Source organism: Podarcis cretensis, assembly GCF_951804945.1.
Source record: "Podarcis cretensis genome assembly, chromosome: 9".
Classification (NCBI taxonomy): domain Eukaryota; kingdom Metazoa; phylum Chordata; class Lepidosauria; order Squamata; family Lacertidae; genus Podarcis; species Podarcis cretensis.
Window position 1 is genome coordinate 39,828,205 of NC_137178.1, and position 144,179 is coordinate 39,972,383.

The following is a 144,179-nucleotide window of genomic DNA, read 5'->3' on the forward strand; positions in this document are numbered from 1 at the left end:
TGATATATTCACCCATTCCTGCTTTAGAATACATAGCTGGCTCTTTTTTCCATTGAAGAGCATTCCATTCACATTTCTATGTTAATGGAATTTGATTCAGTATGATTTCATCCCCCCTCCCATCAGAAGTATCTGTAGAAAAGTCGACTTGGAATTTTGAAAGGAGAAGCTCTTAAACTGGAAAATTATTCAAGTTGCCTGCCAACCATGGCCTTTTTATGTTGATACAATCTCATATTTTTTTTAGTATTGATCAGGAAAAATATTGGTGAACTGCAACTTTGGGTGCTTCCAGGCTGTTGCTATCTTTGGGCAGGATCTAATCACATACCATCAAATTCAGGTCGCACAGTTGGAATTGATTGGGAGGTCTGGCACAACAAACTCGCTTCCCCCAAAGACCTGATTTTTTGCGATAAGGATCGCGACGGGAACATGCGCTGGGAAGTGTGGGAGAACACTTGCTTGACGTAACAGTATCTAACCTCCCCACAAACAAGTCAGGACAAGTGCTCACCAAACAGCCAACATTGTCTAACCTCCCTGCATACAAATCAAATTAATGCTCAATAAACATTGCCCTTCGAAACCTTGGACATAATGCTTTGCTTTATTTTTTGTTTGGAGGGGCTTGCTCGTGATCTTACTATGTCTTTAGGCTTTGGGGGGAAAGATCAGCGGGAAGCAGTGTTTTTGAACTCAGTTGGGTCACTGGAACTTTCTCTGCACTCCATTCTAATTTGCAGTTTTGCTATAATAAAAGCCCCAGATATATTGCTACTGTCTAGACATTTTATCTGAAACAAGTGTCCTTCGTAATCCCAGAGGACTTTTCTATTTTATTTCCAGTAAATCAAAGTCTGTGAAGAGCTTTGGTTCTTATTAAGACATACCCTTCACAGTCCAGTGATTGCCAACAGTGGCAAACCATTGACAGTTCATTTACATATAAGTGATGACTTCCATCAGGTAGTTGGCTCAAAAAACTACAATGGACACTCAGAGAGCATATCCAATATTTCTTGCTCTTTGATGAGGATCAAGTGCCAATTTATTTATAGAAAAGTGACTATTGAAAGGTAAAGGCTTTCCTTTACTGACCTTACACCGTCTTTTTGCAGATTTGGGGAATATATTGTTAAAGCGCTTGATGCAAGTTAGTTTGTTTTGAAAAGCACACAGAACAACTTTGAGATCAAAAGGCACCAGAAAGGCTGTAAAATTTCACGGGCAAAAAACACTGACACATTTATTTGATGTTAGACGCTGCCATACAGAATACAGAAAGACAAAAACATAAGAACAGTGCCTATCATGATCCAAACAAATAAGCATGGGATTTTTAAATTTTAATTTTTTTACACATTAGGCTTCTAAATCCTACTGAAATTGTTTCAAACCGTATAGGAATCTAGTCTATAGTATGGGCTCAAGAGCGATGTTTCTGTTCTCTTCTGTCTACATCTGATAATTTAAAGATGAAATGCTTTCCATTGTATACTGGGAATTTTCATCAGAGGAAACTGAAGTTTGTTTACAATCCAGTATCTTTATAATCAAATTGATGATGCCGTTTATTACAACTGGGCATGAATTGCATCCTATGTTAGACACTGTTCTCTGTTACAGCAGCAGCTTGGTTTGCTTCCTGTTCTTTCATCTTCCTTTCTCTCATTGATGCAGCTACTAAAGCTCCAGCAACTCGAATATCAGCTGCCTTTAATATTGGATGTCCACCCACTGTAACACAAAATCAATAGATTTATTGGTATATTAAGAGCATAGAAATGAAGATCCATCTCAATTGAGGACAATACAGACAAAGGTTACTGTGGTGTGTTGTTTTGAGTTTGTGGGTGCCAAACTCGCATTTGATCCCTGGATCCAGCAAGCCTTAAAAGCTAGTCAAACCAGCCTATTCCTTCCTGAAGCCCTGGATCCAATAAATATAAAATATAAGCCAAGCTGGCTTCCTCTTGAGGTGATGGGCCATTAAGAGCACAAAGGGGGTTACAGATGTAGATACATTCTGTATAAACTCATTCCAAATGTTGTCATATTTATCCAAACAAAGTCTATGTCTGTAAGAAGTCCATTCAAAAGTTGTGAGTGTTCCCATATTGTTGATCCATTGATTATCTTTATTCTTCCAATTCATCAGTATCAGTCTCTTGGCCACTTTACCTTCTTGACAATCCTGTGAGGACAGGTTTACTCTCCCAACGTAATCCAGTGAGCTTGCTGGCTGGGCAGGGATTAAAACCCTGGTCTCCCAGGTCCTAGCCTGACCCACAACCCACTATGCCACCACTAGCCCTGTGTGTGTGTGTGTGTGTGTGTGTGTGAGAGAGAGAGAGAGAGAGAGAGAGAGAGAATATACAAACTTTAGTCCCCATAGTCAATGTAAGATGCATCTTAAAGTAACTTGTTATCCTTGATTTTTCCATGAGCTATTTTGAATATAACTTTTTAGGAAACTTGAGAAAGCAAATGATGCAGCAGAAAAGCTGACAACTAGAGGGCAGGAGAGATTCTCCAGACATAGAAAACTAGTGAGCCCATGTTGTAACAGCAAACTCTAAATAATTAAAATTGACCTGAGTCGAGCAGAGCAAAAACCATGCACAAGCACAGTTGGAACAGAAAGAGAGTTTGGTTGTCCTCACTTCAAATGCTTCAGGAATACTTCTCCCATGAAGATGTAAAGCAGAAGAGGAAGTCATAGAACCATTCTACAACCATTTAAATGTCGCTATCCACCAGAAAAGGAAATATTCCATCTAACTGCTAAAAGGCCAGACATCCTTTATCTTGGTGAGGAAGTAATCATCTCAGCAGAAATGAAGATGTAGCAACATAAAATTGCAGCTTTCAGAAACTGAGCGTCCATATATTGTGAGTGGCTATGAATATGTTCCCCCTGTACATTCTTGCTGATGATAAAGCTCTCAAACAAAAGCAAATTTGAACTGTGGATATGTAAGTCTGCAGTCAATTTGTTCTTCACAAAAAGAAAATTGTGAAGTAAAATTGCAGATATGTCCAGATGGTTGTGATTTACCAGTACAGTTGAAGTGTCATTTTAAGGTCATCCCAGGAATGCACACTGAGTTAAGGCTCTGAAGTGAAACTAATGTGGCTTGTGGGCCAAAGCAATCAGATTGGTCCTGCAGCAGTACAGAAGAACAAGCCTTGCTTAGGAAGAATCAGCATGGCTTCTGTAAAGGTGGCTGTTTCCTCACTAATCTTTTAGAATTCTTTGATGTGTCATTAAGCATTTAGATTGGGCTAAGAAGATAACATTTGAATTCAAAGACGCAGCAGTTTCCCCAATAATATTAAGTGGAATTGGTGCCATTTTACTTCATAAGGAAAGAAACTAGGAGGATGCACCATTTTAAAATATTTTTGATAAGAATGGCATGGGAAAGTGAATAAGGAATATTCAGTGTTCAGTACTTCAAAACAATCTTCTTCTTCTTCGGCGATCTTCATAGCCTAGTAAGATTGTCTTCCATAAAACACAGTTTTAACAATGAGTCTGTAAGTGACTGTGGAGGCCAATTCTGGAACCACACGTCCTTCAAAACACTACACCACAACCATCCAATGGGACTGATTAAACATACAAAATAGAAGCATTTCTTCATGCAATACATTAATAATATGGTTGACACACCGCACCCCTCCCCCCAGTTGCTGTGATAGGCAGTAGGTTAGATGGGTTTAAAAAGGAACGACACATTTATGCACGAGGGGTCTAATCAGTGCAGATTCATCACAATATCTTAAAAATGGAACCTTCACATTCTGGAGCAACCCCCCCCCCCCCCCCCGTTTAGCAGATGCTGTTATTATATCTGATTTGCAAATTTCCAGGGACATTTGTTTGAAGAGTGTCATGGGGTAAAGTGCTGGACTATGTGGGATCTTGGCCCAAGCTAGCAGTTTTCTAACACAAAAAAGTCTCTTTAAAAAGCACCCTAAGCCAAAGGGGGAAGCTAGAAACCAGAATGATGAAAGAATAAAGGAAAGGAAACAGATGGAAGACATAACTGGAAGAAGCCACAGACTGAAAAACCTCTTTTGGCAGTATGTGTGGAAAACCTAACAGAACTGCATAAAAGATTCTAGTTACAATTATGAAGTTATAATCTGTTACCACCTTCTATTCTCTCTTTTTTAGAGAGAGAGAGAGAGTTGAGATATGTGAGAAGCAAAATTTACTTTGTGAAGAAATTAGTTAAAATTCTTACCAGGTATTTAGGGTTTGATGCAAGAATACAATGTAGGTATTTAGGGTTTGATGCAAGAATACAAAGACGTTTCAATTTCTAAGTGGGATTCACATACTAAGCTGTTTTTCCAATGAAGTGGAAAACAGCTTGCTGTAAGTCCTGAATAGGATCTAAAGATCAATTTTCAACAACAACAAAAAGGGGGTCCAATCTTTCCCCCAAACACTTCCCCTCAAAATTAAGGCAGAAAATGTGCTAGCAGCAGTAGGAGAAAGAGAGGATTCTCTCTCTTACACCAATATTCTTCCTACACCAGGGCCAGTCCAGTACGCATGCTGCCCTTCATGCCTTTCCTGGTGGCCCTCAACAATATTTGATGCTCTCCCCAAAAATTTTTGATGCCTTCCCAAAGCCGGGTAAGCAAGGTGCTGATCTTTGGCAAGGAGGCGTGAGGACTTTGACAGGATCCTAAAGTCCACCCACATCCTTCTCAAAGCCTAGGTAATGGGTGAGTGCTGGTGAGGCGTCAGATTTTGGCCTTGCTTCCCACACACCATGCACAACAAGGCAGTGTGTGGCCTTCGGGTTCTCTGTCAAAGACTCCATTAGCCAATTCCCCACTTTGAACTCTTGGATGCCATTGGCGTATACATATGCCCACTGCTTATAACAGCCTCAGAGGCTACAAAACTATTTCTGTACAGCTTTGGACCAAGATATCTGAAAGATTGTCTCTTCCCCTTATATATACAACAGGTCACTGTTCTCTGAGAAAACAATTCTCTAGCAGATATCATCTTATTACAATGTAGGATTCAGGCCTTCGGTGTTGTGGCACCTCCCCTTTGGTATTCCTTCCCTTTTAATATGAAACTGGAGCCATCTCTGTGGTCATTTTGATGCCTACAGAAGACCTTCCTCTTTCTACAAGCCTGTCAAGTGGAGATATTTCCAAATCTGCATCTGGTTTGCAATTGATTTTTAATTGTTTTATCAATTGTTATGTGTGGCCCTGGGCTTCTTGGGGAAGAAGGGCAGGATATAAAATAAATATATAAAGATCCTCTTTCCAGATCCCAAGAGAACCATCTACAATAGCTATTCCCTCACCCCGTCTCCAGTGCAGAGGGCATCCATTGACTGCTCCTCTCTCACCAGCTCTCCTAGGTGAGCCTCACTTCCACAACACACCATGGCAATTCCACATACATCATTTGTGTGTGTGTAGGTGTACATGCCAACCTAGCAGTTCGAAAGCACATCAAAGTGCAAGTAGATAAAAAGGTACCGCTCCAGCGGGAAGGTAAATGGCATTTCCGTGTGCTGCTCTGGTTCGCCAGAAGCAGCTCAGTCATGCTGGCCACATGTCCCGAAAGCTGTACACCGGCTCCCTCGGCCAATAAAGCGAGATGAGCACCGCAACCCCAGAGTCGGCCACGACTAGACCTAATGGTCAGGGGTCCCTTTACCCTTTACCTTTAGGTGTACATTTATCTATAGTGTTATTATATGGTTTCTTCACTAGATGGCACTGGACTTAGTTTATCTGCTAGAATCAGAAGTTACCTGTTGCTATTCTGTTCTTGCTTAAAAGAGGCGATCAGGAAATGTATATATATTCACCTGAAGATCACAACATAAAACGTGCAGCTAATGTATATTCTTAGCCTTCTGTGACACATGGTATGTAACCCCATGAGATGGTTGAGATGCCTTGGAACTTCTGCTGGGATTTACACACTCAGTTTTCAGTGCCAGCCACTGTCTATCTTCTTCTTCTTGGTTGGTTGGTTGTTGGTTTGCTTGCTTGCTTGATTTATATTCCACCCTTCATCAACAGATCTCAGGGTGGTTCACAAGATAAAGGCACAAATAAGGAGAAACAACAAAGCAATAACCTGCCACCCACCTCTGGGACACAAGGCAGGCACCACCAAACGCTTAAGGTTTCTTGCATATGGCAGGTATGATCAAACTCCCTTCTCATGTGTTAGCATAGTCACTTAAATAACAAAGAAAGAGTCCAGACACGTCTCTAATATTGTCTCCTCCACTGTGGTGAGATATATTGCAGTATTATTTAAACCACATCCACTTTTGTGACAATCCATAACTAGCCACCCCATTTGGGAAGAGTGAGTTGATCCTTAAGCTAAAAAAAGCAGCTGTTTTATATACTTGAAAAGGTAATCCATTTGAAAATGTATTAATGAAAAAATGCTAAAATTCTATTAATCTTAATAGGATATCTACAAGGAAATTCAACGCTTAGTAAGGACACAACACAGCATTTAGAATGTATTAGCAAGACGAGAAAAAAGTAAAGATTTGTTATTCTTTAAGCAACTCAAATACAATATACGATCTCTATTTGTTAAGAAATAAGGTGATAGGTTGTGTAGCACTAATTAGCAAATAATTTGGAACAAAATAGCAAGGCATGACTTTGGCTCCAGTGCAGTTCTTATGCCAAAGTATCTTGTATATATTATCACTTGTTCTAGCACAAAGTCAACAAAAAATTCAGGCCAGTTCAGGCATGCATACATAAATACACTAATTTTTGTATGCCTCTTCTTTCTATATTTTCCCAATGAGAAACTTTGCCATTGAGTAGATGTGTCTCCCATATGTTGGGTGTTGCATCTCCCATTTTCGTCTGTTTCCCCAATGATAAACTTTAGCACTGAGTAGATCATAAATTCTATGTCAGCCTTTTCTTTAAAAAAAATGCAAATGATATTTCTGGATCTCTGAATAAGAGTTTGAAGCTGTGATGTTGGTGGCCATTTTTTAACCACCTTCACATTTTGAGATTTTCAGGTGGTGCACGGGACACGGGTGGCACTGTGGGTTAAACTACAGAGTCTAGGACTTGCCAATCAAAAGGTTGGCGGTTTGAATCCCCGCGACAGGGTGAGCTCCCATTGCTTGGTCCCTGCTCCTGCAAAGCCTAGCGGTTCGAAAGCACATCAAAGTGCAAGTAGATAAATAGGTACCGCTCCAGCGGGAAGGTAAATGGCATTTCTGTGCACTGCTCTGGTTCGCCAGAAGCGGCTTAGTCATGCTGGCCACATGACCCAGAAGCTGTACTCCGGCTCCCTCGGCCAATAAAGCGAGATGAGCGCCACAACCCCAGAGTCGGTCACGACTGGACCTAATGGTCAGGGGTTCCTTTACCTTTACCTAATTTATTACTATATAGTTTTGGGTGCTAAAATTCTGGTGCAATCCAATAGGAAGTACAGCAAATGAAAGAGCATGGCTAATCTCTACAGACAAGTTTGCACATAATTCTGAAGTACTGAGGCCTTCTGTCCATCCTGCAAAGCTGTCCTAGTTCCAGTAGTTTGTACTGCCTTGACATCTGCCAAGCAGCTAACCAATAATTTCTTGCCAGCCCTATTCTTTTGGCCATTCTGTGGCTCAGGCTGATCCCAAGCTGGTATCCACATCCCCAGGAACAAAGGAGATTCAGAAGGGTGGTGAGCATCATAACCTACTGTACCAGAAGAACATGCAAAGACTACTTGCTGACCCAAACCATTTATTAACAGGCGTTATCCAAACCTATATAAAGCATGTTTCAAAGACAACTTTCAATTGCCAAAAGAGAGAGCATGCAATTAGTATCTGAAATAATTGTGATTACATTTTGTGCTAATATTAGCATTGGGGGGGAAAGAACAACAATCTCAAATGGCATTATTATCAAGGCACTCAGCTGGTGACACAAAGCAGGGGAGGGCTGATCTTGATTGTTTCTTACATTATGATGCTCTGCACAAACAGACACCCTTATATAAATGTAAAGTGCATCAGAATTAGTATTTATATGGTGGCATTGATAAGAATTTCATGCTTCCTTTGGGGTGACTTGTCGTAACAGAAACAAACTACTGCAATATTTGCAGTGAGCATCCATTAACACAAACTTTCTAATGAGTCCCTCTGGTTGTATACGCTGACAAAAGGAAGATTACTTTCTCCTTTCAGTGATTATAAATCTTCCCATAAAGTTTTAGACTGTAATGTTCTTAATGAAGAAAATGTGTCTATTTTGATCCAAGGAATTCAAAATGACAATCAGCCATTTACAATGTTGTCATTTAGATTTTGTCAACACTGGAATTAAAGTCTCCAAAGCCTTTCATGTGAATTTGTGGCCATGGTATGATAAAAATGTTACAACTGAAAGTTATGACTTTTAAAATTTCAGTTATAGCATGTTTATCATACCAAGTGCATGAATCCACATATAAAGCACCAGAAGCCTTGTACATGGAGTTGTTTGGGAATTCTAAGAAACAACAACAAAAATCAGTGCAGTTTTGAAACCAGTGGTTAAAATCAGTGCTTTGAAAGTGTCAGCTTGTAATCTTGTTTCAAAATGTAGATGGAGACTTTTATTCCCTGAGCTTCCCACAGCCTCTGTATGCAAATCACACAACCCACAGATCGATTCATACCTGGAATCTGGAGTCACATCCCAGAAAATATGCTACAGAAATAAGTCAAACTATTTGCCCAGGCCCCACAACCACCCTCCAGATGTTTTGAACTGCTATCATCTCCAACCATTGATCACACTGTTTGCAGCTAATTGGAGTTCTGATCCAAAACATGTGGAGAAGGCTGAGCTAAGCTAATACTATCTGCTCTGACTGGCAGCATCTCTCCAAGGAATACTGTACAAGTGACTGAACCTAAGACCTCCTGCACAAACCATGTGCTGTACTAATGAACTACAGGTGCTTCCATACAGTGGCGTAGCGTGGGTTGTCAGCACCCGGGGCAAGGCAAGTAATTTGCGCCCCCTAACCCATGGATTTGTGCCCCCTAACCCGTGGATTTGTGCCCCCTAACCCTAACCCCCAGATGTTGCGCCCGGTGCGGCCGGCCCCCCCTGCACCCCCCACGCTACGCCACTGCTTCCATATACTAGGACCCCATCATTAATACTGACTGGATATATTATTTCCTAAGCCTCCTAGTAATTTGGTGGCACTGTTGGGGTTGCATGGGAGCTAACAAATGTCTGCTATAACACTGGAATCTGATATTATTTTTAAAGGGGAAAAAATGAAACAAAACAAGCTGTTTCCTGTGCAAAATCTGTGGTGCCAGCAAGAATCATAGAATCATAGAATCATAGAGTTGGAAGAGACCACAAGGGCCATCGAGTCCAACCCCCTGCCAAGCAGGAAACACCATCAGAGCACTCCTGACATATGGTTGTCAAGCCTCCGCTTAAAGACCTCCAAAGAAGGAGACTCCACCACACTCCTTGGCAGCAAATTCCACTGTCGAACAGCTCTTACTGTCAGGAAGTTCTTCCTAATGTTTAGGTGGAATCTTCTTTCTTGTAGTTTGGATCCATTGCTCCGTGTCCGCTTCTCTGGAGCAGCAGAAAACAACCTTTCTCCCTCCTCTATGTGACATCCTTTTATATATCAACAGTGAGAATCAACAGTGTTAATTACCTATATAAAAATTAAATTTCCTTAGGCAAACACAATTGCTAAGGAACGGCGGCAACAGCAAGATCACAGGACTATTTTTATAAGATGGCTGTATGATTAACAGACCATTTCCCAGCCCAAAGAACTGGAAACTTAGCAAGAGGCTGGTTTGTTTGGACACAGCATTGTTCAGGCTTTAAAACAGAGCTGCTTTCCAGCTCCCCTTCTTTTGGACTAAATTCCACCATTTTGAAGAGTCCAAGGATCACCTTGCCTTAGTCCAGTTGGGGAATGAAAATAAAAATGATAAAGTCATTCATGAGCTTACAATACATCTCCTCTGAGCTATCTTCTTTTTCACTCAGAAAAACTTTCTTGTAAATGTAATTCATTCCATTTGCTTAGCAACAGCTGCAGTTTTTATTACTGTAACAGAAAAATATCAGATGTGGCCTTGAAAAGCAGAGTGACAGGGACTCTGGCATATATTCTGCCACACATACATATTAATGTAAATGGTATGCCATTGCTATTTTTTGTAACTCACCTTTTAAAACACTGTATAGTTCAGCTTGTAATGACAGAACATTTCCCATTCAACCCATGCAGGAACAAATACCAAACCATACCACAGATTATATCATTAGGAATTTCAACATTTAAAAAGAAGTTAGTGCAAATTTATTTAGTTAGGCCTCCATTACTGATTAAAAGCCCTGTTAGTTATACAATATAGTTGAACTTCTAGAGTCATGGAAAGCAGAATTATACCATATGTTGATGAAATCAGCCATTGTAAGGTCATATTTATGGCCCCACCATTAGGTAGAGTGAGCCATCCACCTCATGAAGTTGATTTGGGGTGTCATGAAAGGGCAGCAAATGATTAGTTGATTACAGTGCAAGACTATACTTGGCTACTTAGAATTAAACTCAATTTTGAAGAAGAGGCATTGAAAAATCTGTGGGTAAAAGTGCCAAATAAATATTGACAACAACAAGAGAAAGAGCCCTTAAAATTGTACACAGCTGGTACTTAACACCTAGATGCCTAGCTAATATAAAACCAAACTGTTCTCACATGTGTAAGAGGGGATGTTCCATTATAAGAACATATCAGCACATGTGGTGGAAGTATCCAGAAATAGAAAGATACATCCAGGTATTATTTATTCCAAAACAGTTCTAAACTTTGGATATATGCTTTGGAAGACTGATGATTTTACAAATTAGTCCAAAACATGTCATTTGAACACAAACCCTACTAAGATTCATAACAAGAGTCCATTTTTTTCCCTTAGATTATCTAGCGGTTGCATGGGCCCAGAAAAACTATTAAACTCTTGTTTCTTTAACAGATGAGTATCAAGGTAAAATTCTCTCTTGGGTGGTAAACCAGTCCCTGAGTCATATCAATTCAGGCTGCAGGTAAAGTGTCATGTGACAGATGTTCTTTCTAGTGCTCGACTTAAGTATTCTGCAAAGAAGTTTTGATGGGGCTGCAAATCACCACTCCAACCCCAAGATTTGATTAACCTCCAGCAATTCAGCAAATTCTCAGAATCTGGAGAAAATGGTTCTGCTTCTAAAGACAATGAGGCCCAGGGCTTTGTCTTTTCCTTATTTAATGCAAAAGAGAGAGAAAAAGGAAAAACCCTCAACCACTTCATTTTTAAAGGTAAGACCACCCTCCTGCAAGATAGCCCTCTCACTTTTCATGGAGGGTGAATGATTCTGAAAGTAAGTGGGAGGCGATGCAGTTCAGCTGTAGCTCCTCCAAATGACACAATCCTTCAAGCAATAACACTGGTGGGCTGAGCCTTTCAAAACTACTACTTTTAACAGCTGACTTTGGGTTTGAGGCTGCTAGTATGTTCAACAGAGAGGGGGAAACTGCGGCATAATTTTTGTTGCTCCTCTCTTAAATGGGAGGAATGTGGCTGAAATACTATGACTTCTCTGAAATAATATAGCCAGAAATTTGGTCAGTATGTTCAAGTGTAGTGCTAGGTTTGACCAAAAAACTGATTCAGAACGTCAGCTCTTTACCTGAAGGCAACTTGTAATTTTTCAGTGTCAAGTCATCTTCTCTTTCAAAAAAAAGTATTAATAGTAGCAACCTACCTTATTATTTGTTAATAAGAAAGCATGATATTTAATAGTGCTGTGTTTAAAACTGATGCATTTATGCTTAACAAGGCCAACAGTGGAGCAAAGTCAAAATCCAGCATTCTAATCTTGGAATCACACAAGTGCTCCAATATCCTGTTTCTAAGATACCAAACAGCAAAATGCAAAAACCACAAAATTCACATCTACACTAATCAGGACTGAACTGGCCATTAAAGAGATCTTGGGATTGTGGTGGATAGCTTAGTGGAAATGTTGACCCAGTGTGCAGCAGCTGTGAAAATGGTGGATTCCATCATTAGAAAAGTTGTTGGAAATAAAACCACCAAGATCATATTTCCATTATACAAATATATGGGGCATCTGTGCTTGAAATATACTGTATATAGATAGCTCTAGTCCATAGCTGTCAATTTACAGATTTGAAAATATGGGACCAGCAGCCTCAAAAATAAGGGATCAGCAGCCAAAATAAGGGATTTTCCAAGCACAGGTATGTTCAACTTCTGAGAGACTCCGAACCAAAGGGAGAAAGCCCAGCCAGCAGCCAAACGAAGCCTCAAGCGGTGGTTCCCACAGCGCAGCAACCCGGCATACGGATGCAGCAAGGGAAACCACCGTCACCTCTCCGCTGGGAAGCGCTGAGCAAAGGCGAGTCCCCAGGCAACGCAGCTGATTTGATCGGCACAAGGCATGCAAGCTCCACCCCCAGTCATTCTTAGACTCCTTATTGGGTGAGCAACGCAGCCAAGCAACACAGTTGGAGCCTCCCTCCTCCCTGGCTGGCAGGGAGGGAGGGAGAGGAGCTGCTTACTTTGAAATCCGGGAAATTTAAGGGACATCATCAATAAGAGACAGCAGCGGGACACAGCACTGGGATAAGGGACTTTCCCGCCAAATAAGGGACAGTTGACAGCTATGCTCTAGTCACTGAATTCCCCCCCCCCAAAAAAAAAAAACCTACTGTGGAGCTGGAAGCAGGACTACCTGTTTCCTCATTGTATGACCCTTCAAAATCTGCAGGACAGGCAAGGTGATCTTTATTGTTTGTTCCTCCTACCTTTGGAATGTATCTATCTATATAGAATTCAAGATAGGTAAATGCCCAGTAGACAAACTTGCATGTTATTTATTTAAAAAACAAACAAAATGGAATGCACTAATATACTGAAAAGTATATAATTTTCTGATCATGATAATGTTGCAATTAATCTCTGGCAAAGCTGTAAGATCCTTAGGAAAGAACAAGGCAGAGATAACAACTGAAAATGGGAGGCATTGGTATTCTCCATGGTACCACAAATGTAACATGTATTTCACTTTGAGGAATATACAAGGTTATTTGCATGCTTCCATCTCAGAAAGAGTGAAGAGGCAAGGATGTCACAGTATTATATTTATAGATGTGTTTATCAGGTGCAAGGAACCCAGCAACTTTTTCTCTTCAGATATATAGGCTATCATTATATAGCCCTGCAGTAAATACTAAATATATTTCCAAGCTCAAATTAAACGGCAGTTCCATCAAATGAATAGCAGAGTGGTGGAAATCAATCTTATCAGTTGTTTTTCTGTTCCAAAGACTACAAGAATGAATCACAGATTTGACATTCCTAAATTTATTGAATTGACTGCAATTTTGAAGCTGTTCTTCTGTCTGATTAGTCAGGAAACAGTTGTCTCAGAAGGGGGAGAGACATACTACTCTTATTTCACCAGAATCATAATGGCATACTTTCACAAATGAATATGTTTTTCTCAGTGCTTGAAAAAAATAGAAAATACTAATTTAATTTTTTTTTAAGTCTCAGGATTGCTGGTGGGTCTGAAATTTGATTTAGTGGTTGTTTTTGCCCTGCTCACTTCATCACTGAGGAGATATCAGGTTCAGACCTCTGGTGCCCTTATGTTTCTCTGGACCAGGATGTTTGTCTAGCTTTTGCCGGTATTGATGTAGAGTTTCATCAGTCCTTTGTTTTCATGTAATGCATGCTGGTTCCGATTGTTAGAATCACAGATGAAAGATTAGGGTGTAAGAGTGCAGTTCTATACACCTGGACTCTGATCCAGAACATTTTGGCAGAAATTGAAGAAGTGTTCAGCAGCAGCAAAGGAAGCCTCTTCGGCACCTGGGGCTGCACGCGTAGGGGCGGGGTGAACCACCCATAGGGGCAGCATGGGGCGTGTGGTGCCCATAGGGAGGGAAAGAACAGGGCATCCCTCCTGCTGTCTGCCTGCTGCCTCCCCCCCAGCTACAGAGCGGTTGAGGCCCTGCAGTGCACCCCGTCCCAGGACGGGATTGGCAGTGCCCTTAGGGAGGAATGGGGTGCCTGGCCTCAGCTGCCCTACAGCTGGGGGGGGGAGGCAGTGCCACCATTTTGTCACCCCCAGGTGACACCCGGGGCGCACCGCACCCCCCTTTCTACGTCCCTGGTGTTCAGGATAGGTGGCTCTGGGTTGGGTATTTTCTTTTCTTTTTTTTTAATGATATTTTATTAAGTTTTAACAATAAAAAAGTTATAAGTCAGTAAATAGAAGAAAAAACACAAGAAAAATACAAAAACACAAAAATACATGAGTACAAAAATACAAACATTTAACATAAAAAAGAGAAAAGAAAAAACAAAAATCCCTCTTTTTTAATTTCTCATCTTTGATTAACTTATTTTCCTGACTTCCTCACGCCTCCCTTTTTTGTATTCCATTTAAAGGTTGGTTCAGCAAATTCATATCCTGTTGGTTTATCCTTAATTATTTTCCCTCACATATTATAGCTTCAAGTTTTCATCTAATATCAATCCATTCTTACATATTCTTATTTTGCCTTATTACTAGAACCCCTTCATTTCATTTCAATGTCATCAACATTCAAAAAATTTACAATGTTTCTGTAAATAGATTTTAAAATTCTTCCAATCTTCTTCCACCGTCTCTTCTTCCTGGTCTCGGATTCTGCCAGTCATTTCCGCGGGTTGGGTATTTTCAACCTTTTCAACCTTGCCCAGAGGCCCACTCAAATCAAATTTGGTTCAGAACCAATCTGAAACAAGCAGCTTCCTACTCTAGGCAACACACACATTAGCTCCTCAAAGAACAACGGCACTTCTAACATGTCTGTTTTAGTCAACTCCAGAAAAAACCTCTCAGGGCCTCTGTCTCTGCCCAAATTCAAACTGCAAAACTGCCTTCTTTTTTCTGCTGATTAGTAATGCTAATATTAAGGGGATTTCCCCTATCTAGATCATCTTGAATGTGGGTATAAGCTGTTAGCCTCTAGCACCCATTTTTAGTATTCATAAAAGTGACCTCTAACACATTCTTAGCAACTGTTTTCCCTCCTTTCCAGCAATCCACTGGAAATAGGATAACAAAGGAAAGTAATGAATTATTCTGTTTAGGTAATCCCCTTCTTAAAGTTGTATTAATTTTAATAAAAGTATAATGTTGAATCTGGGATGTTGAACATCATTGCATTTTCTAAGATGTTTTAAAAGCTAAATTTGATTTAGGGGAAAGCTCTACAATGCTTAGTTTATGATGTTTAATTCATTTCTAGAAAAATAGCTCAATTATTTTTCTAATCTTATTATAACTTTACTTCTCTCTCCCAGCAAGATAATCAATATTTGTCTTTGCAAGTCATTCTCAACAAAGAAAGCCAGGAACTAAAGGAATTCATATTCTTCCCAGAAAACTACCTCTGAGATTGGCATTGCAGGATTCCGCTTTGAGTTTGCCTCAAAGACTGATTACCGGAGCAAATCTGATAAATGTATGGCTGCAACATGGTTTTTATGGTTTATAGTGAAAATCATTAACAGCCAAATGCCATGTGTAATTGACAAGTAAATCCACATACTGTATTACAAATAAAAAATAAATTTAGACAGAAGTGCCACCGTATACAGCAGAGTAAATATACAAGCAGTATCTTCAGCACGATAGAAACAAGACATAATTCTGAGTGTATGCAACTGGCAAACACACTGAGATCAGAATTGGGCTTTATAAGCAGCAGCTTCATGTTTGCTCCTCATCATTCTCCTCATAATACCTGTCAAATTGCTCCTCCACTCTCCCCACAAGTGGCAAACAATGAATAGTAACCAGGCAAAAATCTCACACAGTTATATTCAGAGTTCCTGTAAGAGAAACTCCAGTCAGGGGACACTGCGGACAGAAGAAGAGTAGGAGGCCATTTTTTTACTGAGACCATTTCCCCCTCCCCCTCCAGGTGCCTGAGTCTTCCCAAAGTCTGCTCCGGAGAGTGGTGGTGGTACAGCAGGCTTCAAGAGCAAAAAGGAGACCAGAACAAAAATCCCCTCCCTTCTCCTTCATCCAGTAGGAATGTCCACAGGAGCTCAGTCCCTTCTGCAAATGGAAGGAGCCCTTTCATACGGACAAGGGCAATTCTGGATTCCACCCACAGTGTACTGATAATGCAACACTAGTTTTGTAATACTGGATATTACAGAGGAAGAGAAAACACAGTTCTTGCAATGTCTAATCCCTGTCTGAGACTTGCATTTCAAGTAATCAGACCAAATGCTCTCTCTGTAAATACAAAATAGAAATCTGTAAATAAAATCCAATTGTTTGTTGTACACACACAACTGATGAAAGTTTACTGAAGTCATCAGAGCAGATTCAAGAAACACAAAAAGAAAGTCTGGAACTTGTGCCAGTGTTTTTTAAGCATCAAGAGTAGATCATATAACAAATGTCCAGTGCTATCTTTCCAAAAATGTTTACAGGGAGAGCAGTTGCTGTGCTACAGAAAGACTTTATTTAATAGACTAATCTCTTTTCAAGGCAACTCCTGCAGTTCTCTTGTCAACTAGTTTAATAACCACTGTAACTCTAAAAGATACACTATCCAGTCATCTAGGGTGGAATTATCTATAACTACTTTCTGAAGAAAACCTTGCTGTCCACAAACAGTGTTAGTAAAAGCCCATCAGGCCAAGTTTAAGGGTGAGAGAGAAAGCAGCGAAGGTTTATGACTCTTGTTTTGAGATACAAAAGACTATAAGAAGAGGCCTGTCGGATCAGGCCAGTCGTCCATCTAGTCCACAATCCTGTTCTCACAATGGCCAACTTGATGCCTATGGGAAGAAAGGATTCTCCCCTCCACTTGCACTAATGCTGCTTCCCCCAACCTGGTACTCTCCAGATTTAGACAACAACTCTGATAAGCTCAACCAGCATAGTCAATGTTCAGGAAAGAATGGGGTTCTAGTTAACAATATCTGAAGGGCACCAAGTTGGGGAAGGCTTTTCTAATGTTTGTGACATTGCTACAACAAGTGGTCTCAAGGGGTCTGGGATCTGTTGTTTTCCTAAAATGCCTGCCATCCATAATAAGACTTACAATGGGAGCCAGAGAACTATTGGGAGGAATTGCTGTCATTTCAGAATCTGTATTCCAAGGTGGGAAATTATGCAGTTCAGAAGCATCCCTAATGAGGAATTTGCTTCAAATAAAGCTCATTTTATAATAATAATTGTTTAAATTATGTAAAGAAAATGCAGCAAAACACTTCCAGCAAATTAGTTGCACCTGAGGTACTATAATACCTATCTCCTCCCAATATTAACTCACATCGCACAACAAACTTGTAACTGCTATATCATCACTCTTATGAAAAGAAATACAAACATTAAATTAATGGAATGAGGTGGAAGAAAACATACAGTGCAGTCCTAGTTTAGAATGCCTTTAACATGAAATGAAATTGTAAGGCCGTGACGGATGCACCTCCATGAGTGAGGAGCCACTACTGAGAAAGGTGTGTCACAGGTCAGCGCCAGCCATGCAGCTCTTAATGCGGGCTTGCCTGCGTTTATTATGATACTGCTATTCTCTGTCATTTTCTCTGAACTGTAGGCCCTCACCTACAGCCTAGCAGCAGCATTTGAAAGTACCTATAGTTTCCAAGCATTCTTCAATATGCAGTGCAACCAAGGACACCTTGCAAAAGCCCAACATGGATTGTCATGTTAGCAAAGAATGTGTGATAAAGGCCAGATCTCCATACAAGGGTGCATACTTACTGAAAATTTAATGGGAGGGTCCTTTAAAAAACCCCACAACCAACAACAACCTTTCATTGTTTTAATTATTGTCATTTTACATTGCTTTCTTGTGAGATGCTTTGTGGGTTCGGAAAGTGGCACAGAAATACTTGCATAAAACAATAAGTAACTCACCCATTGCATGTTTTATACCACCAAAACATATTGCAAAGCAATTAGGGTTTTGCTGCACTACAAAGCATGACCTGTACACAGGTGACTAGCCACCACAGTGATATGCTCTTTTGTACCCTGGCTGCCTTCTAAAATCCAGCTTTATGCATCATACATGGAAGGTGTGGAGATCTTCAGAACAAATGCTCTTCTGCATGATTCCCTCTTACAGTGAAAATTTAAAAGTTTGCCCCAACTCCTCTGCTAACTGAAATTCAAATATTTATAAAGATATACTATCCTTTAAACAAATTCGAGAAACTGCTTGTTCCCTTCTGTCTCCAGGAAGTGATTTTGCTGAAAAGCCTGTAAAATACTAACTGCATCTAAACAGACTACATCAATTTCTAATCAAAACAGAGGTACATACAACACTACTGGAAAAACCTTTGAATATTCAGAGCCTGATTTTATATATAAAATCTTACCTAAATATTTGTAACCATCTTCCCCATCGACTATTGGCTTCAGCCAGGTTGACCTGGGAGCAGCTGCAGTTATAAGCTTCAGACCACGAGGTGGATACAACATGAAGGTCATTTCAACTGCCTGAGACTTACTGATGCTCTTTATTTTTGAATCAACACCTGAAAAGTGTAAAGGGCTACTTTGTGAAAGCAGTATTTTCAGAGTGTTCAAAGCATAATTAATTTTTAAAACACACTGATGGCATCAGCTATTAGCTACACGGGTTTGAAAATGGGAATAGCATAAATGGTTAGGCATGTTCATGGAGAATAGGTCAAGGAATAGCTAACTCTTAGTCCTGACTGGCTACAAGGATATTCCAGATTTAAAGCTATAGGGTCGTATCTAACATAGTACTATGTGAACATTCCATCAATACAAGGATTTCCTTTTGCTCAGTGGCATTTTTTTGCTCCCTCTCCTCCTGTTGCACATTTCCTAAATCTGTTCTATGAGCATTTCCCCAATGCTCTGGAGAAGATTGAGGGTGGGATGCAGAGCATGCAGTGGAGGAGGAGAGGGGGGAAAGTTCTGTTAAAACAAGCAAAATCCCTTGCACTGATGGCAATTGGATACCACCCCTCGATTTAAGGCTCCCAGTACTAGCTGCTAGGGAGAAATAGCAGAAGGGAGCTATTGCCATTTTGTTTATTTGCAAAACTAAATGTACTGTTCTCCTTCTATGTGCTTGGCATGGCAGTAATTCAGGATCTAGTTGGGATGATGGCAACAGAGGCTTCACTGACACCCAAAATCACATCCTCAAATTCCAGCATTGATGGCACTAAACTTTCATCTCAGGCAGAGGAGATTTTGTTTATACCACTTCTTGCAGTTCAAAAGCTGCTCAGAGCAGACACAGCTACTTCTAAACAGCAGCTAACAACATTTAAAAAAAAATAAAAAAAAATCCCACAGTAATATTGCAGTAAGAAGACAGGATGAAGAGCAACAAAATTTGTATTGTCCTATGGAAGCAAGAAAATAATTAGCCTGGGCCTTATAAAAAGCTAAATATAAATTATATAGATAAATAAATATAGCTTATTTAAAAGAGCAGAAGATGTTTTAAGGGTCAGAGCTGGGATAAAGTCTGTGATTTAAAGTTTGTAGCTGATGTGTGAGTTGAATAGACAGGCTCTGGTGCTTGCTGAAATGTTTAGTCAGCTTCAAATGTACAGAATACGGTTTTCTGAGGTTCATGTTCACTGGTTCGTATGTTTGCCACTAATGGTCAGTAGCAGTTTTGTTCTTCTAATGGGTGTCTCCTTGGTTGCAGACAGAGTGCGTGTTCACAGTGGAGATAATGGCTTGTAAAATGTAAAAGCGCTGAGGTTTGAAACGGTTTTTTGAGTAAAACCTTGACCATCTGTTAATGAACATTCCATGTGTTTCCATAGTTTGACAGCATGTATAACAATTTATTTCCCTGATTTGCATTTTTAGATTTCCTCAATGCACTTTTCTTTACATATTATATGGTTTGGTAGTTTCAAGAGGCAATAACAATGTTGTCCAATTATTGTTACTGTATTCTTATCTGTTTATAGCTCCTGGTGAAGGAGCTTCAACTAACTCTGCAATGTGTGAGCCAAACAAGCACCCCATTACATTAAGCACCAGAACCTGTCTGCTCTCTAGTCTACCGACCCTGGTGCTTTTCCCATCTTCCTGCTCACCTCCAGCCCCATCTGTGAGCCAGAAATCATGGCTAAGTGTCAGCAGCAGATAGTGAGGTAAACTGAGGCACGACATTCTGTAACTGTGATTTCTACTCCTCACATTATGCCAGAAACCATTTTTCATGGAATAGGATGTTCCCAACTGTGGCATTCATATGGAGCCCCCGGTCGTCTCACAGACTATTGACCCGTACACCACTAATTCGCTGCCACCATACCAGGTTCTCCCCAGTAAATCACTTAGTCTCAGTCAGGTTCTCAAGTTAACAATGAAGACTGTAGTTTATTGCAAACACAAATAAACTTTAAATGCATTTGAAACACTGTTACCCTCTTAGTCTTATTTTATCCTGTCTCTAACTCTTCTACCTCCCCTCACACAAGAACCAAGTGCACTAACTGCCTCCTTATTTCCATCTGTCTGCCAACTGCTTTCCCAACTGCTTTTTCCCAACTGTCTAAACCTCTGACTAAGCCTTTTAAAAACAGGTAGACTCCGCCTCCGGCTTTTCTATTGGTCTACCTACTAATTCTTTCTCTCTCCCCGTACAGACATTTCCAAAAGAACAGGCAAATGCCACACCGACCCTCACAGAACATTTGCATCATAGACAATTTTCAGAGGAGGGCGAAGGTGTCATTGCATGTAAACTAGTGGGATACAATGACAAAGTTAAGATGATGCGTCACCACCCTTACTATTGTGCAGATTACAGGGGATTAAAATATACACCAGCAATACCCCATTGCTGCTTTGTACATCCAGAGCTCACTGTACCATAAGACAGACAGCAGTGAGGTGTTGAAGGACAGTGTTACGTGAACTATGTGACCTGCCCTGTGACCCCTAATATAGCTTGCTGTCCTTAGGCAGATGTCTCATCATGACTGATGGAGTAAGATTTAACTGCTACTCCAATCTGTGGAAGTCTGTGGAATGGGGTGCCATTTTGTCCCCTGCTTCAAGCATCAAAATACATTGGGCCAACCCTAAATACATCAAAGTAGTAAAAGGATTTTTGGCCATTCCACTATGACTAATCAGAATTGCTGTAGGAATAATTTCCAGAGACAATTTGGGCAGATCCAAACCATACATTTAAAGTACGTACAACCCACATTTAAAATACATGCTTTCCCCAAAGAAGCTAGGGGAACACATAGCTACAGTTCCCAGCACCAGTTCCCAGGATTCTCTGGTGAAAGTCATGTGCATTAAATGTGGGTTGGATGTGTTTTAAATGTATGGTGTGGATCTGCCCTAAATGTGCCATGCCATGCAAACAGCTCTGTTCATAAATATGAACTTCTGACTTACCCTTTCCTTCTCAGATTCCTTCTCTGTTTTAACAAAACTAAGCTGTTTTTTAATTTATGACCAAAAGTTTTGGTCTCAATTGGTAGTCAAACTAGTTTTAAGAACTCCCAAATATAAACTTTGAAAATTTGTTATCACTAAAACAGAGGGTTCATTTACTTCGACATGAAAAAAGTGAATGTCATGCATTTTTGTCATGTCATTTTTATTGAACACTTCTGTTCATTAGTAATAAAAATTATAAACAGAGCAATTCATTCATCAAAGTGAAAAATTTTGTGCTCGTATACCAAGAAAAGGGGAGCCAAAATAGACTGTCCTAATTCCTAAATTAATGGAGCATCTGTTGCTTGGTTACAATGTTTTCTACTTAAGCAGGAATATAATAACTGCAAGTGTATTAATGAAGACTCAGAAGGTCAACATTAACAGCTGAAAGGTGAAAATGCTAGCAAAAAAAAATTCAAATGCAGGTCAGCAAGGGGTTGTGATTTAAGAAAATAAATAATAAGTTAGAACTTCCAATTTGGAAATGCCATTCACGAAGCCCTATTCTTCTGTCACAATATAATCCCCCTTATGATCCTGTAACAGAAGGGAAGGGATGATATAGCAATATGTGAGCATGTTATGCAATAGCTGCTGCTCCAAAACTCTGTGAAGTGTCAGTGAAGCTGCTGTAACTTCATAGCATTGCAATTTGGGCTGAACTGAATAATTGAAAGGCTCCTCTAGCACCTGAGGAACCTCTAGCTCACAGGCCTAATTAGGTGGCAGGAGGTGTCCTTATTTGGACCATGAGTACATTTTCTGCAACCTACACTCATCCGCCCCACACCAGACATCACATATAGGAGACTTATAATGTACTCTCATTTTTTTCTTGCCAAGTGGGGATTATATTTAATGTCTTTTAAATCTGGCGTTAATTGCAAGACTTGCTGGGATTGGTTTCCACTCAGGAGGGCTTGATGACCATGTGCCAAGTGTCATGAGTCTCATGGAGAGGTCGTTGGGTGGGGGGTAGTTAGATCCTGAGGAGGAACTGTAGGAGATTGGGGAGTTACAGCTGGACCACCTTAGGAAGGGTCCTAGCAGGGTACAAGAAGTGAACTCGGGACCCCAAGAAGCATCTGAGCCTGGAGAGGGAGACAGCAGTCCAGAGGGCAGAGCACTGGACCCAAGGGAGGGACCAAGTGGGTTGGCAGAGGAGTGGCCATCCAAATGACATTAAGCCTGACTGCTATGGAGCCACCTTAGGTACTTCCTCCTTTCAATGAGGAGCTTCCGCCTTCTGAGATGCAGAGATGAACCAGGAGAGAATGTGGCAGCTGGAGGGCAGTATATGGAATAACACCCTGTAAGTCTTGGATGGAAGTAAGTGCGCTACCTCTGTAATGTTAAAAATGGTTGCCTCCCCTCTGCTGAACACCAAGCACAAAATATATTTTCCCATACAGTACTAGTGCAAGGAAGGTGTTATCTATCCCATAGGATCAGCCCTTTTATTTTCTAAGCAATGGGATAAGATAGATGTGGGTGAGCGATACTGGAAAATCAATTTTTTAAAAATTATTTTTAAAAATTGGCATTGTTATAATGAGGCTGTTATTGGAACGATATTGGAAAATCAATAAAAAATATTCAGTAAAGATAGCTGTGGGTGACCTGCATGTGGAGAGTTTTAAACTCTGTTGAAATTAATAGAAGTAATACATTACTATTTCGACCCATGTTCCCAATCACCTTTTTGTGTGTGTGTGTGTGTTCCTATTGCAGCTAATCAATCCAATCCAGTGATCAATTTTCAACTCTCTCTCCAAACCACATGAATTTCTTTTAAGTTTTGAATAAAAACTGAATTACTTTGCCATGCTTCAGTAAGTCATGTGATAGTCGCAAGAAAATAGACAAAATCCAGGGGGAATTTAATTCCAGGTTCTAATATCTAGGAGCAGCCGTACTACCAAAATCACTAGCTAAAATTCTGAGACTACTAAAGCACAGCAAAGAGTCCTGGGGTGGGGGTTGGAAGATAAATAATATAATCTATCTGAAATAAGCCCAAAACAGAATGAAAATGCACAAACTGCCTGATCTATTACACTATAAAGCAGTATATAGGAATCATAATGAAAGATACTTGACACATGAACTAAAGCTTACCAGAAGGGGAGAAATGCTTTCCTAAAGGCCCACTCTGACAACTCTGTCTCCACATGACAGCCAGGAATTTATTCATGTTAATGTAGGAAGTCTTTCAAAATAAATTGTGGTGATTCCTCTTGCAAACAGGAACCCCAATCCAAAGCACCATAGCGAAGATGACACACTCACAGATTTTTGCTTAGCTAAAATCCCACTGATTAGCTAATCCTAGTTACATAATCCATAATAATATATTGTCCTCCCCAAAATAATGACTGCTAGGTCATTTCTAGAGCTGTGAGCAAATGGCCTCTCATAATTCTTCATGTCATTTGTGGATGGAGAAATGGGAAGCACCAATGAAGACTTTCCATATTTTAAAAAAGCAAAGAAACAGAAAGCACTTAGAGAATATGCACCTAAACATTTGGTTATAGCAAACATAAGAGCAAATCAAGAAAATCTCCCACAAAGGTTAATTCTGTGGCCAGGGCAGCTGTTTACCAGCTCCATCTGGTACGCAGGCTGAGACCCTACCTGCCCGCAGACTGTCTTGCCAGAGTGGTGCATGCTCTAGTTAACTCCCACTTGGACTACTGCAATGCGCTCTGCGTGGGGCTACCTTTGAAGGTGACTCGGAAACTGCAATTAATCCAGAATGAGGCAGCTAGACTGGTGACTGGGAGTGGCCGCTGAGACCATATAACACCGGTCCTGAAAGATCTTCATTGGCTCCCAGTATGTTTCCAAGCACAATTCAAAGTGTTGGTGCTGATCTTTAAAGCCCTAAACAGCCTCGGTCCTGTATACCTGAAGGAGCATCTCCACCCCAATCGTTCAGCCAAAACACTGAGGTCCAGCACTGAGGGCCTTCTGGCTGTTCCCTCGCTGTGAGAAGTGAGGTTACAGGGAACCAGGCAGAGGACCTTCTCAGTAGTGGTGCCTGCCCTGTGGAACACCCTCCCAGCAAATGTCAATAAACAACTATTTTACTTTTAAACGTCAACTGAAGGTGGCCCTGTTCAGGGAAGTTTTTAATGTCTGGTGCTGTATTGTTTTTAATATTCAGTTGGAAGCCGCCCAGAGTGGCTGGGGAAACCCAACCAGATGGGTGGGGTATTATTATTATTATAATGCACAATCCATAACACATGAACAAATAAACACTAAGTTAAGCTATCAGGGAACCATCAAAGAAATAACCAACTAGCCAAGGGTGGAGTTCACCATTACCTGTGGCAGTAGTACATGTTCTGTCAATTTGCCTAAAGTATGTTGTGTTGTTGTTTGCAGCTGCTGCAAGCAACAACAGCAGGTTTGTTGGCACAATGGTCATCAATTTGCAAACTGCACATTTCCCCAAGATCTAGCATTGTTACAGGGCGCTGCAGGACAGTGGGTTGGGGAGAATTACAGCTACCTCAACAAAATGGCGGGGAGCATTTAGAGAACATTCTGAAAAATGACTTCCTTTGGTGGGTGAGGAAAAAAGAAAAATGTCAGGGGGAAAGTGCCTTCTTGGAAATTTCAGCTCAGCTGTAGTTTTCTCTAAAAACTTCTCAATGGTTCTCCCCTCACTCTTGTCTCATGGGATGTATAACCAAATAAGTTCAAAGGCATTACTGTCAAGGCTCCTGGCTGACTGCTGGTTAATAGCACTGAATAGTCAGCTGACAGGAGCTAATTGTTAGTTAGGAAACAGAACTTGGTCCAAGTGACATCGCTGCAGCTGAGGAAGGAGCAGGTGTAAATGTGTGCATTTACATAGAGAGGGAATGCTGCGAGTTGGCTGAAGACACCTCGAGAGTGCAGAGCCTCTATGTATGTTCTAATTGTACATGTTCAAATAAACTGAATATTAAAGAACATGCCGGTTCTGTCCCTATTTTTCTTACTTTAGAATGACATTGATCGTTTGTTATACATAGAAGCTACACATGTTTGATGACTGCAAACTTGGCGATAAATCAAATGACCAAAGTATTCCCCTCCCTTCAGTTATTTGGACTGCAGCAAACGATGGATGACATGAGAGTGATTTTCTCATTCTTCTGAAAGCTGTTGCTTAGGGCATCTGTTAATCTTCCAATTATGCAGAAGATCATGAGTCTTATGGGGGAGGGGAGAGTGCAAAACGTAGGGAGGGTGAAAGCACAAGAGAATCCATGAATGAATTACTTGAATCCGTGAATGAACGAAGATTGCTTAGAGATAAATGTCAAATAGATGCTGCAGTTCTGCATAAAGATCACAAAGCTTCGTGCATCTCAGTCTTTGAATTAGGACCTATCCAGGAGCAGCAATTATAGTGCTATAGCTGCTCTTTCCTGTGAAGCAAAATTGTGGCAGACTAGCCACATAACCAATCACAATGCTGTTTTCTGGAGGTTGTCTGTGCTTTCTTCCATCCACGCCCAAGGTGAGATGTATTCAGATTGAAAAACGTTCTGTGCCTTTATTCACACCCCTTCCATTCCTACATTCCACCAATCAGTAAATGCTGGAGTTATGAGTATGTGTACAGGTCACTGACAACCCCAGGGGGGGGGATGGGGGCAGGCTATATAACATTTGGTATTCTGGAAAGTGGACCCTGAGGGAGATTAAGAGAATAGATAGCAGGAACATTCATTCATTCATTTTAATGTCCTTCATCCAAAGATCACAACCTAAAAATACAAAATGAGAACACAAAATACCTAATAAAATGAAAACAAAAATAAACCAATAACCCTCACACACCCCCACAAACAAATTTAAAAGGCTATAGAATGCTAATCAGCCAAAGGCCTGGTTACAGAGAAACATTCTCGCCTTGTGCCTAAAGAACTACTTGAGGTAACTGTGTTGGTCTGAACCATCTGTCATGTTAGAGACCACAGTGACAAGCCACCTGTCAAAAAAGACAACATAATGCCTTAAAGTGGATGTCACTCAGCATACGCACCACTCACTCCACCTGCCACACATAAAAGCAGTAAATTGTGCAAAACAATGAACATGTTGCTGAACCAGTCCATATATTTCACAAATGTCAGAATTTCTGTGACAGCAAACAGCACTTTGAATTATGACTGTAATATTCCATAATAGTGTCGGAGTGAAAACGACGCCATGTGGAAGCATCTAGAAAAATCCAGGGGAAGCCAGACAGCAATTATAGTACTGTACTACCAAAGGTATGTATGGAAGGGCCAAAAACCTCCCTATAAAGGAATGTATTTAAACCACTGGGATTTTAAACAAAGGCCTACTGTGCCTCTGGCCTCTTTGGGGCTTCCTCTGCCCCCACTGACATCCTCTTCAGATTCTGTATAGCTACTATGGGACTGCACACAGATCGTATGTTACTGGAGCTTAGCCAGAGAGAGAGAGAGAGAGAGAGAGAGAGACTCCAAGTTGAAGTCCTTTAAAAATGTGTGTGTGTGTGTGTGTGTATGTTGCTAGCAGTACTGTAGTTGAAATATATATATAAATAAAAAATTGTCCAGTAGCATTTTAGAGACCAACTAAGTTTGTTCTTGGTATAAGCTTTCATGTGCATGCACACTTCTTCAGATACCAGGCATGCACACGAAAGCTTATACCAAGAACAAACTTAGTTGGTCGCTAAAGTGCTGCTGGACAATTTTTTATTTTTATAGATATTTCAACTGTGTCAGAGCAACACCTGAAGCAGTACTATAGGTAACTGGGGAACAACAGCAGAAAGTAAAGATGATAAAAAGAAAAGGATCAGCTAATGACAGAGAGGTCATGACCATGCAAATGTTTAACATATTATACCTTTGATGACTGATTTACTTTCATTTCCTCTGATTGGCAGAAGCAGTAGGTTTCTATGTCTTATGGAAATCAAATATATGCCTAACTACCAGACAGCTGGTCATTTATTTATTTAAACTATTTTACCATCCATTTATGGAAAGTATGAGTATTTTCAGAATCCAAGATTACCATGGGAACGAAATTTTTTGAATCCCTAAGGGTTGAAAAAAAATGGTTATGAAATATGGATGGCTAAGTATCCAAGTCTAGAATAGCTCTAGTTTTATGAAAGTGTTGAAAATCGCCTTTTCAATACAGTGTTCTCTCTAACTATATTTGTCACCATGTGTTCTGGTCATGCTAAGCTACAAAAAACCAGAAACAAACCACAGAATAACCTGTGAATCATCAGTTCCTTTACTACTACTCCTATAATGCTTATCGAGAAAGAGGACTACTTTCATTTAAGATTCCACGAAAGAAAAGGAGAATGCATTGGAGCTACATGAACTCTGAAGGTGTTGCTTGAGGAAAGACTGAAGAAGCTTTCTGAAGCAAATTGTTGGAAAACAGAAATATGCATGGGAATTGTTCCCTGAACAATTTGGTACTGGGATTCCAAAGAATTTTTTAGTTTGGATTTCCCCCCACTAATAAAAGCAGTGCTTTTTTTCTATATAAAAAAAGTTTAGGGGTACTCTCATTTTCCTAATATTGAAATACTGCCCCTCAATGAGGCCAAACTTAGATTCATAAAATGTTTAAGGGTATGCGTACCCCTAGAAAAAAGCAATGAATAAAAGCATTTGTGTTCTTAAAAAAGCATAGAAGAAAATTACCAAGAAGCTGAGACTTTAAGACTGTGAACCTCTACTTACCTAGGAGTAAGCTCCATTAAATAGGATTTATATGTCTACATATTATGGGTTCTGTGATATAATAATCATGATATTAGCATTACGCTGACATCCAATACTGTCAGAAACCTCATTACATAAATATTTTCTTTTGCTGGTGGGTTTCATCTACAGCACACAAAATTTGCTAGTTTCATCATCCAACTACATGTCATAATTTTTGTAATGATTCTGTAAGAACCATTAACAGACTTCCATTTTGAAACAGTATTTTTGTATTGTTAAATTGCAACAAGGAGAAGACCATGATGGGATGGTCCATAAAACACAGACATCTTTTAAACAAGAATATAGACTGTTCTGGGTTACTTCTGCTTCATTTTCCTAGCCCACACCTCCACCCACCTAATGGAATATAAGGAGGCCACTGACGGAAAGCAGAGCTCAATCATCTTAACAGTTGGATTCACCAGGGCTGTGATGTGATCTATTTTTTCTCCAGCTTAACTTGAGTCAAAAATGTCCCACAGAACTGTAATTTCCTTCACTTTGACTGTGAAGGGGAAGTAGGATGTTGCACCAATGCATTGCAATTCTTTATTTCATTACATAATAAAATACTTCAAAAGCAGCACTTTTGGAGCTGTTAGGCATTTATTTACCATGGTGGGTTAATCTTGTTCAGGGAGGTATAGAAGCTCAATAATGAGCGCTACAGTATATAAGCTACTAATTGCAAGGATAAAACCAAATGAATAATTACTTAACTCCAGAATGGGGCCTGAGGGAGTTCTTCTTTAATAAAGGTTTAACTCACCAGTGATAATGAATGCAATCTCACATACTACTGAATAACACTATTAGCATAATGGCTGAGATACAAGGACTATAATTAGAACTTAACAGAAATGTTAATTACCCACCAGTAGGGTACTGAATGGAAAGGGAATTTTTTATCCCTACCCATAAAATGGACTTGTAGGAGACTAGTTTAATTATTCATGGCTTCATTTACCTATTCACCAAACCAGAAGATTAGCAGGTAAAATAGCTCCTAGGTTATTTTTCCAAATAGAAAAACCAATAAAAACTTCATTTTTAAAAATAAAGTTGAATTTTTTGTTTTAGGTACTGTTGCGGCCTTAACAGCTATAGGCCAGGAGTAGGGGTCTATATCAGTGGGTACCAAATTTCATTTTTTAAAAAATGTATCCAAAATTACACCAGACTGCAAGTCAACCATTCAAATTTACTAATTTATCAATTGTTTCAGGAATAAAAGAATGGAAGTATTGCTGTGACTGAGGCTGTGTAAGTAAGCAAATAATTGCCCATAGAATTAAAGTTATAGAAAATAAGTAGATGACTAGAAGCTCACAAACATATTGGTGAATCAATACTTGAGGGCACATGCCAAGAGGGATCTCACTAAATATGAATTAATGTTGTAGAATGAGGTTGCCTCGGGAAAGGGATAAGTTTCTGCTGCATATAGGGAATTACTGAATTTATCAACCAGATACCTCACTGGTCTTAAAACTCTGGAAAACATATTTCAGTATTACCATACTGGACAGTAAATGGAATAACATGTACTGTAGTATTCTGAGCCATATAAATCTATGTTTGAATGTATAACAGAATATTCACAGGTGGCATCACATATTGACACAGTTGCCCTTTGTAATATCTAAGGCAGCACCATTATGCTTCCATATGAACTGACCCGGACCTCCAGTCATCATTTGGTGCCCTTCTTTATGAAGGGCAGCAACGCAAGAAGTTCTTTTCTATGGTGGCTCCCTGCTTGTGGAATGCTTTCCCCAGGGAGAGCATATCTTTAGGACAGGGTTATTAGACATCCCCGTTTCCCGGGGACAGTCCCTGGATTTGCAAATAAGTCCCTGAACAAATTCCATCCCTGGAATGTCCCCGGATTTCATCTAATGTCCCCGGGAAACGCAGCAGTGGCAGTCTCAGCAGGCTGGAGCACTTGGCTCTGGCTGGCTTCAGGAGCTGCTCGGAAGTCCCCATATGGTGGTAGTGCAGGGGCTCTAAGATGCAGCTTCCAGGCTGCCTCCACCTTCCCTGACCCCAGCAACTAAGCTGTGAAGGGAGGCTTCATGCTGTCAATCAGAGCAATCTCCCAACTCCTACTTGCATGCAAGCAGGAGTGGTGCGGGGATCTCTCAGCTGTGAAGGGAGGCTTCACGCTGCCTATCAGAGCTTGTGTGCAAGCAGGAGGAGGCAGGGATCTCTCAGTTGAGGGATTCCCACCCCCTCCTGCTTGCACGCAAGTAGGAATGGGATTGGGGCTGCTCCGATGCGAAGGGAGGCATTGCGCTGCCCGAGCCTTGCTGCCGCTTCCGCTCTTAGCCCTCCTTCTCCACCTTCCATTCCTAGCCCACACACACCTCTTCCCCACCACCACCACCAAAGAACCAACAACTCAGGGGCTGCCCAGGCTCATGGAGAAAGGAGATAGAAGCCTCAGAGGAAGGGGAAACGTGGCGGTTGAGGTCAAGGCGGCGGGCGGCCCTCTGCCACCGCCATCGCTGCAGCATCAACGTCCCAAACATGTAGTATGTATGTATGTATGTATGTATGGTGTCCCTGGATTCATTGAAAAAAATCTGGTAACCTTATTTTAGGAGCCAGGGAAAAACATTCCTCTTTCCCAGACCTTTGGCTTAGTAAACTACCTATGACCCTTTAAAGTGGGGGGGGGGATATTGTTTCTGCTTGTTACTATGGTATTTTTTTGTGTTTTTGCATTGTAAATTGCCCTCGGATGAAGGGCAGTCTAGAAATTTAAGACCTTGAAGACTTCTGTGCTGATGACACTGCAGTGCTCACCCCTGAATCTATGGGAGAAACATACTCGACAACTTAATTCTAAAAAACTTATCACATGGCGATTGGCAACAGCTAGGATGTCTATAGCACAACCATGGAAGATTCTTCAAGGCCTACAAGTATATTTATGGCATAAAAACTTATGTGGTATGGTGGGATTTCATTTCTCATGCTGTTACTATTCATCTCATAGACTCTTTGTCACCGCTAATATGGGATAATATGGGATATATGGCTATCTTAAAAGCTTTCATTTGCCGGTGTTCTCTCATGTTTTCTCACCTCATGAATAGCAAAGAAAGTGATGTAAGGCCCTTTAGTCGCATTTTTACTAATTTTTGTCTTGTTTGTATTTTGTGCATGATTGCAATAAAACTCTTTTTACAAACCCCGATAACTGTTTCTACTAACAAGCGGACTTCCTAGATATAACATCATGTTGCAAGTTATCACAGCTAGAATAACTTGCAAATACGCCTTGTTATCCAGTTTAGAAACAGGCTTTCACTATATAATTCTAGACCATAATTAGTTGAGTTTCTGCATAAAGAAAGAAACAAGATGTGTCTCCTTAATGTCAGAAATGATGGGAAGGATACAGTTAAGTCTGTCTTAAGTCTTTGGGACACTGGTTCCCAATTCCTTCTCCTCCTCAATTTTTTTTTACTACTAATACTGCTGTTTATTTATATACCTCTTTTCAGTCTTCTACTTGTCAGTGAACAAGGCATGGCCTTCCATTTCAAGGGAAAGGAATTATACAAGCAAAGGCATCTGTGGACCCCATTGTACTTTAGTGAAGGCATGTCCATATCCTTGACACATGTTTTTCTATCTCCATCGCCTTCCAGCTGGCCTCCCCTAACTGTCCTTGAATATTATTATTATTTTCAGGTGCCCTTGACTACAGAGGAGTGCAGGGATCTCTGAGGAGTTAAGTGTCAGATAACACTCATTATCTCTACCAATATTTAACTGTAAACACTTCCTTGAAATAGAATGCAATCTTTAATGTAGCTTTAGAAGGAATAGCATGCATTACGCCATACAAACTCAGCAGTGGGTTGACTTTTTTTCTTTCTGAGCATGGAAGAAACTAAATGTATATATTTGAACAGAAGATGCCACAGGGCAGTTTCAGTATTTTGCAGCATGTTATTTCCTCCCCCGTCCAGTAGACTTCCTACCAGTACAAAATCACAGTGGAAAATAAGATTCAAGCTGCCTCAACCTTTGCCTCCTGCCATCCGTTCAGCAATCCAGCTGTTTTAGCTCTTAACCCTCTTTCAAAGAATTTCTGACTCATTGCTTTGGCTATACTGTAACAGAAGTGCTCCAACTGTCGAGGATTTGAATATCTTTTAAAGACTTTCAAGCTTGCTTTTGCTTTGGGGTTTTCTGAGTAACAATGAATAAAATGACCTATTTGATTAGCTTGCAAGTTCATGTAAATATAACACAGCCCTTGGGAGTTTTGAAATCATTTTTCAACTAAGCAAGGTAATTTTTTTTTTTTTTACATGTAATTGTCTTTCAGAATGAATACACTTTTTTAACCTCACAAAAAACCCCAACCCACTAGACAATGAGCGATATCCAACCAAGTCAGAGTACACCCATTGATTTAGATATTGCTAATTATGCTATATGGCTGAAAGAACATGTTAAATTAACAGCCCACTTATTCAGAATTAAGCCCTGGTTTATTCAATAGGGCTTATTCCCCAAGAACTAAGCCTAAATGTTCAACTGGAGCCATTGTATCCAAACTGTTATTTGTATAAAATTAACAGATAATAAGGGACGCAGGTGGCGCTGTGGGTTAAAGCCTCAGCGCCTAGGGCTTGCCGATCGAAAGGTCGGCGGTTCGAATCCCTGCGGCGGGGTGCGCTCCCGCTGCTCGGTCCCAGCGCCTGCCAACCTAGCAGTTCGAAAGCACCTCCGGGTGCAAGTAGATAAATAGGGACCGCTTACCAGCGGGAAGGTAAACGGCGTTTCCGTGTGCAGCTTTGGCTCTGGCTCTGGCTCTGGCCAGAGCAGCGATGTCACGCTGGCCACGTGACCCGGAAGTGTCTCCGGACAGCGCTGGCCCCTGGCCTCTTAAGTGAGATGGGCGCACAACCCCAGAGTCTGTCAAGACTGGCCCGTACGGGCAGGGGTACCTTTACCTTTACCTTTACCTAACAGATAATATTGCAAACTATTAACAGGGATGAAAGAGTGGATACATTTTAAAAAATACATTAAGACTTTCACCACTTCTTTCATTTTCACAGATTCTTTCATCATGAATCACTATGCATGAGTGTTCACAAATGCGTGTTCAACTTGTATACCATACACTGGAATTAGCAGCAGTGGTTGGTGTGGTGGAGCAGAGCCACAGTGTTGCCCTCCTGACACTGGGGAGTAACCTTCAATCTATCTGGATGAGGATGGGGCTGAGCACAGTTGTGGTGAGGTCAGGGCTACACAGAGCCAACCTGGTGCACCCACTAGTACATTCGTACAGCCCTAATCTCACTGCTGCCCTGTCCCACTCAGGTGAGATGCTACCACACTGGTGTCAGGAGTGTGACCCTGAGGCTCCGCCCATCTCCATCAGCCATAGCTGAGAATTAGTGTAAACTGCCCAATAGTTTTGAACAGTGTTTAGGACTCGCACAGGAGAGCAGTGTGGAGCTGCAGCAGATTAGATTATGTCCTATCCTAGGGCTATTGGTAAAGTCTCAAAAAGGCAGCACCTTCCATTTAGACCAGACCTTTTTGGCTAAGCAGGCCAGGTCCTCACTCCATCTGTCCCCACCCCTTTGGGCCAATTTTAACAGGTGGACAGGACAACCCACCTGCCAATCTCCTGGCAGATGATTGACTGGTGGGTTGTCCCAACCCCCTGTCAAAGTCCCTCATGCAGCACCTTCTAAGAGCTTCAATGCCAGCAGGCTGGCAGGTGTTTGGGAAATACAAGGAGAATTGCAACATGCTTAGCACAGGACTAGCAAGACTGCTCTGTAGCAATTGGCTGCACTATTGACAATTATTAAGAACTGGTCAGCTGTTGCTATTTTTGCTATATTTGTTGACTTGTAATGGATTACATTTATTGCATCGTTATTTTTCTGTTGTAAGACACCCTGGAATGATTTTATGAAGGTCAGAATAAAAATGTTTTAAATAAATAAATACATAAAGTTGATTCACAAGATCTGATGTTGAAGATGCTGTGCACCTTTATACCCTTGTTAGAGCATCATCAGATTTTGATAATGCACATAATGAAGATAATTTTGTATTCTTGAAGTGCTTTTCTTACTCCAAGTGCAACAGCTGGCGTGTGTTATTTCTCTTGCAGTAACTTGCATCCATACCAGTGTATGCATGGCTCTGTTACAACACAGAGCACATATTTACTGACTAGTCGAATCTACAGTAAAAACTGAGAGACACAGCAATATTTAAGATCCAGCTAATTATCATTTGGTTGCAGGTGACTAATAGCTTACTTCAGTAATCCACCACTGCACGCGCACATAAAAGTGCTACTGAAGGTTCCTTCATGAAAATAATCCTTATTTCTTTTCCAAGTTCACAGCTGTGTATACTGCAGGCAGTAACTAATGAAACACTTAAAATGTCTGTCTCTTCATACTCCAAAAGCTTATGAAGCTATGAGCCATGTGAAAGGTCCAATTCTGCCTTTCTTGCTAAAGATAAAAAAAATTGTTCACTTCTCCTCCATGTTCAGGATTTGGAAACAACCATACTACAGTGTCTTTTGCATTCTCCCTTTCCAAAGATAACTTAGAATTGATCGCGGTAATATCTATGGCAGCTACCTTGCTTTTCTTGTAGGTCCACACTTTATGTTACTCTGGATGCAATCCATTACTCTATTTTCATCCATTTTCACTATCATCCACACAGTAAATGACTTGCTCATGCTACATAAAGATGAAGCAGTGTTTAATAAGGGCACTCTAGGCTATCTCCTTCCATTTGGGGGAACAGAAGGAATCACCACTGATGGGCTGTTCATTGCCCATTTAATGCCATCCCACAGGCAATGCTTGTAACTACATTGTAAATGGATTTTTTCTTGTCTAATAAAATTGGATTTAACAGAAAACAACGACCAGCAGATATGAGCCTTACAGCAATCAGCAAGGGCACTCCCAGACACCAATCTCTTGCCTGCCTGCCTGCCTGCCTGCCTGCAGCAGAAGTAGCAGATCATAAGCTATGTAGAGGCAGTACCATGGCACACTCCTTATTGTGCATGTTTTTCTAGTCGCTGCCTCCTTCACCTCCTTGTTTTATCCTAGAGCATGGAACAAAGAATTGCAGAAAGCACTCATGTCCCCAGTTGTGCCAACACAGAGATTTCTCATCAGGGACGGTGGAACAGCTCAGCCCGGCTATGTAAGGGACCATACTGGCTCCTCAAGTCACTTGATTCCCCAAGGGCAGAAAGATACACTATCCCCCCTAACACCTGCAAAGATCCAGCCAGCTGTTCCCTTTGCTTACAGAGTAATATAGTGGTAGCAGCAGTAAGGTGCCTGGATGCTGACACTGGAGTTCCCATGTCAAGATCACCAGTTCCTCGCCTGATAATCTGTAAGGAAAAGTTTAATTCAAAAAAATCCTTTATTCTACCCTCTAAGTTAAATATCTTTCCCTCTGTCATAAGCAGAGTAAGTACTAAGTAGACTTGGGAGTCTCAGGTTACAGAGAATTTCCTCGCCGGCAATAATATGACAGGAGATGGCAAAGGTCAATCTTTATCCGAGTGATGTTACATGTTCAGTCTACACACAGGGCCCCAGCTGTCAGAACACAGAATGGTAGACTAGAGGTGTTTAGAAGCACTCAGCCAGTTTTCATTCCTTTAGAGCACTCTCATTTGTGTGTAATACAGGGGCACACACACACACACACACACACACGTACATATATTATTGTAAACTTGAGGACAGGTTTTTTTTAGTGCCGTGTAAGTCACTCAGAGTGTTTTAAAGGACAAGCCACACAGCGTATACAGTGTATGTTGAGCATGTTTCAATCAGGCATACTCTTTTTCTTTACTAAGCAGTTTAGAAAAACTAATAATTTATTTCTGAATAACTTCTGAATAGCTTTTTGAGAAGTATTGCTTTTTCTGCAAAAGCAAAATTCTGTTTGAAGACGTGTAATACACTACTAAGCTACTAAATTATATATTGTCCTAATCCCTTCATTGTATCTAATGAAACAAGCAAACCATTGAGGTGCTGGCACTGCTATGCACTATAAACTGGTATAAAGCATTTGCTATGATCCACCAAAGAAGAACCATGTGTTTATGCCAATCTGGCAATGGAAAATTTATGTTGTGCCCCACTTCCCTTAATTCCCTAAACCATAACCTCTTACATTTCTCCCATGAAAATAGGGACATCCCATTCCATAATGATAATTTTACTATTTATACCCCACACATCTTGTTGGGTTGCCCCAGCACTCCGAGCAGCTTCCAACATATGTAAAAGCATCATAAAACATTAAACATAAAAAACCTTCCCTATACAGGATTGCCTTTGGACAGCTCAGGGGTTGGATAACTCCATACCCTCAAACATTTCTCCAATGAAAATAGGAACATTCTAAGGAAAAGTGGGACACTCTGGGATCAAATCAGAAACTGTGATGGCTTCTCTAAATCAGGGACGTCCCTGGAAAATAGGGACACTTGGAGGGTTTGCCTAAACAAGAGCTTATTTTGCTTAATGGTAAATCCCACCCTGTTGCCCTCCCAAAGCAATTTGCTGGAGGGGAGGGGATGTTACATGAGACAAAGTACCTGGACTGGAACTGGGCTACAGCCTTTAATGTTATGCTTTTTCCATTAGGTTTCTCAGCACCACTGTTGATAACTCAAGACTTTGAAAAAACATGTTATAATTCAAAAGGCTATGGATAGGGTTGCTAACTTTTTTCTTTTGACAGTGCTCCAGCGCAGTGCCCTTAATAGCAGTTTGGCATATAGAGACATTTCCTCATCAGTCCAGCTCCAAGCCTTCAAAAGTTTCACCCGCTAAATTTCTACAGGTCAGACAACTGTGAAAGGTATAGGAGTTGTGCCAAAAGAGGAAGATGACTCAAGCTGTGGCTGTTGCCCAGCAAGAGGAGCTGGCATCCATTTTTCTCACATAAATTACCTCCCCAATATAGTTTGCTTAAGGGAGCCATTCACTTAGAAAGAATTTTGAGTACAAAGTTCTATATACCAGTAGTAGTTATGAAGATCTACATTTTGGCTTGTCTCTAGGAAAGATAAAGTAAGAGAATGTTTATCTGGCTGTTTAATTCTTTTCCCCAAGGATCTTCAAACATGCCCTCTCCACCATAAGTATAATACATATTCCACTCTGTAGACTATAATACAAACTCTGTAGAGAGGTCCAAGCTGCATAATTATCCCCTCACAAGAAAAGAGAGAATAAACATGTATATTGGCTTCCACACATACAGCCCTCTGTGTGCATGAGAATCACACATTTGAATGCATAAGCATCTGTGTGCGTAGGGATCCACATTCAAACTAACATTTCAAAGAAAGCAATGCAATGCAAATAGGTATTGTAATGGTTATAAGGGGTTACTTGTGCGTAAGTTGCCGTTACTTTCGGCTAGATTGCCTGGCTAACCATGCCTTGGCTGACAGCCCTCCACTCCGTGGCCGGTCAGTCGCTTGCAGAATCCATCAGTGGGCGTTTCTTGAACCTCTTCCAGCATAGAAGTTGTTTGATGCCCAGTCTCCGCCTACTCTCCCTGCGCGGAACTCTTCTGTGCAAGGAAGGAGTGGGCAGAGGTGAGCCTGCGCTCTCTCCGCTAGTTTCGGGTGAAGAGTCTTGAAGACCCCTCTCCGAATCCTCCATCTCCCTCCCTTCTCTGCTGGTGTTGCGCTGAATTCCTTCCCCTCTGCTGGTCTCCTCTCCTGCATCGCTCGGGAGCCTTGCCTCCACCTCTCGCTCCGATGTCAGTTCCCTGACAGGTATCATCCACACTCAGATGTACATTGGATGCATATTTTGATATTTATCTAATTTATGCTGGTGATACTTGGATGCTTGATGAACATAGATCAGGGGTCAGCAAACTTTTTCATCAGGGGGGCGGTCCACTGTCCCTAAGACCTAGTGGGGGGTCCTTGTGGGGGGCCGGACAATATTTTTTTGGGGGGGAATGAACGACTTCCTATGCCCACAAATAACCCAGAGATGTATTTTAAATAAAAGGACATATTCTACTTGTGTAAAAACGCGCTGATTCCCGGACCGTCCGTGGGCTGGATTTAGAAGGCGATTGGGCCGGATCTGGCCCCCGGGCCTTAATTTGCCTACCCATGACATAGATGCTTGATTAAGCACACAGGTCTCCTTAGAAGGATCAGGCATTTGTTTTGTTTTTAAGAATTAAGTTGCTGTAGCTTCAGTTGAAAAGGAAAGACTCACTGCCATTGCCTCAGAAAAAGTACATAGTCACGTTCTCTAATAAACAATGCTGAAATCAGTCCTAGACTTACCTTACGAGCATTGTGTCAAGGGCAGGAGTGAGTGAATAACTTGGGTGGCTATTGATTTTAGGTATAGATGGAAAGTTATCCGACAGCACTTTTGTACTTTTATGGAGAACCATGAGACAATCCTGCCTATCCACAGGATTTGCTTAAATGATTAAAAAAATAATCTAGTGAAATACAAGTGGGATTTTAAAAAGCCACATTTACCCATTCAGTTATAATAAAAGATGCAATGTTTCCCAGTAGAACCTGTGGAATAATTAAAATAATTTCCCAAAATTATTCTAGTGTATTCAATTACATATTTTAATTACTTTAGAAAAAACAACTTGCAATGTTAATGAAGGAGACAGTAGTAGGAATCATGGTAGAGGACAGGTTTCCTGTTCATGCATTCCAAAAGCCTTATTAGAAAATGTAAATCAAATATTTGATGAATACTAAGAGCCTTTGGGATGCTACAATTAACATTACCATTGTGACACCAGGAATCAGGTTGAAATATAACTGAAGTCAGTTAAGGTAAGTGGATTTCAGTGCCAAAGGGAACATTAGCTCTTTTAAAGAGGCCCCCCAGAGATTTGCCTGGCATTAAAAAAACATTTTAACTACACAGAAATTGTGATGTAAACCAACCAAGGCTGCTAGAAATTCAAGTTAAAGCTCATCTATGGCCTTTGAAGCTATGGCTGGAAACAATAAAGCATAACTATGTTAAAACATTCCCAAAGAAGCAGAAGAACACTTGATTTGAGTTCCCTTTGTCCAAATAATAATTTACCCAACCTTTTAAAAAAAGAAAACAAGAATGGCTTTGTGCTGGTATCATTGGAAATCAACAATACAGGTAAAATTTTATATTTTGAGGACTGCAGTCCTATGAACACTTGGGTAACTTATCTGTGAATAAACATGAACAGGATTAGGCTGCATCCAAAGACTTAAGTGCATGTGGCTAAAGTAACATTATTGTTGTTGGGATCATGCATTTTTATATTAATATTTTAAACCACTTGCCCATCAAAAGATGAAGATGGAGATCAGAAATCCAACTTAAAAACAATATTCACATAAAGAGTAAACAAGACCAACCAGCAAAAAAAAAAGAAACACAGCAACAAAAATTTGAGCGGAAAACCAGGGGAACAAACAAACGAAAACATCCTGATCTATAAACCTGACAAATCAAAATTGTTTCCAAGGAGCATTTAAAATGCTTGTCATTTGGGGGCCATTTGGAATTCTAAGGAGAGACAGTTGCATAGTCTAAGTGCCACCACCGAAAAGGGCCTGTCTCGTGCCCAAAACCACTCTGATCAGAAGTAAATGGAGAGCTCCGGAATCTACAACAACCAGTCACCGAAAATTCTCTGCCTCCCCCACACTGCTGTTTTTTTGTTTTCTTTTAATTTATGGTGAACTTGGAGGTGCTGGCCTGAAAAAGTAAAAAAAAAAAAAAAACACTTTCAGAGCTCCAAGGCACTTCCAAAACTTTGGGAAGTGGGGGAGTCTATATTGTGGATCACTATGAATATTACTTTCAACGTGGCCCGGGGAAGCAGTACTATTTACCTTAAATTTGTGCCTTGTCTAAAGCTTTTGCACAGCCTCAGTAGCTATCATCCCTCCATGCCCTTTTCAGCAGAAGCTTTTTCAAGACAGCAAATGGTGATGAATATTTAAAGATGGGTTTTTTTAAAAAAAGAAAACTTTGAAAAATGTTTTGATATTTATATCCCACCCTTCAACACATTATCAGGACAGATTACATGGTCAAGGAACTGAAAAAACACACACACAGTTAGAACACATTCACAAATCAAAATTCCAAAAATTTGGGGAGAAATTAGGATGAGGAGTATTTTGGATGCATTCCTAAAGGGTCTTGCATGTCCTCTCTGCCCCAGTCAGATATTTGTTACCTTCAACTGACCAGCAATACAGAATCCAAACAGAAGAAGCCCGTCACACCTTTTTCCTTGATCAGACCTTGTCAAGAAGTCTGTGGATTTTCCTGTCTGTTGCTATGCAGCCCCCTTCCCTCGAAAGCTGCAAGGCATATCATTCATGATTGCTATGGGAGAGCAATTTTCACATGGCTTTGTGTGTGAAGGGGGTTACTGTCAATCTTCAAGTTACTCTTCCTGAGTTACTTTTTGCAATGCAGTCTTACTGTCTTTTGTGAATATTTGCTTATTTACACATTTACGGGCTCAGAAGGGACACATGAAAAACAACTGGCTGAATAGGTAGCTTGTTTGTTTCAAAACACAATTCAGTCTATTGGTTATGATGTTTAAAGACCTATAGGATTTGGGACCAGGATATATAATAGGCCACCTTTTGCCACACAAAACTGCCCACCTAAGAGTTTCTCAGCGCCAATCACACTCTAGACTCAAGATGGTGTGTTCAGGCAGCTTATAGCAAACCATGAGCTCCATCAACCAGGCAGCATTATTTGAGGTGGGGGTGGGGAACAGAATATGGTATTTCCACTTCATCTATCTTCATCCTGTTAGGAGTTCAGCCTACACTTGAGTAGGAGCCTGGCAGAGACACATGCCTGACTGGCATGTTCTCTCCCTCCTGGTTGAGGAGCTTCAAAAGCTTTCTTCTGCCCAAACATCACAGCAACCAATGTCAACAGACACCGGCACACTTAGGGATCTGCAGAGTCTTCACAACTTGTGTGACAGACCTCAGCAACTCAGCATTTTGGCTAATCTTTTAATTTAATTACATATAAACACACACGGAGCACTGCAGCATGGCTCCCTCCCTCTCTCTCTAGCATCAGACAGCAAAGAGAAAAGGAATAAAGGACAATAGTCCCACTTCATGGAACACAGTAACACAAACATCCTGTCTCCGTCACTTCTCACTCTGTGGAGTCAAAACATATACCGTCATGTGATAGACAACAATCCCATGACTGCAATCATGGAGCAGGAATTCTAACATCCTCCCCCAATTCATGATCTATGCTGCAGTCATCTGTGTAACTGCAACAACCATACAGATGTCATACACACAGTATACCCCTGTAGCACTCGTACCACCCTTGGAACTACCTGCAACTGGTTTAGCCTTGGACCTCACCATCTTGCACTTCTGACTAGTCTTGGCGTCATAGCTCTTATCCACTGCTCTTAAGGTAAAAGCCACAACAATAAGATACAAATAACAAAAAACAAACCTAGAATGCCTGGAAGATTAAGGTGGCTTGTCCTCTGAGGATTTTTACTAAAGATCTGGTTTTATAGAGCGCACAAAGCACTACACTTAACAATGCATGTGAAAATGTTGCACAGCTACACAACACTCACGACACAGAACATAACATTGCCCACAAAACTACGGGGGGAGGGGAATGATAAATAAATAAATCAAATGCTCTCTTTGGTCAGAAACCTCTACACTTATCTCTCTGAAATATAGCAGCCTTCATCCCCTGAGAACAGCCTACACTGCCTGCAGTTTCCTTCAAATGGGGGAGAAGGCATTTATTGATGTTCTCATTCTAGTCAATAAAGAAGCCATCCAAGTCTTCAGAAAATGAAGCACAATGTCTGTCCAAGCCTCTGAGGGCAAGGTGACCCAGCTGTCCAAGTGACTCAGGTTCCAAGCCCATTTTGTTTTTTATACAGCCCTAACAACTACTGGCTCATTTGAATTACTCAGCAGCATAATGTAGCTTCTAAATATTACTTAAATAAACAAAGTGCACATTCCTTCAACAATTTAAACCCCCCTTTGCCTAAGAACAGCATTCTCTACTGCCTCTGAACAAAAACATCCAGAAAATCTCTTACCTTCTAATACCATTTTCATTGTATTGTTCATTTCAGCCAGGGTTGGGAAAAGGCCACAATCTCTGAAGAATTTAGGTAGCTCATTTCTATCCATCTCTTTCAAGAAGTCTCTCTTGGTAAACATTATTTCGTAAACTAGAATGTAAAATAATGTATATGTACATTTTTATTAGGTGAGAACTTTAACAAATCTTGAATTTTCTGTATCATTTTAAATCAGATATTTTTAAATTAAATTAACAGTATTTATGAGTAGTATTTTTCAAAATACTAAAGTTAACAGCATAGTTGCATTACCTTCTCAAATGCAAAACAAATTATACAAAGCAAAGAATGAGTGGGATATGGTGTCATCCACACATAGCATGGTATAGGGGTGAAGTATAGTGTGGAAAATGGTCTTTCAGGAGCTCTTGCAATTGCAGGTCTTAACCCTCCCATAGACTATAACTCATTGCATAAATGGGAGAGTGGAGGGGTAGAAAACTGGAGAGAGAGAAAATTCTTCTTTCTCATCTTTCATTGATTCCACTGCTGCTCCTATTCCCTACCAATGGACAAGGGAAGGAACAGGGAAGTGCTTTGGAGGGCTGGGGTAGGTGGTGACTTTGGGGGGCCAGGGAAGTAGAAGAAGCAAGAAGGAGGGTATAGGGGTTCCTCTCTTTTGTTTAGAGGGTTTTTCCCCTCAGGTTTTTTTTTTTATCTAACTCTGGAGCAGGGAAATTGAAGGTGGGGTTTTTGAACCCTGAAATGTCATATCTAAGTCAGGCTCAGGTGAACTCACACAATATCCCTAATTAAAAGGAATAGGAAAGCCTGCTTCTTCAGAGCACTCTATGTGTTTGTCAGTGTGAACACAAATTCAAGAACAGGATGCATTTTTTATTTTATTTTATGGATCAGCTTTAGCTACTCAAAACGATTTTTCTAAAGCTGAGTGGTTCTTATTCAACAGCCATAAGTGCTCAGAGCAAAATAAAATAAATGCATTCTGTTGTTATACAGAATTATCTCCAGATGAGATATAAGTTCAATTATAGTGTTTATGAGAAGACGCTGGAAACTTAGGTCTGACGCCATCTCCATAGGTGAAATCAAACAATGTGAAATCAAACTCTATTTACATTCAGGCCAACAAGGCTGTTAACTCATCAAAACTGAATGTATAATATTCTTCTTTCATCTCATCTCCAAACTCTGGTGCCTGGTAGACACTTTGTGGAGTTTCAGAGCTTTCAAGACTTTTGAAATGGGACTAGAACTCATTTAAGAAAACATTTGGGACACCATGCGTTGTATAGGAATGATATGACTACTAGGGGTGGAAGTGAACTGAGTCACCAAGATCTGTTTCTGAAGGCTGTGCATTTCTTCTGGCCATCAAGCAATAGAAGAACAAGCTGAAGGGGAGGAGCCAAAGTGCTCCTTTCTTGTGACTAATCACCTAGGGCACAGCCTGTGGACACCAAGATCTGCAGGTCCAATAAGAATATAAAGAATTATATAACTGGACCTCTTGTTAATGGTGTTGATTATGAAGCCTGAGATAGTGTAATATAAAAGTGTGTGCCTTGGTAAAAGAACAGTCTTTCCGGATATAATAGTTTACATTTTTTTTATCAGTAGTGTGCTTGTTTTATGTAAGTTTTAACAGTGGATTTGTGATATTGCTTTAAAAAGTGGGGGGGGTGCAGTACTTTTAAACTATTTGTGTTTTATAATGGGTAATACCAAACACTCAGGTAGTTCCGGACTTATCTCTCTGTGTCTAAATCTAAAGAGAGCAGAATTGAGTCTGGCCCCCCGTTTCTCCAACAATCCCCTTTGAGTTTTAACATTCCTGTTAGTAATCCTTTTGCAGTATTTGATTCAGGTGTTACAGGGTTGGCAGTGGCTTCTGACCAAGCTGCCACACTTTCACCTGAGGCATTTAAAGCTGCTCCTAGACCTGACTTGGATAATGTTGTCATATATCCATACCTGAGGCAGCTAAATTTGCTCCGTCTAACCCAATTTCTAATAGTGAGGATGGGAACATTTTGGGTAAACTGTGTTACAGACTACAACTCTCTGCCCAGGTAGAGTGCCAGTCCACCTGCTCCCAATAATATCACAGTGCTGTCAGGCATGGAATGTCCAGAGTGAGAAATCAACTCGTCATTGTCAAAAATACACTTACAAGTCAGGGGGAGATATGTCCATCAATCCTACTTCTCTCAGATAGTCCTAGGTGTGCACCTGATGAGGCAGTTGCCGCAACAAAGAGGCCCTGCCCCCAAACTTGGCTTGTGTATCCTCCCTGTTTGGGCTGCACAAAAGCAGGTGAAGACTCTGCCTCTGTGTAACCTTCTGCTCCTCCCGCTTTAACCCTCTTATGGTCCAGGGAGACAGTGGGGCAGGAGACGTGGGGGCAGGAGGAGGCGGTGCAGAAGCCCTTGACTCTCCACCAGCCTGACTTATCTTTGCTTCCTTCACTCTCCAATCCTGCATGTTCTCCTGCCTCTGCCTCTTGTCTTCTGGCTGTTACAGGTTCCCCTTATTCACTGATCCCTTCTTCCAAGTCAGTCTCCAACCCCACTTCTCCTGGTGCCCACCCCTCAGTATTCATCCAATCCCTGACAAGTAATATTTAATGCCTTGTCAAACTATATATTTCTTGCTACTGTTTCTATATAAGACAGAGGGCCTTCTCAGTGGTGGCGCCCGCCCTGTGGAATGCCCTCCCACCAGATGTCAAGGAAATAAACTATCTGACTTTTAGAAGACATCTGAAGGCAGCCATGTTTAGGGAAGTTTTTAATGTTTGAAGTTTTATTCTGTTTAATATTCTTGTTGGGCCCACCCAGAGTGGACAGGGTATAAACAGATGGACAGGGTATAAATATTCTATTATTATTATTATTATTATTATTATTATTATTATTATTATTATTATTTCCATTTTCACTATGTTGATTCCTCCACTATTGCAGTCTGCATTCAGAGAGTGCCACTCCAGGTCTGTCTGTCTGTCTGTCTCTCTCTCTCTCTCTCTCTCTCTCTCTCTCTCACACACACACACACACACACACACACCCCTTGGATATGCATGTACTGATATAAGATATTCAATAGTTAACTTCATCCTTTTTATGTGTAACTGTACCCATTAATATTTTGAAGATGTAGGCAAATTCTAAGAATTGGGCTGGGGGGCAGGGAGGCTTGGTAATCATATCATTAAATAAGAGGTAGCTGCTGGGTTTTATTAATTTTTTTTTCCATTTCATTTTACAGGACAAGCTTTCTACCAGGATGCTGAGGGTAGCCAACCTGCTCTTTAATTCATCAGCAGCCAACTCATATTAAAGGTAACACCAACACCAAATAGAATTTGCCTACACCCACCCACATCAAGGACTAACCCAATCATTGGAAAACATACACATACACACAATTCAGAAAATTGTATGAAAATTGCTGGGGTGCAGATTTCAGCCCAGCACTAGATCTGCTCGCTGTCACTAGATATATTCACTGTCAATATAGAATGGTATGATCACTGCTACTTCAGCTACTTTACTAGTTCCACTGCTTAACTTCAAAGTAATACTTTATATGTATCTATTACCCCCTTTTCAACATTTAGCATCGCTAGTGTGATAGATGCTGCTATATCAAGCATAGACTGTTGCTTTGCCACATTGGCCATATGTTCACTCCATATTCTGTGCTGGAAAATGCCTGCCAAGCGCCTCGTTTTCCTCTGTAGATGGACCTGCCTGTTTCTCAAGCTATCTCACTGCGAATACTCAGATTGAGTGACTTGCCAATTTGCTCCATCGCTTCCTATCGCTTGCCAGTTTGCTCCATCATTTCCTATCTCAGGGTCAATGTAAACATTACAGCCTCCTCGTGGAGACTGCCAAGAAGACCTTGGCAGCACTCCACACAGTACACATCATGTTTCAGCATTTGCTAATGCATGTGTCAGGACTGAGTCACATGTAGTTCCTGTGTGCCAGTGCCATTCCTGCCAAGGACATGCCACACTGATATGCAAATGTGGCATGCCCTTGGCACTCAGTAAGTTGCTTTTGCATGCTGTGACCATCACCTTTCATGTGGAAAGACTTTACAGGCAGCTTCCATAGGGGAGATATAACATTCAGATTGGAGCTGAGCTAGCACAGGACTACAGAAGACTGTGGTGAACCTAGGAATGCTACCAAACAGCAGTGCATAGTAATTTCCAATGAAGAAGCTGAGGGCAAAGTGGATGCTGAATATTTCCTCTACCTGTCACTCCCTATCCCCTCCCTGAGTCCCTTCCCCAAAACGTCCCTCCAGCTGGACTTATTTCCCATTTTGAATACCAGACTGGAGTGGGAGAAGCATATGGAGAAATGAGTTGGGGGGGGGGGCAGGGCAGGCAATAAAACAATGGACAGCATTTTCAGCAAAGCTCTTCTGCCCTCTAATGGAAATCACTAAATCCACCCCCGCTCCCTGTGCTTTATTACTGTTTGGTGGTGAACTGCATTGGAAGATATAGGACTCCCACCATCCCATGCAGTTCTAACCATAGAACCTGACAAAACAACACACAGTTGTGCATCTCAGTGCTCAATTAGCTAGAAGCTCCTAGTGTTGCCTAAATCAGGGGCAGCCAACATGGTGTCTTCCAGAAGTTGTTGAGACTCTCATCAACCCCAGCCAATATAGCCAGTGGTTGGGGATGATGGGAGTTGTAGTCCAGCAATGTCTGGAGGGCAGCAGGTTGACTACACCGGTCTAAATTGGCCAGCAGGTGCTTCCCAGGGTCTCAGACTGGGTTTTCCCCATCATCTGCTACCTGATCCTTTTAACAGGAAACTTGGGACAGTGTATCTGTGCTCTATACCAGTGAGTTATGGTACCTCCACATAAGAGTCTTATAATGTTAATACATAAGCCTGTATTTCATCTATGGTGGAAAGGTCTTTGAAACAATACTGTAAGCTTTGGAAAGCACAAGAGATGGTTGCATTTTCTGGAATTCTGAAATACTGAAATATAGACAGCATTTTAAAAAGCAAGAGGTACTGCAATTTCAATAATGGTTTGCTCTGAAATAATATAATATAATATAATCAATACATACATCTTTTGTGGTCAAGATAGTCTTCTAGTTGATCAAATATTAGGGGTGTAGTTGGATCCAAGATTCCACATCGGCGTTTAATGCGAAACATCACTTTGCGATATTCCTTTACGACAGCTAGTAAACTTGGTCCATGGCTCCTAGCCTACAATTACGCAAATATTTTGTTTTCATTTATTTCAAAGGGAAAGGATTATAAATTATTAGTGTGTAAAATAAGAAACTCTTAGAGGTGGTGAACAGAGACAAATCCCTTGCAAGTATGTACAACCACAACCAGGACACACACACATAAATGAATGTGATGAGGCAAGTATCAAAGTCTGTTCAAACTATTGTAGAAGTTCTACAAAGCAAAAGTGAAAAAATAAACGAGAAGCAACAGGTGTTAGTGTTTTGTTGGTGGCGGCTAACAGATTGAGGTTGAATCCTGACAAGACAGAAGTACTGTTTTTGGGGGAGAGGAGGCGGGCAGGTGTGGAGGATTCCCTGGTCCTGAATGGGGTTACTGTGCCCCTGAAGGACCAGGTGCGCAGCCTGGGAGTCATTTTGGACTCACAGCTGTCCATGGAGGCACAGGTCAAATCTGTATCCAGGGCAGCTGTTTACCAGCTCCATCTGGTACGTAGGCTGAGACCCTATCTGCCTGCAGACTGTCTCGCCAGAGTGGTACATGCTCTGGTTATCTCCCGCTTGGACTACTGCAATGCGCTCTACGTGGGGCTACCTTTGAAGGTGACCCGGAAACTACAACTAATCCAGAATGCGGCAGCTAGACTGGTGACTGGGAGCGGCCGCCGAGACCATATAACACCGGTCTTGAAAGACCTACATTGGCTCCCAGTACGTTTCCGAGCACAATTCAAAGTGTTGGTGCTGACCTTTAAAGCCCTAAATGGCCTCGGTCCAGTATATCTGAAGGAGCGTCTCCTCCCCCATCGGTCTGCCCGGACACTGAGGTCCAGCTCCGAGGGCCTTCTGGCGGTTCCCTCACTGCGAGAGGCCAAGTTGCAGGGAACCAGGCAGAGGGCCTTCTCGGTGGTGGCGCCCGCCCTGTGGAATGCCCTCCCATCGGATGTCAAGGCGATGGACAACTACCTGACATTCAGAAAACATCTGAAGGCAGCCCTATTCAGGGAGGTTTTTAATATGTGACGTTTTAGTGTATTTTTCATCTCTGTTGGAAGCCGCCCAGAGTGGCTGGGGAAACCCAGCCAGATGGGCGGGGTACAAATAATAAATTATTATTATTATTATTATTATTATTATTATTATTATTATTATTATTATTATATTACCAATGTGCAACAGCAGATACTGTGATACAGGAGAACACAAGGAAATATTATATGTATTTTATTTAGTTATAAAAGTATTTATATACTGCCCTCTCATAAAACTTCAAGACAATGTAAAGCAACATTAGAAAAAACTTCAAAAGCAATGCAGGTGGATTAAAAATTACCATTAACTACAACCAGATATGGGGTGCTATACATTGACTCAGTTCTCATGCAATAGTAAGCCAAGCTACAATTAAGCATGAACAAGTAAGAATGGAGACACACAAATTGAAAAAATCATATCTGCCTTGCCTCCCCCCCAGCCTTGCTGCCATCACACTACCCAGAAGTCATGGTTTGGCTTAGGGTTATGTGCGAACCTGGGTTTGTGACTTCTCTTCCCCAAACAAACAAGCCAAGAACACATGGTTTGTTTAGAGTGAGAAATACTATGACCTTGGGTTCACACATAATGCTAACGCAAACCATTGCTTACGTCTGGACAGCATGGCAGCAGCAGGACTGGGGAAGAAGGAAGTATATGTGATTTTCATTTTCTATAACTGCACACTTGATCATTCACACTAAGCCATACTTATCATTATATGCAAACCATTATATACCTGCACCAATGTTTAAATAAAGGGCACAGCCTGTGGGCCTTCAGTATATCTAACTGAAATTGTGGCTTCAGGCAGTATACATTAAGCTACATAGAAAGCTGCCTTATACCACATCAAGCTATTTATTTTACACACACACACACACACACACACAGAGAGAGAGAGAGAGAGAGAGAGAGAGAGAGAGAGAGATACCTACCAAATCAGATTCCTGCCTATCAAATTGCTGGAATGATATAAGGGCCCCAGTCCAGGACATTTTGCCCCTAGAGGCAAAACAAAAATGCTGCCTCCTGCCACTGCCACCCCTGCTGTGTACCAGCCATACCACATCTGCCCAGGTGCCCAATGCCACCCACCACTGCTGGGAGGTGGGCATTTGGGCACAGGCAGCACGTGCATAGCGGAGAAAGAGAAAGCCAAGAAGCACAGGGCACAGTCCACAGAGCCAGAGCCTCCCGCACCAAGGCAACTGCCTTGCCTTGTCTCATGGCAGTGCCAGCCCCAGATAGTATTAATGCATAACAAGCATCATGGTCAGCTGATCTACCTAATGCAAAGGGTTCATAGTTAAGCCTAATCATAGCAATCCTAGCCATGGCATGTCACCTAGCTTCTGATACAATACCTTCAGCCTCAATCTGTGCATTTTGCAACGAACAAGCCATCCTCTGATTGTTTTCTGTATAATAATGGCAGATGAAATATATTTATCCTTGGTTTGTCTTTTTCGGAGGTGTTTGAAAGCTTCAAATATATCCAAGTGTGGCCCAATCCTTTTGACTTTCTCGTGAACTATACTGAGCGTACGCCTTCTCCTACAAAATATTTTGTTAAAAAACAGGGGGGAAAGTTTAACATGTATGGAAACAAGGATGAATGCAAATGTTAACAAAATGCACATTTCCACTGAAATACAGAAAATCATCTGTATTAATTGCATCCATCTGTATAAATTGCAAAGTTGCAATTTATACCCATTTCCACTGAATCAATCTTTTTAAAGTTGAGACTCTAAAACAACCCCAACATCCACCAAATTTATGTGACTAATTTGAATACATGGGTCATCCTTAAATCTATATTATTTTTCATGCCTTTCTTCACACAAACCCTTTTAGTGACTGCATAAAATACATACATACATACATACATACATACATACACACACAGACAGACATGTGTTGGAAGCAGTAGACTGATAATTCAGGAGAACAACAGAGTAATAGTTTTTCTAAAGCAGTTTTACACCACTCTTCAGCCAAAATAGGTTCCCAGAGCAACTTATAGAGATCAGAAATGTCAGCCCACAGACTTCCTCTGTAAAACTCAGTTAGTGCTCAGTCATTGTTGTTGTTTTTAATAACTTTTTATTAGCTATTTTAATAAGCATAATGCAAAGACTGGTCCTGCCTCAAACCCCAAGTGTTTCTTGCTGGCTGGAATGTGTCCTTATACTCTGATATTGCCTCTTGCTTGCCTGGAAGGAGGATGGGGAAGGGTGAATACAGAAACCAGCCTCCTGCTCAAATGCACATTTGTTGTTTTGCGAACTTTTGCCTCTGGCCCTCCCCACCATCGGCATGTGGCCCTCAAATAGTGGCCCTTGCCCTTACTATACAGTAGTCCTTCAGCTGGCAGATCTTCACCACTGGATTGTGCCTTAATGTAGAAGAAAAGCCGAAACAAATTAGAATTCTAAATTCATCAGGTTTAAATGAAGCCCATTGTGATTTTTCTAAGGCATAATGTTTGAAATGACTTTTTAAAAAAATAAAATAAAAAATAAACTGTACTTTCATCTACATTGATATATATATTACTTGAATTAAACATTTTTGGTTCAGCTATTGCCACTAATTAGTTTTGGCTGATTGTGAAGTATTTTGTATGCCCCATTTATAAAAGCTGTTTACCCATCTGTTAATAGGTTGGAAGTGATTAAGGGACATTTATTTTGGCTGTTGTAAAGGCCAAATAGATTTTGAGCTGAAAATATGTGACTAAACCAGCTGGAGGGGTTGCCAAGTTCAAAATCAGATGTCTGCCTCCTCCCTCTCCAATCACCTACCAACCCACATTCTCTCAAAGCAAATATTCTGCCTCCTTTAACAGGCCCAGCCTTCCTGTTTTGTCCAAATGTAATTTCTAGTGTAATTGCAATTTGCTTTGAGTTGGCTGATGTCCTGTTAAACTGAGCCAAGAGGCTTCCACTTGCTGCACAGTGACCTTGAAGTAGAACTTCTGCTACATTCCCTGAAATTGTGAGGACCTTCCATCACATATGGGTTGTAGGCCTACTGGGTACAGTTGCATTTTTTTTGAAGATGGCATTCATCTTTTGGTGGTCTTTTCTTCTAAAATGGAACAGTTAGAGGGTTATACAAAGAATGCAAGGTTTAAAAACAAACCACAGCATAAAGAACATACCTCAAAGCAATATGAAGAGAAAAGTTTGAACATGATGTTATCGAGAAAGAACACAGCAAGGGCTCTGCTGCTGCATCAGGCCAGATGTTCTAGTTCAACGTTCTGTTCCCACAGTGGCCAACAAGACAGCACACTCCCCACCTACAAATTCCAGCAACAGGCCTACTGCCCCCTGCAACAGCTCATAGAATCATAGAACTCTACAGTTGGAAGGGACCACAAGGGTTATCTAGTCTAACCCCCTACAACGCAGGAATCTTTCACCCAACATGTGGCTCGAACCCACGACCCCGGGATTAAGAGTACCATGTTTTGCCGACTAAGTTGCCATCTACTTTTAGACAAAACACAGACAGATTTGGCTTAGACATGTTCATTTTTAGCTAAGAATTGATTGTGTGAGTGTGTATTTGTACTACTAGACACTTATTACTTTCATTAAATGAAATGGTTTGTTTAAAATATTTATAACCTGTTATTCGTGTTCAAAATGGTATCCCGCAGAAGTTCACAACATAAATGCTTAAACCAGAAACATCATATAGAAGGGAAGAATTGCCTCCTATATTCTGAACATAAGAGAGAAAGCTCAAAAAGAAAAACAACAAATTGTCACTTTTTCTCAAATGATTTGTTGTTATCATCATCATTTACATGTATAAAGCCTTTTATCCCAAGGGACTGCAGAGCAGTATATAAATATTCCAATCAAATGCAAGATACCAGAACATAAATGTTAAAACCATAAAACCAATAACCATCACAACTTTGTTCAGTAGAACACAGTGGGATTTACTTTTGAGTATATATGCATAGGATTGCACTGCACATTTCTTTCCATCCCAAAGATACATGCACTCTCAATATCTGCATTGCTTTGCAACCATTCTCTCTCTTCCATCCGACCCACTCACTCTTTCGGAGCGGGACTAAACAGATAAGGAGAATGAAGGGGAGAAAAAGAGGTTATGCAGGCCTCCAAGAATATACAAAACACTGCCAGCCAACAGAGTATGACATCATACACATTCATTATATAGTTCTAAAACCTTTCTTAAGTATTTAAGTGGTAGATTGAATTTATGCCACATAAGACAATTTGGATGTATTAAATCACTGATGGCCTACCTTTCGTGCCAACTGTGTGTCACAAGTCAGGTTCAAAGTATGAGTTAGTGCCACTGCAATATGTGTGGAGTACCTGTACAGTTTCCCTGCCTCATCCCAAGGTTATAGTGTCCCTTGTGTGATGTTGTCTTGCCCAGTGACCTGGAGAAGTAGGCAGCAGTGGAGAGCCAGCAGGCTGTACAGGCCTAGCTCTCCTATCATAAGGCCTGCGGCTCTTTCTGTCACTGTCCAGTAGCCATGTTTTCACATCACAATAAGCCAGGATTCCTGGCTTTCCTGGACTTACTGTGAATGAGCATCTTCCTTTCATGTGCACAGGTGGGTGACACCTGGCTTGAGAGCAGTACATGTGAAAAGGATCTAGGAGTCTTGGTTGACCACAAACTTGACATGAGCCAACAGTGTGACGCGGCAGCTAAAAAAGCCAATGCAATTCTGGGCTGCATCAATAGGAGTATAGCATCTAGATCAAGGGAAGTAATAGTGCCACTGTATTCTGCTCTGGTCAGACCTCACCTGGAGTACTGTGTCCAGTTCTGGGCACCACAATTCAAGAAGGACACTGAGAAACTGGAACATGTCCAGAGGAGGGCAACCAAAATGGTCAAAGGCCTGGAAACGATGCCTTATGAGGAACGGCTAAGGGAGCTGGGCATGTTTAGCCTGGAGAAGAGGAGGTTAAGGGGTGATATGATAGCCATGTTCAAATATATAAAAGGATGTCACATAGAGGAGGGAGAAAGGTTGTTTTCTGCTACTCCAGAGAAGCGGACACGGAGCAATGGATCCAAACTACAAGAAAGAAGATTCCACCTAAACATTAGGAAGAACTTCCTGACAGTAAGAGCTGTTCGACAGTGGAATTTGCTGCCAAGGAGTGTGGTGGAGTCTCCTTCTTTGGAGGTCTTTAAGCAGAGGCTTGACAACCATATGTCAGGAGTGCACTGATGGTGTTTCCTGCTTGGCAGGGGGTTGGACTCGATGGCCCTTGTGGTCTCTTCCAACTCTATGATTCTATGATTCTATGATTCTAGGTAAACCCAAATGAGGCTAGCTTGTTGTGGCATGAAAAGCCAGGATCCTGCCCCAGTTGTTCTCAAGCCAGTCAGAATTCATAAGCCAACTTCAAATCCTGATTTGCAATCCTGGTTTGCTTAAGAGTAGCAAACATAGATCTCAAGCTAACTATAACTGGATTGTTTTGAAAAAGGGGTGAGTGAATGGATTGTATGCGCCAGCATGTTGTTCATCCACAGTAAACCAGTAATTTCAATTTACTGTGATGACATGGAAAGTGTATCTCAAATAGGAACATAAGGAGAGCTGGCTTGATCCAGCCAATAGCCAATCTAGTCCAGCATCCTGTCTCACAGTAGCCAACCAGATGCCTGTGGGAAGCACAACAGCAGAATCTAACTGAACACAACCGCACTCAGAGCTTCTTGTGCAATTTTCTGGAATCTATACAAAGCATTAACCATCCATACATTCCCCGCTCTTTATTCACCAACATCTCTTAGCGTAAGATCTTATAGAGCAGGTTGCCCACCTGTAAAGCTATGAGGAGGCAGACAAATGGCAAATAATATTTTGCGCTGAAATTTCAAGTGTTCTATCGGTGCTGAAAGACGGTTTGTGAATGCCAGATATTTTTATGCCACCTACAATTTTAACCTTAAAAATTAAAAGAAATCCATCAAAGGATCGTCACTTTCTTGGTACCATTTTACTGGAAGTTCTGTCAGCCTACTAACTTTAGTGATTCAGCATCTTTGAACTTCAGCAGATGAAAGGATTATCGCTGAAAGCATATTAATCTTCTGAGGATTAGCAGCAAACTGTTGGAGGACTTGAACAGAGAATAAATGGTTTATTTATAAACTGCAATAGGGTAGCAAAAAAATTCATACAATTTGTGCTGAACAAGAATGCAACATTTGGAGCACTAAAGCTGAAAGAGACAGAAACCAACATATGAACAATGTACGTGAGCTATACCATATATATTTATGATGGACCCAGGCAGCCCAGTCCTTTTATGAGAGGATGATATGGCTTTCCAGACTGTCACAGGGCCCAAGCTTATGTCTTCTACCTCCCTTTGTCCCACTCTCTCCTGCTTCCTGCAATTGTGAAGGTGGGGCTATTTTGTTTATCTGCTTTGAATAGTAGCTTCACAATTTCATCAAGAAGCAACTGTTGAAATAAAGAATCAATCCAAACGTGGTTTAGGGGAAGGAACTGAGTACAAAAGGTATGTAGCTCTCTTGGGGCTACCAGCTAAACATACAGAAACCAGGATGATGCCACACAAATGAAAATATCAAGGATCTACTCCAGGGTGGAATCTACACGCATATTAAAAATAAACACTGTGAAAATGCTTTTTGAAAAAGTGTTTTGAAAAATACATTGAATTTGGCATAGCTCATTGTCACCATCTAGTGTCACATTTTTATATTGCACTTTACAACACATTTTAAATGTTTTATTTGCAGCTGTACTGCTGAGTCCCACATCTTTCAGAAAAGTTGCAATTTTGTGATAGAAAAGGGGGTTACATAATTCCAGTAAGGGTAAAAGGTAAAGGGCCCCTGGACGGTTAAGTCCAGTCAAAGGCGACTATGGGGTTGTGGCATTCATCGCGTTTTCAAGCCAAGGGAGCCGGCATTTGTCCACAGACAGCTTTCTGGGTCATGTGGTCAGCATGACTAAACCACTTCTGGTGCAACGGAACTCCATGACGGAAACCAGAGTGCAAGGAAATGACATTTATCTTCCCGCCACAGTGGTACCTTATTTATCTACTTGCACTGGTGTGCTTGAATAATGATGATGGTGTGAAGAAGCATACAAAAAAAGTTGATGGGGGGCAATAACTACCACAATAGATGGTAAGTTCAAAATTCCCCCTTACCACATTAATGTTGAGGGACGTTGTGCAGTAACAGTATATTCCAATATAGTAATAATCAACAAGAGTAGCATTACCAGAGTTAGCCTTATTCCTTCTCCCTTCCAATCTGTTTTTTTTTAATAATATTTATTAAAAATTTTCCAGAATAAAAAGGAAAGATAGCAAGAAAAAAAGAAAAAACAAATATGATTTACACTTGGTTTCAGTGGCATCTTTCCCGGACTTCCCCCCCCTCCCCCTCTTGTATTCCATTTCCCTTAAATTGATCCCACAGATTCTTACCCCAAATTTTAAAACCTTATTTGTAATTTTAAATAACCCATTTATTCCAAATTAATTTATCTTATTTATCTTAATGAACCATTTCTCCTTATATTTTATATAATTCCCTAAGATCGACCCCATTTCCCTTCCACGAATTCCCCTATTTTCAAACAACAAACATGAAAAAAGAAAAGAAAGAAATAATATATAATTTTACAGCCTTTGGATTCCAAATCTCTCCCCCCCCCCCCCCATTCCCTGGTTCCAATCCCCAAAGTTCATCCATTGTCTACTGCCAGCCTGGTGTATCCACGTCTATATCTCAACTCCACTTTGCCGTCTTTTGATAGCTTTTAATTTCAGAAAGTCCAATCTCGAAAAAACTCTCAGAAAAAGTCATTGTTCTTCCATCCAGACCTCTATGTTTAAGAGTCTAACTTAAATTCTATTTCTTGGTCCTTTTAAAGCCTGGATGTTCCAAATACTCCGGCTTCAAATTTGATCCAGCTCTTATTCCTCAGGTTGCTTTTTCCTGTTCTGCTGCAGAAACCTTCTAATTCAGAAACTTCTTGTTCTCCACAGAGGCTTTTGTTATTCAGGAACATAACTTGCGTCAAGTCCCTTCCTTTCTTCAATAGATAAATCCATTGTCTCCTTTAGTATAGAAACCTCTGTAGACAAAATAATGCTTCGTTTTTGCAGCTTTCCCAAGAGATAACAGATCCTGCTCAAATTCATAGTATTTTTCCACTTGCTGCTACTGTTGCAATGTCCCAGCCTCCCTCTAGAGGGAATATGGTAACTTAATTTCTTTCAAAATCAGACCCAAAAGTCAAATAACTTGTTGCCTTTATTTCCAATAATTTATGTCCAAATTGTAACCAATCTAACCAGCAAAGCCATCGTAACAAAGTTCTCTTTTATTTTCCTGCTTTGACAGCTACTTTGACAGCTGTCAAAGTTTCTGTGTCTCTTCACCAGTCTCTCATAGCGGATCGTTCCCGGTTCCCGGGGGGGTTGCATTTTAGTTCCCACAAATCAGTCTTCTCCTCCAGCACAATTATTGCAATTTCCCTTCGTGAAGTTAAAAATTTTTTTCAGGTAAACAAGTTCATCTCTTGATCTTAGTTGTCAAATCCTTGCGTTGAGCCATCTACAACAGGGGGGGCAGACTTCCTTTTTGCACTCCCCCCGCTCGCTCCAAATTCAAAGATCAAATTTCCCTTTTAAGTCCAATCAATTTACTCACGGGTTGTTCCTTTTAGTCCAAATCCGAAATTTTCAAAGAAGAAGTCGTTGCTCTCTGCCGAATGGCATGCGGCTTCACTGGGCAGGGGAAGCATTGGACTCACAGCACCACACACACCCCCCGTCACCCGCTCCGCAGCCTTTAAAAAGGCTCCTTCGCGGGTCGGGGGGGCGCAAACGGTGCCCGCCGAGTCACCAAGTCCATGGGCATCTCCGCCCATGGTTTTTGAGGGTCCCCGCGTCACCAGCACGGCAGGACCCGACCCCTACCCAGCCGACTCCCTCCGGAGCTCGGAGGGAGTCCGCCATTCGACGATGGCGCCGACCCGGAAGTCCCTTCTCCCTTCCAATCTGTTTTCCTCTTGTGCCATGTGTTTTTTTGGCTGAAGAGTGGAATAAAAATTCTTCAAACAGATAAATGACAGAATGAACAAAGAGATGGCTTTTGTTTAGCCAGAGTTCCCTGTGAAGATGCATTAATATCACACTCCATATCTTATGGGATTGAATGATCACATTAACAGTTCTTTTCAAAGGTTAAGTCATTGTGACACTTGAGTAAAACTAAGCTCTGGAGATTTCTAATCTTAGTTTAAGAACTTTTTGGAGAGGAATTTATTATCATAGACATTCCATTACTTAGCTTTAAGGGTTAAAAATACAGACACACATAACATTACAAAAAGATCACTAACAGAATAAAGAATCTCACTTATTACAGTTTCTACTATGTCATGCTTGTGGGACAACTAGGTCACTAATTATTATATCTCATGTAAATTATGTATCACATATACATCATAATCAGAAAAAATACAGTGCTTTTTTTGAATTAGATCAGATGTTTTAACGGCCTCTGCACAAGAAATAAACAGAAACCATGGTGCAATATGCTGTAGTTGCACAATGATAGATCTGATCATATAAACCAGGGATGGGAAACTTGTATCCCTCCACATTTTGTTGGCCTTCAACTCACATGAGCCCCAGCCAGCATGGTCAGGGATGGTGGGAGGTACAGAGCACCCACATCTGGAGAGGGAAGAGTTCCCTGTCCTTGCTACAAATAAATATTTCAGTAAACGGGGTTTCAAGACAGACTAATTAAGGAAGGCATATAATTGAAAATGCAAAGCTTGAAGCTTATGTGTGTCAAACTGATATAAAATAGGCTTAGGCACTTTAGGGGGAAATGCACTTTCTTCTGTTTTCATTTGTTACATTTTGTAATGTGTTCCTGAACGGCAGCTGAATTTAAGAATACTAAACAGGAGCATTAAAGGGTCGTTCCAACTTTTCTGATAAACATTGTGTCAGAAGGTTGGGTGAAAAACGTGACATTTTGATTCTTTTAACACAACCAGCTTGCAAAATGTTAATAGCATGACACAGCAGAGGATAGTACCAACCACTGATAATGTCTGTCTCTGTTTTAGTGCCAGGTAATGGCATAGCCCAATCCAGCCCAGTCCTTGTCCACTAATGCTCTCCATATGGTATGCATGCCCTTCACAGACTATTGGGAAGGGGAAGAATAAACTCATTCCAGAGTGGAGTTCTGCACACCATTCCAGTGTTCCCCTGAATTTATTGGATTTATTTTTTATTTGGTTTTACCCTTTGGATAGGTTGACTTTATAGGAGCCTTCTGGTCATAGGAAACAGAAGGCATCTGTATAAATTCCTTCCTTTATTCTCCCTCACAGATCTACAATGCCCAGAGTGGATTAACAATCAATTTCTCTTCCCAGGGAACTCTGGGAATTCTGAGGGGAATAGGTTTCTCCCAACAACTCTCAGGACCCCTAAGAAACTACAGTACCCAGGATTCTCTGGGGGAAGCCATGATGGTTTAAAGTGGTGTGATACTGCTTTAAAGGTGTAGTGCAGATGAGCCCTCAGTTTAAAGAGAATAGCTAGGTATTAGAGCGGCAGCAACTCCCAGGCACTCTCCCAGTGGTTCACCCTGAGAAAGGACTTTCCCTTTGCCATTTCTCAGTGTAAGGGGCTGAGGGTAGGAGGGGCGGCATAGAGACTGCCACTACGGCAAAATAAATGTAAAGAGGGGAGGAAAGAAAAAGGAGGCATGGAGTCATAGAAGGAAGAGGAATTGGAGAGGCAGGGGCAGAATCTCTTGGCCCAGCCCTTGATGCAATTATCACCATTTCACATTATGATTCATTTGGTCTTCAAGCACCCCACATATTCAGTGGCTTGGGTGGCAAGTAACCTGGTCCTCCAGCACAGCTTCTGTTTGCATGTTTGATGCCAATACTTAGCAGCACTGTGTAACAGCCCTAGGATCCACTTACCAGTGCAGAACCTCTATATCCTGCAGAGTTGAAGTGCGCCTTAAATCGTTACCAAAAATAATTTAAACCCGCTCCTTTCTTTTGCTTTTGGAAATTTAAGATACCTGACATTTAAAACACACACACACACACACACACACACACACACACACACGGCAAACAATCCAATAGCAAACTAGGTTGTGTCCTGTTTCAGAAAAATAATTGAAAGCACCTGTAAGATTTTCTTGAAGGCTTCTGAGGCTCTTCAGAGCATATTTTCACTCTCGTTTCTCGACGGCGCCGCTATGAAGAAAAGGACCGATTAACAGAATTGTTCAGGAGACATGCATGAGTATTCACTGCGACAGAACTTTCATGGAACAAAATGGTCACAAAGGAAGGGGTACCCTTCAAATATATATGAGACAGCTACCTAACCACACATAAATAAATATTATTTTAAAGCATGGCTAATGCTGGGTGAAGGAAATTGTGCCAGAATGAGATCAAATGCGATGAGGATGTAGTAGCAATTGCAGTACTGCTGTCACACACTCACTTCCCTGTTCATGCAGGAAGAGGAAGTTATATAAGAATGGGGGAAAGAAGTCATGTAGAAGAGGAAGCAGATGGCAAGAATTGGTGAATGGGGCAATTGCTCCATTCACCAATTGCCTGGCTTTTAATTATATTTGTTTGTCAGGCCTAGGGATGCAATCTGATTCTAGGTACCAGTTCTGATTACAATTATACAGACTCATCACCTGTACTGTTCGGTCCTTCAGTTGTTGTTGTTTTAAAAATATCATTACTGTTTACATTTTTAATAATGATTTCAGAGTTGGCTGCAAACTCAGTGAGCTGGTAATTGCCCACTGAAGTATGCATATTGCCTAAGGAGTACTGTGTGTTCAAGTGATGAGGAGGAGCTCTCTCTCTCTCTCTCTCTCTCTTGCACACACACACACACACACACACACACATACAGGTACGTACGTACAACGTACGTTACTGTTTTTTGACATTTTTTATTGTCATCTGGCTGGCATATTAACAGCATATTGCCAAGCAAATGAGTGACCCGTTTCAATGGTTGTAGGTTTGGATTTTGCAAAGGGAAAAATCCCTCCCACATCACACACCACCCTCCCACTGCAAAGAGATTGACTCCTCCTTGAGAAAGACACCTGAAGTATCCTGAGCTGAGCCAAGGTCACATTAGTTCTAATCACATTTGTGTATTTTCACACACTCATTCATCATCAGTATATTAGGATACCTTGGTAATAACATGCTCAGTCATAATAGGACTTCAAAGAAGAAGAAGAAGAAGAAGAAGAAGAAGAAGAAGAAGAAGAGTAGTAGTAGTAGTAGTAGTAGTAGTAGTAGTTTGGATTTGATATCCCGCCTTTCACTCCCCTTCAGGAGTCTCAAAGCGGCTAACAATCTCCTTTCCCTTCCTCCCCCACAACAAACACTCTGTGAGGTGAGTGGGGCTGAGAGACTTCAAAGAAGTGTGACTGGCCCAAGGTCACCCAGCAGCTGCATGTGGAGGAGTGGAGACGTGAACCCGGTTCCCCAGGTTACGAGACTACCACTCTTAACCACTACACCACACTGGCTATAAACATTGCAATAAACAATGTAATTAATCTAATTAGAAAATATATGCACCAAACTCACATTTTAACACTCACATCAAACAAGTAAAGTCCATTTTTGGCTACATTAATAAATATGATAGATTTACATTAAGATGCATGTCAGCGACTGTGCTTTCTGTGTCCATTCGGCTAAGGGGGGGTGGGCAAAAGGTTAACAATAAAATTCAGAGACCTAAAGCCAACGAGCCAGGGGTTTTCCACCCCTGTTGTACAGCATTGAATTTGCAATGAAATATCTTTGGATGGCCAGGTTAAGGGCATAAAAAAGTCTACCTTGAAGAAGAAAAAAAACTGTTTATAATTCTAAGAAAAATAGGACAAACCAAAAGCAATATTTATTCAGGCGCCACCCCTCTAATAATTGCTAGTTAGAGTATGATCCCTGTTTACAATACAGTAAATCCCTTTAAATGAAGGGATCCCTTCTGTAAATGAAGCTATATACGATACTTCTGTAAATAAACCTCAGTGAATAGCCTTTCGCAGCTGAATGATTAGGTTCTATTTCCACAAATTCAGCTACAGAGATAACAGCGTCAGAGAGATAACATGTTAAATGCTCAGTAGCAAAGTTCAATAAATGAATTGGCTTTGTTTCTACATGAGATTTGCTGTTATCTCTTAAAGTGAGTTTGTTTAAATAATTACTTAAGGACTCAGAAGTTAACTACTCTAAATGAGGTGCTTCTCTCAAATTAAACAGCACAGTGCTAGCAATTTGCTTCTCTAATTATTATTATGACTTTAATTGAAGGAATATAGTATTCTGATTTTCCTCCAGTGAAGTGGTGTGCCCCTTAACTAGTGTTAACATTGATGGAACTGCTCTGATATTCTGAAGATATCGTCTCATTGATTGTGGAAGTGGTAAATTCAGCACCACATAATATAGGGAACTTAAGTACAGTATACTGTACCTAACACAGGGCATCTTAAAGAACAGAGTTCATATTCAGTGACCAAAAACCTGCCGGTATAAAGACCAAAGCCAAGGCTCTCATGTTGGCTCAAGCTCTACAAGCCAAGAAATTGAAAGCCAAGGCAAATGCCTTAAGAGACATGTCCCGTAATTAGGAATGATGCTGTGCAAATGTCACAAATTGTACTTACTTACAATTTACACTCCACACACCCACTTTCCCCTAGTTTTTCAGGCTCAAATCCAGATTGGGATGAAGATATGCCTGGGAACAGCAAAGATGCCTCATGCTGTGGTCCTTACGAAGCAGCTGGGTCTTACTGTACTGCAAGAGAATTCTTTCCTCGTATGAGTTGGCCTGTGCTTGCTTGTTGGATCAGGGTCAGTGTGAAGCAGTGTGTGCAAGGGGGCTTTCAGCACAGGGTAGAGTGTGTGGAGGTGTTCAGTGAGGGATTGTATATATAGGAGAGGGTTGGTGTATGAGAGGAGATTATGTTTATAAGTAAAATTTAATTGTGGTGAAGGCTTCAGTGTAGAGTTGGATGTTTGATTGTGAAGTTTCATAGTGTAGCAGGGGTGTAGGGGAGGAAAAGGGCAGCAACCCAGAAAAGAACAGTAGCATAGGGTGAGGGAGTTAAATCTCCACCCCACATAATTTTCCCTGAGAAAATCTCCACCTTTGCTCTGTTTTTTATTTGCCCCACAAGGAAAAACATATATGCATATACTATGCACATCAAGTATGGCCTGAGGTTTGAAAACATACAGCTAAAGCTCACTAGGTTCACACATATAAACTCCTCTATTCTTTAATATGAACTCTGAAGACTTAAGATTGCTCTCCACAAGCATACACAGATTAAGACCATACTTCCTAAACTCTATGGGACACTTCAGAAGCTGGGGGGAAATCCAACTATGACTTACCATCTTGTGCCCTTTCCTTTTCGTTATTGCTTTCAGTCTTTCTTGATGTTCCTTACTGGTGAGTGATGAGTATGGAGGCATAGTATCTGATAATACTACCCCTCTCCAGTCTTGGTATGTTCTTCCTATTGGGAAGATCACTGAAATTTACCATACATCAATGCCGTAATAATCAAGACAACACAACTTAGCAGCAAGATGTGTGTGGGCAAAACCACCCCCAAATGATGCAAACTGAGTAAAAGCATAACTAGACTTTTATTTTTAAAATATTTCCAGTCTTTCTGTCTGATGCTATAAGGAGGAGAATCTGTGGAAGATGAGCCACATGCCTCTGCCAGAGCTCTGAAAGAGGTCAATTTTCAGCAGGTGACATTTTCCCCATTACAGTTTTCATCGTAACACACCTGTGGATATTCTGTGACCTTCAGAGCTTCTAAAACAGACAGAGGATACTTTGGAATACATTTCTTCTGCCAGTCTGACACAACCCCCCCTCCCAAAAAACAAAAACAAAAAAACAACCACGTTCATATTTCCATCTTTATGCACCTCATCTGTTCTTTCTTGGCTGCTGAAGGCAAAATTGTTAAACCAACCCTAGGAATCCAGCATTGACATCTATAAAACTGGCAAGTAAAAGGCAGTAGAGGGCTTTATGCAACATGAGCTATATCTATAGCTTCAGAAATGCTGAGCCCAGAAGCATGAGAATGGCCAGTCAGCTGACCCAGGTTTCAATAGAATTAAACACCAATTAGAACCATTACTGGGAAAGACATCAGGTCCTATTCAAATGCAGTGGTGTCTCGCAAGACGAAATTAACCTGTTCCGCGAGTCTCTTCGTCTTGCGGTTTCTTCGTCTTGCGAAGCACGGCTATTAGCGGCTTAGCGGCTATTAGCGACTTAGCGGCTATTAACGGCTTAGCGGCTTAGTGGCTATTAACGGCTTAGCGGCTTTAAGAAAAAGGAAACAAACTCGCAAGAACTCGCAAGACGTTTCGTCTTGCAAAGCAAGCCCATAGGGAAATTCGTCTTGCGGAACGACTCAAAAAACGGAAAACTCTTTCGTCTTGCACGTTTTTCGTCTTGCGATGCATTCATCTTGCGAGGTACCAACCACTGTGTTTTGTTATCCTAACAGAACCTGACCATGCTACCACATAGCCTCCAAGTGCCCTGATTTCCCAGAGACAGTCCTGGAATTATGAAAATTGTCCCAGCTCATGATCTGATCCTGGAATGTCCCTATTTCCCCCATCAGTGCTGCCACCATCAAGCTCAGGGAATGACCGCTCCCCGCTTAAAACGGGGGACGCCCTTTGCGTGGACGCGCGCAGCCCCTGGATCTGAAGCGGCTCCATCAGCATAGGCTTGGCTTTGCCTTCCCTCAGGTGGGATACCTGGAGGTCTCCGCCTACCTCAGTCAGTTGTCCAATCCCACCTGGGGGAAGCGTTGCCAAGGAGACTAGGCCAGGTAGGGGAGGGATTACCTGCCCACACAATAGAGGGAGGATCTTACCTGGGAATCTTCACTTGGCTCCAGAGCTTCTCCCACCCTACCCACCCTCAGTTAATGTCTTATTTTGCAGGTTAACTTTTCTTCACAGGTTTTGCAGGTTAACTTTTCTTCACAGGTATGCAGGCAATGTTACGTTAAGGTCGCTGTTAAAGGGCCGGAAAGGAATTTCCCTGCATTGGCAGGTTTCACCTTTCCCGTAGCAAAACGTCACAACTTTGGCAGTATCAGGCCTTGGGCGGAATCCTTTACTCCATCTTCCTCTTTGCGGTGGCGATACCAGGGTTCCCCGTTAAAGGGATTTCTGAAGGGAGGCTTTGACCGTACGCCGAAAGGTCGTCATTGCTCTCCCCTGCAGCGGCGGCATAACGGGGGCGGCTATCTCTGCTTGAACATATGTTCTCCAGAGCCGGCCCATCCCCACACACACACACTGGATATCCCTGATGCTCCCTAGGTCCCTGGCTGGGGACTTGGGAGGGAGAACGCCCAATGCCTGAGCCAAGGTCTACCCACATTTGAAATTTAATAAAGTTGTGGCCAATTTAATCCCATAGCACATTGTCTTGAGTCGTTATTCCACATGACGGGGGGGGACCGCTCGGGATCTGGGGACTCCGCCTGTCCACGCGAAAGGATGAGCCAACGCTTATCCCAAGCAGTGGTGGTGGTGACATAGTTCGCAACAGCTGCGAGGGAGAATCCTATTGGTTCTCCATGGCCTTTCCTTTTGCAGAGCAAAAGGAGCCTTCACTAAAAAAAGGAAAAAAATGCTATGTGTGTCTATGTCTAACAATGCCCCTTTCTAAAATGTATTTATTGCTGTGTGTTTTTCTTTTTGTAAATCTACCAGAGAATAAAATAAAATCGGGATTAAGGGGTTTTCACAGGATGGTGGAGGCTGCGTGTGCTGTGTCCTGTTTGTGTAGTGGTGCCAAAGATGGCCCTTCAACTCTCTCTGTCTAGCCTTTAGTGCTCTCATCAACTATGCCTCTCTCCCCAGGCCACACCGCTCACCAGACCTGCTTTAATGCCCCCCTCTTTGAGTGTCTTTGAGTGTGTCCTTGAACTCTGATAGTACTTCTTGCTTGCCTAGGTGGATAAAACAGAAAGCTGTTTATGTGTAAACTGTTGTAAAATTAGGATTTGCTGCTCCACGTATCTTTGCCTCTGGCTTCACCTACCCTTGGCACATTGCCCTCAAAAGTTTGCCCAAAAGAGAATGTATACCCTGATTTAAAAATGGTTCCCCATACCTGCTCTACGAAAATCAGAAATTATAGGGTTGGGGCAGGCCCAGTTGGGTTGAATTACAAGGCCTATATGCTTTACTGTGTCAAAGCAACTACACAAGTGTCATTTTCTTGTGATGTTGTTAAAAAGATAAATACTATATCCTTATCTTGTCACTGCCAGTCAAAAGCTCAACTGCAATCATTCCATACTTGTCTAATTCCCTTCCTCAAGTTAAACGCTTGCATGGTTATAACAGTAATCTAATCCTTCAGAGTCTTACTTCCGGCAAAGCAATAAAGAACTGGGAAGAACCAACCAATTTCAGCAGCACTATTCCTCGGTGACCATTTAATTCAAAATTTGTGTTATCTTTCCATAAACTCTCACAATAATTTAATACCTTTTTAATTGGACATTTAGCTTTAATCTTTAGGCACTTACAAACAATTAAGTGCTGGAAGATAGAATTAGCAGCTACCAGTTTATCTGTATAATTAGAAAAATGAGGAGGGAGGATCTTATGTCAGTTCAAATCCTAATTATTTGAATAGCGGTGTCGTGAAGGGTTGATTTGGACAGTTTAGATTTCACCTAATCGAGTTGTCTAAAACGAAAGAATATAATTGAATAGATCAAAATACTGTATTTCTAAATAACTTGTATACAGGGCTGAACTTGTGTTCATTTTCTTTTGAACTGTAAATAAAGGAAAATAACTCCATTTTTGCACAAACATGGCTATGATGTCAAATCACTAAGTCATTTATGAGAACCCAATACATTTCATGCATAAGTTCTTGCAAAACAGAGATCATCTATAACAAAGAAAACTTGATAAACACTGGATCTAAGAAGCTACTAAATGTAACAGACTGTGAAAGTGATCAGAATTCCAAAAAAGCATTGCAACTGATAATATAAGATGCAATATAGCTATCAATCGTATGGTAATGTGTCATGTTTTTAAATGGCATTTATTTCCAGGAGGATTATGGTATCTGAGAAACTGGATTTTAGCTGAAGAAGTAAGAATCAAATTGTGAGTAGGAACATCCCATCACTGGGTGCCATTTCCACATGGTGAATAAGGGGTAGCAACAGACCTGCAGAATTCAGCCCAGCTCTTGTCAGCAATGTAAGGGGCCCAGAAGGCAGGTGGAGAGTGCAGAAGGAATTCCCTCCTTCTATCCCAGGGCCAGCAAATGTGATGCTATCCAGATGTTGCTGGACTACAGCTCACATAAATTCTGACCATTAACCGTACTAGCTGGGGCTCATGGGAGTTGCAGTCCATGTTCTAAGTCCCTAACCAAGCCCTCTTTCAATTCTAGCAGCACATAAATGAACAGAGAAATTCAGTCAGTTGGGCTAGAGCAGAAGGGAAATAAATACGGAAGCACTCAGGCAAGGAGAGTTGTCTTCTAATTCCACGGAGCTTAAGAAGTTGGAAGGGAGAAGAAGCATAAACTGCATGCGTTCCAAACACATGTTCTAGTGCCTGCTGTCAGTCCATCCAAGATGCCGTGCTTCCGCTATTATGGCTCATCACATGCGCTGGGTGTGTAAGGCACAAGTTCTCATCTCAGGTCATGAAGCAAGTCAGCTAATTCCAACAGCACAGGCTGCACAAGTGCAGTTGGCTGTGAATTCCAAAGCACAGGCTGTGTAGGTGCAATTGGCTATATCGCACTCAGTATATGCCCCAACACTTCCTTCCCTTGTGCTATGCAAGCAACTTTATGACTACATTTCACCCCCCCCCACAAAAAAGTGCTCTCTGTATGCCCTTTCAACACCTACTGCATTCCTTTTAAACCCTGTGAATTTACTGATATACCACAAGTCCAGTATCACAGTCTGCATTCACAGTTATATTGCATTTAATGTATGCCTAGAGGATTCCTCTCCTTGTACCAGGCAAACAATCACATGAGTGCATATCTGTTTTCTTTTGGCAGAGTACTATGAATCTCCACAGAGTCTGCCTGTTCTGCCAGCATGCATGGCCAGCTACTGTCTGCAGGGTCTATTTCATTGCAAGGCATTTGTGATATGGTTTGCTGAGTGTCTCCCAGCCCTTGCACAAGACATACTGTACAGGAAACATCACACAGTTTGACTTATTGAATGAGGAGTGCCAAACAAAGGGGGGGGAGCATTTTTTTTGGATTCTATATGATCTACTTAAGTGTCACTATCTCAAAAGAGGCATTCTGTCTGTGTAAGAAAAAAATAAGAAATTCTGTTCAAAGAGGGCACATGCCAGTCATGAATTCGTGGAGTACTTGCATAAACAATTATTGCATTTATTTCTTATAAATTTATTTATTTATGAATTTATTTCTTATAAATTGAGACATTCTTACAAACAAATGTTTTGAAATTAATTACAACCAGGTTAATTACAACAAATAAATGAATTGCAACCTAATTGACTATATAGATATATAGATATAGCTATCTTGCTCCCCAAATAATTGGGGCAGCTTTTTAATCAATCAAAAGGTATTTCATTGCTTAGTCAACTAAATGTTGCAGCTGATAAACATACAGATGAGCATATTTCTGTCTATTCATTCACACACACACACACACACACACACACACAGAAAACACCTGGCCCACAAAGTTAAGAATTTTCAGAATTGTTTCAACTTAAAACCAGCCAATTTGTGTAAGACTCACAGTGGCAGTGAGCTATGGTACGAAAAAGAATCAACAGTTTACCAAGTACAGCTCAATTTATCAAACTAATATCCAGTTACCATCAGCCTCAGAATTATTTATGCAATCCAGTGCGCAACAAGCAGGGAAAAGGAACAATCAAGTTATAGCACCCTAAAGTGCATACAGACCAAAACATTCAAAATTGCAGGGAGTGGAGCCATGACCTATTTTATAACGAAAGGGACAAATTATGTGCCAATCGAAGCAGTCAATCCAGTGCCATGATAAATTCCATCCTACTCGTAGGTAGCTATATCTGTATCCGTTGAGCATGAAAAGAAAACCCACCCTGATCTGTCCAAGGAAATGTCAACAAGTGAAGTCAATTATACTAAAAGGAATGAGTCTCTACTGAGACAGGACAGGTACCTTCCATCAGTTCATTTCAACAGAAGATTTCACTCCATTTCCATTTTGTTCTCTTAATTAGGCTGATACCATAATATCTGAGATACCTGCCAGAACAAGGACAAGTGCCAGCCTGCAATACCTCTAATGGCAAGTATTTCCTAACATTATAATTATTGAATGATTCTCATTTTGGGGGCCTAGCGACTAAGTGACCACGTTATGATAAACATGGCACTGCTGATAGGAATGGTTACTTTTAATAGCTCAAAAACATATACCAACATTTAATGCTCATTTCTTTACTTATAGGATTTATATCCTGCACTTCATCAGAGGTAATCTTGAGGTGGGTAACAGCAATTTAAAATATGGAGGGGGGAGCACTGGCATCCCGCACTGAATGCACATTGTTGTGATGGGAGGACACCTGTTCAGGTAGTCAGGTCACAAGCCATTCAGAGTTTTTTTTATGTCAAGGTGAATGCTTTGAATTAGGTTCATTCACGGATAAACAGCCAGGGCAAGTGTTCAAGAACTAATGTTATGGGGGAGTGGAAATGCCATCAGAACCACCTGCAGTTTCCAAGCCATCTTCAAGAATAGCCACATGTACAGTGAGTTACACTGAATAATCCAATAGCTGCAGTGGCACATAAAAACCATTTCAAAATAAGCCTCAAGGAAATATAGATGATAAGTCTGGAGGAGATATAAATAGCATGAGAAGCAATCATCAGCATCTGATTGTAAAGCTGGCTTCTGTTCATCAAAAAACAAATATTAACCCTTACCACACAACATAGGCCCAGAACACCCTTCTGCCTTAGCCCACTGTCATGTTACTTACCTGTGTGTACATTGAATATTGGCTGCTGGGAAAACAACAGCAGGGAATGGGCGACTGCACTTGTGTCCTGCTTGTAAGCTTCCAATAGGCATCTGGTGGAGCACTATGGGAAACAGGATGCAGGACTAGATAGGCTTTGGGGCTGATCTTATGTTCTTAGAGAACTATCACCTCCATGCCCTGCATTTGGGATGCTCAGAAGCATCCGGCTGGCCACTGTAAGGAGGAGGAGGCTGAACCAGGTGAACCTTTCCTCTGATCTAGCAGGTACTTCTTATTCTTTCTTTCTTTCTTTCTTTCATTATTGGCTATCTATTACAGCAGAGAAACCAAATGAGGAATGGACTTTCCCCCTAACTCATTAACCTGACTCAGAGTATAGCATATTGATGATAAATGATGGCATCAATCTTAGAATATTAATTTCATCAAATTAATTTTAAAGCATTTGATTAATTTAGAATGGGTGCATCATTTTTATTCACAGAGATGAAATATCCTTAAATGCACCAGTCAGTCAGCCTTATATTTTTAGCGAGTGGTGCTGTATCAAAGGTAAATCTTGTTTGTTTATTCTCTTCAAAATGTACCAGACAGACAGAACAGAGAAAAATAAAGCTTCTGAAAGATCACTCACAAAGGTTTGCTTTTCAGGGGTTGATATTACAAGCAATTAGCGTGACATTTAATAAATGACATTTCTAAGAACTGCTAGAGCTGACTTAACAGGCAAACAGAACAACCTTGTTTTGTTTCAAAAGGCAGTTGCATTGTAGCACATTTTATGCAAAACGTCTGTGCCAACTCATGTTTAAAACATTTATGTGGATGAAATATTTGGAATAAACAGCCTTTGTATACATCCAAATTACGGTGTTCTCTACTTAGTGAAAGTGTTGAAGAGATGACTTGCCATAAAACAGGAAATGTATTTCCATATCCAAATTAATTTGTATGCATTTACTGCAAATAACTGGGCTCACCGAGCAATAACAAATTGATCCTTACTTAAATTAATGCAATTTTTTCAAAGCATAAGTCAAGTAATGAAAAGAGACACAATTTTCTTACATAAAGATGTAAAGATGTAATTAATAAAGATGGAATATTTAGTTACACTGTGGGAAGTGTGATGAGAAATGTTGCCTTCACACCAAAAATATGAAGAGCATTGTATCATTTGGGATAATGCAGATTTGCTGATCCTGTTAACTTGTGGATCTCCAACTGTTGAGGATCTGACAAGTAGGTTAAATCACACACACCAAGATGATGGCTGTCATTCCTCCTGTTCAGCACCAAGAATGACCAAACTCAGAACTATCTCCAGACTTCTAAGAGGAATATGTGTATTTTGTGACACAAATACTTCAGTGGGAACCATCTAGAGCAGGGGTTGTCAACCTGGTACCTACACTACAGCCTACTAGTGGGTGTTTCAGGATTCTAGGTGGGCGGTAGGGGGTTCTATGGCACAAGCTGAATCCTCCTTCCATCGATCATTGGTGGGTGGTAAGAAAATTTTACCATCAAGAAAGATGCATTAGTGAGCAGTAGGTATAAAATGGTTGACTACCCCTGATCTAGAGGAAAGGGCTCTCCAATTACAGAATGCATGTGGTCAGACGTAGTCTTGCATACAAATAAATGCAAGTGGTGGCAGGTTCACCCTGGGACCATTAGGAGAGAAGGTCCAAGCATCAGGTGGAGCCAGAGCCAATGACAGGAAGAGCCAACTGATTCTAGTTTTGTCACCATCCTCCTGTCTGCTAGGCTCTGCAGGCACATCCCAGAGACTGAGGAGGAGGAAGCTGACAGGCAGGGGCACCCCCTGGATAGAGTATAAAGTGTTGGGATATTCCATTCCACCTTAAGGAACAGGCATGATTGTTGTGTGTCACCTATCTGTTTACACTCCAGCACAGTATGCTGGAAACTTCCGTTTTGTGTATAGCTTTTGCTTATGCTGGTTTTTTTTGCTTTGGACACAAAGGAGATCAGACATGTTTCCTTTTGTCCTGATGTACGCTGAATAAACTGCTTGTAAATATGCTCACACAGCCTCTCCTGCTGTTTGAGCAGGGTTTACTCTGCTGAGTAGCATGCCCTAGCTTCTGAAGCTCAGGTCGCAGATTCATGCTGCACCAAGGACTGGAGTTCACCTGGCACACCAGCCAGTGGGCTGGAGCCAGCTGGGGGCCTGCCAATTGCCCCCGTTTCCTTGGTTGCATGCCAACATAAAGAAGGCAGGCAGGCAGGTGGGGGGGCTGGCTGAGGCCATACTGGTTAGTGGGTCAATTGCCTCCACTCCATACAAAATCAACATGAAGCTGCATAAACAGGATAAAACCATTACCTAGCTCTGCCACACAAAGGCTAGCATGGTTCGTACATTTTGATTGCACTGAACAAGCATTGCGAAGGTGTGGCATGAGAGAGTAGCCTCCACTGTATGGAGCCAGCCTCCCGTGGGAGCACCAGATTACACAGAGACCTGATTTGCATTATTCTTTTCTTCCCAGAAAAGATGAAAACCATGTGAATAAGGGCTCCCTTGCAATTGGGTGCACATTGAAGCTTGGGTCACACTGGAGGCTACTGGATATGTGGTCAATGCTATTTCAGCTTCGCCTCCAACTGAACGAGGGCAATCATGCTCTGTAGCTGAACAGCAAAACAAAAACGTTGCTCATCTTCTTGCCAATTTTTCCAGTCCTAACTTTTCACCATCTACACAAACTAGGACATGAGAAACTGTAGCAAACTTGAGAGATCTAGCCACTGGTGTGCATACAGACAGAGACAAGATAATATATAGGAAGACATGTCTATGAGCATTTTCAAATCTGGGAAGAAGTATATGAGTAAAGCAAGTAGCTGAGGATTGATGAAGGAAGATCTGGTATAATCTATAAAATAGCAACCACTGTTTGGTCGCCAATGGGCAGAAGTAAAGTTAAAATACTTTCCTTTTTTGAGGAAAAATCATAGTTTAGATAACAGACCTCAATAAAGTATGGGTAATAGCCAACTAAATCATACTCAGAGTAAGTTCATTGAAATCAATGGACAAACTCATAGACCCACTGAAATGGACCTGAGTCCATTTATTTCAATGGGTCAGCTCTGAATATGGCTAACATTAGGTGTCACTCTGTGTTCAGAAATATTGCTCTGTGTGTGTGTGTGTGTGCGTGTGCGCATGTGTGTTTATCTATACACACAATCATGAAACTTTCAAAATGTATTTCAACAAAAAACTCTTTCCCTACGATCATTATCCATAACAACTCATTCCTTCAAAAATATGTCACTTCCACCCCTAGGTAGAAATAGTGTTAAATGTACAAATGCAGTATAACAATTTTACAGTAACTGGCAATTATTTAAAATGAAATGAAACTGCTAAATAACAATAAAGATTTACCCTTCTGAAGTTTTGGAATCCAGGCAGTCTGATTTTGTTCATTTGAGGATAATCCAAGCAAATTGCCACGGCTGCTTAAACACAGAAACAAACATGCACAAAACAAACAACCATTATTTCTTTTTCTTTTTTTATTTTTCTACTTAAATAACTTATGTACATTTTTTTTTGTAAAGGAACAGAGCAATGTGTTTTGAAGAAACAGTGGTATTAGTACATGCCTTTTATATAATCTCAAAAATCGAAACATTTCATGAACAGTGAGGAATTGCTTGAGAAAGCATGTGCCCTGCAACCACTTTCAGTGCTCTAATGGAATTGAAAGGCAAGCAATGCATTTTAAAAATAAAATAAAAATAAATAAAACTTGGTATTGATTTTTGCAAACATACTGTGTTCCGAGTCTGAACTGTGGTTTATGCTCGGAAATAAAGTTTAATAGCATCTGTCCATCCTCTAGCTATCTGTAATGCAGATAACTCTACAAGAAGGAAAGCCGTCTGAGCCGTTGCTGACATTCCCTTCTGTACAAGTGGGTGGAATTGGGCTAAGCCCCATAACCAGCACAATGCCAATCTGCTTTGTGATCTGTTCCAGAAACAGCACATCAACACTTTCCCATTTGCTTAGGATTGAAGGCAAAAGCCACCGTTGAAACATGGCAGCAACTTCACATGAAAATGCTGTCTGGGTGGGGAGGGGAAAAGCTAAATGTCAAACTAAAGCACTTATGTTTTCATGAAATATTAATTTTTCATTCAGATTTTCTTGAGACTGAAGTGTGTGAGATGTCATGCAGGGCATAATGAGAAAGGAAGGAAGGAAAGTTTTCAGAGACTATCTTCTCTGGAATCAGTTATAAGGTGCTAGTTTATTTTATTATAATATGCTTATATGTACTGGGCAGAACCCCCCCCCAAAAAAAAAAAAAAAAATTAAATGCTACCAATTTGAGTTAAAGAAATAATAATAATAATTACTTTAATTTATATAACACCCTTTGTCAAAAGATCCCAGGGCAGTGTACAACTTTAAAAACACATTACGGAATATCAATGATAAAAACATAATAAAAACAAAGTAAAAAGCATACAGACAGACAGCCTAATAATAAAACAATCATCCTAATAACAGTCCTGTCCCCAACACTTTTACAGACCACTTTTGCCTCAAAGCCGTTTACAACCATGCAAAAATGTAAACGGATAAAATCCAACAGTAAAACCAGTTGAAACAATTAAAATTTCCAGTTCCATCCTAGGAACATAAAAGCCTGAGCTTGGGAGTCCTGCTTACTGCTTATTGCATTAATTAAGCTCCATCAGCAATTAAGCATTTAGCTCTAAAGAATAATATCCAATAACCTAGATTAGCCCCCAAGAGCCGTGATGAAAAAGTGGGTCTTTAAATGGACCTTAAAGTTAGCAAGGTAAGCCTGATCTCACTTGGAATCAAATTCTCTAGTTGGGGGGCTGCTACTGAAAAAGCCTTCTTCTGGGTGCTCACCAACCTGATTGTTTTTACAGGGAGGCATTTCAAAAGGGTCTTCAAATTTGATATTATGATATGGCCAGACTGACAGTGCAAACAGTCCTTAAGATAACCAGGTCTCAAACCATTTAGGGCTTTAAAGGTCATAACTAGCACTTTGTACTTGGCCAGAAAATGTAACTGGTGAGATAATGGTATAATTTATTCCAGCTGCCTGGCCTCTACAGTAGTTGGGTGGCTTCATTCAATCAGAATAACTCCCCGTTGGACTTGTGGATCTAATTCTTAGTAAACATGCATAGAATTGGGCTGTAAGAAAATCATCAAAGCTGACAAATTCAAACAGGCATTCTTACGGATGGAAAATATGTTTTTATCAGTTAATTTTAAACTGGATGTGTGAATTGGCTTTATACAAAGTACACCAACTTTAGCAAAAAGAATCAATGCAAGCATACAGAAAAGAAATTGTATACAAGTTATAATTTTGTTATCCTTTGAGTATGTATGTGAAGCTGCCAAAAGCCTATATGCACAACTACACTGTTCACTGTGATCATTCATTTGCACAGTATTCTTTTCAAGAGAATATAATTATCCCACAAAGCAGAAGTGAAGAATGCAAAAATGCATTCACCTCTCCATATTCCAACATTTATTTTTCAAAAGAGACTTTCAGAATTTCTAGAATACACCATTCTATTGTCAGTATTAGACATTAATAAAGAGATATGTTAGAAGCAACATGGTTCAACTGGGAGTTGTTGTTTTTTTTAAAAAATGATCATCATGACAGAATGTTTGGAGTTCATTAAACCGTTGAAAGATTAGCAGCTCAAAACACCCTCCAAAACTGTGCATAAGTAGAAATAGATTACAGTACCTCTATGACATTTCAAATTATGGAACAAAGGTTCTGAGATGACCCCCGTGTGTGAGATCACAAGCAGAAACAGCAGCCTTAAAGCAAATCGCCGGTTGCCTATGGCAATATAACTTCATTGGATGAAACTATACAATGGCTTGTTATATCATAAGGTGGCATTGCTGATTGACAGCAGCAGCATTAGAGCTGTCTTAGCATCATCATAAGTAGTGGTTACCAGCATGAGCTATGTGTCACAGCTGAAATATTTACACAGCTATAAATTTACTGAGTACCTTCAGTAAAGACTATACAATTTCCCTCCCTCCCCCGAAATATGGGGTTACAAAACTTAAATAGCTAGGCAATAACCATTTGCAAATAATATTTGCCTATCTTAAATCATTGTGACAATGAGGCAATGGACTCCAAACATTTAGGAATTGAGTTATTTTCATACCAAGGCTGTGATTCTATATTTACTCTACTGGGAGTAGGTCCAGTTGCGCTCAATGGGCCTTATTTCTGACTAGACTTCCAAGTTTGCACTGCATGTGTTATTGCTGTCATAAATATTACTGGGCCAATAATGTCAGGAGGAAAAGTGAAAAGCATTTGTTCAACTGGGATACAACATCCACATGTAGATGTAGAGCACTAAGAACACAGTGTTTTGAACACGTTTTTTCTAAAATGTGTCCCCGTCCTGCCCTGCCTTGCCACTGCGTCCTTGCCCCCCTCACTAAATGGCCACCTGGCCAATGTTGGAGGGGATGTGCAGGCAGGTAGCGCAACGCGTCCTCATGAATCCTCCGGTGAGGGCTGGGCTGGGGCAGCAGGTTTTGTTCACTCTTCATGCCCCACCTCTGGTCCCACCCAGCAGTGGGGGGGTGCAGGGGGGGCCGGCCGCACCGGGCGCAACATCTGGGGGTTAGGAGTAGGGGTAGGGTTAGGGGGCGCAAATCCACGGGTTAGGGGGCGCAAATCCATGGGTTAGGGGGCGCAAATTACTTGCCTTGCCCCGGGTGCTGACAACCCACGCTACGCCACTGCCACCCAGCTCATGTGCATGTATGCCCCGGGCACCAGCAAAGGATGCAACACCACTAACTGTGTCTCTCTCCTCCTGCATGCTGAGTAACTGCCTATGTGCATCTCTGTGTTGCAAACTCTCTCATCTACATCTATGCACACAGGTAAGTAGTCAAATTACAGCTTTTCTGTTGAGTCTAATACCTGTGATCTAGTCACAAGGCTTAGTTAGAAGATAGCCTACCATACCCAGTGAAAATTTACTTGCTATATGTCTAAAGCTTATTTTACAATACAATGCAATTAAATACAGCATTTATGTATAATTAAACTTGTAGATTCGACAGACCAGCTGACTTCAAGGGGACTTCTGATATATAGAATTGTGCTGTTAAATAATTAAATGAACACATTCACCATCAGAATAGTTTCATTTAAATTATGGATACATAGCAAGTGAGATTTCCTTTTCTAAATTGTAGTAGAATTCTGTTGTCAGCAAATTGAAAAGTTGCATTGGTTATATAAAATTGTAATTTTTAATGTATTTTTAATCTTATGTTGGAAGTTGCCCAGAGTGGCTGGGGAGACCCAGCCAGATGGGCAGGGTATAAATAAATTATTATTAATAATAATTATTATTATTATTAGCCTGACTTAAAGCACAATAAGAGCTCAAGATTATTCTTTGTACCCTTTCAAAATGAATTGCAGTAGAGATAAATATGAATTGCTATTCCAACCATTTCAATACATTACCCAATGGATAGCTTTTGTTTATCTTTCTCACGTTCCATGGCTCTACTCAGTGATCCAACCTCGGTAAATACATCACTTAGCCACATTTTCTCTATCAAAAGTAGAAAGCGGAAATGTTTTTTTAAAAAAAATAATTAACAATGATAGGAGAGTTGCACCAAATGCAATAGTTGATATTGTTATTCCAAGTTGGAAAGTGTTTAATACATTTCAGAAAGAAGCTACCGACATAAGAACAAACTGCCACCTCAGGCAATTCACATATGTAGATGTACAATTAATTATGGATTCAGACCACTAGTCAAGTAGGTCACACACACACACACACACACACACACACACAATTTCTTTATTATATATTTGTAAAGCAAACCATTTTTAAACGTAAACAGCTTCAGAAGCTAGGCTTACAAGGGATGTATGCACAAAATTCTTGTTTTTAAATATGCAAGACCGTGGAAAAAAATTTCTGGAGACTTCAACAACATGCATACGTGAAAAGAACTCCTTCTGTTCTCTTCCCACACAGAGAGGAAAGAATTCTGGATGGAAAATTACACCAAAACTACCATGAACTTCTGTTTCATTATATTTATGGCATTCGCTGAAAATGAAGTTACCATATACCCAAGCTACATCAAAAATGTGTATTATTTGAATGCTCCTTGAAAGGGGCATTGCAGTTCAACATTGCCCATGTTGACTCAGAAGTAAGCCCCACTTAGTTCAACGGGATTAGTTGCCCAGTAATTGTGTAGTGTGCACCTTATCCTGACATTCTTACATATAAAGCACTCCTGTTTTTGTCAAAGACTCCAGACAAAAAGTATTCTATTCTGCTACAGGAGACCCTGCTTGTACTTGAAAGGGAAGCTAATTGCTTCTATAAATGCATGTTACAAACTATTACCATAAAGGGCAGAGTGCCACGGATGCCATTCCTATGTCCACTATGGGCTGCACTCATAATCCCTGCCAGTCATTGTGTTTTTGTTTAAGTCTCAGCTGCCTTGCAAAAGCAAAGCTGAAATTTCTGAGGAGGAGTGTCAGAAAAGTGGAGGCAATGTTGGGCAGAAGGACAGATGAGAAAGAGGCCAATGAAGCTGAGTTGGCCACAGTCATGAATTAAGAAGAGCTATCCAGCTACCAGCTGAGTATTACACTTGATGCTCCTGATGAAGCAGACACTATTCCATGAAAGCTTGGGCTATAATCAATTTGTTGGTCTTTAAGGTGCACAAGACTCTTTCTTGTTTTCAATTCTGCAATTAGGGGACTGCTGCTGAAAAGGTTCTACACAGTATATTACATATACAGACATGGAAATTAACTTTTTGGATTACTTTGCATCAACCAAAGATATAGATTTATGAATGAAAGGTGTTTGTAGAAATCTAATTATAATGTATATGTCCCAGTTAAAATGCTTGGATATAAACACTCCATTTAGAAATACATCAGTTTACAACTAAAATCCTTTGGTCATTTCACAACCTCTAAAACAAGATTTTTAACAGGTGCATACAGATTCAATAAAAGTATAACAATCTTTGAGCATTAAAAAAACCCCTGAGAATTTCTCAGAGCTCAACTTTTATACACAAACGCACATACAAACATAAATAAATTAAAAGGATTTTATTTTTTGAAATATAAAGACAGCATGGAGAGAAGTAAGAGCAGAAAGGCCTCTGTGGAATATGGTTGTGTCAACTTTTCTTCTCAGTTCTGTATTTGAGTTTCAAGAATCATGCATACTCTACAAAAAAACATCTGTACAAACACACATACCCTTTCTCAACTATTCATAGCCAGCCTTTTTCATTTTGTCATATAGATTTCCTGTTTCCACACCTGTGACTTGCTGGGGTAGACATCAACTGAATTGCTCACATGTAGAGCAAGAAGATAAAAAATGTCTCTCTTTGACCTAAAGCTCTAGTATATTTTTAATACACCATGAAGAGAAAAAGGCTTTATTGTCTTTTTAAACTCCACCCATTCCTGAAAAGTATTTTTCATGTATCTTTCTCCATGCCATTTGGGTTGGGAGTGGGCTGCACCAACTTTTCTCTTTTGTTAATCAGGCACACTAGGGCAAATGACCTGACAAAGGCCATATCTAGTTTGGCCCTTTGTCCTATTGAGTTCAGGGAATTACTCCTGAGTAAAAACATTTAAGCGTGGGCTATAAGCCATAAACAAGCTATGGAAAATAATGTCTCATAATATATCAGGGAATAAATTCTGAGCTGCTGGAAGGAACCATGAAGTCACTTGTTATGAATAGGAGTCTGCCTAAAGGTAGGGCCAGCTTTGAGGTAAAGTGAGGTGGTCACCTCAGGCAGTACCTCATGATTTGGGGTGTCATAAAAAAAAACAAATTATTAATGATTTAGTATTCTTATATTTTTACTTCCAGGAAATTGTGCTTGTGGGAATTTCTTCATCAGCATAGCTTGACCAGCCTTAGGTAGGTTTCTAAATGAATAAAAAATAACAAAAGTACCATATATTTGCAGTGAGCTCCCCTTCTAAAGAAAGTTAAGCCTCAGTTAGTGCTGTCTGGGGCACTCATGTGCACCAACAACACATACAAACATACAGATATAGAATTGTTAAATAGGGTAGAAATAGTGTGATGACCACCTTTGAGGCATATATGAACAGTTGCAGCAAATGAAGACAATTTTATTGACTTTCACTGAGGTTTGAATTCAGCCTAGCTGAATTATCTCACAGTAGGAAGAACATCAAACTTGGTCAAGAGTGGTATGTCATTCTATATGAAACCATATTAAGTATATTCACAAATATATATCTCACCTTTTCCCCGTCCATACTCCATCTTCGTAGGACAGGATTTTATACCGCTCAGAGACCTCCATGTTTCAGACTGTGGTCTTAATGGCAACATGTCTAATACTTCTTCCAGAGAGGTCTTGTTAAGAGTTTTTGCTGACTGGGTGGGTTTAGTGCCCACATAAGATGATAATTTAGGTGGTGCACTAGTAGCTCTTTCTGACTCCCCAAGGATTTTGCTATGAAAATTCTGGTCACTCATATTTTCTGCGGGCTCCTCGAGGATATCGCTAAGAATTGGGTGCATCGCCATGTTTTCTGTTGACAAAACAAATGCGTAACACCATCACCAATTTTAGTCCGAAATCATCCCTCTTGCTCTGTGCTACTTTCAAAGCCATTACTCTTCAAAAGTTTAAGTACGGAACAGTTTTATTTAGCTATAAACCAGAAAAGGGGGGAGGGGAGAGACATTCAGAGTTCAGCCACACATTTGGCTCTCAATTTCCTGGCAGCCAATGAAAACAAAGAAACATACAAGATAACATAGTTTCCTTGTCCAACAGTAAGAAGCTCACAAGCACATTTGATGTAACAACAAAAATTTCAACTGTTGGAAAAGTACATGGTGATTTGGATTACCTCCTACATGCTTTGAAAGAGAAGAGTAAAAGCATCTTCTCTCTTCACTTTCATCCAATTTTGTAGGGTACAGTGGTACCTTGGGTTACATACGCTTCAGGTAATATATACTTCAGGTTACAGACTCTGCTAACCCAGAAATAGTAGCTTGGGTTAAGAACTTTGCTTCAGGATGAGAACAGAAATCGTGTGGCGGCGGCAGCAGCAGGAGACCCCATTAGCTAAAGTGATGCTTCAGGTTAAGAACTGTTTCAGGTTAAGAACGGACCTCCAGAACGAATTACGGTAAGTACTTAACCTGAGGTACCATTGTATTTGCGAGCTCATGCACTAAACCCTGTCCCTGGAGCCTCCCCCCCCCCTGCCCCCCGAAATGAGACATGACAAGAATATATGGGTTTTAATTAGGCCACAACTTTGTTGAAATTCAGGTGTAGGAACCTTGGCATAGGCCTTGGAAGGTATCCCACTCAATGTTCAATAGAAATGTTCCAGACAAATCTCAGTCACATCCATTGAGGACACATATTATCTTATAGACTACCATTACATGATTTGCAATAACCTTGGATTGCTTAATCAGTTCTGTGTACACTTTTTGGAATCTACATGTGTAAGAAGCAAGGGTCATTAATCTTCATTAAGAATAATGCTAGTGTCTGTGGGCTATAAATACCTATGTGATGTATTAGGTTTCCTTCTGCATGCTTATTTTACATCTTTATTCATCTGTCCTAGTTTAATAATTATATGTTAAAAATAAATTATAACTTTACACAGATACAGAAAGGGAAAAAATTGAATAAGTATTCATCATTTCCCTTTCCAAGTTCTTTCTTTCTAATATATTAATTACATTGGTTATGTACAGATCTAGTAAGTCTTTCTAATTGTTGGAGACACACACAAACTACATTAAAATACCCCACTACAAGAGTAGCCATAGTTTCTCCTGAATTAAGCACTTCAGAAGATTGGGAGGAACCTTAAGGATACAATCTGAAATCTTATATTGAGAAGACTAAACATTATCTGCCTACAGTATGAAAGAGTATTTTATTGTTTCCACTGGTGTCTCTTCACCACAAAAACCTGCTTTTACACCACTGACTTTCCATGTCGTCATCTTTTAATCATGGGTACTCTGCCAACATTTCAAATTTGAGCAGGGCACTGCTTAAACCAAGGATGGGGACCTGTGGCCCGTCAGCTCAAACTAGCATGTTCAATGGTCAGAAATGATGGGAGTTGTAGTCCAACAACATCTGGAGAACCACAGTTTCCCATCTCTGGTTTAAACTCTATTCCTTACTATAAACTCAGAGAAATGACATATGAGTTGGATCTAGACTTATTCTTGCTTAAACTGGACCTGCCAAAATAAATGGCAACTAAGTTATGGCTAAGGCTGTACTCTTAACTCCACACACCTGCAATTATTCAACAGGACTTACTTCTGAGTAGAAATGGTTAAGATTATGCAGCAAGTAATTCATACCTTAAGCCCCATTCATTTAACTAGGGCTGGATCTACACAGATATTTAAAAAACACTATGAAAATGCTATTTTATATATATATATATATATATGCAATTTGCCATTGAGCGCTACAGTGCCATCTGATGTCACATTTTTATTACACACTTATAATTGCAGCTGTGTAGCTGAGTCCCTAATCTTAGCATGATTAAGTCTGGAACCAACCCTATATTTTTATCTCAGAGGCAGGTAGGTTTGTAGCAGTCATATTTCATTTTTCCTAAACTTTATATTAGTCATCTTTCGCTGTTCCTTAATTTTATTTTCCACAGGAAAATAAAGAACTGGAAACTGTTCAGAATAAAATCCTGCTCAGAGGTAAGTCCCATTACGTTTTCCCAGGTCACTGTGATTTGGATTACAGTCTGAGAGTGCATTCCTATGCCCACTTACCTGGGAATAAACTTCACTGAAATCAAAAGGACTTACTTCTGAGCAGACATACGTAAGATTGCACTGTAAGTAATTAAACTGAAGTAGCCCAGCAAGAGCAATCAGTTGCAATTACATTATTGATTTTTTTTCACTCTAAAAACACCACAGCTATGAGTCAACAGTTGAAACTTTGAGTATTTCTTGTCTCCATTTTTTTTCTTGTAATACTACAGCTGACAGTGCTGTCTTTGTTCATATTAAAACAAGTGTGTTTTAAATGGCTAACACCATAGCTTAGACTGATAAATAGAATGTGTATGTTTATCCACTTTTGGACACATTTTCCTTCTTGTTACCCCTCTGGACTACACCCTATATATCAGTGGTGGGAACCTGTGGCTCTCCAGTATTGTTTGCCTCCGGCTCCCATCAGCTCAGCCAGTATAACTACTGGTCAGGAATGATGGAAGTTGTAGTCAAGCAACTTCTGGCGGGCTGCAGGTTGCCTCCCCAGCTTCATATCTTTTGACAAATTAAACTTTAATTACAGTAAATAATCTTTACTGTAAAGATTGTCTGAAATACAGGCAACCTATAGAAAATATCTGATTAGATTTTAACCCTCCCATGCGATCTTTTCTATTTCCATTTTGGCAACAGAATTTGCATGGCGTAATTTGAAAAATTCAAAAGCAAAGATGCCTGGCGTAAGTCTTCAGCATCTTGGCAGAGCTCTCCTATTTTCTTGAAACAGGAGCTGGTTGCGGCACAGCTACTGTTGTTCGTCGCAAGTCAGGTTTGATTCTGTTTTCTTTTGATTTCACCAAATAAGAAACATATGCTTCACAAACTTTACTGCTTTCGGAATTCTTGTTCTAATAATTTGTAAAATAACAAGAGGTTTAATTCAGCTGTATAGTTACACTTTTCCTTACCTGTACTTCCCTTTCCTGACCAATACCGAAAATAATTGCTTCCTCCAAGTTCACCTTAAATGGAGTATGGCATACAGCAACATGGCGATGCCTATATTGTAATCTGAAAATGAAGGAGAATAGATTGGAATAATTCCTTTTTATGCTCGTCAGAACACAGATCTTTAAGATTTAATGACAAATTTCCTTCTGCATTTGAAATGTCAGGGTTATCCATGGAAAATAGTCTTGAGCACAATTACCTTTGTACTCTAGGCTAGAAAGTAGGTCAGTTTTCATCAGCTGATAATAGATGAAACTATGTTTTTTGGAGCAGGGGGTGTTGCCCAGTAATTGCAAATTATGATAAAACAGCCCAGTGGTTTGACACTCTCGATCAGTTTTGGTTCACCTGCATATTCAATAGCAGTCATAAATTTTCATTTCACCAATCCCTTTCTGTAGAAAATGGCTCACTAACATTTGCATGCATTTGTTCTGGTGTAATATTAACAAAAAGGCTTTCAGGCAAATATTTTGAAGCTTGGACATGGGAAAGAGTCATGATCCTGCCCAACCTCAACTGTAGCCACCAAGAAAGAGAGAGAGAGAAGTACTCTAACAGCTGAGGTACATACTAGAAAGCCCAGATCTGACCAGCTATGTCTCCCCACATTTTTAATGGGGAACAGCTAAAGTACCATGTCAATTTGCTCCTCAAATTTCTCTTGTTAAGGCAGCTTTGCCTTTCATTTTCATTTTTTATAGAAGGTGGAGGGAGCTGTCCAATGGAGCAGGCATTTGACCAACATTTTTAAAATAGATTAATCAACTTATTAAAGCCTTTGTTGCTGTATTAGTGGTGCTCCAACTGTAATCACTGGAACCAATATTCAGTCAGTTGGACTGATAAATTTGATTCTGGTATATGGAAGATTTGGTTTCCTTCTTTAAAAAAAGAATAGGTCTTGATTATTAAGTTATCTTTCACTTCCTTCTTGAAAAGGCACATATTGAGGGCCTTTTTGGTAATATGTGAGTGTATTTAAGTTTAATTTGGTGAAAGATAGATGATCAATCAATTAAACATTCTTTGTTTTATGTGGATATTGCAAAAGGATCTTGTTCATGGAAAGAGAACACAATTCCATTTTCCCCCTGAATAAATCAGCATTCTCACTACCTTCAACACCCAGTGTTATTGGCCCATAGGATGATTTTCTACCAGATCAAAGGAACACACTGCTCAACTGAAGTGGTGTAGTAAAGTTCCCGTCATCATGAATAAAAGTGCTTTTTAAGAGATTGATTGTCACTAATAACTTTGCTTTGAGAGAATCCGCATCCTAAGTGTCACTAAGGGAAATGATGACAGGCTTTTGGGGAACTGGGGATAATGTGTGTTTTTAGAGCAGGGATTCAGAAAATGAATACTTAGAATAACTTCTGCTCTTGTTGACACATTTTCACAGATCATAGCAATGAGGAAAGAAGAGTTTGTTTCCTTCAGACATATTCAAATCCCAGTGCAATCAAATCATGTTGAATGATATCACAGCCTATTGCTGGAAATTCAGTTCCTATTATTGAATTATAATCCCCCTTCGAGGCCTCAATCAAAACTGGGGATTTTTTTGTATTAAGTACATGACATATCTGACACGCAAAGTATAAATGGCATCCACTTACCAAACACCCCTTCTTCTCAAGGGGCCGACATTATGTTATGTTATCACAAATCCACAAAACATGCAAGAGACCACTTATTTAAGAACAGAGAGCTCAGAATTCTACAGAGCTAAGAACATAGCATGAATACACTTTATTTATAGAATATTGTAGATCAAAACAGCATTTTTGGAAATATAAAATATATTATGAATTAACTGCACCGTACCAGTAGATCAAATGTAGGGACATTTTAGAAAAGTAAAGATGAAAATAAAATTCTTATTCTTAGGTTGCAGGCAGGTTGCTTTTTTGTTTTTAAGACTGATTATAACTAATTAGAACAGGGTTACAGTAGCAGCTCTGGGTGGATGCCCTTAAGATCTTGGAACAGTTCATACTTGCATGGAAAATACTTGATTTCTCATCACTTGATTGCTCAGTTCTTAAGTTCATTCTTCCTCTCCATGTAAACATGTGGCAGGGGAGCAGGATCATGCACACTGGTTCTCCCTGCCTCAACGTTTACATGTTCAGCAGATGTGTAAGAATGACTCAGTGCATGTAGACTTGTCAACAAGCCAACAGTAAATCACACTGTGTAATAATAATAATAATAATAATAATAATTTATTTGTACCCCACCCATCTGGCTGGGTTTCCCCAGCCACTCTGGGCGGCTTCCATAAAAACCAAAAATACACTAAAATATCACAGATTAAAAACTTCCCTGAACAGGGCTGCCTTAAGATGTCTTCTGAATGTCAGGTAGTTATTTATCACTTTGACATCTGATGGGAGGGCGTTCCACAGCGCAGGCGCCACTACCGAGAAGGCCCTCTGCCTGGTTCCCTGTAGCTTTGCTTTTCGCAATGAGGGAACCGCCAGAAGGCCCTCGGCGCTGAACCTCAGCGTCCGGGCAGAACGATGGGGGTGGAGACGCTCCTTCAGGTATACTGGGCCGAGGCCGTTTAGGGCTTTAAAGGTCAACACCAGCACTTTGAATTGTGCTCGGAAACGTACTGGGAGCCAATGTAGGTCTTTCAAGACCGGTGTTATGTGGTCTCGGCGGCCGCCCCCAGTCACCAGTCTAGCTGCCGCATTCTGGATTAGTTGTAGTTTCCGAGTCACCTTCAAAGGTAGCCCCACGTAGAGCGCATTGCAGTAGTCCAAGCGGGAGATAACTAGAGCATGCACCACTCTGGCGAGAAAGTCCGTGGGCAGGTAGGGTCTCAGCCTGCGTACCAGGTGGAGTTGGTAGACAGTAAGTTGAAGTTAACTCTTTATCAGCAAAAACAAGATGTGCATAGGAGTGTCAGGCCTAATGAACACAGCAACTCATGTCCAGTAGGTCTTGGCCCCATGAAGCAGTTGCTGAGTCTGAAGGTCCCCAACTTTCCATAGCTGCCTAAGTCCCCTCCTCTCCAGGGTTTTTTCCCAAACAATCAGAGACTATGTCTGGGTGTACTAATCTCGCCTGTGCCCTTTTCATGCCTCTTCTAGCTCTGGGAGACAAGTGGGGGGCGGAGGGGTGGAGCCTGTTGCAGCAGGAGGGGGAGACATCCCTGACTCTTCACCAGCCTAACTTGTCTCTGCCTCTTGGCCTCTCTCCTCTCCTGCTTCAGTTTCTGCCTCTGATTCTGGACTTCTGTCTGCCACAGATTCTCCCAGCTCACCAAGCCCTGTTACCTCTTCAGCTTCCAACACCTCGTCTTCCCAGTATTCTCCCTCTTCTCCCTGTGACCACTCATCATTGTCCCTGGGCTCTGAGCCTTCTTCCCTTGTGGGTTCCCCAGCTGGTTCCTCCCACCATTCCTCTGTGTCCAACCAGTCCACGACAAGATTCCCATGCTGTCTGGAACCATTCACATTCAGAGTTTCTGAACATATGACAGAGCCTTTTCATGCATATGTTGAATGTGCAGAGGTCAGAACCCTAGCCATGTGTTCTGTGTACACCTGAAGGGAACGAGTGAGCACGACTTTAAGCTGTAACACTAAGCAAATTTCTTTGGACATACATCTCCCTGATTTCAAGTAAGCACACTTACAATCTCATGGCACATGACTCACCGCAGAATGCATGAACTTATTGCAAAAGCATTGCTTCAGAGACAAAATGAAAGTTCCAACTAAGTCATTTGTTTTGTACAGAAATTGGAGTGGCTGTGATCCTAAGCCACTTACCTGGCAATACATTTAGTCAAACGTAGCTCCAAGCTAATGTTTTTAGGGTGGGGCTTTCATTCAGAAGCCAAAGGCTCATATAAGAAATGGGAGGAGGGCTGGTCTTCCAGCTCTTTAAAATAACATATATAAAAATAGAGTCCGAGAAAAGCAGTTAAAAATATATGGAAAAAAACAGAAATAGATTGAAACACACTCACATGTTGGTACTCTACTAACCCATCCTAGCGTTCTACTAGAAAGCATCTGTGCTCTGTGACATCACCAGAAGAGCTGAGGAAAATAGAACTTTCTTCCTCCGATACTGATGGAATGTGGGCATTGATTCTTTGCATAGAATCAATGACGGAAGAACAGAGCTATTCAAGAAAAGGATTTCTGGCCATGACCTGGTCATTAAAAAAAAATACAATTATATTCACTCTTGACTGCTTTTTGAAGTGCTTCAACTTTGGAAAATTGGAACTAAATGAGAGGTCATGTTATGCTAATTGAATCCTATTATGTCAACGTAGGCTGTCTTGAGAGTACATGATCTAAAGCATATGATTCATACTTCACTACGTGTCACAGAGAGTCTGCCAGACTTTGGGCAAGTTGGGAGATTTCCCAGTGTGCAGTTTTATCTGTGAACCAGAGAGGATATTCATCCTTTCCGGAGAGTCAACACATCAGATACTGAAAAGACATCAGATAGATATGTATGCAAGCTATTTAAATTGTTAAACCACTTAAATTTCTTCATTACCAAACTATTTATAAGACTTGCTTCTTATGAAGCTGAGGGTGGAGAGCAGGCAGCAAAAGCAGAATCTGCTATTGTTCAGAGCAACAAGGCAATGTAGAAGAAGAAGAAGAAGAGTTTGGATTTGATATCCCGCCTTTCACTCCCCTTCAGGAGTCTCAAAGCGGCTAACATTCTCCTTTCCCTTCCTCCCCCACAACAAACACTCTGTGAGGTGAGTGGGGCTGAGAGACTTCAAAGAAGTGTGACTGGCCCAAGGTCACCCAGCAGCTGCATGTGGAGGAGCGGAGATGCGAACCCGGTTCCCCAGATTACAAGTCCACCGCTCTTAACCACTACACCACACTGGCTCTAGATGGGCAGAGGAGCAACAGATGATCTATTCTGACTTATAAGGGTAAAGAATTGTCCATGCTGCTGTGGCTGTACAATAAACAGTACAAAGAGGTTGAATCTTTGCCCGATGTGCTTTAGGATGCCAGTTCAAAGTCCACTATGGCTTGGTTCTAATTCAGATTTGAGGATTCTGCATAATCAATACTTAATAAAAATAAAAACACTATTAACATGGCTATCCCTTATTTTCCAGGATGATGAGCTGCATTTTCAGCAAACCATTGTTTGCGAAGTATTCCTATTTTATTGTATTGTCCACGGCCATTTATAGGTCAGGTGGGGGAGGAGAGATTGGCTGTGTTCTATATTATTATTATCATCAACAATAAAATCATACCATACCAAAATAAATTGGTCCTTAATTTTTAACCTCTAGAGAATCTCAGTTTATATGCCATTTTTTTCTAGCAGAGATGATTCCCACACCTTTGTGTACCAGTATGAAATATCTGCTCTGGCTAGATCTCACTCCAAAATTGGGTTATTGTGTCTCTGATCACAGCTGGCATACGGAGAATCAACTCCATCCAGTTTAGTTCTTGATTATTATCCTCAATAATTGTTTGAAGAGCCATTAAGATATGTGCCATACATTGCATTGTTTTAAATCCCATAATAAATAGACCTTGTGCATCCTTGCATCTCATTCATTTTGAGTGAAGGTTTCAGCCATTGCAATAAGTTTTTATTTTCCTAACTGAACAATAGATTATTTGCCAAACTGATATATTGTTTAGAAGATGCAGAGATAACTAACTGTATGATAGTCATTTCATGTTGAATCATAGTTATCACCTATCAGTCTTAATGCATTTTGTGGTGTCAAAATATATCACAAAGTTAATCCTATCAGCTTTATGTGCATTGCAAACTGATAAATCATGATATAAATCATATGTGAAATACATAATATATCAGTGAATAATTTACACAGATATAGAATCTGTATACAAAACTATAATCAGTAAACATTACCATTTGGAGTTTTAAAAAACTAGAAAAGGCTAAACTGGATTTTGCTCCCAGGATTTTGGATTCATTTGGAAGTAATAATTATTTTTTTAAAGATAAAATAAATTGTGTACAATAGCTATTGCTATAATTTTAACAGTGCTGGAAAGTTCATTTTGAAAAGGAACAAGCTATAGTTCAAGATCATCCCGTCCAAAAATAATCTAGGTTCAATTCAATTTTACAAAACAAACTAGTTCAAGTTGAGTTCAGAATCTTACAAGCTGTTATAATGAAGTATAGGCTCCAAAAGTAAACCAAGGGCCACACACAAGTAATATGATGCCTGAAAGACAGGATATCAGCTAGTGAAGCTTTCCCCATAATTGTATTTCTATAATAGAAAATGCTTGCCCTGTTTAATTTTGCCAGCCACAACACTCTTAACGTCACTAGGCATCATTTGCTTTGTTTACGTACCAGTACTTCTCACTGTAAGCTACTACTGTTGGAAGAGAGTACATCTCTTCAGCAAGAAAGATACAAGAAATGCCTCATATTCCTTCCTTCTCATTGCTTAACAACAGGGATTAAGTGACTAGGCATTCTTAGAAACAGCAATGCCTCAATATCTGCCTAATAAGCATTAAAATGCCTCTGCTGGGGTAGGGATGGGTGGGGAGGGAATGAATGAATGTGAAGATCAATCAGAAATCATTCAGAGTTGTGCTCCAAAATGAACTTAATTCACCTTTAGTTCACCTGGTAATATGGGAACTACTTTCAGGTGTAGTTTTTTGAACTATTTTAGTGAACTTTGTTCAACTCAGCTAGTTCATTCAAGCACTGAATTTTACTGAGGAGATTGCAGAATATAAGTGACATTTTTTCAGCTTCTTGAATTAATTGCAGCACTCCATCTCAACTAATCTAAGAGAAAACCGCTATAATTTATGCAAGTTGTAACTTATCCTGGGAAGACATAATAGAATCAGCATTGTTTTACACACAGTTGTATAACTGGACTGAAAGAAGATTGAGATTGTGGTTCGAGGACCCGATCCCCACATAGTGGAATGAAAACACAAGGACACGTGATATAAGGTTAATGGGCAAGAAAAGGCCACAACTTTATTGATTACAGCAAGTGAAAAGGTATTGGCTTAGGCATTGGATTACGTCAGTTGACTCCACCCACTCGGAGGGGGTGAGCCTAAAAGGGGGGTTTATTCACCAGTAGGTGGAGCCTGTTGATGCTAATCCATATAAGCTCTCCCCTGATGTCACCGAGGGTCGTGCCATGGCCCCCCGCCACGCAGGCATCGGACAGAATACACGACCGCCAGATTCCTTTAACGGAATAACCAAAAATTGAAGGCGTAGGTGATGGCCACACCTAGCTCTTCCACACGCCACAACACATTATTCCAATGCCTAACCTACTCATCAATACCACGAAAGTTGTGACGATTGCTACGAGGTAGGCGAAAAAACCACAAAGCCTAATGCCAAATGGAAAAATTCCTACCAGACCCCCCCGGACAACCAGGGCAACCAACCTAAGGTCCATAGCAAGGCCAAAAGAAAACTGAGACCTTGAGCTCTAAGGGAGTGGAGGGTGGGTGACTCACGACGGGACGACGAAGAATGAGGCTGCATGGCTGGCACAGCAGCGATTTACGCTGCCATCCACGCCCCTTCGAAGGCACCTGGTTGGGAGCCTGCCCTTGGGCGTGGTGCGCCAGCCAGGTGAGTGGAGGCGGAGACCGGCTCCCGCCCACAACCACTCCCCTCTTTTGCAGGAGGAGAATCTTTACTAGAAATAAGTGTCTGCTATTCTGAGAAGTACCAGTATGTATTTAACATCACTTAAAGTTAAGAATGTGTACATTTTAGGGTATGTAGAATATATAATTCGAGATAACTTCAATAAGTAGAAGCTTCCGAGTGTGTTATTTGCCAAGAAAATAATGCCAAAAGAATCATCCACATACGGAAACAGAATGCTTATGTACCTATGGATCTGCCTTTCAACCAAGTCTAGTCCACTCTAAACTGACTGACAGCAGCAATCCAATATGGCAAGCAGAGAGGTGTTCCCTAGCCCTACAATCTTGATATCCCTTTAATCCTAGCTGCTAGGGATCAAACCAAATATCATTTGCTTACAGCACAAGTGATCTACTACTGAGCTATGACTGCTCCAATACTGCACAGTGATTGTACTCCTGAATGTGGTGTCATGGAAACACAGAGGTGTCGATATAATGTTCCTGAAGCAAATGCACTCTACTAAAAAATATGCTAGTATTGTCAACTATATTGTCACTAGTCACCTGATGAAGCAGAATATTGCAACAAGTAATGAGGCAAGGTTTGGTATATATATACACTGTATTATGTATTGCTGTGTTTTTAAACCACCCTGTGATCCTCCGATGAATAGTGGTATAGAAATTTAATTAACAATAACAACAACATCTAGTATTAGTGGGACTGATTGCATTGTAAGAGGTCATTGAATCAATCCTACATGTAAAGAGACAATTACTTTTCATTGGGACTTGAAGTTTCAAGGGAAAGCGAAATTATAGAGCTTTGATACAGATGTGGCCAAGAGGTTTGTAAATTATTCATTTTATAACTCATTCCTCTGCTGGTCATAATTAATTATGATAAAATACTGCATACTAGATACTGGCATGCAGAATCCTAAAAAGAAAATTGGTTTCAACAATTTATAGCTGTCTCTTACTTCTTTATAATATCCACAAAGCACGTAAGTAAACACATCTACCAGAGAGTCCTTCTTAATGATTTTGTAGCTGGAATAACTAAAGCCAGAGCAGATGAATTGACCTTGCCAAGTTTACAGACTGTGCCAGTAACAGAGCTGGGATTAGAAAACCAGATGATTAAAATTTTGCTCACTAGGATAAAACACTTAAAACGAATCATCTCAATTTCCAAAGTGTCCTCAGGTTGCTTTAGGCATAATAAATTGCAATCACATAACAGCAAACAATTATTTTAAAAATTAGGACTTAAAACATTACATCTGACACTGAAGCAGTGCAATCTCCACTCAAGAAATCTACTTACATTGCCAATGAAATGTACAATATTTGGACAAGATGTTAACATTATTGTTCTGTTTGAAAACATGTCTATTTTTTTAGGGGGGGGGAATGGGCTACAGTTACACATAGGACATTAATGTCACATTTTCTATGCCAAACTAGATGAAATGTCGTCAGTGGTGGACTTTGGGCTTTTGAATTTCAACTGCGCCCTGTGCAACGCCAAAATTCCTCCCCTATCCCCCCGCTGCCACCTCTCACCTTTTGTTCCAAGTCATTGTTGTGGTGCCCTCTCAACTCAGCACCCAGTGTGGGCAAACTGGATGCACTCCCCTAAATTCACCTCTGGCGCCATTCTCACAATTAGCAATGGCACAAATGGCTTTTTAAGAAGTAAATAGCATGAGTGCGGAATGTATTCTGGGACAAGATCCTGGCACTAGAGAGGTGGGCAGGTGTTGGGTTGTAAGGCCTTTGCCCTCTGCTGCAGTCCTACCCCAGATTTTTTTTGGGGGGGGGGCTCTGTTTGTGCCAACGGAAGTTTTCCCTCCAATACTAATAGCAGGTAAAGCTCCAATACTAATAAGTAGGATTGGGAAATCTGGACTGGAACTATAAAATCTATATGTCACAAAATTCTGGATTTCCATGACAAGGAGAAAGAGAGAATTACAAGGGGGAAATGCCCAACATGACCACAAAAGAGTGCTGAGTACATTCTAGGAAGCACATTCTCAGCCTGATGTGCCCCAGACATCACACTGCACAGAATTCTCACCAAATGTGGACCAAATTTGATGTGATATGACTTGAAATCACGTCCACTTAAGAAATAAAAATAGCAGGCATGTGCGGGATTTTCACAGCACACAGGGAAGGACGTTTAATCCTTTCCTCTTCTACCCTGGTCTTGACCAACCACCTGCTACTGGTTCTGAGAGGGAAGCCTCAGTGGAGTAGCATCAATGGAGGTTTCCTTCTTGGAACTAATAGCAGGCATGGGGAAGCATTTGTATTTTGAATTAAAGTATGGTCCCACTCCTCCATCTGCATACTTACCATATTGGCCTGAATATAAGACACACATGAATATAAGCCACACCTTTAAAATTCAAGGGGGGAGGAGAGAAGGAAAAAACACAATACCCGAATATAAGCCACTCCCTTAAAATTCCACAAGCACTCACACCTGTTCTGTTTCAGCAGCAATATCATAAAAGTCAATTTTTATTGTAAGGTCATGAATTTAAGCTGCACTTTAACTTTTCACAGTCGGAATTGGGGGGGGGGGAGTGTGGCTTATATTCAGGCCAATACGGTATGTCCTGCAACAAAGGTGAATGGAGCTCTAGCCTCACCCACCCATCCCATGTGTGCCCCAATTGGAGATGGGGTAGAAATTTGATTCCATTTACATGTAAAAGTGATTTTATGAAATTCGCATTTTCCAAAACAATCAGTGAATTGAAACACAGCTGTCCTTCAAAATCCGACCTTTGCAATGCAGCTCTCCAGCCAAGTAATGTGTGCATATACTAAAGTGGGCATATAAAATGCATATAATGGTGAAAATATCATACAAAAATGCATTATGTCAGGGAAAATTGCCTTGCAAAAATGTGTATATGAGGCAAAATTGCATATAAAAATATATATTGGAGGGAGAAATCATGCAAATCATTCACCCCCCTCCCTTGCAAACTGATGTAGAAATGTGGAGAACTGGTTAAGGATGGAAAAAGAAGAAACCAAGAGAAACCAAAAATGACATATTTGCCCATCCCTACCCTAGTACACATTTCATCATTCCACAGAGTGAAACCCAGCACACCATTAATTGGGTTTTTAGATGTACATGCTTTCCCTGGTATGCTCAAGCAATTGGGTTATGCACAGTTTGTTCTTAACATTTGACTTTCGTTTCTTTGATGAATAATATAGATTTTTGGCATAGATTCTGCCTAACTCAGGAAATACAGGAGAGCTGTCATTATATGAACCATTGGTTATTGATATTAAATGTGTCCTACTTGTGTTCTTTCAGCTCACAGCTCTCCTATTCATCCAAACACATTCATTACACAAATGTTTTGGATGCCCTTTGGAACGTCTGATCAGTGAAGCTCCAGCATTATAAACTGCTGAATACTTTCTTAACAAGTGTGTGCCCAACATCCATCACGAAGGAGAGAACTGACTAACCAAAGATTGAAGTGATGTACAGTAGATGCCAAGAAAAACTGTCTTCTCCTGCCAAAAGTTATCCCCAAGAGGTGAATATCATTTTCCATAAGTCTGTAGAAATAACTGAATTAGTTTGTTAATGAAATACCCCTAGCTAATTTCTATGTATGATTCAACATGTCGGTGCTCTTCATAATAGTTTGGCTCCACTAATTGCATAAGAGGAAACCCATATTTATTCTTCAATAAGATTAACACAAGCTAAAATGCAATATTAAAATTACTTGAGGTAACTTTGATTCACTAGAGAATAACTGTAATGGTTAAAACAACAGATTTGTATATCTTAACCTACTTTCGATGTTGAAAGTCTATTTATAATTCACTGTAATTCTACAGAATTTGAATTACATATAAAGTACACTGGGCATGTTCTGTATTAGGATGCAGTAATTATACAATGACTGTCTCGTCATCACAAATAAAGCTAATACAAAGGTCTATAAATGAACAATTTAGCTTGAAAATATATGCAGCAACTATGATTTGATTTAAGCGCAGAATTTATTAGTGGCCTCTTTTCCAGAGACAACTAATCTAAATGGGTGACATTTAATCATATTCTATCAGACTATTCTCCCACATGGAAGGTCTCCTAGGAACCACATGTACTCTACCTTGGCAGAAAGGTGGGATAGAGAAGTAAGAAAATAAAGAAAGTAAAATTTTGTCTCAGATATGTCAGTCTATCGGTTAAGATCTATGGGCTGAACTCAAGGGTTGAGTGACTGGAAAACCACCCATACAAGTCATCTTTTTCTTCCTCTCTGCTCCACTGAAGCCTCCTGTGTCCCTCAAAAGCCTTTCCAGTGGATTTGGTGCCCTCTTGAATAACGTGGGCTGTGCTGCTGAGGGGCTCCAGTTTGCAAGAGGGGATTTGTACAAGTGGAAATTGATTGCACAAAGAGCTTTCGGAAGTCACATTCAACCATACATTTAACATACATTTAATGCACGTGGTTTCCCCCCCAAAGAATCATGGAAACTGTAGTGTTAAGGGTGCTGGGGAATGTAGTTCTGTGACTTGCAAACTACAATTCCCAGAGTTCTTTGTGAGTAAACATGTGCATAAAATGTGCTTTAAAGGTACAGTGTGGATGGATTGACATGCAGCTTTTGGATCCATGAGTTCATAAAAAGCAAATTAACTTGGCCCTTTTTGTTCAAAAAATAATATTTGCTGACCATTATTACTATTCGGGATACAACTTGAATAGAATAAGAAGCTGTGATAATACAAGCTGTATTTTTCATTTCTAAGAAGAATCAAAGAACAGAGTTTCCCATGAGCCAATGTGCTACAAAACTAAAGAGGAAAACAAGTATGTAGCTTCCTATTGTTCTCTATGATATATCATTTTTACTTTATGCACTACAAGATTCATATACAGCCTAACAAAGAAAAGGGGACAACCCTCTATGATTTTTCATGCCTGCTTTGAAATGGGGAGGAGGGTGGTGGAATGTTTGCCTATTCAATAAGCATTGCCTTCCCTCTGAATGAACTTAGTCTGATCTCAGTGAAGTCTGTACATAGTCAAATTTGATTTCCTATGTAACGTTAGAGCATCCACATTTCACTACATGATTCCTGATGGATTGCCTCAGAAGAGTCCTAGAAAAAAATGGCTCCAAATCAGCAGCAAATAAGAGAAACAATCAAACGAATGTCAACAAACAAGACTGAAAAGAACTGACTATTTTCACAATAAGAGGATGGTTTTCAACATATGCTCCCTCTAATACTTTCAACCCAAAAATCAAAATGGGAGACCAAAAGGTGAAGCCATCATTTCGTAGTGTAGTCTAAATGGAATCACTCTGAATTATGAGTTCAGATGTCATCCTAGAAATTGTGCCCATTTTTTAAAAAAGAGGGTAGTATCCCAAATAGAAATATCAAGAGAATTATTGTACAGATCTGCCTTTCCATATGATATATGAAACATGATAAGTAACTTGCAGCAATACCTCAAATTTATGTGCTGAAAGCTATTCAAATATAAAATAAGCACTAACAAACGGGCAACCTTGTCAGTTGCAATGTTAATAAATCAAATTCACCAAGGTAAGCTGTGTTTTTTCTTCAAGTGGATCTATCATCAGAGGCCACTGATAATGATACAGCTACAAGTAAAATAAATGTGTTTTCCCTGACCTTGACTATAATTCAGTAACAGCTTGCCTTACAATTTTACACTGAACACATCACCAAGTGTCACCTGATAAAAGGGTTATATACCTGTAGATAGATGTTTTTTATTTGTGTCATCCCAGTGAAGAATTTGAGAAAGTATGCAAATTAATCTCTTTTACAACTATTGCATTTACTAGATTAGTTGATTTCTGTAGAGAGAAAAATGTTAGATTGATCCAGTAAGATTACTTCATGTGCCTTAAAATAGCCTCAGGTTGGAATGCATTCTCAGGTGTGTTCCTACCTTAGCAAAGTCTAAAAGCATCTCAAGATGGAAAGAAAAAGTTTTACAGTATTTGCTATAAATGAGAGTTATCATCCAGTGTACAAAAAAAATGTGGTTCGAGTACAAACTGGCATCTGCAGGCTCCTTGAAGGTAAAACGATTTAGCTCTGAGTTGAATGTGCCTTGCTCCTTATTCCTAACCTGAATATGCTAGACTACAACTCCCATCAGCCCTAGCTATCATGACAAATGCACAAGGTTGGCAAAGGCAAACATTGGTACACTACACCTTATGGAAGATGTATATGTATGAGAATTATGTTTCCAAGTAGGCTCTCTGGGTGTTGTCTTCAATTTCTTATGTAGACATTCACTGCAAGCTGAGTTAAAGGTAAAGGTAAAGGGACCCCTGACCATTAGGTCCAGTCGTGGCCGACTCTGGGGTTGCGGTGCTCATCTCACTTTATTGACCGAGGGAGCCAGCGTTTGTCCACAGACAGCTTCTGGGTCATGTGGCCAGCATGACTAAGCCACTTCTGGCGAACCAGAGCAGCACACGGAAATGCCGTTTACCTTCCCGCCAGTTTACCTTCCCGCCGTTTACCTTCCCACCTATTTATCTACTTGCACTTTGACATGCTTTTGAACTGCTAGGTTGACAGGAACTGCTAGGTTGGCAAGCTGAGTTAGTGGCTAACAAAATTTGTTTCTGGTGAGGTCTGGGAGCTTACATAGAGTAGGGACCAACCTTTCCAGCTAGGCCACACCTCTGACTCAGATCATAGGTCATAGCTGTATCTCTTAAAGAGCCCACCAGCAAGCTATTTGATTTCCCCAGGCATTTTAGAACCATTGGTTTTTAACTCTGCTTTTCTTGGTTTTGCTGTTTTCCTGTTGAAGATTTTGTTGTGTTTGATGTTACTTGTTTCATTGCAAACTGATGTGCAAATCCAAAGACTGCAGAGTAGGATAGCCAGTGTCATAAATATAGAAATAAGCACCCAAAGAGATTCATTATAGGCTTTAGGCCAGGGCACAAACAGCCTTTGAAAGCTGTGCCCCTCTGTTATTCCAAGCCAAAGAATCCATACAGGAACTTGATAGGTCTGTTGCTATAACTATACTTCCTAGGGCTTTGATATAAAACAGTTGAGCACAGGGCAGCAGGGTTTATTCACACTTAACCCTTTTTTAAAACCCAAAATTGAGCCACTCAACTGTCTGGTAAGCAAGGGTGATTAGGAGACTGATCCATGCCCCACTCTACTGCTGATTCCAGTCCATGACTGAAATTCTTTCTTTCTTTCTTTCTTTCTTTCTTTCTTTCTTTCTTTTTTAGGGCTCTGCTTGCACAATCCCATCTGCTGGTTTATGGAGGATAACCTCATAGAATTCATTTGTGCATATGGTTCTTTAGCCAGTGAGGGATATGATCATGGGAGTGTGCTTCTCCTTAGCTAGATTGGGGCACAAGTGTTGCACAAGTGACTATAGATGTGGTGTAAACACGGGATTAGATAGCTCTGCACCAGATAGGGATGCACTTCCCAAGGATGAAACACTGGTCCAAATCCAGCAAGCTTTCTGGCACTGAAAAGAAATGGTGCAGTCCAAACCCAACATCAGTGCCTCATGGGGGGTTGAATCAAAACAACAGTTCTTAGGATTACAACATGAAACACCTTCCATCTTTAATGTGCCCTTTTATGGTAATCATCATATACTTAACCTGATAACATGTCTGGGAAGCAAGGAATAAAACATTTTCTCCATTTCACAGATTGACACTGAGGCACACAGGCAGATTAAGTGATCTGCCAAATTCCTAGGAAAGGGAATGAAATCATGAAAATTAGATAATGTTTTTGTTTCTGCATCCTAACTGCACCTGCTATGAGCAGATGGGGATGTGTGCGGCATATTTCTTAAGGGGGATTTGAGACCAGACCTTCGGAAATGTTAAAAGGAGACAGCACCCCTTAAAAACTGGCTCATTTGAAAGCTGACCCCTTTTCATGCTTTGTCCGTCTCATCCATTTCTTTAAGGTACTGGAGCCACACATTATTCATTGATACTATACTGTTGTCTTTGTCCTCAATAACCCAACTACAAACAACTAGAAGCGTTATCAAGTTAGCGGTCTTATCATTATGATCTAGATTAGTATTTACCAATGCAACCTCCCGTGAGCCAAAGTGAGTCTCAGGTGGTGGATTGGGAAAGGTGGCAGATCTGCATTTGCTGCCCAATGGGCACTTTTAGGATCACCCACTTCCATTTTATGATGCTATCAGCTGCCATTAAGGTCATACCAACACTCCCTGCCGTTCGTTGTGGAGTGACTAGGAAGGACACCTTGCCCCTGCAGCAAAAGAAATCTGGAACCTCCAGTGCTGATATTAGAGATAAGAGATATGCTGCCTGGTCTTTAATAGTCAAAGTCAGCATTTCCATCCATGCCCACCCCCAGTGCTCAGGTAGATGGAAGTATAGGGTGTGGGGTTAACCCTTAAAGATCAGAAAAAGGGATACCTCTGTGTGTGTAAGTGTTTGTTATGCTTGTTAATTATTGTTTTGTCTTTCACCCATTCACTTCTGCTTTTGGCCCCATACAGCCTTGGCATGTGGCCCTTGTAAGGTTGGCCACATTAAAATCTAGCCCCCCGCCTGAAAGAGGCTCCCCACCCCTGCCTTAGGTTAAAAACACCTGGCTAAACACCAGAGGTTAATTCAATAAAAGGTTGTAGCATGTCAAACTATGAAGCTTCTGCCAGTGAAGACACTGCCAGAATATTATATTTCCATTCCTTTATAGCATAAGCAGTAAACACCAACAATGCTTTACCAGCTGATCAGCTAGTCATCTTCTGAACTTCGAATCTGTACCATATGTTATTTTCTTAAGTTTAGGAATGTGTCTCAGGATTATGCAGACAAAAGCTGTAACCTTGTTTTATGACTCTGAAACTTTTAGGTAAAAACAAAGTGGGATTGGATCAAGCTTCCAATGAGATTAAGGGTATTTCATCTTTGCTTTGGATGCCTCCATTGGCATGTATTATTTACAAGAAATGGGGAGCAATAATAAGGTAGATCAACAAGCAGGCTGTTTACAGCAGGAGCCTTATGAGGTTCAAGAAAGCACAAGATGCCACAATAAGAATCCTTAAGCAAGAGTGTGAAGGCTTCTGTGGCAAAAAAATTAATCTATTTTTCATTAATATCTATGTCACTCCTACTCACCCCTAGGGAATCAACACTTAGTTAAAGCAGGAAACAAACTTCCTTCTCACTGCCGACACTGCTAATGTCATAAAAAAGAAAACTATGAATCTCAATAATGTCAGTCTACAGTCCTAGAAATACAGTCCTATTGAACGCAGTGGGGCTAACCTCTGAGTAAACTTAGGCTTGCACGGTTAATGCAGTAAAAATTTGTAAAACAATTGAAACGATAAGGAGAGCAATTTAGTCACCCAAAAGCAGTTATTGAACACATACATCCCCCACAACAATCTTTCAGATATGACTGTTCTGCAACCAGCATTTTCAAACATTGATTTAGCGTTATAGAATTTAGCTATGTACAGAGTGTATCAATTTATACATATTCTCTCTAGATAATGAAACCTTTACAGGAAACCCTTTTACATAACATAGAGTCCATAACAACCACTTAAAATGAAACAATGCAATGCTCTGATGCAGTTGTGAACTCAATATCTGAAAGAAATCCATAGAAATCTGTTCAGGCGAACAAAACAGGGATTCAAAATGAAAAGCCAAGTATTTACAATTGTTGGAAAATTATTTGGCCCTTCTGTACTCCCAATGCTACCAGTGAACACTATTCCTATAAAAAATGTTATTTTCAAATTCTGTTACTGCTTCTTAATGTGACAGTGCTGTGCAGCAAAGAACATTTCAGCTCTCTCTTGGATTCAGTACAGAAGATGGTGTAGCAGCACAAGCCAAGCTCAAGTTAGTGGAAATAGGGTGTTTAAGAGCTTATTGGCTGAAAGCTGTCCATAATGAACTTCTGTGCAAAGCTAGATATGCAGAAAGCCCTACAAGATTCCATCAAAATGGAATAATTTGCCAAAGAAGAAACAGTAAGAGAGTGGATTTGTCACTCATGTCATCATAAAATCCAGGATGCCGCAAATATCTAGCATGATGGGCATAATCACCTTCTGGTACTCATTTTACACAGAGGAACAAAAATACATGTATTCTCTGCTAAACGTCACTTAAAATTGAGGTTAGATAGCTCTGGATATATATGGGGTTATTCATCTCCCACATTGCAGGTAGTAGTCAACTAATTTTTACTCAGAGTAAAATCAATGAACATGTCTATGTTAGGTCCATTGATTGCAGTAGGTCTACTCTGAATAAAACTTCGTTGAATACTGTTCCATATTTCCGAGGAAAACAGAATACTTTGCTGATAGCAACCTGAGAAACCTTTGCTAAGAAATGCTACAATTTGTCAGTTACACACACACACACACACACACACACACACACACTTCAATCTTCTGAGTGCTCAGGGTTCCAGCTTATGGGGGTAACCCAAGCTGCCCCATTGCAGACATCCAAATGCACCAGTAGCATTGGGGAGGGCTAGCAAGGTGTGTGACTGTGGCAATAGGGTGAACATGCGCAAACCCACTGTCCTTGCTCAAATTATATCATTTGCATGGAATTGTACATGCGAAAAGGGCTGTAGTGTGCTCCCCCACCCCCACCCCCCACTCCACTGGCTAACAGTCCCCCTATCTGAGCTCACAGAAATGCTCCCAGGTGCAGTTTCAGATCTCCAGGGTAGATTTTAGCATCATTTTAATTTCTGCTGCTGCAGTTCCCGCCCCACCCCGTTTTTCATCATGATTATGTTGTTGTTTTATTATTGGTTTTATTGCTCTGTTTTACTGTTCTCTGCTTTGAGAATCTCTTGATTGAAAAGTGGATTATAAATTTTCTAAATAAATAGCGAGGAGAAAACATGCCATCTGCTCAGGAGATGTTGGGAATAACTGAAGAGGCTCTGTTAATTATAAAACACTAAAAAAAATCAGCTCTGGTCCTTTTGAAGCCTGCAATAAAACTGTTGACAAGATCACAGCCTAAAATTCTATTTAAGCACGAAACAAAGTTTGGAGTTCAGTTCTTTCATCATTTTGAATAGTAGGCACAAAAATGTACTGGAAGTATATATCTCCAGCAGATAATAAATTAAAGGATGGCAGGCGAGTCTCCAGAGATGACTGAGATGTGAGCTGTGAATGAATAAGGCAAGGAACAGATCATTTGGATATGAAGAGGAGAAAAGGTGGAGCAACTCCATGAAGAATTTTGATAACCAGGAAAGCAGAGGAGAATTGGATTTAGGAACAGAAACAAAATGAGTCAAACTGGTTAAAGAAACAATTGGATATCAGTTTAAAATTAAAAGAGGAGAGTACTGCAGGGGGGAGAACTACAAGAGGGGAAGTGATTTGCTGAGACAAGAATACAGTGCATGAAAGCAATCTTTGAGCATCAAATAGCCCAACAGTTTTGATAGCGTCAAGAACATTGTCCCACTATTCCATAGGGGACAATGGGTGAAGTTAAGAGAAGAGGACCTGGTAAGAAAGTGGTGGGAGATTCAGGACAGGTTTTAAAAAGTACTTCTTCACGTAGCACATAGTAAAATGATGGAACTTGCTCCCGCAGGAGGCAGCAATGACCGCTAACTTGGGTTGGATTTAAAAGAGGATTTGACAAATTCATGGAAGATAAGTCTTTCAAAGGCTCCTAGACCTGATGGCTATGCTCTATCTCCATAACTGGAAGCAGTTATGTTTCTGAACACCAGTTGCTGGTAACCACAGGAGGAAAGAGTGCCCATAGGCATCTGGGTAGTGACTGTAACAACGGGATGCTGAAGTAGATGAGCCATTGGTCTGATCCAGCAGCCTCTTGTGATGTTCTTGTGATGTGAATCAAATACATTTTGTGGACAATCTTTGAAAAGCAGCTGCAGTTTTGTACAAGAAGGCTGCTGAAACCTTGTTTACTTCAGTGGGACTTAATCAGCCTACATGTGTGAAAGACTTCAACCAAAACACACCAACCCACCATGCCAGAGCTGAGTGAATACTTTCCCCCCAGTCCTTCTGGTCCCATAGAAAAGATAACAGATTTTTATTTTATTTTTACTTACTTGGGTGTCAGGTTTAGGCATCAAGTTCATGTGAAACCAATCTTGTTAATCCAGAATTCAAATCCAAGCTTGCATTCTGCTTTGAAAGTCAGGTTCAGAGGGACTGAACGTAATATTAAACTGGAGGTGGGGTGTGGGGAGAGCCAGGCTGAAGCATGACTATAGCAAGTAGGAGTTTGGAAGTGCCGCTGGTACATTTATGCGCTGTTGATAAGGATGGGGGAAATGTATGGAAGGCAATGACATCAGAGAAGCAAATAAGGGAAGTTCTTTCTCATATGACCAGCTAGGGAGAACATCTGGGAAGGCGTTCCCAAGCAGAGTTAAGCCCTTGTTTCCCAAAGATCCTTTCCAAATGCTTATAAAAGAAATAATTTTAATGCTATACTGTGTTGGCTACAGTCAAGCAACAGTAGCACACTTGCTCACAACAGTTTTTGTTTATTTCATAGTAGGACTTTTGGTCTCAAAACCAGGGGAGAATATGTTTGTTAGTGACATCACAGGCACTGTCCAACAGAGACCAACAGATGTTACTGACACTCATACAATCACATTTCTCACAGCATTCATAATGGCATTTGTGAGAAAATTAGCATTTTCCAATCAGCATGCTATTGCTTCTTTAGTGCTGAAGAAATGTGAAAGTGTGCCAACCTAAGTGCTTCCTTAAGGGTCAAAATGGAAATACTTTGTAAGCTTGAGGGCGCAATTAATTTGTATGTTTCTATTTTGTAGTACAGATATTTTCCATATATTTTTTTATGAGCATGGTGGTGAGAACTAAACAATACTTGGCAAGGATGTTACGCTTGCTTTGCAATAGTCTTCCTTCAAAATCATTGTTCGTAAATGAGAAAGGCACAGTCTTTGCATGGGGGGAGGCTTTCATCATATGAATTTAGCCATTAATGAAATTGGGGGGGGGCATTTATTTGTTTCATTCAAAGCATGTAGTACTTTTGCCACTACATTTTCAGAATCATCTCATATGAAGTCCATAGACATTTGCTTTTAATTGTACACACTGGAAGGGATTCAGCTAAGCTGTTACACCACCAGAAGGCAGCACAATGAGCCCTGCTAGTGCAATGGGACATTCCAGAATCCTGTTCTCCAGTGGCCAGCCAGATGCATATGGGAAGCCCAAAAGCAGGGACTGAGCACAACAGCAGTCTCCCAATTTGTGATTCCTAGAAACTGACACTCAAAGGCATGGTGTTGGAGGTGCACAGAGCCTCCTGCCCTCTCTGCATGTTCATTTGATCAATGCATAAAGGGAACTGTGTGTTACCCCCCTTGTGTGTTGTGTGCTGAATTCTCTGTGTGTTTTGTACACATGCACCAAGGTAAACTGGACCATAGTTTGAGTGGAGGGGTGTCCAGCCGCTTGACTGACATGCTGCTAGATAAAAGCAACCCCCCAAAAAAATTTAAAACCTCCTTTAACTTAAGACTTGTAATCTTGCACAACCATTACATGGTGGGAAGCCCAACCCCGTGACAAATGAATGGGTCAAAGCTACAAATAAGGAATGGGGGCTCATGTCCTTAAAATTTCTATGTGCCACATAGAAACTTCAATTCTGATCTAGCACCTCCTTGCTGAACATAATGCAGACATAACCATTCAGATACAAATTAAATTCATGCTCATTCTATACATATACAGGGTCCTGCAGCACCTCAAAGAAGATTATCAGATTTCTTCTAGCACGAGTTTTCAAGGACTAGAGTCTGTCCTCAGATGCAGCTTGGAAGCAATAGTATTGCAGATAAATGTGTGATATATGACTTCAAAGGCTGAATGTTATATATGGAATGGGGGGGGGCGATGCCTGTTTTTTTAAAGTTATGAAAATGTACTTCAACCAGTACTAAGAAGAGATCATTTCCTGATAATGGAGCAAGCCAGCAGCCCTCAAGCAGCTTCCTAGTGTACTATTCATCATATTCCAATGGGCAATACAAATTTCTCATCGTTATATAGACAGCTAATGGGATGCTTATTGGCACCGATGCAATATGGCACCCAGCATGAAAGGGTGGGAAGTGTTTCATGGAAGGTGCTGAGAAGTATTCTCAGAATAGCTGTATGTAAATGCCAGAATGTGGCGTCAGGTGAAAACTCGCTTTAAGTTAACATTAGTTTCATCAGGACTTTAAGAACTGGAGTGCTTGTTCTTCAGTCATACAACTTGCAAAGTGCACATTGATCGGTCTGTTTCTGGTCTGTGTTACTATCATTTTAAATAGCCTTTATACTAGTGTCCGTCCCCCCCAATCTTCTATTATATTTGTCCCTTTGTGTTTCTGCTGGTGCAAAGTGTTTAGCTGCTACAGTGGTACCTCAGGTTACAGGCGTTTCAGGTTACAGACTCCACTAAGCCAGAAATAGTGCTTCAGGTTAAGAACTTTGCTTCAGGAAAAGAACAGAAATCGTGCTCCGGCGGCACAGCAGCAGCGGGAGGCCCCATTAGCTAAAGTGGTTTTCAGGTTAAGAACAGTTTCAGGTTAAGAACGGACCTCTGGAACGAATTAAGTACGTAACCAGAGGTACCACTGTACTGCTATAAATAGTTTGTATTGTTAATATTGCTTTATTGGTTTATCAGATTTAACATGCCATGAGCCACCTAGAGAGCACCAGGTGGACAGATGGTATAGAACAAGCTTCCTCAACCTCGGCCCTCCAGATGTTTTTGGCCTACAACTCCCATGATCCCTAGCTAGCAGGACCAGTGGTCAGGGATGGTGGGAACTGTAGTCTCAAAACATCTGGAGGGCCAAGGTTGAGGAGGCCTGGCATAGAACTAACAGAACAGATAAATATATTCTATGTGTGCAAACCCATAAATATGTTTGGTCTCATTTCTGTTATTCTTTTTTGGCAGGGGGAATAGATCCACCCAACTATTCACACCTAAATGTATCATCTCTCAAAATATGCATTTCCAACAGTTGCTTTATACTTATGTCAGCTGACAAGTGCATTGGGACATTTGGGGATCATTATTATTAAATTTCAACTGGTGCATTACTTTGAGGGGTATGGATCAAATAAGTTCATATCAGGGATCTGCAAGTGTCAAGTTCCTCAAGAATCCCCAGGTGTAAGCCCAAGACAATGGATTTTGACCACATATGAGACCTCTGTGTTGATTGATGGCATGCAAAGAATCATTCAGTCCATCAGGAGGAAAAGGCAAAATGTAACTTCTTTTGCCAGCCTTCTTCACCAGTTTGCAGCAGCTGGGTTCCATTAACTGTAGTGGTAATGCCAAGCTTGTTTTCTTTAGCAATGCTGCCACCTCCTGGAAGATGCCATGTTTAACTTCATCTTTCTCAATAAAAATACAATCAAATCAATGTGTTTATAATAAATATTCTAGGGTTTCTGATGGTTTGTGGGTTTTGTTACACTCCCATTTTAAAAGGCACAACTTGTGTGCATTTGTGTTGTTTCTTTTCTGCTATTCCTGTCCTGATAACCCTATACTGTATTTGAAGTTTATGGTCTATAGGTCAAATAAACTGAAATTGAAGAGAATATTTTTGCTATGCTGTTTCTGTCTGCTTTTGCTGTCATTTTGATAGCAAAATAACTCATTTAAATAACTCCTTGACTGCAGTTTTATTTGGTTTTTTAAAAAAATATATATTTTAATGTGCTTTTGCATGGAGTTGCGTCCAATGATGTGCTGCTAAGTTAGTTGTTTTGTTTATAAAATTTATATCCCTGTCTTCCTCCCAAAGGATTCTAGGGTGGGAAACAATAAAAACATATTTTGAAAATCTTAAAACACTGAAGTCCCTTAGCATTCTACAGTGGTACCTCAGGTTAAGTACTTAATTCGTTCCGGAGGTCCGTACTTAACCTGAAACTGTTCTTAACTGGAAGCACCACTTTAGCTAATGGGGCCTCCTGCTGCTACCGCACCGCCGGAGCCCGGTTTCTGTTCTCATCCTAAAGCAAAGTTCTTAACCTGAAGCACTATTTCTGGGTTAGCAGAGTCTGTAACCTGAAGCGTATGTAACCTGAAGCATATGTAACCTGAGGTACCACTGTATTCTTGTTCCACTGAGGAAATGTTCAGCACCGGGAGGACACTGTTGCAGAAGGTCGTGCATAAGCAGCTTGCTTGTAACTTAGTTGCACCATCTGTCGTGCAACAAGTTTCCCCTAATGCAAACTGTTACATTGCATTCCATTGTTACATAACATGGAAACATTGCACGGACCAAGAATGTTAGATACCACTCCCTGTCTTTTTACATCGCTCTTGTTGACCACCTAGTGTGGAAAGGCAGGGTATAACTGTAAATAGTTAAGAAGTAACAACAAACATATGACTAAATTATTTTATACCAAGCACTTCCTCTCTTCCTAAATTGCCAGTGTGTCACTCACTTTTCTCTGTGGTAGTGGAAATGTGTGGGTGAGCCTGCTGCGTGCCATCTGTGTGAAAGGGCTTTGCTAAGGACAACAAAACTGAGATGCCTGCATTTCATTTCAAGTTCAGAGTATTCTTTATTGGGGCTGAATTCTTTATACAGCTGCCGCACATTCAAAGATGCTGGCTGTGGTCCACAGCATTGCAGTAACACCTAGATTTCTCTTTAACTATCTCTCTTAGAATTCCCCCCTTAGAATCCTAAAATAGCTCTTTGAATTCCCACACTTTCAAAATGCAATTAGGGCAGCTTTACCTAACCTTGTGCCCTCCATGTTTTTGACTGCAAGTCCCATCTGTCAGCACCATTTCAGGGATGGTGCAAGAGGTTTTCAGAGGAGGAAAGGGAAGCAAATTGTGTACATGCACCAGGTGGAATTTCTATTGAAGGAGTGTGGATTTTTGATGAGTTATGACAGCTCCCCCCCCCCCCCAGTTGTGGCCCCCTGCAGCCACAATAATAGTGTGAATGTGTGGTGCCACTGGTCTTTAATGTAGGGAAAGAATCGTAGCTAGAGGTGGGGGACAGGGAATTTGACTCTGTCCACAGTTAAAGGTGAACAGTACAAGAACTGAAATGGATTCATTCTTCAAAGTGTGCACTTCTCTGAATTTTGTGATACAGTTGTCCAGCCAACCAATTTTACAAAAATAGATATATTAGGGGGAAATTAAAATTGCATTCAAAATGCATTATTTTCTGGAAACCTCCTTGCAAAAATGTGTATATCAGTGAAAACTACATACAAAAAAATGTATTTTTGTAAGAGAAATGTGCTGAGGATTTTTCATGATTTTTATTTTAATTGCAACATGCTGCAGAAATGTGGCAAACCAATTTTAAGACTGGAAAAATGAGAAACTTAAGAGAACTAAAACTGAGCTATAACTAGGGATAGATGGATCTGTCAATTATAGAACAGCTGCTTTGCATGCAGGAAATCCCACTTTGAATCCCTGGTGTCTGCAGGTGACTCAGTACATATATTGTGTTCATGCACTGACCATCCATGCGCTGACAATCTTCTTTCCTTCTCAGCCAAATTAAGGGCCAACAAACCTCCTATTTTGTGCACTCTGAGGGCAGTGACATATTGCACATAGAACTGAGAAGTGGATGAGGCCAAACCAGTCAGAGGGCCTCAAGGCCAAGCCTCTGATGTCAAGAGGCTAGTTCAAGACATAAAATTGATATTTCAGTACAACCCCTTCCAGCAACCAGTCCCCCCTTAAGGCTTGTCAGTGGAAACAGGGGTTCCTAATTTTATAAGCCTGCTTATTACATTCCAATACCAAGTTTTTTCTCCAAGGAGCCCAGGATAGCAAATGACAGGGTAGCAAAGCAAAGCACTTTAAACAAATGCAGGATTTGAAGAGACAGGGGACTCATATCCTACATTCACAAGCAAAATTTCTTTTGTATTCACTTGTAAATTTCACCTTGCACCTCTGTTGCTTCTAAAAATGCAGCGACTGGTCCTCAAAACAGTCTCCAACTATTTCGGAATGTATTCAAGTGAATGTATTCATTCTGGCAACTGAATCTTGCTTTCCACTGGTTGTGGGAGCCCTCAGCATTTGCTTGCATTGGTGCTGGGGCTGGGGCCTGTATTGTGAGGCCATATGATGACCATGGAGTTCTCCCCAAAGACATTGCTTCCTTTCATATGTCTGGGGAAATTCAAGGGTGGTGGGACATCTTGGAGCGTGTGAAAACAATCCCTTGGGGTTCATCCCAGATTCCCTAGGAGCCTATAATCATAAACCAGTCCAGGAGAGAACCCATAAAACTCCATGTTAAACTCCTGCTTCAAACCCTCACAGAGCTACATTTCCCAACCATTTTAGCAAACTACAGTTCCCAGGATTCTTGGCAAGGGTGTGCTTTAAATATACAGTGCATCCACAGCCTTAATTTAAATAAAGCTGCTATTTCATCACCTTTGTCTTACATCAAGACACTAACATTTTCAATATGACATTTTCCTGTGTTTTTATTGTTTCCTGTTTTTATTTGTAAGCCGCCTTGAGTCCTGTCAGGTAAAAATGGGGTATAAATACATTTTATTATTAATAATAAGATGATGATATGTTTTTGCATATATATTCATAATTATATGGAATAACTTCCCAAGCTTACACATACACTATCTATCCTAGTCCAACAGATTTTTTGGGGGGGTGGAAATACCTTTTAAAATAATCACTGCAAACTTGCTTGTCTCTTCACTCATCCGGCATCACATCAGGGACCCTGACTAGACCTCAAAGCTTTAAATGCAAGTATAATTGCCAACCTATCTGTAGTATTAGGATCACAAAGTTGAATATTCAGCCACTTACAAAAGTTTCTGTAATATGTTGGGTAAAGTATTATTTGGGAGATAATAATCTCAGAACCTGTACAGGATTATTTCCCCCAATTCCACCTAAAACTTCTGTTTCACTTGTCATGAAATAAGAATTTCTCTCTAACACATTTCCCTCCCCTCTCTTCCCACCCCCCACCCTGTGTGTTGCTACAGCGCACTCTGTCTGGTTCTCAGCTTGGACTTCAAATACTAATCCGATCTCCTGGGAGGCTTTCCGGGTGATTGACAGGGAAGCTCTTAATAGCTTCTGCTGTTATGGCAAGGGAAAAAGGAAGCAGCTTGAGTAACTTGAAAAGATGAGGAACAGGTATTTGAGGAGGTCTAAAGGGAGAGTCGTTTGATAAGCTCTGAAGGAAGAAGTGTTTCAGAATTTTTAAGGGGCACGATGAAATGGATGAACATCAAAGAGATGGCTGGGTTGAGCTTCCCACTTGCTACTCACAGTGTGGGAAGGGGGAGAATAGTATATTCAGCACACAGGGAGAGTTCTAGGTGAATGTATCTATTGTGAATCATTTTCATAAGTGCTGTCATAAAGGGAAAAAAGGATCTTCCTGATGTCTCATGAATCACAGCCTCTTATCTACAGAAAGGATATTACTGTTCCGAATACACATGATTTGCACTAACAGCAATGAGAGTTCATCTGTGCAAACAAAATATATAGTAATAGGAACTTGCCCTTCATGCTAAGGTCCCTGGATGAGTTACAACATTAAAACACAATATCAAATAATTGATCCAAGTGATCCAACTATGGATAGAAATTGGACTAGAGAGCCCATGAGTAATGTAGGGGCTACTCAGGGATTTCTCCCCACACCCCCCTGGTCCTAAACAGTGCTTTTTTCTAGAAAAATAGATGGCGGTGATGATGATGTTGTTCATTTTGGGGGGTTTCATATATACTAAGCCATCAATCCTTTTAAGGAAAGCCTGTGTCATCCCACAAGGCAGATGAAAGGTGATGGTTGGGAGTCCAGGGCCAAACTAAAAATGATTCAGGAATTGCATGGATGCATTTCCGAATATCTTTTTTCTTCTGCTGAAAGTAACCATAGGAAGGGCGATTTCATTTGGGGCTGTGGTGAAGACAAAGGAGGCCACACCCTTTCTTCCTGCTCTACAGTTCCAAACCCAAATGCCTTCCGCTAAAGTTGTTAGCCATGCAGAGGATACATCAGGGCAGAATATAAAAATAAGAGCAGCTTCAGGAGGAGTGAGCTGTATCAGGATCATGGCCCAGATATGAAAGGGTTGGATTTCCTTCCCCCAGCACCATAGCACCATTCAGACTAGGGGAGGAGATTCAGGGTTGATTTTAGAAAAAGAAAAAAACAGCAGGCAAGGCATCCATGCATCTCCCATGTCATGCTTCCATTGAGCTCATGAGCGTGATAAAATGTGAATACATTGCATTTTAGCTACTCAGTTTCACCAGCTTTCCAAGAAAAAGAAAGAAGGGCAGCTCCTTAGGTTTTTTCTAACACAAAACCAGCCCAAGCTGTCTATGGAATGGGGCCAAATGCTAAATTAAATATGATGCTAACTATTAGCAACTATTTGAACACCTTCAAAACTTTTAAAGAGGCCATCTGTGCAGTAGAGCATTACCATGCCAGTTAACACACTTCAGCAAATCGGTTAACAGTGGAAGTTACAGTGACATTTCAAATCTCGTCATGCACTTTGACCATGAATTACCTTCCTGAATGAGTGGGATTGCATTAGAGATGCCAATAGGTTGGAGCCAAAACCAACAAGATCTTTGAAGGTCTCAAACGGAGCATTTCCTGCAAAGTCTAGTATCTCCCAGACTTGCTGCCTGGCACACTCACTTACACCATCAGCTCTGATTAACAGATTGTGAGATTTGCAACTTCCTAGGAAAATTATTGTGTCGCAACCTACTCTGGGTTTTTTCCCGTGTGTGTGTGTGTGTGTGTGTGTGTGTGTGTGATCAGGCTGCTCACTTCTCATACCAGCTGCTCCACCCACCTGTTGCCTTACATATAATATTTTTCCCCGTCGTCAGATAAAGTTCTGTAGTATATTTAAGCTATATATACTTTGAATGCAACATTGTGCCAAATACCTGGCTGCAAAAAATGCCAAGGTCCCATGAGGAGAAGTTGCCAGAAGATGTTTGGGAATATGAAACCTTGGAGGGACCAGTTCTGTTCATCTGTTTCATGTACAACTCAGCTTTTAAAGAATAAACAATAAAACGAAGCCTTAGCAGGCTTATGTGTTGAAAGAACAATGGGGAGGAGCAACTTCAGAAAAACATAAGAAAAGCCTGTTGGACTGAGCCAATAGTCCATCTAGTCTAGCTGTCTTAGTGAAGCCTTAGCTTGCATAACAATAATAACTAGACATAGAATATACCTTGGAAATATGTGTAATCTGTTTCTCTTGAAACACAGAATACATCACACTGCTCTGCTCTTTCCACCACAGTATTGCTAATGTAGGTGACCTTTCTCCCACTTTATCCTTCCGTGTCCTGCAATTGAACAGGCCTCTACATCATAGGATGCTAGGAAGGACAAGGACTAACTGCTAAGAAGAAAAGAACTAACAAGGCAGAATGTAAATTCTTGCCTCTTTGTCTACTTTCAGGGTGCTTGAACCTTACCTGCAAGCAAAACTTCAACTAAGGTCATGCATTATTCGTTACACCTTGGTTATTTGCTTCTTCAACTGCCTTGTGGGATATCTTTGGGAGAGGAAAAGGCTAAGGAGTAAACCCTACACAAATCCAGAGTGGAGTCCCTAAGATGGTTGGATGGTGTCCTGTATTTCTTCTTCTGGCAACTGCTACAGCCAAACTGGTACCAAACATCTTGCTCTGCTTTCCTTTGGACCACATCAGTGAGGCTGAGAGGGGGGTGGTATTGTCGTCTGGGCAGCCCAGGACCTCCATATACACTGCCCAGGCTTGAGCCCAGGGAAGGTCACCTTGGTACTGCTAACACAGCAGTTTGACTTCAACCCTGGAGGTGCACTCCATTGTTTTTCAAGACAAATGGATGCCAACAATATTATTGCTCCCAAACATGAACTCTAAATATCCAATATGAACAAGTATACACATCAAGAAAGGAGGGGAGATTTCAAGACACAATGAGTAATCTTTAACAGCTATCATATATCAAATATAACATAATGTTAAATGTAACAGGCAACTAATATAGATTTTTCTTTTATTTATTTAAACTGTTCCTTCCTTCCACTATCATGGAACAACATCTTTGTCCTGCCCAGGAGAAGGAAGATTAACTCCAGCTGCAGTTTCTATCATATTGTTTTAAATCTCCTCAGAGGACAATGACCCAGCCCCTGGCTGTACGTTTCCAGGGATGCCATAAATAAATAACTTCTTTGATAACCACACACCCAACATCTGCAATGATATATTGGTCTTTAAAAGTTCATGCCATGAGATACCGCTTTGTAATCACTTTAAAATGGTTTCCTAACAGTACAATACCAAGTGATACTTTCATCCCTGTTTTCAGGAACAGGGTTACAGAGATTTCTTTCCCCTATGCATTTGTGTAATTACTCATTTCTGATAGCAGAATTCTAAAATAAGATTTACCATAGATTTTAGAAGGGAGGGGCTCATTTAAAAAAAAAAATACCGATATTTGTAACTCTCTGTTATTATAAAAGTGAGGCACCCAGTTCCAAAGAAGTGATGAAAACACTTTCTATCTGTGCCACAGCTGTGTAGACAACCAGTGCTATTTGTGGAAGGAACGTGTATGTCAGGGTCCTGGGAAGAAGACGTCATTAAGTTGTATCCAATGATGACACAGGAGGAAGTGCCACTGATCACACAAGCGACGGCAAACTACTTTTGCTGATCCTTCCTGTCTACCTGCCAAGCTCTGCATCATATGCTGTTCTGCCCAAAGAGTCCTCCCAACCCTCAGCAACAGCTTATCAAGGGGGAAGGAGACTTAAATAGCTAGGGAAGATTGATTACCCTCCCTACCACAGGAGATTTGTACAGTTCTGTCATTGCAGCTCAATAGTAGAGCTTCTGCTTTGCAGGCAGAAAATCCTGAGATTCAGTCCCTGGCATCACCAGTTAGGACTGGGAATTTCCCTTCTTGAAAGCATGGAGAGCTGCTGTCAGACAGTTTAAACCAGGGTTAGGGAAATGGATGGAATCCAGAACTAGCCCATCTTCCATGGGTTATTTTTGACAGGTTGGCATGTGATTGAACTTAAAAGAAAGTATCTTCTTCCTTTCTTCTTTCTCAGCCCTGGCTCTGAAGTGGTGGTTGCAAAGGAAACAGGGATGCAAGATTCTTCCTTTCCTTGAATTCAAGCCAGGCCTATTCCTGCTGAAAGTGGGACTTGCCTTATACATGGATCAGCTCCAGCGGCAAGCTCTGACTGAGAGCTCCAAAGCAGAGCCAACTGCAGCAGGGCTTGCACTCAAGTTTGGAATTCAAACAGTGTCACATGCAAACCAGACTGACAAGGAACAATCAGGAATGCACTTGGTAGCTCCAGCTGCCCTCAACAGGGCTTATCTGTCACACATCTGAAGTCACGTGATAGCACTTGAAATGACAGGTGGGTGTGGGTAGCTGAAAGCCGTCATGTAGGCCAAATGGGCCAGTCTCGTGTGCCTATTGGGCCCCTGGTGTGAACAGCACTGGACTATAGGGACCAATGATCTCACTCAGCATAAAACAACTTCCTGTGTTCCTATAACTTGCACAGCCATAAACACTTTTTACTAAGGCAAAGCAAACACTGGATATAGCCAATCAGTTCATCTCAATCCCTTGATCAGAAATGGCTGGGCTGTTTTTTTTTGTTTTTTTTTTTTTTGTATTCCCAATCCTAAATGGCTTGATGCCCACCAGAGAGTCAGTGAGATGGACTTAACAGAATCCTTGTTACACAAAGCCCTGTGAACTTGCAGGTAAAGCATGGAGGAAATAGTGGGTTTTATATATGTTTTAGAAAATAAAGATAATGTACAGCTAAGCATTGCAATCAAGCATTTTTTATTTTTGAAACAAAAACATGAAAAATATTGCAAAATTCATTTTTCAAGTGAAATGGCAGCACTGGACAAAATAGAAGCCTGGAACCATCACAGACAAAGATAATCTTCTTTTACTTCTCAACGGATGACCAGCTAATTTAATTACCTGGTTAAAAATAGCAATGTTTTTCTGGATAAGACACTACTCAGTCTGGACCACTTTAATCCAAGTGACCTACAATTGATAGGAGACCAGAAAGAGGAAGCTTGCAAGTTGGTAGAATTGCCCGCAACTTAGTAAATACTGCATGAAAAATGCCCTTATTCTGCTGATTATATTTAATTCAAAATGTTCTGAAAGGCACCTCAAGGTAACTTACAAAAATCAGGATGCAGTGAAGACATAAAGCCAAAAAGAAAAATTAATAAAGTCCTATGGAAATCATATATGTAATTATATGTGATTAATCTCATTCATTGGTATATAAGCAAAACTTCAGTTTGATAACAGGTTTGTCTGGAAAGCAGAAGAATGGTGTCTTCTATCAGGTAGGCTGAGAGCACTCAATGCAGCCTTGAGAACTCAGATTTGCACCTGATCAATGTCTGGATGCCAGGACTGGCCTGCAGCAGAATAGCAAATGGCACCTCCCAGCACAGGATAGTATCCAAGGCTGGCCATGTTTCAGTCAGGGAATATCCCCAGCTATACCTGGAGATACCAGAATTGAACCTGCGGCCTTCTGCATGCAAAGCACATGCTTTACCACTGCGCTATAGCCCTTCCCCACTAACTCTGATACAGGAAGTATCTGGGCAAAAGTCCTTGGAGGGGAAACAAGCAGCAGGTTGGGAGTCTAGTTCAGCAACCTCACCTGTGCATCCATTTTGCTATTAAAAATAAACCATGAACAAACCTCATACACTATGCATGATTGGGGGAAGTCTACCTTTAAATAGCAAAATCTATTGTAAGCACTCTTACCTTGGTCTAGAGATTAACTCAAATCCAGTTATTTCCTGCCCTGAGGTTGTTGTTTTTTTTGGTTGTCATTTGAATGCCTTTATCTTGTTGGTTTTATTTAACTTTTGTATGTTGTTTAATAAATTAAAGTCTTCCGGTCCGTACATTTAATACATTTTGCTGGTGTTTAGCACTTTTTTCTTTCTGTTTTCGATATTGTAGCTATATCTGCTTCTTCTTGGTTTGAGGTCTGGTTTCCTAAGCAGCTGGAGCAAAATCTTTCTGGGCATGGTTCCTCATCTCACAAACACACTGTTTTATTGATCCCTCTTCTTGAGTTAACTCTTGGCTGGAAAACTGTCTGATGTTCTTTTAAGTTGCTTTTTGCAGTATCTGTTTGTAAATATCATTTCTCAGCAGCACTGCCAGTAACAGGTTGGAAGATGCTTATTAAAAGGGAGTGTTGGTGGTTTTAACTCTGTATTTTTATCAGCTCTCATTTAATGAGGATGTATCCCCATTGCTTTGAAATGACCTGGTAACAACCTGGCCTGAGATCTGTTGATGATGGGTGGGCTAAAAATGCTGTGAAATAAATGCATAAATAAATTAATCAGTGCTGTGTGGATTGAGATCCCAAAGGCACATGACTATCAGCTTATTATGGGGTAAGCACTTGGCAAATGCTTCCAGGACTGCTGCCATAACAAAGTATTTTGACAGCTTAAATATTCAGTCGTCTTGACCCTGGTTATTATAACTATTATAAAATTTTATTTTATACTCTTAAGAGATTGCTATCAATGCAATCCAGTGTATTGTTATGAATGGGGGCAGGGCAGACACACCAAATCCTAAGTTTAGTAAAGGGGTAGAATTTAGCTCTTTTTTTTAGAGTATGATGGGAAGATGCCAGGCCAGTGAAAAATACAGACTGAACCTATTTTCCTCCAATATTGATGCCATTAAGAACACAAGGAGAACTAAGTACAGGGCCATGAAGCACAATTGACCATTGTCCTTTCCCCCAGCTGAGGACTGGACAGAAACAGAAAAATTTGGAGGAAGAGGTTGTCAGGGTAACAGGGGCCTTTTATAGCAGAGACTTTGGGAGCAAGTGAAGTGGGCAGAAAGAAGGAGCAGGAAGTGAGCAGAACTGCATTTCTGAAGTGCCCACCCTTTGGCATGTCTGGGCATTGCACTTGTGTCAAATATTTTCCCACTTACGCCCACCCTGAAAAGCTGCTTCTCAAGGTTCGGGGGCTCTCGAGAAAAAAATGAGACATGGTGCAGAAAGCTTCAGTAGGTATGGGGGATGGATAGTATCCCAATGTTTGTGTATGGAGGCATTGCTGTAGCAGAGCCTATAGCAGACACCACCAGATGCAACCCATAGACTGCAGTCCTAGCCTCCTTACCTGGGACTAAGCCTCAGTGGGACTTACTGCTGAGTAGACATGGTTGGGGATAGCACTGACAGCCCTGACTAAGTGAACTGATTTCCATGCTTTGACATGCAGCCCTAACAGTGTAAGACTAATCATGTCTACTTAGAAGTAAGTGCTATTGAATTCAGTCCTGCTGCACCTCAGATAAGTAGGGTTATGATTGCAGCCTAAGGCTCCATCATATTGTGTTTGAGTTCTCAGAAATGATATATTCTAATATATGTGTCTTTTAAAACATATATTCACACCCTTGTGATGCTGAAGATGGAGGAGATGAGCAGGCAGTGCAAGCCTTATTCCTTTTCCTATACTGGTTGGCAATATCCATAGTTAGACTATTATATCTCTTTCCCCTACCTTGTACCTGCATCAGTTTTTCATATCTGAATGCAAAACAAGTACAGCATACAATATAAAGCAGGAATCATGGTAAGTAGTAATCTGAAAGCCACAGCAGTTCACAAGTTGAATACATGTTGATGTATAATGTGATGATAATGTCAACTGCGTGTTTCATTAATATGCCTGAGAAAAGAAGTGAAAGGGCAATCAGCCCCAGTTATTTTGCCTTTTTGCTTACATGTCTCCCTGATTTTAATATTACTGCAATATATGTCATAACACCACCTTTGGGGGCATTAAGCTTGAGCTACACACTTACATGTTGGCACAGCAAGTTTTAGCATCTAGAATTCAAGATATGAAGAATGGTTAAATGGGCTTGATAGCAGACATTGCAGTTTGTATACGAGAGAGAGAGAGAGAGAGAGAGAGAGAGAGAGAGAGTCCAATTTTATGTCTAGCTTCAAACACTCTGGGGTGAAAGTGTGTAGATTATCCTTTTATACATGGGGAAATGAGCCTGCAAGACAACTTACTTAATTATTCAACTATTTAATTGTTACATTTATTTATTAATAAAATTCCTTTTCCATCTCCAGCTGCTCATCACAAAATCTCAGAGCACTGATGCATTCATGGCTTAGGTGACACTTGAAACTTGTCCTCTTGACCACAATCCATCATTTCTCAAAAATGCAATGTATTTCACGGATATGTAAAATTATGTGCACTTTCAATTAGCTACTTTCAATCGGCTACTTTTCCTTGCTTGACATTATTTAATTTGACCAGTCTAATTATGATATAGTTAGCTAAGACCAATAGTTTCTTGTCCGCCTCCTAAGTCATTAGCAAGACCTCACGGGTGAAAATGCTTCCTATATAACTTTAATTGTAATATCAACAACAAAAATCAAGATTAATTTTCTTGAATGGCATTCCAGAAGAGTGTTGAACATGAACAGTGAAGTGAATCATAAAAACGTGGAACAATAATGGACGGGTCAAGGATTTGAGAGGGTGGTGGTTTTTTTAAGCTGCAAAAGAAATTGAGGCGAAGCGAGCAATAAAAAAATATACGCAGTGGAGTGTGAATTAGTGCTGCAGGCAAAAGGAGAAGGGCAGCCAAAGGCAGAGTGAATTGTTCAGCCAAAGTTATTAAGGAGATGGGCTATAACAAATATATCAGAAAGGCGGAAATGAAGATAAAGTCATCCCTTTAATAAATTGAGAAAGTAATGAAATCCACAAAGCACATTCAATTGAACGGAGGATGTATTCAATTGAGATTCTCAACTCCTTTCTTAAAATGGCTTCAGCTAAGGAAGTTACAAGGCAGGTTACACAGAAAGCAATAAAGACATTGTCAGAATATGCACTGATTTATAAGGGCAAAACATAAATATCCAAGTATGCATGAATTAGGGATGTGGGTGACGCTGTGGGTTAAACCACAGAGCCTAGGACTTGCCAATCAGAAGGTTGGTGGTTCGAATCCCCGCAACAGGGTGAGCTCCTGTTGCTCGGTCCCTGCTCCTGCCAACCTAGCAGTTCGAAAGCATGTCAAGGTGCAAGTAGATAAATAGGTACCACTCCGGCAGGAAGGTAAACGCCGTTTCCGTGCGCTGCTCTGATTCGTCAGAGGCGGCTTAGTCATGCTGGCCACATGACCCGGAAGCTGTACGCCGGCTCCCTCCGCCAATAAAGTGAGATGAGCAAAACAACCCCAGAGTCGGCCGCAACTGGACCTAATGGTCAGGGGTTCCTTTACCTTTTATGCATGAATTGGTCATGAGCCCAAGCCAGCCTTTTTGCATCAGGCCAAGGAAAAATATGTGTGTACCTGTCCACCACCATCCCTTCACACCAACATAAGGGGGATTGCCGCCCCAGGGCTCAGGGATTCCCAGTTTGCAACTCAGTAGCCCATCTTCCAGGGGATTGAAGGGGACCGTAACTGGTTAAGCTCACTGAGCTCTATAGTCAGGCTTGCTTTCTGAACCAAGTAGCAATGATTCCATTTGGCCATGTTCTCTGACCAGGAGCAAAGTCTGGCAACATCCTCCCTTTTATAAAAATCAGATAATACAGCTAGCATTGCCTGCATACCCCTGTCTGGAGTAAAGACTCACAAGACTGGCATTTGGTGTGAAGATCACAACTTTATTAAAGATATTGCAGCAAGGCAGAATGAATAACTGTAGACAGGGAATTGGCACAGACCATGAAGGGCATGCTGTGGCCCTTGTCTCTGGTTTTGGGCAATAACCTCTAGCTCGAACCACATCATCTGTTTTAAACCTAGGCAAGGTTCTCATTCCTAACTCAACTCACCATGAAGATAAGCTGAGGGAAGTGCTCTAATTCCCTGTCTTATGCCTACTGCCAAGGAGGCTCCTGCAGGGACATCTCATATTAAAATTAATTCCCAGCCCACCCTAAATGCTAAGTTGTGACAGTAAGCTTAAGCCAATTAGAGCCACACACCCCAAACCAGAACAGTGCAGAGCAGATGAAAAGGGGCACACCAAGATCAACTAAAGGTAATCAAAAATATTCCCACTCAGCCCTGGAAGGCAACTGCTCACAGGGTAGGTGGGCAGGTCACTATAAGGGGAGCAGTCACCCTCCCACCTGGGTCACAGAAATGGCATGATCTCCCTGCCTCTATGCCAGGGATGGGTAGGGCAAACTGTGCCAATGGTGGCAGCGCAGCCATTTCACTGCCAACAATTTCATAGCAAATAAAACCATGGTACAGCAACAACATCTGGAGGGCACCATGTTAGACTATAGAATTGTAGAGTTGGAAGGGGCAACAAGAATCATCTTGTCCAGCCCCTTGCAACACAGGATTCTCTTTTGCCCAACGTGAGGTTCGAACCCACAACCCTGAGATGAAGAGTCTCATGCTCTACCGACTGAGCTATTCCTGGGTGTATCACAGTAGCTCTCAAATCAGACTGGTTCCAAAGATTCCAAATATCTGTTATGTATTTAGAGATTTGAGATATTTGTATTTTATTTTTTTACTCAACTAGTTCCTTTTAAAAGCCTTCAAGGTCACAGATTAACAATTGTAGATTGAAGTGGTTGTGGCACATAAGGGGTAAGGGTATTGTATTTTAATATTCTGTTGGAAGCCACCCAGAGTGGCTGGGGAAACCCAGCCAGATAGGCGGGGTATAAATAATAAATAAATTATTATTATTATTATTATTATTATTATTATTATTATTAGCTAATGATTGAAGTGAAATTGTCCTCAACCACTTTGGACCACATTACTTGAAGGTTTGCCTTACCTAATACGTGCCCACTCAGCCACTTTAATCTGAGAAACTGCTTTTTCCCCCCCTCCACAATTTCCACACAATTTTCATTGTAGCTCTTTGGAACATTAATATTAGGCAAGTGCCTTTGCTGTATTGTTATGGATGCCTGCTAAGAGGTTTTTTGTTTAGGCAGCCCTACCCACACATGCAATTTTAGCATGCAATGTGATAAAACATGTGATTTTATTATGTTTATATATATATTTTCCAAAATGAGTAAGTCAATCACATCCATTAATTTCATGGGTCTACAACCCATAGACACAATGACAAGGAAGTACTATTAGAAACAATTGTGCAAATATGCCTGGCAGACTGAAAGATGCCAATGACAGAATGGGGCAAGTTTGTCTAGGAAAAGAATCCCACCACCAGGATGTTGCCGCAGAAAAGGCCTCTCTATGGTAGCCACCACTTAACTGCCAAATGGAGAAGAGTCTCAGATGAAGGTCTTAATTCATGGACATGTTAACAACAATGAAGCTCATCCCAGACTTTCCAGGCTTTAAAATTTTAAACCAATAGGATCGAAACAATTCACACATATACACCAGTGGTAATAAAGCATTTCCTCTCTCTCTCTCTCTCTCTCTCTCTCTCTCTCTCTCTCACTCGCTCACTCTCATATATTATGTTCATTTTTGCTGAAGTATGCCATTCATGTCTCCTTATTTTGCCATTGTCCCAAAGACAGTGTGGCTTAATTCAGCACAAGGAGCTTATGACCTTTCATTTATATAAATATCTCTGCTCTGACAGAAAAATGCAAGTCGTACTTGTCCTAGATGCACATGCAGTTTTAAGAAAGCAAATGGATTCTAGATGCTTCTTTTTTTCTCCGCATGACTCATCCCCAGATGTCTTATCTGCTACAATAAGCAGAAAACGAAAGCAAGTAACAATTGCTAGCATGAAGCCAAGAAGTACCTAATCAACCCAATGCATACCAAAACAAATCAGCAGGAAAAGCAATTTTAATCATACTTAAATTAATACATTCGAAGTGCAATCCTGTACATGCTGACTGAGAAGTAAGTTCAGTGAGGCTACTCTGAGTAAGTAAATACAGAATTAGAGCCTTAGGATTATGTTGGTTGTATTTCCTTAAAACCAAAAGTCATCACAAAATGAAATTCCATACATATTTGAATATAGTAAAGTGTATAAGGTCAAAAATCCACAGCTGGATTTTAATTTTTTAAAAAAATTATAGGATAATAGAGAGATTACCACCATTTCTAGAATTCAAATAGCACCACATTTTACCTATTTTTTCCTCAGCAGTGGAAACAGATAAAATCACCTTATAAATCACATATTTACTTTTTGATAGTAATAATGCATTTGGTCCTATGCAATATTTTTTTGAGGAAAGACTTTCCATTTACAAACAATGCAATAAGCAACGTAATACACAATGAACAACATATGACAATTTTAGCAAATGTTCTATCCAAATAAGCCAAAGGCGTGGTCTCAACATAGAGGACAGAAAAAACCTTCTGCGAGGAACAAGCTGTTAAATTCTACAGCTCTGGCCCTAAAGCATAGTTTGGGCATAGGCAAACTCGGCCCTCCAGATGTTTTGGGAACACAATTCCCATCATCCCTGACCTTTGGTCCTGTTAGCTAGGGATCATGGGAGTTGTAGTCCCAAAACATCTGGAGGGCAGAGTTTGCCTATGCCTGGCATAGTTGGTTTTTAGAACCCCCATGAGGCAGTTGATGACTGAATGTGCCTGCCTCCCCACAGCTTCCTAAGTCCTCCCCTCTCCTGAGTTTCCCCCAAGCAATCTGAGATGGCACCTGTGTGAATTAATTTCTCAGCTGCTCTCCTCATGCCTCTCCTGTTTCTGGGAGACACCCATGCTTCTTCACTAGCCAGACTCATCTCTGTCTCTCTGCCACAGACTCTCCCAGCTCACTAAGCCCCGTTGCCTCTTCCGACACTTCCTCCCAGTCTTCTCCCTCTTCTCCCTCATTGTCTCCCCACCACCAATCCTTGAGCTCTGAGCCTTCTTCCCTTGGAGTTTCATCTTCTCTTAGGAGAACAACAAAGGACTCCTGTCATGCGAATGCTGGGAACACTCTTCACAGTAGACTCGGGTGTTAATGTGTGTCAATAATAAGCTTCCACTCTGCCTTAATTTTCTGATGGAAACACAAACCCTGGCTGAGCACCTGGAACCCCATGGAATCTTGTCACCAGCCGGCAGAGATTGGGGATGGCGTATAACAGCATATACCTGAAGGAGCGTCTCCACCTCATCGTTCTGCGTGGACACTGAGGTCCAGCACTGAGGGCCTTCTGGTGGTTCCCTCACTGTGAGAAGCCAAGTTACAGGGAACCAGGCAGAGGGCCTTCTCGGTAGTGGCACCCGCCCTGTGGACGCCCTCCCACCAGATGTCAAAGAGAACAACAACTACCAAACTTTTAGAAGACACCTGAAGGCAGCCCTCTTTAGGGAAGCTTTTAATGTTTAACAGACCACTATATTTTAATACTCAGTTGGAAGCTGCCCAGAGTGGCTGGGGAAACCCAGCCAGATGGGTGGGGTATAAATAATAAATTCTATTCTATTCTATTCTATTCTATTCTATTCTATTCTATTCTATTCTATTCTATTCAAGCAAAAGTTATGTCTTTGGGGAAATAGCTTCAACTTTTCCAGTGTGCAGCTTAAAAGTAATATGACACATGCCACACTGGTTTGGCCAAAGACCACAGAAGAGCAACGATAAAAATAAATGTGTGCACAAATGGGTAGTGGCAGCCCCTCAAACTACCTTCCAGTCTCTGAAAGCTACCATCTGCCCAGGTATATTACTGAACAGTTCACCCCAGGGCAGGCCTAGGGTTGAACAGCTAATGCTGTGCGTGGGAAGAGCATCTGGCTTTGATGGATTTGCTGCTGCCATCCAACCACCTCACTGTGATAAGGCTAGCGGTCCTGAGGACTGCAAAGGTTCTCTTGATAGTTTGTCAGGGCTTGGTAGCAGGCTTCTCTTCCTTGCGTAGCTAACTGCACCTCAATTATTCAAAACCACTGGTGGAGATTAAGTGGCAAAACAAAAGGTATGATGACACTTTGCTACAGCTTTGAAATTGGATGCAGGTAATCTAGTTCCTAATGCAGTCTTTGTAGGTTCTTATAACATGCCCCATCCACAGCAACCTCTAGTTTAAAAGAGGAAGATATTAACCCAGTAGGGTAGCTCACAAGCCCAAGCATTTTAATGTTGTGAACCCACATGATTAAATGAGTAATGTTCCAGTGTCCTTAGATTCTATAGTTGAAATATGTGCCCTATTGTTTGTTTGGTTTTACATAAACATGTCTCTTTCAGAACAGAAAATCAGGATGTTTATTTATTGCATTCATATCCCACCTTTTTCCTCCAAGAAGTTCAAGGTAGCATGCACAGTTCTTCCTCTCCTCAATTAATCTCAACAAAAACCATGTGAGGTAGGTTATCCTGAGAGGCAGTGATTGGCCCAAGATCACCCAGTGAGCTTCATGGCTGAGTGGGAATTTGAACCCTGGTTTCCCAGGTCTTAGGTCCAACACTCTAACCACTACACCACATTGGCATTACTTATATTGTTGTTGTTTCTGAGTCAGCAAATGTTGAAGGGGTTTTCCCTAGACTTTGTGGCAAGTCACTCAGTAACTAACTTGGGGAGGGGAGGACAATGTCACCTTCTTGTTTGCAATGTAAACTATTACATAATATACAGACTTGTGTGGGTGAAAAAACTATTCATTGCAAATAAAACTATTCATAACTATTCACTGAAAAACTATTCATAACCTCTCCCCTACCCTCCAAAAACCCCAGCAGAGCAGGAAAAATAACTTTATGCAGCATTAGCTTTAAGCATTGTTAAAGCAGCTTATGTAAATACATTACATAACATATTGCATTGTGTGTGGGCTGCCTTTGAAAGCTATTCAGAAACTTCAAACTTCAGAATAGTGCAGCCAGATTACTTACTGATACACAGCTCGCTAGTAGTAAAAGATTTTTACTAACTTCTGCTTTATTCTAAATACAACTCAAATGCTGGTTTGAACCTATAATGTTCCATTCAGTTTAGGACTAGGGTATCTGCAGAATCACCTACTCATATGGGTACCTGACAGTTTATTAAGATGTGCTCCCATCTAAGATGTGCTGCCACCTGCAGAAGAAAGATAGCTGGCAAGTGGAGGTGGGGCCTTTCCAGTGATGGCTCCCTCATCATGGAATGTTCTCCCAGGGACACTCAGCTGGTGCTGAACCTGTTATTATCAGTGCTGGTTGCAGATGGTAACTTCATGATTGGATCACTGCAATGCACACCATATGGGGTTCCACTTGAGTTTGATATAGAAGCTGCAGCCGGTGCAGGATGCAGTGACTAGACTGCTGACTGAAGCAACGTACAGCCAGCATATAACACTTTTGGGCCAGGCAGGTTTAAGATTTTGGTAGTTGTGTCCATGGCCCTAAGCAACTCAGGGTGCAGTTACTTGAAATATCACTTTACCCCCTGTTTGGCTGCTGCACTCATCAGGAGATGCTCTTCTGATTGTGCCTAAGATATCTGAGGTCTGCTTCATGACAGCTCAGAGCAGGGCCTTTAGCATCACAGCACCGGTCTTTCTTATGGAATTCCCTCCCTGAACAAATTAGATAAGCAGTGATCATATGGTGACTGCTTAAAATTTTCTTTCTTTTTTTTCAAAAAATTTTTTATTAGTTTTCCAAATTTATAACAAACAGATAGAAAAAAGGAAATCAAAAAACATACAAATAAACTAACAAACATTTATCCTGATTACAGTAATTCCACTTTTGTTAACATTGTTAGGTGACTTCCTCGAAACCCCCTGGCTGAGTTTCCATATAAATCATTGTAACAGTTTTCCAAAACTATTTTCACATAAAATTTACTTGGTCAATTAACATCTTTTTTTCTTTTCATTTTTAACTTTAACATAGTATTTTACACATCACATTTTCAAATCCTAGGCCTATTTGGTACTCGCAAGTAATTCTATTTATATTATTTTAAGATATTTAGCTAAATAGTCTTTGAATTTCTTCCACTCCTCTTGGTACTTCTCCTCCCTCTGGTCACGGACTTTTCCGGTCAGGTCAGCTAGCTCCCAAAAATCCATCATCTGCCATTCCTCCACTGTTGGTACTTCTTGTAGTTTCCAATTTTTGGCCTGCTTAAAACTTTCTTATTTTGTCAAGCCTTCCCAGAGGGGTGACCTCAGCCATGCTTCTTATCAGTGCTCAGATTTTACATAGGTTTTAATATTATTATCATTGTATATTGTTGTCTCAAAGAATTTTTGGACAACACTACAATTTTAAAAATATTTTTATAGAGTGATTAATAAATTTGGTACATAAATATCTTAATTCTCCTAGGCTATTAAAAGGGTGTGTTTTTTCTTGCTGTGCTTTTAGCCTTATTGCTCTCCTTGCTAGTTTCATTGTTGCATCCTTGCTGTTTGTTACACTGTTGATCTCTGCTGTTTTAATCATGTCCTCCTTTCTTTTTAAGCCATGCTTGAGAGCTTTAACCTTAAAGGCAGCCTTACTTTACACACACACACACACACACACACACACAGGCAGTGGACAAGTAACAACTTTAGGTCTACTGAAGGGCTTGTTTGTGCCTAAAAAAAGTTGTAATTTTTTCCTATTACACACACACATACACACACACAAACACACAAACACACACAGATGCCATATCACATACAGTCTTAAAAACCCATAAGTACTGGTGGGAATGGCAGATGTTAGAGTGGGAAAAATATAAAGCTCCCTTGCACTTACACACGGCTGGCCCAAGACATTTTGGCACCTGAGATGAACCACACAACGCTTTCCCCCTTACTGCCAGATAAGAAGGGGTGAATGAAGATCTACATCATGAACAAGGTGAACTAGGGGAGTAAAGGTCTACATCAGGATCTGCAGTTGCGTAGGAAGGGGGGGGGTGGTGGGTGCAGTTTGCCCCAAGTGTCATAACTGAGAGGGGTGACAAAATGGCAAAAATATGAGTTTTTAAAATAAAATAAACATTTGGGGCTCACCAAACTTTTTAGTTCAGTCAACAAACACAACGAAATGTGGCTGGCACTGGGCGCTACACCGCAGGGGCTGGCACTTACCGTGGGGCCTGCAGCATGCCTGAGCCACACGTCTCTCTTGGGATTGATGAACTCGAGCGGCTAGCTATGCCGTTGAGGATCTGCTGTTCCTGTGGATCCTGCCACCCAAGGTGGTTGCTTCACCTTGCCTCCTGGGTGGGCCAGCCCTGCACTTACACAACATTCTATATATCCTGTATACATTGGACTTAGACTGTTCTCACATTCATTTAGTTTGCATCCGGTGCTCTCCCACTGCTCTTTTGGGAAGCATTGTACACATGGCATTAGCCACAATCTGTATTTACCTAATCCTCTCTTATGGTGCATTTCCTTGTCAAGCCAGTTTCAGTCCAAAATGAGAATAAAAACAACTTGGCTGTGTTTTAAATTGGTGGTGTGTACAAAGCCTTATTTTACATGGTCCCATTGTAAGAGCAGCAACAATATATGACTCATTTGAAACCACCAGGTGGCAGTGCTTGCATCATATAGCACAGCCTCGCATAAAACATCTTAAACCCTTGTATTTCTGTGTGTCGGGTTATGTGTGTATATCTTTGTGTGTCCGTCTCGCAGCAGCCTATGACACGCACTTCCAGAAACACATATTTTTACTTCACCCAAAGCTGACTCAGGCTAGGATATTTCCCATTATCACTGAAGAAGCAGATTCGGAGATCACAGAAGAGGAGGGAAAGCAGTGAATGTCAGAGGGCTAAATAGGGAAAGCAGTAAATTCCTCAGCCCACTTACATTGCAGTCCATAACCCACACTGGAGGAATGGCAGATGCAACTGATAGACTATATGGAATTGGCTGAGATGACCGGCAGAATTCGAGACCTGGGAGAGGAGAGGGTAGAAGAAGACTGGAAGAAATTTAGGATTTATTTACAAAAACACTGTAATTTGGTTGAATGTTAAGAAGGATGCCAGATCATAAACAATTGAGCACCATTAAACTAGATCTGGATGATAAACGAGATTGAGGAAAATATAATTTTTTTGGAGAATTATTAGATTAAATTAAATGAATGAGATTTAAGAATGTAAACAAGTTGATAAATTGCTGGAAAAACTTTTACAATGATGCAAGTGGGAGCGGGAGGCGTGAGGGAGTCCAAAGAAGCTTTGAAAATATGTTACGATACATGTTATATTGTTTATTATTTTTTGCATTTTTGTATTTAAAAAAATCTTAATAAATATTTATTAAAAAAAAATACATTGCAGTCCATAATTGCTCCCCCATAAGCTTCAGTTATCATTATCTGGGTTGATGGTCATTAAAAATCCATTTTCCTACTGCTTTACTGATCCCCAAGCTTGTTTGTTTGTTTGTTTGTTTGTTTGTTTGTTTGTGGTATCTATAGGCTCCTAAATGATTAGCATAGATAAGCAGTGTGCATAAAAATAAACCACAGGGAAAATAAAACAATAGAAATAATCATGGATAATAATAGAACCCTCCATTCTGTGTACAGAGGCTGACTGGGCTGGCAGCTGAATCTTAGTTCAAAGTTGGCAATGGGGTAGCAGAGGGGACAGCAGAGTAGCTATGGGGTGCAGGCCAGGCCATGTGGCACATACAGCTCCAAGAGGGAAGCAGCCAGGGGGGCTGTCACTGCTGTCCCTTCAGCACCTGCTGCCTAAGGTGACTGTCTCATTCTGCCTAATGATAGGGGCGGCCTAGTGGAGAGAGGCTAAGGAAACCCAATAAGCACTATACCCCCACCCCGGGTGTATATCCTGAAAGCTGGAGCCATGCTTCCACCAGCTTTTAGTCTCTCAATATCACAATAAAGTCACATCACATCCACAAGATACATTTAAACCACTCTCAAACTACTTTAACCGTCCTGGCTTCCTGAAAAGAATCCTATTGTCAGCTACAGATGCTATGAGTTGCTAAGGGGCTCCTTCACTAACCAACAATTCCTAGCACCTAACCAACTACAGTTCCCAATATTCTTTAGTGGGGGCGGGAGAGTCATGAGTGCTAAAATGGTGCAAGAGTTCTTTAAATATATTATGTGACCTAACATTAAGAAGCCAACTGCTGGAGAGATGCAACTACAAGCTTGCTGTGATTTAAGGCTGCAATCCTACACTCACTTGTGACCTAGCGCCACTGAATTGAACAGGGGTTACTTTAAAGTAAGCATGCCTAGGGTTGGTTTGCATGCCATATTCAAATGTACGTACCTTTGTTCAGTAAATAAATCTCATTTGCCATCAGCCTTTGTCTCTTTCTACAGTTACAAGCTCGGCACGACCATAAGGCTGGAATATCTACAAAATAAAATTCAGTTCTGTATTTTCCCATCCCATTCAAAGTATGTTACACCAGCTGAAATCCTACACACACATGGTTGGGAGTAAAGGTCCACTGAACTCCATGAGAGTGGCTTTGGCATAAACATGCATATAGACTAGTACTATTAATATACAATTATGGTTAGTCCCAATAGACTAGGCCCTTTGTTAGGCAGATTGCTGGTTAATAGCCCAGAATGATCAGCTGTTGGGAGCTAATGGTTGGAAGAGGGTTTAAAACATCTCCCTCCCTCCCTCCCCCTCTCTCTCTCTCTATCTATCTATGAAAACCATCAGTGCTTGGAGAAAATTCTCCCCCACTTCCTCCACCTGCCCAGATAAGGAAAGGAAACAGATCTATGTGTCTGGGTGCAAAACAACAGATTGCTGCTTTGCAAGAATTAAGATTGTCGGAAGAAATATCAACAACCTCAGATATGCAGATGACACAACACTGATGGCAGAAAGTGAGGAGGAATTAAAGAACCTTTTAATGAGGTTGAAAGAGGAGAGTGCAAAATATGGTTTGAAGCTCAACATCAAAAAAACGAAGATCCTGGCCACTGGTCCCATCACCTCCTGGCAAATAGAAGGGGAAGAAATGGAGGCAGTGAGAGATTTTACTTTCTTGGGCTCCATGATCATTGCAGATGGTGACAGCAGCCACAAAATTAAAAGACGCCTGCTTCTTGGGAGAAAAGCAATGACAAACCTAGACAGCATCTTAAAAAGCAGGGACATCACCTTGCCAACAAAGGTCCGTATAGTTAAAGCCATTGTTTTTCCCAGTAGTGATGTATGGAAGTGAGAGCTGGACCATAAAGAAGGCTGATCGCCGAAGAATTGATGCTTTTGAATTATGGTGCTGGAGGAGACTCTTGAGAGTCCCATGGACTGCAAGAAGATCAAACCTATCCATTCTTAAGGAAATCAGCCCGGAGTGCTCACTGGAAGGACAGATCGTGAAGCTGAGGCTCCAATACTTTGGCCACCTCATGAGAAGAGAAGACTCCCTGGAATAGACCCTGATGTTGGGAAAGATGGAGGGCACAAGGAGAAGGGGACGACAGAGGATGAGATGGTTGGACAGTGTTCTCAAAGCTACCAACATGAGTTTGACCAAACTGCGGGAGGCAGTGGAAGACAGAAGTGCCTGGTGTGCTCTGGTCCATGGGGTCATGAAGAGTCGGACACAACTAAACAACTAAACAACAAACAAAGGCAGGGGGAGAGAAAGCAGTCAGTTGGCTAAGGGCACCTTGAAGGTAGAGGGCAGTTTTCAGAGAGGAAAACTGAGGGAGCTTTTGCCTATGTAATTGTGCCTCCTGCTTGCTTCCATATATGTTCCGCTCATATATTTGCATATAAAGCAAATATTACAGAGCTGCCATAAATCTCCAGTGTTTTCTAATCCAAAGGAAGCACATGGGTAGCACTACCCCATGAACCCTATAGAGAAGGGATGTATAAGCAACAACAGCATTATCCTGCTAGATCATGACAATGAAGGTGCTCTTCTGCTTCTTAATTTTGCTTTACGCAGAAAGGCTTCTAACTCTAGAGCCAGTCACTGACTGCCTCAAAATGTACTGTGGACTTTCCTATTTTTTTCTTTTATTTTCTCAGCACAGGAACTAGGACAAAAGCCTAGAAAAATTAAAGTTTTATTTAGGGCCCTGTTGCCGTAGTACATAGGGGACAGCCCTATGAGCTAAATATCTTCTGTGACTTCTGCTCCACCAGAAAAATGTGCTGCTTTAGAAGTCAGAAATGTAAAAAGGCAACATTTCAAATATATGTATTTTAAGTATTTCCCCCCCCCCCTTTCCAACCTTCTATTATTTCTTGCACAGGGAAGTGAAGGTATACCTGAAGGAGCGTCTCCACCTCCGTCGTTCTGCCCGGACACTGAGGTCCAGCATCGAGGGCCTTCTGGCGGTTCCCTCGCTGCGAGAAGCCAAGTTACAGGGAACCAGGCAGAGGGCCTTCTCAGTAGTGGCGCCCTCCCTGTGGAACGCCCTCCCACCAGATGTCAAAGAGAAAAATAACTACCAAACTTTTAGAAGACATCTAAAGGCAGCCCTGTTTAGGGAACCTTTTAATGTTTAATAGGTTATTGTATTTTAGTGTTTTGTTGGAAGCCGCCCAGAGTGGCTGGGGAAACCCAGCCAGATGGGTGGGGTATAAATAATAAATTAGTAGTAGTAGTAGTAGTAGTAGTAGTAGCCTAAGGAGAATATTGAAGTTCTGCATTAATGTTTGACACACACAGACAGAGGGAGAGACAAGGAAGAAACAAAGTGAAGTGGTTATGGGTTGCTGGTATCTAGAAGAAGAAAAAATAGCCAAGAAGCATAATATGGCACCTCACCATCCATAAATAAATCTAATAAGAACCTATAGCATGTACAGAGGAAGCTGTGTTTTCCACCACAAGACTAGCACAGGGATGAGGAGGGAACAGTAGTAAAGCTTTCACAAGCACCATGTAAGTGAGGTAATTGCCACCAGAGAGGCCATTTCCAGGCAATTACTGCATCCCTGAGATGACCAGAGGGTCTGGGTGTGCTGTTTAGGGGGTCTTAAACCAGTCATGAAATTAACTAACTGCCAGGAAACACCTGATCCAGTGCTGATTTTTACCAATAAAACTCCAATGCTTTTAAGGAAAAATCATTACTATTTTATTATTATTTATCTACATTGAGAGCCGCCCGCAAGACAAAATGCCATTGAAGGATCAGAGAAGTGGCATTTGTGATGAATTAGCCAAGATCAGTCTAGAGAGAGGGGACAGGATATTTTATTTTAAGCAGTGCTTTTTTCTGGAAAAAAAATGTTTAGGGGTACTCTCATTTTCCTACTCATATTGAAATACTGCCCTTCAATAAGGCCAAACTTAGATTCACAAAATGGTTTGGGGTATGCATCTCCCTGTGTCCCCCCCAGAAAAAACCCACTGATTTTAAGTAAGCAATTTTGGCATTTTAAATATATAAACATTGATCACAATCCAAAGAAGGGAGCTTTGCAGTGCTATCCAAACCCAAGATCCACTGGGGTGAGAGAGTTTGGATCTGGTGGAAGTTGGGCTTCCCTGGCTGAGCCAGGTTTCAGCTAGGGCTAAACTGGCATAAGCCCCTGACCTCAGCTGAGCTACACACACAAAAGTCCTTCATCGTTGTTCAGCTGGGACTCACAGTGGAACTGAAGCTGATGTAAGCAAAACAAAGTGGCAGGATGCAGCAAAGAGAGACTTCCAGCTACAGTGGTACCTCGGGTTAAGTACTTATTTCGTTCCGGAGGTCCGTACTTAACCTGAAACTGTTCTTAACCTGAAGCACCACTTTAGCTAATGGGGGCTCCTGCTGCTGCCGCACTGCCGGAGCCCGATTTCTGTTCTTATCCTGAAGCAAAGTTCTTAACCTGAAGCACTATTTTTGGGTTAGCGGAGTGTGTAACCTGAAGCGTATGTAACCTGAAGTGTATGTAACCCGAGGTACCACTGTATTCCAAACTTTGTTCATGTGGGTCATGTGATACAGGGGGTCCAATCCTCAGAATTTGGGCCCACACTTACCTAGCAGCTCAACCTGCAGTAGCCTCTCTCTCCCAGAGGCTCCTGAACAAAGTCTGGATTAGGAGTAATTTGCACTGGCATAAATTAGCCAGACATTGTCTAATTTGGATGGCTCTGTGATTTACACACCTGCCCCACTTGCTTTGTTGGATTCACACAGCAGGCCCCATAGTTGAAGAGATTGGTGTTGCTGTTTAAAGCAAAATATCTGCTCTAGTGACATCAAGCAAGCCACCAGCTGTGCATGTGCTTCTTCCAGCCAGGTAAGGAGGTGTGACGCCCACCCATTGGTCTCTATGTCATTCTTGGTCATTCAGATGGGGTACTCCATATGCATACAATATTAATGTCCCACATCAAATGTAACTGATCTGTAGAAAAAACTATACGACCTGGGGGGGGGGGGGAGAGAATGCAAGTACTTTTGTAAGCTAAGAAATGTTTTAATAAAAAATATTCTTAAAAAACAAATAAACAAAGCAACTGGCTTGACCAAGTCTGCAGGTTCCCTCCACTGCAACCCCTGATCTCAGAGATGCTGCCTCGTGGGCTTGGTTTAGACCCATGGGCATCGTTGAAACCAATGTTACAATTCCTAATGGCTATTGCAAAAAGGGGGCAGTTACATGATTGCTAGGCCACTTAGTAGGATTGTAATATACACTGTGTAATGGATATGAAGGATATGAAGGGAGGCAGAGGAGCAATCATCCTCTGCCTCATAGGGACTGCTTAAGCATTATTTTCACATAATATAAGCTAATATAATTAAATACAGAATGATTGGTTGCTATCCATAAGATGGAAATGTACGAAACAAAACAAAAGAACATTGACTCCATTATCTTAAACAATTTTGAATACTTGCTGCTGACCTATGGAAACATTACACAGAATTGCATCCAATGTTTTTTGGTTGGATTTGTGGATTTCTGGCGGATATTGAGGCAGCTTCTGCCCACTAGAATATCTCATCTGTCTGGTGCTTCCATATGGCAGTTTTCAAAAAAATAAAGAGCAATTGACCAATACTAAATAACATTCATTCTCTAAATATGCTTGGTTTTCAGAAGGTGACAAAATATCCAGATTGTTTGCAAATAAACTAAATGAATTTGATATAACTTTGGGACAGTCCTGAGGGCTTCTTCAGATTATCACGGTTATCTGCCAGTGTATAAAAGAGCAAGGCTGTGATTCTGATTCTGCTTACATAATAAATAAAAAATACTGAGACTTTATAGTTTGCCAAGCCCATAGGAGTTGAGAGTATCAGCTCAATTCATTTCACATGCCAAGAGCAATAAAAGCATTTCAACTCAAGAACACTCAAGCCTCATACAGGTTAGGGTGCTATATCTTTATGTGTTATGCCTATAAATGTGTGCACCCACCTACTTTCTCTATACAGATAAGATGGAAGCTGAGAGAAGTTGAACCTTTTGCATTAAGGAAAAAAATCTTGCTTTTGAAATGTGACACAAATATTCCTTAAATCTCCAGCACCCAAAAAAGGTAGAAATACTTTTTTTTTTTTTGCTGCCACTATAAAATAATGCAATCCCCTCTCAGCAATAAATATTGTTTGCTTCTAATGCTTGCATAAACAAACAAAAGAATTCTTAGATATGCTGACTTTTCCTGCTGCACAAAAAGCTGGTTACCACAAAAATTTGCTGAATCACACAAGCCAAAAATACGAATCAAGCTATCAGTGTCTAACTTATCATATGATATTTAAAATATATAATGCAAAAGTGATGTCTTTCCCTTCTAGGTTTGAATACTTTAGCTTAGAAAGCAAACATTTCTGAGCTTTATTTTCATTACCGTTTATTGAAGCTGAAACCTGATACATCCCACATACAAACTAAATATAAGTTGAAAGCATCCTAGTAAGAAGGGTAATGCTAGCAAACATAAACACAGCCAGAAGTACAACTAATAATAAAGGCCATAAATGGAAGTGAAATTGGAAACTTGGTACTGGAGAACCTATAAGGAGGTTCTGGACTATATTTATTTATTCTCTGTATAGCTGCAAACTGCTTGTGCAGTTTTAAGTTGGGCACAAGAAGTTGAACTGAGCAGCAGATCACACCCTATTTTTATAAAGCCAGTACCTTCCATGGTTTCCATTTACTAAAGGTTTCAGTAAATATTCCTTCAGAATTTGCAGTGCATGAGCAGCTGTTTGCTCTTCCTGCTCAGTTCCGGTTTTTACTGGTTTGAGTCAGTACGTTTGACCTCTCCTTGTTGAACATGCCTCTTTAAACATGCCCACATTTCATTGAATACCAGGATTGAATGCCCAGTTTCCCTTCCATTCTGCGCAGATGAGGTGCAAAGGGCTTCTGTTTGTGTGTTTCTACCACTGATGTAAATGCCCTGTGCTTTTCTCCATTGGTACAGAGCTGATGGAGGTGGCTTGCCTGCACCATTTTGTGGTCCTCTCTCTTCTTTTCTGCTCTTTACATGTGGCATCCATTTTGTGTTATGCTATTAGGGGTTAACAACTATTTATCATTCAAGAGCTGCAAAGGGGGCACAGCTTACATACAATCAGCATCACCCCTAGCCTGTACATGAGAGAGCTAGGAAGACATCAACTGGATCAGTAATACATGATCAACAAGCAAATTGTTAAATGCTGACTGGGCACTTTATTTACTAGCTAGAAAGGTGTGTTTTTTTAAAAAAAAAAATCTTACGCACCCTTTCATGCAAGAGCACTGAACATTTACAACATCTTTAGCAAAGTAGAAAGGATTATTTCCATGGCCTTGATTTTCCCAGACTGGTGGGGAATCTTTCTGGATGTGACCAAAAGCCCAGATTTCCATGTCCTTTTTCCTTTTATACCCTTGCTATTGCACCAAATATTTTTATGGATGTTATGCTCAATCTAGTGATACAGTTGGTTAAATAATATCTCCCCACCCCCCAACCGAATGACAATATATTGTTTCAATAGAAGGTTTTCATCCCTACATTTAGTGATTTTTTTTAAACCACAAGGCCTCCTGAAACTGGCTGACGTCTCCTTTTTAACCGCAGAATGTTCTCTCACTCTTTGTACCTGTCCTGTTTTCTGATCCAGAAACCTGACAGTTACAGTGAAAATGCTTCTAAAAGACTCTTGCTTAAGTCAAGCATCCTGAACCAGAGTATATAATACAGAGGTTTAATACAGAGTCCAGAGAACCACCATAATCATTAGATATGATCTCCTATGCCTACACAAGCGTATTGCTAATATATGTGTATGTATGTCAAAGCTCTATCCTGTAGCCACAAAATTAACACATCTACTCCCATTACAATGCTGTGCACCCATGGGAAACAGTTTTGCATTATGCCATGCCCCATGGCAGCTATTTGTATTAAGCCATGCCCCCTTTATTATTTTTATTTTTAAAAAAGTTCCTGACATTTGCTTGTTATCATTAATGCCCTATTCACCTGAGCAAGATTGTACTGTTAACCAGTCATGTGTAACTCTCAAGAATAAGGGACTTACAGGGCAATCATATGCATGTCTACTCAAAAGTAAATTCAGAAGTAAGTGCATATACTGTAGGGTTGGAGAAATTAAATTCAGTTCCTCATCCTAATTTTCTATATGGCCTTTCTTAAATCATAGGCAAAAAAAATGTGATTCATTATTACTTGAATGATATTCATCACACATATCCCTAAAGGAGAATCAATGCATGTGCATTGTAAAATTAATAAGCAATAATTGATAACCTCTGTAATTTTAATTTGTATGTTGCTTGTCAATAAAGGATTGTGCTCAAAGCAGCTGAAAATATACAATAAAACACAGGAATAACAAGTAATTTGCGTTGAGCTTGTTAGTTGCTTGGTTAACTTTTACCTCTTTTATCTTGCATCCCAAATCTGCCTCCACACTCTAATATATACTTGTGATGGTAAGGTCTTAACATTTTATTTGTTTGTAGGACTCACAGAAGGATATTGTATTCAGTAGTTCCCAGCCTTCTCACTTAGGGGATGCATTTTCTTGCAAGCCTGTCAACCACAGTGCAGATCTTTCCCCCAAAAAAACCATACAAATGCAAACACAGATAGAAATGCTAGGTCTCTGAACTACCCCAGCATAAACCCAGAAAAATGCAATCAACTTTGCCATTCTACAGTCATTTCATTGTAAAACCAAATAACATTAAATACGTGTATTTTCTACAGAATTCTGCTTGCAAAAATGGTGTGTCCAGTTTTCATCTAGCCAATGAATTGGCACAGGTGTGACATCATAACATGGTGCACAGTTGCTCTGACTCAGCAAAGGATATTTTAGCTCAAACAGATAAAGTAAGGCAGGGGGCAGGGGGAAGAAATTATGTAATACAAGGTTATAAACAAAAGTAAGAACAACAGAAAGCAGCCAAAGATAGAAGAAGCTAGAGGGTAAATTGAACAGAGTGAAGGGGGAACATGAAGGGTGGTTAAAAAAATGCAGTGCAGTCAATTGTGATAATGCACACAGCTGTGATTCCAAAATGAAGGACAAAATATGGGGGTTTGGTTGAGCATAAAAAAAGAAAATGCTAGAATGTCAATGGGGAAAATTTGAAATAAGACTAATATATGGTGCTGGTTCCTCCTCAGGGAAAAAAGATATGAAAGATCAGAATGGAAAGAGGGCTGTGGGAGAGTTATTTGGGTTCAGGCTTGTCCAAATTCCGCTCGTGTCTGTGCCTAGAAAGCATGAGTCCAAGCAGTTTTCCATTTGTCCTGGCAGTTTCCCTGGGAAAACCCACTCTTTATCACTAAATCGGAGGTATCTCCTCCTTAGCCACGATCAGCTCATGGTTAGTGAAGAAGGAGCTTAAACATGATCCTGGGTTCAGATGACATGCTAAGCCAGATCTTGGCTTATCTGCCAGTCTGTACTGACCTAAAAGGACCAGGGAGGAGCAAAATAGGTGCAAGCTCCTGTCCAGGAATGAGCAGGTCCTGGTAAGCCATGGTTTGGCTTACCATGGCATGCAAAACAGTCCATTGTTTTCAAGAGGGCAAATTGGAGCTTGGCCCTGCCAAGATTCTGAACCCTCCCAATGCTGAAAGCCATAATCCAGTCTTTGTCCTGTCACCCACAATAATAGCAACACATTTCCAGTGCCCAATAGGCTTCTGTCCACCTTCTCTGCTTGGCCAGTCACAAAATTCACTAGCAATAAATGCCTCCTCTGTCTCCAATGAGAAGGAAGTTTTTCATTTTATTTTTTAACCAGGCATAGAAAGATGGAGGGGGGATTCCTATATCATTCTCCCTGCTTCTCTCTTTCTCCCCAAAGCCAGACCTGAAAAGAGAAGGCTTAAGTTTCCAAGCTGGTGGGAGGAGGGAAGAGGAGTCTAGTGGGGCAGTTCTTGCATAGCCCCAGAAACAGGGTCCAAGCTGTTTGCACTCTTGAGAGTGCACAGTTTCATTCATTGCCTCCCCCACTGTGTGTGTGTGTGTGTGTGTGTGTGTGTGTGTGTGTGTGTGAAGGATTTTTGTCTAGGCACCTTGACTGAGGCAGAAAGTGGGGAAAGTTTTATTGACTTTCTTGTAAACACATTGTAAACAACAACCCACAGGTGAGAGAAATGAGTGAGAGAAATTCATGCAAGAGCCCAGATTTCTTCTTTTGCTAAAATGGTTGTGAAAAAGGTGGGTCTTTGCTTACCTAAAGAACCTAGGTTTTTTTGGACGGGGGAGAATTTTGGAGGCAAATTGCAAGCTATCCTATGCCATTTTCTTCACTTTTTAAAAGCTTTTTTAAAAAAATGTGTTTTGACTGTTTAACTAATCCTTCTCAAGAGAAAACCCATTGCAATTGATGAACCTAAGTGAATCATATCCACTAAATTTAATAGGTTAATGTGAGTAGAATTAGCATTGCATACCACCCCTTATGCCAGAAAAGATGTGTGTTGATCATTGGTGGGAGGCAGATAGTTCTGGAGCTACTGTTGAAATGAGAGGGCAGGGTGTCTTGCCCAATGTTTCTGTTGTTCTCTTATATTCTTTGCACAATATCCTGTTTCCTCTGAATATCAGCAGCAGCAGCAGCAGCATTGGACTAGTGGGGTTAGAAATGCAGCCCAAGTGTATGTGTGTTTGTGTGTTGCTCCTTTCGTCATTTACTTTGGAAGAGATGTTGTTACCAATATCATCGCAGTAGTAGGGTTTCAGATTGCTGCCTGTTTTTTTGGATGCTTATCGTTATCCTAGCATAATGTTATGAGTTTGTGGGTGCCAGACACCCCTAATCCCTGGATCCAACAAGTGTTAAAATCCAATCATCGCTAATTAAACCAGGCTCAGGTTGTATATATACGTATAAATAAACTATACTCTTAGCATCAGTTTGACCCAACCTGCTTTGCTGCAGTCTGTTAACACATGGAGAGGTTAATAGGAGAAGCATTCTGGACCCAGGCCATTTAGGATCTTAAAACCAAGCACCTTGAACTCTGCCAGAAATTGTCACCAGTGGGATGCCTTAGGAACTGGCTCAGAGGTCAGCAACCTTTTTCAGCCATCTGTCCTTCAGACCATGTGGTGGGCCGGACTATTTTTTTTTGGGGGGGGAAGAATGAACGAATTCCTATGCCCCACAAATAACCCAGAGATGCATTTTAAATAAAAGCACACACTCTTTTTTAAAAAACTTTTTTTTATTCGAAATTAAAGCAAAACATATTATCCAGAAACATATCATCCTTATTTCCCCAACCTGTAAATTTTAAATCAGTTTCCATAATTTTTCCCAATCTTCCATCATAATGTTGTGACCTACATCTTGTGCCTATTTAATCATAACTGATTTTACTTCTTCATCTTTTATCTCCCATTCTAATAGCATGCTGCATGCGGCCTTCAGTAATTTCACTTTCCCTTCAATCCCTTCCATTTGAAACCTAGATCTTGTATAACTGAATCCTTTCTTGCTGTCTTCTTTGTGTGTTTCCTATAGTTGTGGATAATGCAACCAACTCTGAAAGCACACGTTCTACTCATGTAAAAATACCAGGCAGGCCCCACAAATAACTCAGAGATGCGTTTTAAATAAAAGGACACATTCTACTCATGTAAAAACACACTGATTCCCAGACCGTCCATGGGCTGGATTGAGAAAGCAATTGGGCTGCATCTGGCCCCGGGGCCTTAGGCTGCCTACCAATGAACTAGCTTAACGACTCTCCAGGTATTAAGTCTGGCTGGTAATATGGCTGCTACATGGCAGATCCCCTGAAGCTTCCAAATGGTCTTTAAAAGTAGTGTTACATTGAGAACATTGCAGTGATTCATTCATACTGAGCTTGTAACCTGCATGGTTATCTGCTCCCTATCATGTACTGTATCCCAAATCTACCCCTGCACTCTAATATAAACCTGTGATGGAAGGGTCTGCAGATTATCAGAATTAATGATATTGGCTAGATGAATCCTGTATTGCAGAAGAGAATGGTCCTGCCCATAGCCACCACTTAAGCATCCGGGACCAGTGCCAAGTCCAAAAACAACCCTGCTTCTTATATAATCATGACAGCAACAAAACAGATCAGTCTCCTATCATTACATAATGCATACCCTCTACTTATTTTATTTATGACTTTTGTTTGTCATCCCATACTATAAAGTTCTCTGGGAGGAATACAATAAATAAGGTGTGTTTTAACCTCGTGCCAGAAGCTTAATAAAGTGTTCAGCATCCATGCCACTTCCCCAGTTGATATTGTCAACCCCATCCCTGGAAAAAAAAAAAAACTTGTCTTTTCTCCTGAGAGAAGCTGTTTGCAATCTGGAACAATACATGGGAGAATTAAGAAAGCTGTTGCTCTCAATGCAATTTGGGAGGGGCGGGGTATAAATAATAAATTATTATTATTATTATTATTATTATTATTATTAATAATAATATTTTGCCTCACCTCCTCTCTGTAACCTCTGTGTTTAAACTTTTTTATTATTATTAAATAGGCTATCTATCTCATCATGGATCTTCCACAACTAGACTTGTTTGTCCATCAGTCGTGTGGCAAAAACCCAGAGGGTCCATGCTAATGTTTCAGATTCCAGAACTCCCCCCCCCCATAATGCAGCGTCAGACCTGTTGCGTGCAAGCTAGTTGGGCAAGTGCCACTGAGCATCGGCAGAGTGCTTTCCCCTTTAGCACTTGGGCTCTGGTAACAATCTCCCCCAGACCTGGGGCGTTTCTAGCCACATTTGAAAACAACAACAAATACAATCTGTATTCATTTGTCATGAGTTAGGAATGTTAGTATTCCAATCTTGCCACCTTTGTGCTAGTCAAGGTCATCCAAAGTATTATGCCATTCTCATTCAATGTGCACCCCAGTCCCAGGCATCTTTATGGAGAAGCAAAGTGAGTTCAGTGGACTTACTCCACAGTCACTATGCACAAGGGATGGAAGCTTGGAGTGTTTTTAGGGTTCAAGTCTGTCATCCCTGTAGCGGCAGAGGATTAAGACCTTTGTTCATGGAATCTGGTAATATATTATGTGAATGATAACACACCTGTTTTTTTTAGACAAGCTGTTGTCTATTTCCAAATGGAAACGATGAAACAATAAAATGGAAACAATAAGGAGCAGGGGTACCAACTTGAATAAAACATTGGTCTGGTCTAGGAAACCCCAGCCCACATAATGGATCACATGATGCAGCACACACACACACACACACACACACACACACATTTGAATGGCAATGCCCATCAGTTTGGAGGGGGGTAGCCCCCTCAAATATTTTATTGGGGACCAAAGGGATCTCTGCTCCTAGGAATTGGCTCCTATGATAAGGAATGTGGCTAAAGTAGCAGGTAGTTTGTGGCTCTAAATATAGCAGTCTCTAGTTGTGGCATCAAAATGGAATATTGATTGAGGGGCTATTAAACTTAGCACATATTAAAAAACCATTATGTAAAATCCCAAAGATGCATATGGATGTTGCATTTATAAGCATACTTAGCAGTAGATGGTAGAGAATGTGCTTTGCCTGCAGAAGGTCCGGGGGTTCAATCCTTGGCAGGGCTGGGAAAGATTCCCTGCCTGGAAACCAGGCTGCCCGTCACTGTGCAAAATACCAATCAAGATGGATCAGTGGGGCTGACTCGATAGAAGCCAGCTTGCTGCGTTCCTTTCTGAGCTCCCTGATCGGGCTCACTCAGTGCATAACGGGGTTCACAATGCAGCTTGGGCAACCAGAACCTGCCTTGAAGAGCTGCGATGGCTGAGAACCCGAGTCGCTCTAGGACCCAGCAGCCACTTCCCCTTGCCTCTGTCACATCACATACTGCATTGCTATTAGTGCACATTGGCCGGGTTGCAGCCGCCGCCTGCTCCTCCTGTTGGATTCTCTGCGCTTGGCTTCCGAAGAGGTTGCCGGCACAGGAAAGGAAGGGGGCGAGGAGGGGAAGCCTGTTTCCTTTTGCTTTCCTTTATTTATTTTTCTCCAGCACGGCGGCACCGCCGCACCCCTCTTAAGAGCCTGACGCTACAGTGCGGCGCTGGTTTATCGCCCGGGAGATCAGCCCGGCTCCGGCTGCCGGCGGGGTTGTGCATGCGCCTTCGCGGGCGCGCGGATGCATTTGGAGCAGCAGCAGCGGCAGGAGGGATTTGGATAGCTTAGGCGCCCTGCAGAAAGGCGTCCTCTTTGTGGGTGGGTTCTCCCCCCTCCCGTAGCGCATCTTATTTAGTTGGGGATTCTGGAGAGGGGGGCGGGGGCGCGCTGGCCCCCAGCGGAACAGACGCGCCGTCGTCCCCACCTCCCTCTCCTCAGTAGCTCCCAGCCGACTGACTGAGGGTGGGACTTGGCCAGCGGCTTCCTCTCTCTCTCTCTCTCTCCGCCTCCCAGCACCGCTTTCCCCGAGGCGGGGCGCGCCTAAGGCTGAATGGGAGCAGCCTGGAGGCTTGGCGGCCTCTCAGCGGCTCATGACGGGCGTCCCCGAGGCGGGAGGTGCTGAGCAGGGGCTATGCGAGAGGGCGCGAGGGATGCGTGGTGGTGCCTGCGCACGCGTGACTTAAGAGGGCGACCTGCTGCCTCTCCTCTCTCTCTCCCCCCTCCCCTCATGGGCACGGAGTCCCCGGCACAGCTTGGCGCTACTACAGCTACAGCTGCTGCTGCCCCTGCTTGGATGAAGGCGGCTGCTTCTTCCTAACGCCCAGCCTCTGAGGGACCGCAGTCTCCCGCCCTCTTTTTTTTTTTTTTGGCGGGATGCTGAGGTAAAGGGTCCCCTCGCGCGCGGGCGGGCGTCTCTTTGGGCAGGGCGCGTGTGGAGGCTTAAGGTGGGGAGTGGAGGGGGTGCCGCTTGCGAGGGGAGGGTTGATATTGTATTGGGCTGCGGTGTGGGC

At 41.0% G+C, this 144,179-nt stretch overlaps 2 protein-coding genes and 1 long non-coding RNA gene across 9 annotated transcripts in view; 2 read left to right on the forward strand and 1 right to left on the reverse strand.

The window, feature by feature from the left end:
- Positions 1–1,222: 1,222 nt before the first annotated feature.
- IQCM (IQ motif containing M) lies at positions 1,223–88,014 on the reverse strand. Of its 3 annotated transcripts, none has more exons than XM_079990610.1 (12): positions 87,955–88,014; positions 83,921–84,023; positions 80,453–80,746; positions 77,627–77,717; positions 73,480–73,550; positions 63,372–63,496; positions 60,094–60,164; positions 50,209–50,398; positions 47,675–47,819; positions 42,553–42,687; positions 18,508–18,666; positions 1,223–1,740 (listed from the first exon to the last, which is right to left on the reverse strand). In XM_079990610.1, the coding sequence occupies exons 3-12, from the start codon at positions 80,739–80,741 to the stop codon at positions 1,607–1,609; spliced, it is 1,410 nt and encodes a 469-aa protein (XP_079846736.1). In that variant the 5' UTR covers positions 80,742–80,746; positions 83,921–84,023; positions 87,955–88,014; the 3' UTR covers positions 1,223–1,606. The 3 variants fall into 3 exon arrangements, with proteins under 3 accessions (XP_079846736.1, XP_079846734.1, XP_079846735.1); XM_079990608.1 differs by having other exon boundaries at positions 73,480–73,553; XM_079990609.1 differs by lacking the exon at positions 87,955–88,014 and adding an exon at positions 87,755–87,948 and having other exon boundaries at positions 73,480–73,553.
- A 115-nt stretch (positions 88,015–88,129) lies between these two features.
- LOC307224127 lies at positions 88,130–99,006 on the forward strand. Its single transcript, XR_013842431.1, has 3 exons — positions 88,130–88,455; positions 94,971–95,199; positions 98,933–99,006. It is a non-coding gene; the product is annotated as an uncharacterized lncRNA (long non-coding RNA).
- Positions 99,007–144,001: 44,995 nt separating this feature from the next.
- DCLK2 (doublecortin like kinase 2) overlaps positions 144,002–144,179 on the forward strand; it is a 76,341-nt gene continuing 76,163 nt past the window's right edge. The window contains exon 1 of one of the 5 annotated variants that reach the window (XM_079990436.1): positions 144,002–144,179. This exon is cut by the window's right edge and continues 441 nt beyond it. The gene's annotated coding sequence lies outside the window, so the exon portion shown is untranslated. The other 4 variants (XR_013842365.1, XR_013842366.1, XM_079990435.1 and 1 more) reach the window with 4 other exon arrangements.

What these genes read in the sequence shown, in the direction of transcription:
- IQCM (XM_079990608.1), bottom strand. Translation starts at nt 80,741, where the DNA reads ATGGCGATGCACCCAATTCTTAGCGATATCCTCGAGGAGCCCGCAGAA. An exon ending in AAACAAAAGCTATCCATTGG is followed by an intron (nt 73,554 to 77,626) that starts GTAATGTATTGA and finishes TCTGTGTTTAAG; the next exon opens with CAGCCGTGGCAATTTGCTTG. An exon ending in CTATCTTGACCACAAAAGAT is followed by an intron (nt 42,688 to 47,674) that starts GTATGTATTGAT and finishes TTTACATTCTAG; the next exon opens with TTTACGAAATAATGTTTACC.